General features: G+C 35.4%; 2 protein-coding genes across 4 annotated transcripts; both read left to right on the top strand.

Moving 5' to 3' along the window:
* Window positions 1-591: 591 nt before the first annotated feature.
* Window positions 592-83,544, top strand: SOS2 (SOS Ras/Rho guanine nucleotide exchange factor 2). Of its 2 annotated transcripts, XM_081050451.1 has the most exons (23): window positions 592-1,150; window positions 18,578-18,703; window positions 21,197-21,328; window positions 22,222-22,386; window positions 30,155-30,358; window positions 32,941-33,084; window positions 35,739-35,849; window positions 40,363-40,461; window positions 49,122-49,249; window positions 49,750-50,405; window positions 50,787-50,868; window positions 52,458-52,580; window positions 58,023-58,126; window positions 59,771-59,993; window positions 62,792-62,911; window positions 63,095-63,257; window positions 68,263-68,380; window positions 69,385-69,557; window positions 72,012-72,128; window positions 73,846-74,107; window positions 74,741-74,782; window positions 80,852-80,961; window positions 81,823-83,544. In XM_081050451.1, the coding sequence occupies exons 1-23, from the start codon at window positions 1,064-1,066 to the stop codon at window positions 82,330-82,332; spliced, it is 3,999 nt and encodes a 1,332-aa protein (XP_080906577.1). In that variant the 5' UTR covers window positions 592-1,063; the 3' UTR covers window positions 82,333-83,544. The 2 variants fall into 2 exon arrangements, with proteins under 2 accessions (XP_080906577.1, XP_080906578.1); XM_081050452.1 differs by lacking the exon at window positions 40,363-40,461 and having other exon boundaries at window positions 933-1,150.
* A 603-nt stretch (window positions 83,545-84,147) lies between these two features.
* On the top strand, window positions 84,148-90,647 carry VCPKMT (valosin containing protein lysine methyltransferase). Of its 2 annotated transcripts, XM_081050449.1 has the most exons (6): window positions 84,148-84,476; window positions 84,575-84,685; window positions 84,855-84,927; window positions 85,667-85,786; window positions 86,979-87,083; window positions 89,659-90,647. In XM_081050449.1, the coding sequence occupies exons 1-6, from the start codon at window positions 84,211-84,213 to the stop codon at window positions 89,671-89,673; spliced, it is 690 nt and encodes a 229-aa protein (XP_080906575.1). In that variant the 5' UTR covers window positions 84,148-84,210; the 3' UTR covers window positions 89,674-90,647. The 2 variants fall into 2 exon arrangements, with proteins under 2 accessions (XP_080906575.1, XP_080906576.1); XM_081050450.1 differs by lacking the exon at window positions 86,979-87,083.
* Window positions 90,648-108,048: the final 17,401 nt, after the last annotated feature.

The following is a 108,048-nucleotide window of genomic DNA, read 5'->3' as shown; positions in this document are numbered from 1 at the left end:
GTCAGTCCACACACCATTCTATGAAATAGTTACTATCTCCTATTTATAGTATAGCCACGTGGAACACAAATACGTTAAACAGCGTGTCAAGCCCGAATGCCCCTTTCTCGCCACATCCCTACGGCTTCCCACGACTTAAGTCCCGGCGCTCGAGGAGTGGCACCGAGTCAGGATCGTCTCGGGAAGACGGAGAGAAGGGCGAGTCTGTAAAGCGCAGTAAATCAGGCAGTCTGCCTGGAACGCGCTGCCAGCAAGCGCCCGCGAGAGAGCCTCCCACGGCTGGGCCCCCGCGTCTCCGCGCCCCCGCGCCCGGCCGGCGCCGCTGCCGGCCTCGCAGCACGCATGCTCGGCGCTGGGCTTCGCCCGCGACCCGGGATAATGAGCGCCGGGCGGCGAGGGCGGGCCGAGCCGCGGCTGCTGGGACCCAGAGCGCGGCGGCGGCCCTGGGGAGCTGCGAGCGGTTGCTGAAGGGGCGGCGACGGTCGCCAGCACTGTGTGCGCCAGAGTGCGGCTTGCTCGCCCAACGCGCACGCCCGGTCGGTCCCCAGGGTCCTCTGGAGGTGACTCGGGCAGGCCGGGCCGGGCGGCGCTGCCTGTTGGGAGGGCGGGGATGAGGCGATGAGCAGAAGAGCCGCCGCCGCCGCTCTCCGCCCGCCGCCGCCGCCGTAGCGGGAGTCGGGGCGCGGGCGAGGCCAGCCGTACCCGCGAGGGGCTGCGCACCCAGACAAAGGAGGAGGAGCCGCCTGAGAAGCAGGCAGCGCCGCCGGGACAGGAGGCCGCCGCCTCGGTAGCAGCGGGGAGGTGTCTCCCGGACTCGGGGGCCGCGCGCTTCCTCTGCGGACGCCGCGCGAGGCCGGGCCGCCCGGGCCGAGGAAGCCGCCCCCGGAGCCCCCGCCCGCCCGCCGGCGCCGCCTCCGAGCCGCCTCGGCCGTAGCTGCGGCCCAGGCGGGAGGCGGCGGCGGCTGGCGAGGCGAGCCGGCCCTCGCCCTGCCTGTCAGGCCACCCGAGCGGCCCGGCTCGGCCCGCGGACAGCCCCCGATGCGGAGGAGCTGCCGCCGGGGCCATGCAGCAGGCGCCGCAGCCGTACGAGTTCTTCAGCGAAGAGAACAGTCCGAAATGGCGGGGACTGCTGGTCTCGGCCCTGCGGAAGGTCAGTGCTGATGCGCGGGCGGCCGTGGGCGCCGCGGGAGGTGCAGGAGCGGCCAGGCGGCCGGCGGGCGGGCGGGCGGGGAACCGGGCGGGCGGGGAACCGGGCGGGCGGGGAACCCGGCCCGCGGCCCCTCCGAGGTTCTAACGGGCGGCCGCGCGTCCTCCCGGGGCTCGGGTCCCGCGAGCCGGGGGCCGAGCTGCTTCTCTGTGGTTGGCGGCGGGGCGGGGTGGCGTGGGGGGCTCATAATTGCCTGTTGCATCCAAAAGGACTTTTTTCTTCAAGTGTTTTATAATTTTTTTTTTTTTTTTGGCCTGGCCCCGGAAGGAAGGTTTTGTTATGATCATAAAACGGGATTTCATGTTGCAGTCATTTCGTCAGGCAACTTCCGCCGTTGACCAATTTGTTGTCCTCCGGCTGGATTGGGGCGAGAGAAAGTCCCGCTGGTATTTAGACAGTGTCTAACACAAAAGCGCGTTTCCAGGCCGGGCAATGACTTCTCCTTAAGTTCTTCGGGGGTAGTTCCCGAGGCGCTTTGCTTGCGAAGGGTGGCCACTCAGGAGGTGGTCCTTTTTGGTACCGTGAGTGCTTTGCAGGTGTGAGATGTCAGGGAGCCACACGGTGCCGTGTGCAATGTTCGAGGTAACGTTCAAGTGCTTCCTCGCTTCCTGCAAAAGGTGTCCTACCTGTTTACGAGACATGGCCCCTAGACAAGGTGGCCGGTTTCTTCCCTGAGTGCAGTTGAGAACTTGGAATCATTTTAAGAGGACAAAACGTGTCGCTCATTAAAAAAAAAAAAAAAAAAAAAAAAAAAAATCGATCTGTTGTTTACGTTTGGGTTCAGCGCTAGGGGGTATCTCTCCTGTAGATGATGGGACCCTTCGCCTGTGAATTTAGGTAATAATCATACCGTTTTTGTAATAAACCCTTTTGTAAGGTCAAGATACATTTAACGACTGTAAGTTAGAGTGCAAGGGTCAGATACGCCTGCTGAACTTTGGCTTTCCTTGCAGTTGACACAGACTTAGTCTCTCCTGCCTTTTGTGCAAAATAACCAAGAATGAATTTTTAAAATAATACAGAAAAAAATAAACATTAATTTAAAAGATGGCACTGGAAACTAAACCTACACACAGTGAATTTCTGTAAATGAAAGGAAGTAGTGTATTTTGAAGGTAAAACATTTACTCATGCATTCGTAATTTCAGATATTCTATTATTTTCATAATTCTTACAAGGAGATACTGCCTCCTTGGGCCAAGTTGTATCTTTTTAAAGAACTTGATATGATTGAATAGGGCAGCTAGACAGTTACCATTTCACTGGTATACTACCATGTTTCCCTGAAAATAATACCGGGTCTTATATTAATTTTTGCTCCAAAAGTCGCATGAGAGCTTATATGTTCAGGGGATGTCATCCTGAAAAATCATGCTAAGGCTTATTTTCCGGTGAGGTCTTAAGGTCTTATTTTCGGGGAAACCTGGTAGGTGTTAAAGTATTAAATTGACCTTCCTTGCCTGCGCATCTGGATTCTATTATAAGGAGAGGGAAAGAAATGGAAAGTGTGCTGAGTGGTGATAATGAACTCTGGCCAGAGTTAAAAGCAAAGGAAGAAATGCTTAGATGGTAATTGACCCTTCTACCTACCACACAGAAGTAGGAGTGCAGTTGTCAGGTAGGCCTGTTTTGTTGGCAGTGTGATGTAGGTATCTACCTATTAGCACTTTCCAGTAGCAAATAGCATTTGAGTATATGTTGCATAACTTATTCAGTAGGTAGCTTTGACCCTAATAATCCTTCATGCACAGATACAGGTTTATTTCTTCAGGTTAGGCTGGTAACAACGCCAGAACTAGCATCCAATCCCTAGTCACTTGCTTTGAGACTGAATTTTGCTGTTATATGTTGTGCTCATTTCCCTAGCACTCAGGTGCTTTGTAGGTCTGCATTGTCTTATTCTACAGTTCTTGTATATCTTTTGCTTATGGAATAAATACATCTAAGAAAATTTGGTCTTTTGAGGTGAATTCAGAAACCAATTTCTATTCAACTTATTAGTTTACTATTATACAATTGAGGTATATTCCCACAGAAGACCCATTTTTTAAATATTTTTGGAAAATTCAAGTTGGTGTTAGTAATTTGGATTATGTCTATTTTTGTGGTATTTGGGTATTTGTGGTATTGCAACATGTAGGTTTGCAGTGTCTGCTAAGAGTTGTAACTCTTGAGCTCAAGGTTCACTCTTCGCAGGATGTGTTAAATTCTGCTATGTACTCATGTCTTTGCACAATGAGAATTCCCTGCCATTTCTGGCGAGGCTCTGTCTTCACGTTCAAAGCATCTAGAATTTGGCTTCCTTCCTCCAGCAGACCAGATAGTTACAAAGGTTACTACCATTAGTAGTAGAAGGAGCAATAGAGGTTAATAGGATTTTTCTGTTCCAGTTGGTGTTGCTTATGAACATGTGGTATACTCTAGCTTCATTTAATGTTTGTTGAACACATTTTAGGTACTTGGCACCATACTGGATCCTAAGAATACAAAGATGAGTAAAAGCAAAGGCCCTGCTTGAAAGGAGTTTACCATCTAGACTGAAATTCTGAACTTTGAGGTTTTGGTTTATATAAGCAAGAACAATTAGGAGCTCAGAGTTCTGGAAGGAATATCTGTGTGTGTGTGTGTGTGTGTGTGTGTGTGTGTGTAAGAAGCAATGTACGATAGTTGGCTCTGTCAGGGTAGTTCACCTGGGCATCTAGGTGGAACCTCCAAAACCGAAAATATAATTTTCAGAAAGGTAAAATCATGACACCAAATATAAATGAACATGTGTCAATGATTTTGATTCAACTCATTACAGAATGAGGGAATTCAAAACATGTTAAACCCATTTCATATGAAAATTTGAAGAGGTAAGTATTTATAGGCAATTTAATAAAGGAATATTAAGGTAAGATTGTCAGATTAGATACAAAATTAGTTAATATCCTACAGGAACGTAAACAGTAAGTTTTGGGTTATCTTTTTCTCTGATTAGAATTTGCGTCTGTACCAGACAAAAATCTCTAAATTAATCTTATAGATTTGTAAAATAGTCCAGTCAGTAGAGAGCAATCCAGCATAGCACTGCACTCATGAACACCTAGTAAAATCTCTTGCTTATTTTCCAGTTTTGGCTAAGTTTTATGAAAACCAAATGTGTGTGTGTGTGTGTGTGTGTGTGTGTGTGTGTGTGTGTGTTGGCAAAGTCATCATTGTTGACTTTGAAAATGCAAGAGGTTTTTTTAAACCAGCATTAAATATTCATTTCACTACGTAGAAACATGAACATTGAAAAATAGATTTATGGAAAAATAATTTTAGAAATGGAAATGTGTTCTTTAACTTTCTGTTTTGTTTTTGTTTTTTAACTTTGAAAACAAAACTTCACCTTGGGCATTTAAATACATACAGAATTACAAAGGGTAAAGCACCGCAAAATGATACTAGCTACTAATGGATAATACATGCATTGTTAACATTATTGCTAAATTATGTATCTTACCTAAAAGAGCCAGAATCATAAATGCCTTCACCACTATTCCCCAAGAACATTGAAGCAACCGTATTGCTTGGGAGAAAAAAGAGCATGGGATATATTTATAAATGCAGCTTATTACCTGCGTCTTTGAAATGCCTTTGGTACTTTGTGCATGTGCTATTTGTATGCTGAGAAAAGTCAGTGTAAGCATTCTGCATGTGGGAAACATGACTTAATATCATTTTATGAGGTTTTTTTAGTCCCTGATCTGATGTCTTTCTGTAAGGTGTTCTTCACTAGGCTAGTCATGGAAAAGAAAATATCTGTTATCTTTATTATCTGTAGTTACAAATGTCATTGAGAGCTCGAAAGAATTGATTGAATTGCCTTGTTCCTCAGTCTAATTTGATTCAGGTTAAATATCTACTCCCCACCCCAACCATTACAATTTGTTCTTAGATATCACTCTAAAATTCAAGAGGTGTGTGAAAATGTCTGAGTTAATTAATAGCAGGCAAGGAAAGAGGATGGTGGTAGTGGTGGGGTTGTTTCAGAAATGCTTTTGTGAAATCTGAAAGATTCAGGTGTTACTGCCTTTGTACTAATGTCGCTTGGAACTATTTTTAGAAGTTTGCACTGTATCTTCCCTGGGGCCTAGGAGAAAAATGTAGGGTGCTTTGAGAAAATAAAATTGATGTCAATGACATGAGAATATCAAGGAAGTAACATTGTGCTGAGTTCTGGAGGATACACAAATATTTATTGGGTACCTCTTATGTGCCAGGCACTGCTCTTTTTTTTTTTAAGCTTTTGTTTATTTTAAGTGTGTCTTTCCATCAGCCTCAAGTCAAGCAGTTGTTTCAATCTAGTTGTGGAGGGCACAGCTCACAGTGGCCCATGTGGGGATCAAACCGGCAACCTTGCTGTTAAGAGTATTGCACTCTAACCAACTGAGCTAACTGGCTGCCCCAAACAGGCATTATTCTTGATACTGAGGTTATAGCAAGACTCCTGCTCTCATAAAGCTTCCCTTATGATGGCTGAGGGAGAGACACTTGGGAGAGACAGAAAATAAAGAAGTAGTTATTTGAAAGGTCAATAGGAATTAACAAAACAAAGGAAGAATGAGAAAGGATTTGTGGCCAAGAGAAAGGCAGGAACATGACTTGCTTTAAAGAACGAAGACTAAGTCAAAAGAAGGAGATGAGTAGTTGGGAGACAACGGATAGACCAGGTTAAGAAAGTCCTATGAGGTTATTTATGTAACAAACAAAAGATCACTTTGAAAAGATCACTCCAACTGAAAGTTAGAAACCAGTAGATCCTATGATTTTGTGTGTGAGATAAGGCCTCTTCTGGATTTCCTGAAGCCACTGAATATAACAGAACTCCAGGGAATCATTTGGAATTAGTCTAAACTAATAATGACCCCAACTGACCCAAAGGGTTCAGCCAGAACTGGATGAGCATTAAGAATGTATTTTAACTTGCTGCATTTAGCTCCCTGTCAGCCATGATTTAGTTGTCGTCTTCTATTTTCAGTTTAATTTTGGTGTGGTATATTTGGAGCAATACTATTCCATTAAAGTGTTTTATGCTGAGTATGCAAAGCATTACCTGTGTTACCACTTGACATAAATCAAGTATATGTCTTTTATATTAACCATGGCCTCTCTTTCAAGGGAACAGTAGTTTGATTATATCCTCTGTTAGCTTGCATATTTGAATCAGGAAGGAATTTTAATGGAACTAATGGATTTAGCATTATCTCATGTAGTCACATTAAAAATTAACAACCTAAAATTCTTTTTTACATAGGAACATATGATAGTTAAGTAGAAAGCTTTTGAAATGTATAAAGTGTTCTACACTTTACATTTAATGTGTAGAGACAAAGCAATACAAAATAACATCAAGATCTGCACGTGAGCAGTAATACATGTTATCTTCCAAGTAAAGTTTTCAGTACCCCAATTTTCTTGTTAAATCAATTTATTAAATTCAAATACTACCTCTTACTTTCATATCACTTCGTAATTCTTTCTTACCTGACCCATTATCAATATTTGACAATTGCTCTCTTCTTCCTTGAAATCCTTCCCTCTTTTGGTTTCTAGGACACCAAACTGCTGGTTTTCTCCCTCTTTGGCTAGTCCTTCCAGGTCTTCTCCTTTGTTGATTCCTCCTCACTTTCCCGACATCATCCTGACCTCCCAGAGCTTAATGTTTGGACTTCTATTTCTATTTACAGTCTATTTCTTGGAGCTCCCACTCAGTCTCATTGCTTCATATATCATCCGTATCTGGTGATTTCCAGTTTATGTTCTGGCTCAGACCTCTTCTGAACTTGGGTATTCAACTTCTTTCTTGATACGCCCACATTGATGTATGATAGGTATCTCAACCAATACTGAACTCCTTCTCTTCCCCCCCAAACTTGCTCCTTTTGTAATGTTTCCCCTCTCAGTAAATGGCTACTCCATCGTCCTACTAGTTGCTCAAAATAAAAATCTTGAGTTATTCTTGAATCCTGTCTTCCATAACCTCTATCCAAGCTATCAGCAAATCCTTTTACCTCTGCATCACACTATAGCTATATTCAGTTACCATTTCTTAACTTTTCTACTTCTACCTAGGACCAAGTCATCATCATCAATCTCCTGAAGTGTTAAGATAGCTTCTTAACTGATCTCCTTTCTTCTACCCTTGACCCATTCAGTCTTTTCTCTACACAACAGAGATAAGTGAGATCCTATAATTCCTTTGTTCAAAACTTTCTCCCTCCTTCTCAGAATAAAAGTTAGGGTCCTCTCAGTGGCCTGCTAGGCCCTCTGCAGTATGCCTCCCTCCCCTTTTTACCTCACTGACCTCATTTATTACTGTCCTTTTTTTTCTCTCTACTCCTGCCCCACTCTAGCTTCTTTGTACCTACAACACAGATATGTTCTAGTCTAAGGACTTTTGTATTTGCTGTTTCTCTTGCCCAGAACCAGCATCCTGCAGATAAAAACATGAGTGGCCTTTTTACCTCCCCTAAGTCGTCAGGCGAGCATCATCTTCTTGAAGAGGCCTTTCCTTGCAATTTATCTAAAAACGGCTACATCCCTACTTCCTGGGCATTCCTATGTAGATGTTCACCGCATAACCCCCCAATGCAGGCTTATTATCATCTTCCATAAACAACATCTCCAGTATTACGTGACATGCTCACTTCTCTAGTCAAAAATCTAGTCATCATCCTTCTCTTCCGTCTCATACCAGGCTCACAACTAGTCAACAGAGTCTTGATTCTTTCTCCAAAAAGGAGTTTTTCTAACTTTTTTGCTATTTTTTTTAAATTTTAAATTAAAGTTTCTAGTGGGGTGACAATTGTTAGTAAAGTTACATAGATTTCAGGTGTACAATTCTGTAATACATCATCTGTGTATCATATTGTGTGTTCACCACCCAGAGTCAGTTCTCTTTCCATGCTATTTATCCCCAAAATAATTTTGAAAAATTCACACATTTTGTGTTGACATCTAAAATTTTTCATCTTTAAGTTCAAATAATTGCAGAGGGTATAATTTTTTATGAATTCTAAATATTGATGTTTTAAAATAACACAGTTCCATCAGTCTGTATGTAATGAAATCTAAATACCATAACAATTTGGTACTCACTATTCACCCTTTTAAAATATAGGTATATGAAAACGTGATTTTTTTTTTAACAGTTGGAAATTTTGCATTAAAATGTTTATACTTGTCTCTTTGTTTAGTGCCCTAAAATTTATTATTTTATTGTACACTGGGGCAACACACCATAGTGAGATTCAGGATAAGTAAGAGATCTGCTTTTCTTCAGTAAAGTGGGAGGAAGGCAGTTGTGAAAGAGAGGTGGGAATGGGGAATCTGCATTATACTCCTTGAGTGCAGACACCTTGTCAGGCAGATCTTTAAGAAAGAGTACACTGATAGTTTGGTAGTATGCTAAAGGATTTGGGTATTTGGCCCAAGGAGTCTTAAACTTTGATTGAATAAAATGTATTTAGTAACAGTGATCTTTTCTCAGTTCACAGGAAAAGAGGCCAACATTAATTTTTTTTTTCCAATTTTATTTTTCTTTCACAAGCTTTTCTTAAGTCGGTATTGCCTGCTGCAGTTTACCTACCGTACTAGTGAGTAGTGGAACATTGTAAAATACATGAATAAGAGATACAGAGGTTTTACAGGGAAAACAGCTTATGGCATTTTTTGTTTTCTCTTACCAACATGTGCCTATAGTTTTAAATTTTATAGTCATTTATACTAACATTATCTCTGTTTACTCTGATAAAATACAAGTATCTTAATATTTCATGTTCTGCTGAGAGTACTGTGACTTCCAAATGCTCTGCCACTGGAACAAGTTAGAAATCATTGATCTAACCTATTCTGTCTTGGCTTCACAGGCTAATGGCCAGCCTGCCTATATGGGAAGGTGCTTACAGATCATATACCATTTGATGGCAATTAAGGAAAATTTTAATGACAAAAATATTAGCTTCAGTTAACAGTATTTTCTACATATTTTGATTATTTTTGTTAAGCCCTCACCTAACAGAATGAGATTCCTGGCCTGTAGTTATCTGCATTTTAAATAAACTTACATTGAAAACCTGTCAAGAAAGTACCTAAATCAGAGAGCATTGAATCTGAGTGAGAAGTGAATTTCTTTTTGACCAGAAGTCCCTTTTTATTTTTCAATTACAGTTGACATACAATATTATGTTAGTTTCAGGTGTACAATGTAGTGATTAGACATTTATATAACTTACGAAGTGATCATCACAGTAAGTCTGGTACCCATCTGATACCATACATAGTTACTGCAATATTATTGACTATATTCCTTATGCTGTACTTTACATCCCTGTGACTGTTTTTGTAAGTGGCAATTTGTACATCTTAATCCTTTCCCCTGTTTACACATGCCCTCCAAGCCTTCTCCCATCTGGCAACCACCAAAATGCTCTCTGGAAAAGTGAGTATTAATAGATAGTGGGAACAGAGGAACATTGAGTGGGAATCTCCTCATGTACAATGTTATATGGTATAACTAATTCTCCAGGTACATATCCAGTGAAATAAAAACAAATGTTATGGCATTCTCAATGTTTCTTAGTCTCCAGATTTCAGCAGGCCAAGAAATCTGTTTGCTACCAGGAATTTTATTAGGTTGGTACAAAAGTAATTGCTATTTTTGCAATTATTTTTTTAACCTTTTAAACCGCAGTTACTTTTGCACCAACCTAATATTTGTTTATCCACTGTTCATTTATCCATTTACTTGTTGATGTACCTTTGATTTTCAGATCTTGGCTGTTACAAATAAAACTGATGTAAACATTTGTGTACAAGTGTTTGGTGGCCACATATTTCCTTTTCTCTTGGATAATTACCACAGAGTAGCTGGCTCAGATAGTAGGTGTATGTCTAACTTTTTAAGAAACTATCAAACTATTTTCCGTTCAAACTGTTGTACGGTTTTATATTCTCACCAGCAATATATGAGAATTCTAGTTCTTCTACAAACACTTGGTATTTAACTTAATTTTAGCCATTCTAATAGTGGACTGGTATCTTATGGTTTTGATTTGCATTTCCCTGACTAATGATGTTTAGCATCTTTCGTGTTCATATTTGCCATCCATATATTGTCTTTGGTGAAGTGTTCAGATCTTTTGCCTGTTTTTGTTGAGTTGTTTGTTTTCTTAGTTGAGTTTTGAGAGTTCTTTATATGTCCGACTACAAATCCTTTATCAGATATGTACAAGGATTTTCTTATATTCTATAGCTCGTCTTTTTATTCTCTTAACATTATTATTATTTTTTAATTAAAGTTTATTGCGGTGACATTAGTAAAGTTACATAGATTTCAGGTGTACAATTCTGTAATACATCATCCATCTATAGATCACATTGTGTGTCACCACCCAGAGTCAGTTCTCTTTCCATCACCATATATTTGATATTATTGTGTTTTGAAGAACAAAAGTTTTAAATTTTTATGAAGTCCAGTTTATCCATTTCCTTTTGTAGAGACTGTGCCATTAGGGTAACACCTAAGAAATCCTTAGTTAACCCTGGGTTACAGAATTTTTCTTCTGTTTTTTATTTCTAGAAGTTTTGTAGTTCTAGGTTTAACATGTAGATCTATCATTTATTTGAGTTAATTTTTATGTTTGATGATAATTTTGTATGTTACGTTTGTTTGTTTTTGCCTATGGATATCTGGTTGTTCTGCCACCATTTATTAAAAAAGCTGTCCTTCATCCTTTCCTAAAGGCTTTTGTGCTTTTATCAAAAATCATTTGTCTGTATATGTATGGTTTTATTTCTGTATTCTCTGTTCCATTGATCTTTCTGCCTATCATTTTACATCAATACCACCCTGTTTCGATTATTGTAGCTTTATAAAAACTCTTCAGATAAGGCAGTTTTAGCTCTCCAACTTTGTTCTTTTTCAGATTTGTTTTGGTCATTCTATGACTTTCATTTCCATAAGAATTTTGAAATCTGCATATCAATTTCCAAAAAAAAGCCACCCGCTGGAATTTTGATTGGGATTGTATGGAATTTATAGATCATTTGAGAGGAATTGACATCTTAACCATATTGAGTCTTCCAACCCATAATGTAAATCTTTACATTTATGTAGGTCTTTTAAAATTTCTATCAGCAATGTTTTGTACTTGTTAGCATATATCTTTAGAATGGCATTTGTTGTTTTTGAAAAAATTTTTTTCTTAAGATTGCTTTGGCTAATCTAGGTTCTTTGTATTTCTCTATAAATTTTAGAATCAGATTGTCAATTTCTATTAATAGAAACCCTTGTTTTTCTTTTTAAAATGAATTTTAAGTAATAACAAACAAAACTTCCAGTATTATTAATATTTGCATTCTTGGTAATGGAATGAGGAAATCGTGGCAATGGAATAAAGAATTTGGTATAAATAAATGTCAGTCAGGCTGTATAGCCAAAGGAATTTATTTCTACATTGTGCCAGAAACTCAAGTGTTAGTTGATTGAAGAAGTACACTAGCAGGAATTTTTATTTGATTGTGAATATGGAGAACTGAAAATTATAAATTAGGAAATAACATTCTGAGACTTGTGAAATCTAGTGTTTATCAGTGTAAAAAATAATTTAAAGTTTAATGCTTTTATATATGTCTATGCCTGAATATATAGTATGACTATTCTGTTTACAGTGTATGTATAAGGAAATACCTTCTGGCAATTTGAAAATATGATGTAACTAAAATACAGGTCTGACTTGTTAATCTACTGTTGAAGACTGAAAATTATTTTAATTGCTCTTTTTCTGACTAGTCTTTCAGAAAAATATGATAGGTGACTTTGTTCTGATGTGGTAATTTTACATTTATTGTCTCTTAGGGTGCTGAGATAGTAAATACTGTCGAAATGCAAAGAATTGCTATTTTTCATTGTCATCTTGATGTCCTATTAGTATTTATGTGTGGGATTTTAACATTATATGTTTGTTTTTATGATTTTGATATTTGCAATTACTTCAAGAAGTTTGGCATAAGAAATTTTGATGCTCATTGTTGAAGTTGCTTGGCAGGTTATTTACTAAAATTACAATCATAGGAAGAAAAAAGTTTATCCAAGTTAGACATTATCTTAATGTTGATGCACATTTTCATAGAGAAGGGTCTTTGGCTTTTACGCAAGAATGTTATAGGAAACAGCCTTATGAACTCCACTGCTGAACTTCCAATATAAATGTTTTATATAAAAAAGAAAGTTTTTTTATTATATTGATCTAATGAAAACATAGTAAAATGTAAAGTTTCCTCTTGTCATGTTAAAGTGCAAGATATAAAAGGAAATACTTATTTCTCCCAAATCTATTTTGAATTTATAAAAATGATAAAGCCTGGCCTTTTGGATGTTGGTCCTATATGAATTTTCAACTGCCTTACTTAAACTCTTCTTACCCAAACTTCTTCAAAAAATGGTTTTTACTTATTGTCTCCAGTTTCATGTGTCCTTCCTCCTTTCCTCCACTTCAGATTATGTTTCTTTATAAATTAATTTGTATTGTGTCAAAATTATTCATGCAAATAAAACAATAACTAGTTCTGTAAGGCTTGTTATGGAAAAATAGCAGTACCTTGTCTCTATTTACAAAAGTTTCTGCTTCGTAGAGACAATCACTTTTATTTTTCAAAGTGATTTATTTCAGTATTCCATATCACTAAGAAAAAAAGTGCTTATATTGCTACTTCTTGATTTTTCTTTTTTGGATATTATCTGTTGACTTCCCAGCCTGGAAGGTAAGGATTTAATATTCTTTAATACACATATACATTTCTTCTTACAACCATATGTACCTTACCACACAAACATACTTCTTGCCTTCCCAACAACCCCATGGTTATAGCTTGATTTTGGTTGGATCAGTATTAAAAGTTTACATTATGACTTTAGATGCTATTTGATAGTTAAACCACTTTTTCTTTTCTACATAACCGTTTACTTTTATTGTAATTAATGTTTTCTTGTTTGTGTAGTTTTCTGTGTAATTAATTCAAGCTCAAAATCTCTAGCAGTTGTTTAAATATCCTTTCAAGATTTTAGATCCATTAGATAACTCTCATCAGTTTCATCTTCTTGGCATTTTCTCCCAGAGCTTCTGATTGGCTCCACTTTGGATTGGTGACTTTTATGCCTGTTGTACAGCTCTCATCTTATAATTTGTCTTCACTTCACCCTGGGCGTTCCTTTGGTCTTCTGTATTGGTTCTTTCATTTTCCTTAACCTATATTTTTCTCTGGATTTATATTCTTGTTTTGGTGTGGTACAAAATGTAGAAGCTTAATGAGAAAGGGTATGTGGGGATAAAATGTTTGACCTTGTTTTGCCTGAGCATGTCTTCATTTTACTGTGACACTTGATCGATTGTTTGTTTGTTAGGATCTTATTCCAGGTTAGAAATCATTGCCTTCCAGCTTCTAGTATTACTGTTGAAGTCTGGAGCTAGTCTAATGTCTACTTGTTTGTGTGTAACCCTAAGCATGTAGGATATTCTCTTTGTCTCCAGTGTTCTGACATTTTACATTTTACTTGCATTCATTGAGGTGGGGACTAGGAGAGCACTTTTGACTTAACTTATTAATAATATCTCTCCTTGATTTTCTGTTTGCTAGAGGAGTCTCTAACTTTTAAAAACCGTATCTATAGTGAAGGGTATAACACACAACTAGAAAATGAATAAAACATGAATATACAATTTAATCATCACCCAGGTTAGAAATAGCTCATTGTTAGCACTTTTCTCAGTAGAGCTTTCTGAAAGATAACCACTTTTATGGCAATAACTACCTTGCTTTTCTTTGTAGTATTACCATTTAAACATGTGTCCCTAAACACTACAGTTTAATTTTCTTCTCATCTTGAACTTCATGAATGGAATCCCATTGTATCTATTCTTTATATCTGGTTTTCTGTCAACATTATTTTGAAGCTACATCCACATTTTATACAGCTATAACTATTCTGTGTGTGTGTATGTGTGTGTGTGTACTCAAACTGTATGTGTATTCCATGGTATGAATATGCCATAATTTATCTCTTCGACTCTAGATAGATATTTGAGTTTCTTTCTAGTTTGAGGGTATTACTAATGTGACTTATGAGCCTTCTTACACAGGTCTTCTGGTAAACATGTATGCTTATTTCTTTAGGCAGTGCTGTTTAACAGAAATATAATGTAAGCCACACATGTGATTTAAATTTTTCTCATAGCCACATTTAAAAAGGAAGAAGAAACAGATGAAATTGATTTTAGTATATTTTATTTAACCTAATAAGTTTAATCATTTCATCATGTAATCAGTTTAAAAATTATTGAGATACTTGACATTCTTTGTTTTTTTGTACTAAATCTTTAACATCTGATATGTATTGTGCTATTATAGCCCATCTTAGGTAGGTGGAGCTACATTTCAGGTTCTTGATAGCCACGTGTGATTAGTGTCTATTATATTGGACTGTGTAACTCTAAAGGATATATATAGGGGGTGCCAAAAAATGTACACACATTTTAAGAAAGGAAAACTATTAAAATTGTAATAATACATACTGATAACAAAAGATGAATATAAGTCATGTTTAACTTATGCAATTACAAGAGGTGGTCAAAGTGGTTGTTACCATCAGCGTCCAGCTATTTCTGATTACGGCAAACTACTGCTTGAGCAATGCTGACCAAAGTCTCCACTTGTATACACTTTTTCTGGCACCCCCTGTATATATATATCCAGTTGTGGAATTGCCGGATATTAGAGTATGCATATATTGAACTTTAGTAGATTATGGCAAAGTTTTCTAAAGCCATAAACTTTGCCATAAGTTTATGGAGCCATTTTGTACTCCAGTGGCAGTGTGTGAGAGTTCCCGTTGTTCCACATAATCACCAGTATTTGGTATTATCAGACTCACTAATTTAGTTGTCTGGTGAGTGGATAAGTTTCATTGTGGCTTAACTTGCATTTCCGTGATTACTAAAGAGCTAGAACACCTTTTTACGTTTTTGGCCATTTGAATTTCTTTTGTGAATTGCTAGTTTATAAGTGTTTTTGTCTGTTTTTTTAAATTGGGATTTTTATCATTTTTTTCCTTTTGAATATTTAGGAATTCTTTATATATTCTGGATATGAGCCCTTTTGTTTTATGTGTTACATAGATCTTCTCCCAACTCTGTAACTTGCCTTTTTAATTCCTTAAAGGTGTCTTTTGATGAACATGATTTTAAAATTTTAATGCAGTTAAGTTTATCTATCTACTTAAGGGTAGTAATTTTTGTGTCCTCTTTAAGAAATCCTTTCTTGTGAGGTCAGGAACATATCACCTTGTTTTATGTGCTTAGAACTCAATTTAATAGGTCTAAAAATCCAACTAGAATTGATTTTTGTGTAAAGTATAAATAGTTGTTTTATTCTTCTCCATATGGGTATTCACTTGTTCACTATTAATTCATTTCCCCTGCCTTCCCACAACACTTCCCTCCCCACCATGCTCTATAGTACCACCTTTGTTGTAAAATCTGTGGAGTTGTTTCTGTATTCTCTTCTGTTCCATTCTATCATTATACCAATATCACATTCTTATTAGTGTAGCTTTGTAATAAATCCCAATAACAATTGGAGAAAGTATATGTACTTGTTTAAGAGTATGCAACTGATTTTCTTAGCTTTTTGTATTGCTATATAAGTTTTGAAATTATCTTGTCAATTTCAGCAAAACAACCTGTTTGGTTTTGACTGTGGTTTTATTAACTCCCTGGATCAGTTTGAGGAGAATTTATATATTTACAATATTAAGTCTGATAATTCATGAAAATGGTATTATAATTCATTTATCTGCATCTTTAATTTTTCCAGAGTTTATAGTTTTCTCCTTTGGGATCTTATGCTTTTGTAAGATTTACTCCGAGGTATATGATATGTTTTTTATTCTGTTGTAGATGATATTTTAAAATTTTATTTTCTAACTTTGCTGCTGTTACATAGAAAAAAATTGTATTTTTATGAATTCAAATAATTTATACAATATTTTGATTTTCCTTCATGGATGTATTAGTCTGGGGTCTCCAGAGAAACACACACACACAACTCAGAAACACTCTCACACACACAGACTCACACTCACACACTCACACTCATATAAGCCCATAAATCCCAGATCTGCCATCAATAAGGGAAAGACCCAGGAGAGCTGCAGGTATAATTCTAGTCCAAGTCCTAGTCCAAAGACAGGAGAAGACTGAAGTCCTAGGTCAAAGACCTGGACAAAGAGAAAAAATTCTTTCTTAGCTGTTATTTTGTTTAGCCCTTCAATAGATTGCATGAAGTCCACCCACATTGGGGAGGGCAATCTGCTTTATTCAGTCTACTGATTCAAATGTTAATCTCATCCGGAAACACCCTCCAGACACACTCAGAAAAAATGTCTAACCAGCTATCTGGGTACCCTATGGCCCAGAAGTTGACACATAAAATTAACTATTATAGTGGGCAATCAAATCATCTACAAATTGTTTCTTCCTTTCTAATTCTTATAATTTTATTTGTTTTTCTTGCTGTACTGCAGTAGCTAGGACCTCCAATACAATGTGGAAAAGAAATGATAAAATTATCCTTGCCTTTTTCCTGATCTCAAAAGGAAAGCTTTCAGTGTTTAACCATTAACTATGATATTTATTGTAGCTTTTTTATAGATATATTTTATCAAATTAAGGAAGTTCATTAAGAGATTTCATTATGAATGAATGAATGTTGAATATTTTTTGATACTTTTTCTACATCTATTGAGATGATCATATTGTTTTTCCCTTTTAATCTGTTAACATGGTGAATTACTTTGCTTGGTATTCCAACATTAAATCAACTTTGCATTCCTGGGATAAACTCAGCTTAGTTATGTTGTATAATTTGCATCTTTCTTTTTGAATTTTTTATCAAGTCTACTCTCAAAATAAGTTGGGAAGTCTATCTTGTTCTTTTTTTGGGAAAGTTTGCTTAAGATTGTTGCATTTCTTCCTTAAATGTTGGAGAGTTTGTCAGTGAAGCCATCTAGGCCCAACAAATTTCAGAAAATTGAAATCATAGAAAGTTTGTTTTCTGACCACAATGTGTGATTATTCTAAAAATAAAAAAGATAACTTTAAGAAATTCCCTATGTTTAGAAATTAAGAAGTATACTTCTAAGTTCTAAAGGTCAAAGAACATACATAGTGGAAATTAGAAGCAGTTTTATAATGGGTGACTACAAAAATATTTCATATCAGAATCTGTGGGTTTTTTACAAAAGTAGTTCTTAGAGAAAATATACATATTACAAAAGAATAGAGATTGAAAAATAATGACCAAGTATACATCTCAAGAAGTTAGAAAAAAGAACTAAAAAAAAAAGCAGAAGAAAAAATGAAGATGAAACTGATATAAATGAAATATACAACAAATATAAAATAGCATCAACAAAGCTAATTAGGAATGAAAGAAGGGATTTCACCCAAAGACTTTATGGACTTAAAAGTTGCAGGAGGCTATAATGACAATTTTATGCTAAGTTTTGAGAAGTTAGATGAAGTGGTGAACTTCATCCTATTTTCTTTGTGGGAAGGTTTTTAATTACTGAATCAGTTTTTCAAAATAACTGTGATTATTTAAAATTTTCATTTTTTTATGTCGATGGTGCTTATATGCTCCTAATACCATGGCATAAAATTACAGTAGTACTTTTCTCAATCATTCTTTCAACAAATATTTACATGACACCTGCTATATGGTAGGTACTATCTTTTACCTTATTATTCCTCATATGCAGTTCGACTAGATTATTTTTTAGGAGAGATTACTAGGTTCTGACTTTAAGAAATTTAACAACAAAAATGGCCCAGTACAGCTATGTGGCGATAATCAGGAGCTTATACCACTGTAAAAGAAAACTGACTGGCATCTACTTCTTCATAGAGCAGGTCGATAATTTGTAAAGTAGTATGGTTATTCAGATGCCTCTGTTGCTGGGATTCATGACCTAGTGTTCACAGACTTTTAGTAGATATATTAGTTAATTTTAGGACATATATATATATATATATATGCTTTTTGAGTGGTAAGGAGGAAAGGGGCCAAAAGATTTTCATAGGATCCAAAGAAGTTAAGAACCACTGCACTGTGGGTTATAAAAGTTTACAGAGACCAGTAAATAAAGGTGCTTTTTTAAATTTATGTTTTATGTCTGTATTTGAATAACCATTTTAGTAAAATATTAATTATATATAAGATTCTCTGACATTTCATTCAGTAAATACTATTTGGCCTATATGTTAATTGAGAACTTTATTTTTAAAGGTTCAGGAGCAAGTACACCCCAATCTCTCAGCTACTGAAGAGTCTCTCTATTATATTGAAGAGTTGATTTTTCAGCTGCTTAACAAATTATGCATGGCACAACCAAGGACTGTTCAAGATGTGGAGGTAAAAACTATTTTGTTATGTCAAAAAGTCACTGAACCACTGTACAAATTAATTTTTGAACCTAAATATATATTATTCTAAATTATTCTGGAATCTAAAACCATTGAAATCATATGGGATATATACATGTAGTCAGTTCATTTTCGATAAAGATAATCAAGGCAATTCAGTGGGGAAAGGAAAGTTTTTCAGCAAAAAAAAAAAAATGCTAGAACAACTGGATAAATTTATGGGGCAGAAAACCCTTAAACCTATCTCACACAAAAATTAATTCAAGTTAGATCGTGGTCTTAAGCATAAAAGCTGAAACTATAAAGTTTTTAGAAGAAAATGCAGAAGAATATATTCATAACCTGGGGTTAAGCAAATATTTTTTTACTGAGGACTCAAATGCAGTAAATATTAACGAATAAAATTAATGAGGAAAAAAAGGTATAAGTTACAGACTAGGAGAAAATGTTTGCAATATGTTTTCCTTACAAAGGTTTTATATCCAGAATATGTTAAAAACTCCAACAAATCGGTAATAAAAAAAAAAAAATCACCCTACCCAGTCAAATGGGCACTTCATAAGGGAAGATCTGCTGATGGCCAATAAATACATGAAAAGGTGCTCAGGTTCATAAGTCATCAGAGAAATAGCATTAAAACCACAATGAGATACCATTTCACATTTACCCAATGGAATAAAATTAAAGACTGATTAACACCAATTGCTGATGAGATAAGAGCACCTAGAGCTCTTTACTAGGGGAAGTATAAAATTGTATAACCATTTTGGAAAATTGTTTGCCAGTTTCTTATAAAGTTAAATATATATCTAGCCTATGTCCCAGCAGTTTTACTCCTAGGTATTTAACCCTAGAAAAATAAAAATATATGTTCAGAAAAAGACTTAGCCAAGCAGTTTTATTCATAATATCCAAAAATTGGAAACAACTCAAGTTTACATCAACAAGAAAATGGGTAAACAAATTTTACTTGATTCGTAAGATGGATTACTACTCAGCAATAATATAAAAGAACAAACTATTAATATATGCAGTAACATAGCGACAATACACAGACATTATATAGAGCAAAAAAAGTCAGACCCCAGAGAGTACATATTGTGTGTTACCACTTAGATGAAATTCAGAAACAGCTAAAATTAATGGTGATAGAAGTCAGGATGGTGGGTGGCTGCCTGTAGGGGGTGGAGATTGAGATGATAGAAATATCCTGTATCTTGATTAGGGTGATGGTTACATACATGTAAGCATTTTTTTCAAACTCATTGAATTGTACACTTCAGATCTATGCATTTTACTGCATGTGACTATTACCTCAATAAAGGATTAGTATAAATCTTAAGGATATTGATTGATTGATTACTACACAGACACACACACACACACACACACAAACACAAATAAATACATACACACACCTCTGAAAGATCATGTTTTGGCTTGGTTACATGAGAGTATTTTTAGATTTTTAGAAATATCTGTCAGTATAGCTTTCATAAATTAATTTTGCACTATACGTTTACATCACATTACTGTTTACATCACATTTCTTTTGAAAATTGTTTCTACAGTAAGGCAACAACTTTCAGTATGAAAGAAAATCTTAATTTGGAATAATTGAGCAGTTAAGCTTTTAGTAACTCTGGGAATTAAAGCATATTTCGCTATTTTCTGCTGTAAGAATTAGGCATTAAATAAATATAATAAAAGCACACTTTTCAGTAGATAAGTGTGCTTAAAGCTGAGAATATAATTTAAAAAATAGGAAATTCTAAATTGGTGTTTGATTCCATTGTTATTACTTGTCATTATTCATGCCAGTCACTAATATTAGATGAACCATAATAGTAGCCTCAAAGGCTTGGATTTTTTGTTTTTGCCAAGAGGTATATTTCCTTAAGCCATTCTGAGCTCTGTCACCCACTTGATCCTTTAAGAGGTACATAACATCTCTTCTTTGTAAAACTCTCCTCTATATTTGAAGCTCTAAGATTAGCAAAAGGAAAGTGACTGAATAATAATTATTAATAATGAATTGACAAACTTCTGCTAGGTAAACAATTTTAACCCTAGAAACCTTACTGTAAAATCACTGAGAGTAATTTGATGCTAGCTTTGATCTCTCCTAATATTATTAGGTTGGTACAAAAGTAATTGCAGTTTAAAAGGTTAAAAATTGCAAAAACTGCAATTACTTTTGCACTAACCTAATACTTTTGATTTATTTCAGTTCCATTTTAATTATGCTTATACTTAAAGCTTTCTGTTTAAAATTTCACCTTTTTCTTTACCCATGGGAATTATGTGGAAAAATCTTTATAGTCCTGCTGATCTATTTGTTTTAATTTTACTTACTACAGGAATCAAAATCTTATGTTACTATTATCTGCTAGCATTAAGGATGGTGACAAAGTTTAATTTTATATGAATATTCTATTTATGAGCACTTCTGTTAACTATAGTACTGCTATGATCTGAACAGGAACGAGTTCAAAAGACCTTTCCTCATCCAATTGATAAATGGGCTATTGCTGATGCACAGTCTGCCATAGAGAAAAGAAAACGAAGAAATCCTCTCTTATTGCCTGTGGACAAAATCCATCCTTCACTGAAGGTAAAAAAAAAAAAAAAGAAAAAAGAAAAATTAGGGAAGTTCTTAATAACAAATCATACTTTATATGGTATTGGTGCATATAGTATTTATATAGCGTGGTCTGTGTTATTGTACATGTGCACTTGCATATGTATATACTTACACAAACATGTATTTGTTAATATGTGTACAAAATAAAAATAAATGTACTTTGATTAAATCAGGTTGCCTTTCATATAATATTAAGTTAATGATAAACACTAATGCATCTTTGTGACATCTTCTGATGTCTACTACACCAACTGATTTTCAGCCTTTTCTTGATTAAGAAAATACATAATGTCAAAAGCTACTATGAGTTCAGAACTATTTTTAAATTAATCTGTATTTATCACAGGTATTTTTATATACATTGGAAAATAGACTACAGAATATTATTTAGTCTATAGAAAATACTTGGTGTACATGGATTTGAATATCCTTTGGTGGCAATTTCAAGATTCCTCCACCCCACCCTGATTACATATCCTCTCAATAGAAACCTTGTAATTTGAGGGTATTGGTTAAAGCAAGGTCCTTGAAGGTGGCGATATTTGTCAAATGGGTTTTGGATAATGTATTGATTACGAGGCTTTAATTGAAGTCCAGACCAAGATTTCTACTCGTATATTAGAATTAACTATCTCTTCTTATTTGATACTAAAGGCAGATTTATTAGGTTAGATATCTCTTTTAAAAAAGCCCCTGATACTGGAACCAACAACTCACTTTATATCCTGTGGTACCAGTAAGTTTAGACATTTGGTTTATGGAAAATTCTTTACAAGTAAGAATGTTAAATGAAATTTTTAAGTGTTTAATTGGTACTTATAGTGCCATTTTTTAGAATTAAATTGTTTATTTTTTTCCCACAGGAAGTTTTAGGGTACAAAGTGGACTACCATGTGTCCTTATATATTGTGGCTGTCCTAGAGTATATCTCAGCTGATATTTTGAAATTGGCTGGTAATTATGTTTTCAATATTCGACATTATGAAATATCTCAGCAGGACATTAAAGTGTCAATGTGTGCGGATAAGGTAAGTGTTAAAAGGTATTTAAACTTAACATGAATAGTAGTGACTGTATGCGTATGTCTCTTCTACCTCCTTCTTTAAATACATCAGTATATTAGTAACTTATAATTCCTGGATTTGAAAGACAGAAAAATGCTGGCTTTTCAGACTATGATATTTCCAGATTTTTTCAGCATGTGATAGGACGGGAATCTCTTTTCTCTATCAAGAATCTTTTATATCCAAAGTCTTCAACCAGTTTAAGAAAAGTACTTTGAGTTTTATATTTTTAGAAAGAGACTGTATACAGAATATTTAGATGCTTTCAAGTATTTGAAGTAATTTTGAAAAACATACTTTGGTTTCGTAAAGTAGTTTAACGGGACACGGGTAGAGAGAAAAAGACATTGCCAATGCCAAAGTTACTTTACCCTGATAATATTTTTGGTATACTTCTTCCTTTCTGGCTATAAACTACTGAGGAAAGAAATTGAGTACTTTTTTTCTCTCCTCCTTTTCTTCCCTTTCTACTTCTGTTCCTTTTTTTCTTCCTTTTTAAATCAGTATTTTTGAGTACCTGTTATGGGCCAGTCAGCAATCCCTGTTAGAAAGAATTTATTTTAGTGGGAAATAAAAATATTGTAAACAAATAAGTAGTACAATGTAATTAAAACTATTAAACAAGTCAGCACTATGGTGGAGAAAGTGATCAACTCTGGTGTAGGGGAGACGAGGTGTTATTTCACAAAGAAGATACCTCAACTAGACCTCTAAGTGTGAAGGACCCCCAGGACCTGGCATGTGTCAGTGGTTCTCTACTTTGAGTGCACACCAGGAAGCTTTGAAAGAACACTAATGCCTGCGTCTCACTCCCAGAGATTCTCATTTACTTGGGCTGGGTTGGGCGTCCACGCCTCAGTATTTTCAAATTTCAGGTGATTCTGATGAGCAGTTATGATTGAGAGCTACTGTGCTATGCTATAGTCTCAAAAATGATTTTTCATTTAAAATTCATAGTAAACAGAAATTCCTTCTTGTTTCTATTTTGACTTCTAAAGTTATGATTACATGGTTTTTTTCATAGTTTGTGTTTATCTCAGACTTTTAATAAAATTGCCTGTGCTCAGACCGCTTGAGAGTAAGTTGCCAACATAGTTTAATGTCCTACAAATGAAAACATGCTCCCTACATAACCACAGTATGACAATCAAAAATCCAGGAAATTTATGTTGATATATTATACCATCTAATCCTACACCCCATTCAAATTTTGCCAGTTGTCCCAATGATGTCCTTTATAACAAAGTAATCCAGTCCAGAACCATGTATTGCATTTAGTAGTCATGAATCTTTTTCTTCAGACTGAAACAGTTCTTCACTTTCCTTAACTTTTATGACCTTGACACTTTTAAGTATTACACCAATTATTGTTTAAAATGCCCTTTACTTTAGGTTTTTTTCTGGTGTTTTCTCTTGATTAGATTCAGGTTATGGATCTGGCAAGAATATCATAGAAGTGGTGCTGTGTTCTTCTCATTGCATTTTGTCACATAGCACACAATTTCGATGTGTCCCATTACTGGTGATATTTATTTGATCACTTAATTAAGGGGTTGCCTGACAGGTTTCCTACTTTGAAGTACTCTTTTCCCTTTTGTAATTAACAAATATTTTGTGGAATACTTTGAGACTGTGTAAATATTTCATTTCTTATCACACTTTAAATTTATTCATTTGTTTATTTTAATATGGGCTCTTGGTCTTATTTTATTCAATGGGTCATAATCCATTACTTCGTTATTTACTGTGATACTCAAATTGCACGGGTGAGTTTTGGTGGGTGAGAGCCCCTTTAAGTTTGGCTTCTCTGTCCCTGTACAGTTTCTTTTGAACACTTTCTTTTGACACAAGATATTCTAGGTTCAACTTGTTTTTACCTGCTACTCAAGCCTGGAATTAGTTGTTTTTTTTTAAAATCCTGGTTCCTTTTAGTGGAGAATGGTATTTAGAAACCAAGATCTGAGTGCTAGATGAGCTTATTACTATTTGAGTGTCACTGGTCTGGTCTTTTAGATGCTAGAGTTAGGGGATATAGATATAGATACAGGTATTAATATAGATATTTGTGTGTTTGTATTATATATATACACACATATATAATACATATATATATAATACACACATATATACATATATGTATATGTATCCATATGTATATAATACACACAAACATATTCATCTAAATTTAATTCTTATTTTTATGAGATCTCACAGAATCTCTCCAAACCAAATCCAATATCACAGGTTCATTTTAGCTCCCCCTTTTCATATTTGTATCCCTTCTCTCCTAGTAAGAAACTTGGCTCCCATTTTTCTTAATATATTTTTTTACTTGATCAGTTCTCCTATGTATCTAATCTCCCAGCAGACCTCTCTTCCCCTACTGGTGTAGGGACCCTCCTTAACTCTATTTTAGCTTAGAAACCACTCCTCCCCTTTGTATGCACTCTATCCTCCCGCTCAAGATCTGACAATCCCATGTTGGCCTGCTGCTGTGGACCACCTTCTCCGCCACCCTTCACTGAGCGCTGCCCTGTCATATGTATAGTCTCTTACCCCAGTTGATCTCTAATCTAACATCCTATGTCAGGTTGTGTCCCTCACTACAAGTACCCTCCTTACTGTCTTCAGAATCTGTCACCCTGAGATGGGCCACCCAGTTTTTTCCCACCCTCACCCTGCAGGGATTCCTACCTTATTTGCTGCCCCCGCCTCTCCCATCCATTAGCCTTGGACATAATTTTTGAGTAACTGTGGAGAGGAGAGACTTCGTATCATATTTGAGGTTCACTTTTTCCGTGATTCTTTTTAAAGGCAAAAGCAATTAAATTCTAAACAATTATACAGTTTCAAAATTACAAGAGACCAAATCATCACAACCAGTTGACAAATCATCACATAGCTTGTTTGGGCTAGGGAACTCATTTCTTACAAAAACGTTCATCCATTTTTATTTTTTTTATTTTTTTTTTTCATCCATTTTTATAAAATTCTAATTAGGTGAAATGTCTTTCTCATACAAAATTAAAGTTGACTTCTCTATTAATTTTCATTCATTAATTCTAATTCTGTCTTCTGAATTACATTAAATAAGACCAAACTGCTTTTCAGAATAAGTTATTCAGTTATTTGAAGCAGTTTTTTGTGCACTAAATCTACCTTTTGAGACTTTAAGAAACAGTTTTCATGTGATATGATTTTCTGATGTTTCACTGTTGTATTGCTCTTAGCCTGTGATTTCTAAAACTAAAGACAATCTAGATTTGGTCTGACTAACACAGATTACAATGAAATGCCTTCCTTCTTTATGTTATTCTTTTATAATTTCAGCATTAATGTGTTTGACACCTATGTCACTCTGCTTACTTAATGAGTTTGCAGAGGTATAAACTCCCTAGGACTTTTCACATGAGGTACTATTATGTTACGTCTTTGGTTTCTTACAACTTGTTTTCTTTGACTTCTTACAACTCGCTGTTGATTTTTTTATGTAAGTTTCAAGTCAAATTTATCCCCAGAACATTTCATACTGTTACTGAGACTATGCTCCAGCATACCAAGATATTATAAAAATCTAATTTTGTCATTCAGCATTTTCGATATCCTATTCAGCTTTTTGAAATGTATGCAAATCTGAGAAACTTAGTTTTAGTTGGAATTATTTATTAAAAATATTGGAAAAAACAGTATGTAAGAAATGAGATTTCTCACATGTTGTTAGAGGCATCCTTCTAGAAATAAATTACCACTTTTTTTTTTTCCATTATGATCTTCTAGTCAGCTACTGTTTCACCTCTTGTCTAAGTTACCAGTCAACAATCTTTATCTATAAAGGACCAGAGGGTAAATATTTTAGGCTTTATGGGCCATACAGTCTCTCTTGCAACTACTCATCTTTGCTTTTATAATAGGAAGGAGGCCATAAACGAACGAGTGTGGGCTGTGTTCTAGTAAAACTGTTGGCAGTGGGCATGATATAGCCTATGGGCTATAGTTTGCCAGTCCTTTGCTACCTTGATTCCAAGTTTGTCTCAAGAGACTGTCGTATGCTTGGATTAAAATTAAGATGACTGTTCGTGGGTCTAGTCATGTGAGTGGAATAATGATAATAGTGTGCCAGGGTGTGATCTTAGTAAATTTAAACTTTCTAGTGATCTCCATTTGAAGAGCTCATGAACCATCTGTTTAATAAACTATTTGACTAAATGATTTCTAGGGATCCATATAATTTGCTAGTAAAGGTCATTTAATTTGCCAGATAGGGAACTTGGGAATCAACCTTTTTTCTTTACATTTAAAAATAAAAGCAACATTTGACTATGTGAGATATTCTGTCACATCAAAGATTGCTGAGAATACTTAAGACGATCACAGGAAAGAATTGTGTAGCTCAACCCTTACTATACTTGTCACTATTAAGGAAAATAATATTCAGAGTGGAAAAATAGAACATAGGTGCTTAAGACGAAAATTAATGTATAAGAAAGGCAATAGAATAAGGGCACAGAGCTGCTCTGAAGTTTACTTCTTTAAGCCTACGTGTAATAAGAGTTGAGTTCTGTGTTTTTTAACGCATGGTAATATTACTCCACTTGTTCCAATAACTGGCTGTATTTCTTTGTTGTCTGTCTTATGAACATGACCAAAAATGCTTTTTATTGTCCTAACGTTTTTTTTCTGATCCTTGATTCATTTGAGCCATAGCTTTCTTTACACAAGTCTAATAGTTTACAAACATGTATAATACATGTGTGTGTGTGTTTTCAGCAATTTATCTTTTGTGCATGTACTGTGTTCATATGCTGTGGATTTTAAGATGAGATCATGATTTTAATCCTTAGAAATTTCAATACAAGTTAAACACTTATATAGGAAAGAGAGAAGATTGCTAATAGAGGACTGAAGCCAGTGTAAAAGACTGAGAAGAGAGTCAGGGAGAGTGGGAAAAGCTATACAAAGAAAATGACATTTGAGCTAAGTGATGAAAATGGTAGGTGTCTGTCATATAAATAAATGTGCTATTTGGAAGGGAAGTAAAGGAAAACATTCTAGATAGAGGAGAATACAAGGAACTGACCAGATTTAAGAGATATTTCTGAATTAAAGTTAATAGGATTTGGGGACTGATTTGATATAAAAGGAGAAGTGTTATGATGACCAAGTAGGTGATGTTGTTATTAGTGTTTGTGAGGTAGTGTATACGTGCATAGGTTTGGTCGGACAGGAAGATAACTAGCAAGCCTTTCATAACACTTGTCAAGAGTTAAGAGAGATGCTGAGTCTAGAGATAAACATTTAAGGAGTCATTATCATGTACTTAGTAATAGGAAAGCATCTAAGAAGATGAGCTCACTTAGGAGAAAGTACAACAGACGTGTCAGACTGGTGGCCTGCTAGTGAACAGGATTCCAGGTTTGTTTCTTAAAATTTTGAGGGGTGGCCAGATGGCAAGTTGGTTAGAATGCGACGAGCTCTTAACAACAAGGTTGCCGGTTCAATTCCCACATGGGATGGTGGGCTATGCCCCCTGCAGCTATGAGAGCTGTGCCCTCCACAACTAGACTGAAAGACAACGACTTGACTTGGAGCTGATGGGCCCTGGAAAAAACACACTGTTCCCCAATATTCCCCAATAAAAAGTTAAAAAAAAATAAAAAAATGTAATTCTATTTTTTAAAAAAAATTTAATTATTTGTCATCTATATTTACAAACCTGAAAATTTTATATAAAAATCTAAATCTCATGCTTTTTTGAAAAAAAAGAAAACAAAAAACCTGACCAAATAGCTGGCATTTAACAGTGCCCTTCCTATACAGGTGCAGGCACCTTCCATTTTGCCACTCCCCCTCACTACTTCTTATTTATTACGATGTCACTACCTGCCTGACCCTTGTAGCATTTACATTCAGGACTTTGGTGTTGCAGGACCAACAGGTCCAAAAACGGAACCCTGCAGCTGTGGTGCAGAAGCTGGGGTGGTTGAGAAGGAGGCCCCACTGACACAAGGATATATCAGTAGCCAGAGGAAAAAAGTTTTGTTGTTAGCTGTGTCAGTAACTACAGAAAACAAGTCAGAAGACGCCAGAAAATCATTAGCGAACAGTTTGAATAAAGTAATGGGCTTGAGAAGTGAATGAGAGTAAGTTCAAGAAAGCAAGTATGGACTACTTTAAAACTGTCTGATGGGGAAGACAGATCTAGTCTATGTCATGTCTTTCATTCTTTTGCATATATATTTAAAATCAGATTTCATCAGCTAATTCCCTGTGCAGCCCCAGAGGTTTGTTTAGAGATCTGAATTGCTAAGAACTGGGGCTGACGATGTTCAGTGGCAAGAAAGTGAGTTGTATGGAGGGGCAGTGAGGAGGAGAGGGATTTCAGAGTGTCACAGGTGAGGCAAGGGACATGGATTAGCATTAGATTGTGAACGGCCTTTGTCCTTACAGAGTTAGCATTTTATGCTGAAGGCAAGGAAATCCAGTATCATTTTTATGTATGGTATGATACACATTTGGTTTTAGGAACAAATTTTTGGAAATGCGACTGGGAAGACCAGTGGCAGGGAGATTATATTGCAGGACTTGCGTATCCTTTTAAGAGATGGTGATTGCTTAATAGTCTAATCTAAAGCATGAAGTGGGATGGAAAAAACTGACCACATTTAAGAAATAGTTCTGAGTTAGATTCAGCAGGATCAGGAGGGTAGGGTCTGTGTTTGTTTGGTTCATTGCTGTATTTTACCAACATCTGGCACAGTTTCAGTAGATCAGAACAATTTCAGAATGAATGAATAAATGAATATCTCTGTATGTTGTCAGAATTTCTTCTCATCCCTTTGAAGTTGTTTTACTTTTTGGAGCCTCCTTTTTGGGATTATGCCTTTTTTTTCCTGAACTCTAAGAAAGTAGTTTTCAGTCAGTCTTGAATATATAATTAAGTAGGTCCAATTTTTCTTTATTAACTATTTTTAATTCTAAAAGGTATGGTCACCTATTTCCTATGGCTTTTGATTGACAACTAGTTCTTGTGGGCTGGTTGACATAAATCCACAGTAGCAATCTTACTATTCTCCGAAAGGGGAAATTGTTGCTTTAGCAATTTAAACATCTGTGGGATGCTTGGTTTTAACAAATAAATTTAATTACAGTAGTTGATATAGTATATATGCATCAAACTATCACACTTTTAATCTATTGTGTGCCACTACCACAGTACCATTTCACTTTTCCTCTTTTGAACTCTACCCAAGTACATACAACCATCCTTATAGTAGGTAGGACAAGCAACTACCATTTAGAGTGCCTACTATTTGCCAGACATAGTAGTATGCATTTGATGTACATTACCTCATTTAATTCTTTCATCTTTTGTATGTAAGGAATCTGACTTTTAAAAGAAACGTCTGTAATCACAGATGCGTAAGTGGCTGTACTAGTATTTTGGCTCGGATTGTTCTCCAAAGTTATGCTCTTTTTTGCTATTAAATATGTATGTGTATATATGTGTATGTATCACACACACGTATATATTTCACTATTAGGTTTATCTTATTTCCAGAAATATTTGGTTTTCCCCTTCAACTTTTCAATTTCTCTTATTTTGAATTTTTTCATACATATTAGCCTATAATACACACAACTCTCATTATTTAGTGTTTTAATTGCAAGTACTTTGAAGTGGTTTTATAAAAGTAAGGAAAATAAGTTTATGCGTTATTGATTTATTTCTCAGGTTTTGATGGACATGTTTGATCAGGATGACATAGGTTTGATTTCTCTCTGTGAAGATGAACCTAGTTCTTCAGGTGAATTAAACTATTATGACCTCGTCAGAACTGAAATTGCAGAAGAAAGACAGTATCTGCGGGAACTAAATATGATTATAAAAGTGTTTCGAGAAGCCTTTCTTTCTGACAAAAAGCTGTTTAAACCTTCCGTAAGTACCTTTTTGAGTTTGAAATTCTGTCTGTCCCAAAAGTCAAACAGCAGCTTAAAACCATAAATAGTAACTATATGCAAAACAAAAATATTCTTTTATGTATTATTTGTGGGTTTTTTAAATATGTGAATGTTTATACTAATGTAAAAGTATGGCGACAATGAAAATTAGACACAAAATGAGAAACGGGGATTGTACTGGAATGAAATCTTTTTGTGCTATGCAGTATTTAAGATTTGTAGTCATTCATTTGAAGATGGTGAAAAAGATGTATGGTCTAGAAAAAAACATGCTTTTCCTGTCTTTTTGTAGGTACTTTAAGACAGTAGTTTAAAGTTTTAACAGTGGGTGGAACTTTTTAAGAATGAAAGTTTATGCAGAATGTCATGTAAATAAAGACAGAGCTTCTCTATTGGAAAGACTGGGTGGGAGTGGGGTGAGTAGGATGAGGATCCAGAGAACTTTGTTCATCTTTTCCTTTTGTGTCTTCTAAAATCAACTCTAAAGAATCTGGATAGACAAATACTCTTTTTTAAAAAAAAGATTTTTCTCTATATACTAACAATGAAATATCAGAAAAAGAAATGAAGGAAACAATTCCATTTGCAATTGCAACAAAAAGGATAAAATACCTAGGAATAAACTTAACAAAGGAATGAAGGCCAAAACTACACCAAAAACTATAAGACATTGATTGTTGAAAGAAATTGAAGACAACACAAAGAAATGGAGAGAGATCCGTGTTCATGGATTGGAAGAATCAGCGTAGATTTACTTAAAGCAATATATAGATTTAGTGCAATCCCCATCAAAATCCCAATGGCATTTTTCAAAGAAATAGAAAACCATCAAATTTGTATGGAACCATGAAAGAGCCGAATAACCAAAGCAATCTTGAGGGGAAAAAAAAAAAAGCCACTCCCTGACTTCAAATTATAGTACAAAGCTCACTCAGACCAATGGAAGAATTGAGAGCCCAGAAATAAACCCACACTTATATGGATAACTAATTTTTGACAAAGGAGCCAAAAACACAATGCAGAAAGGAAAGCCTCTTCATAAATGGTGTTGGGAAAATTGGAAAGCCATATGCAAAAGAATGAAGCTAGACTGCTGTTTTGACACCATACACGAAAACTAACTCAATTGATTAAAGTCTTAAACATAAGACGTGAAACAAAATACATAGAAGAAAACATAGGTACTAAACTTACGGACCTTGGTCTCAGAGGGGCTTTTGTGAACTTGACCCCAAAGGCAAGGGAAGTAAAAGCAAAAGTAAATGAATGGGACTACATCAAACTAAAAAATTTCTGCATAGCAAAAGAAATCATAAAAAGGCAACACATCAAATGGGAGAAGATAATTGTAAATGATACCTCCGATAAGGGGCTAATAACCAAAATATATAAAAGAATTCATATAACTCAACAACAACAAAAACAGTCCAATTTAAAAATGGCCAGAGGGCCTGAATAGACACTTTTCCCAAGAAGACATACAAACGGCCAACAGATATTTGAAAAGATGCTCAACTTCATTAGCTATTAATACAAGGGTAATGCAAATCAAAACCACAATGAGATACTACCTCACACCTGTTAGAATGGCTATTGTCAATAAGACAAGAAATAACAAGTGTTGGGAAGGATATAGAAAAAAGGGAACCCTCATCCACTGCTGGTGGGAATAAAAATTCATACAGCCACTATAGAAAACGGTATGGAGTTTCCTCAAAAAATTAATAGAGCTACCATAGGACCCAGCAATCCTTCTGGATATCTACCTGAAAAAGAAACATTTATTTGTAAAGATATATGTACCCTTATGTTCATTGCAGCCTTCTTCATGGTAGCCAAGACATGGAAACAATCTAAGTATCCTTCAATGGTTGTTTGAATAAAGATGATGTGGTACATATATACAATGAAATATTACTCAACCATGAAAAAGAATGAAATCTTACCATTTGTAACAACATGGATGGACTTAGGGGGTAATATGCTAAGTGAAATAAGTCAGACAGAGAAAGACAAATACATGATTTTGCATGTATGTGGAATCCAAAAGAAATAAAACAGAAACTCATAGATACAAAGAACAAATTGATGGTTGCCAAATAGGGGGTGGGGGTGGGGAATGGTTGAAAAATGTGAAAGGGATTAAGAAGTACAAATTGCCAGTTATAAAAATAGTCATGGGGATGTAAAGTACAGCTTAGGAAATAGTCAATAATATTGTAATAACTGTATGGTGTCAGATAGGTACTAGAGTTATTAGGATGTGCACTTTGTAAGGTATGTAAATGTCTAATTGCTATGTTGTGCACCTGAAACTAATAATATTGTAAGTCAACAGTACTTGAAAAATAAATTTAAAATATCTAGCATCTATATTTTCCAGTAAATGTACTGTGTATTATCCAGCAGGTTTATTTCTCTTCCTTATTTGTGATTGACTTTTGCTATGTTTTGGAATATATTAGTATGTGATTGGGTGAAACACATTATTTATATATATTTAGTAACTTTTAAACAAATTCTCAACTTGTGTCTTAACCTTTCTTTTTCTTTTTTCAGGACATAGAAAAGATTTTCAGTAACATTTCAGATATACATGAGTTGACTGTAAAACTTTTAGGTTTGATTGAAGACACAGTTGAAATGACGGATGAAAGTAGTCCTCATCCCTTAGCTGGCAGCTGTTTTGAAGACTTGGCGGAAGTAAGTTTACAGAACTACTTTATATTCTCATTTAAATCTTAAATGAGGTAGTAAGAAATTTAGTAGTATGTTCTTTGTGAAAATTAGAAGACACTGCTGACTAGTATAACCAATAGCTAACTACAATTACACTGTATTTATAAATAATGACACTTTATAGTGTATTTATAATAATACTTAAGTGAAAGTTGATAAAATAGTACATTTTAAGATATTTTTTTAAATGGCGAGTGCATTTAAGGTGAAAGAAATGTTATTGATCATAGTTGTTTAGCTTTTGTGGATTTTCGTCTTAATTTCCAAAAATTGAAAAGGAACTTTATATTTTAATTTTGTTTCCAAAGTGAAAATCATTTTGTTGTCTTAAATGATTATAAAAGTAATACAGCTCATTGTAAAAGTATTCACAAAGAGAGGCAAATACAAATGAAATGAAAATCACTCATTTTCCAATACCCAGAGATGTTATCCTTGTAATATTTACTTATTGTTAGTTATTTTCTACACATACATGCAAACCTATGTGTACTTATAAAAATAAGATCGTATTCTTTTATTATCTGCTTTTTCTCAGTGAGTATATAACAAACATTTCCCATGTTAATAAACATACTTCAATACAATTTTTAAAGTCTGAATAGTACCATATTATGGAGACACTAACATATTTTAACTGTCTACTGTTGCTAAGCATGTAGGTTGTTTCCATTTTGGTTGTTGTAAATAATATTGCAACAAACATATTTATACTGTGCCTTCATAGCCTAGTAATTATTTTAGGATATATTCCTAGAGAGGAATTGTAGTACTAAAGACTAGGTATGTTTTTAGAGCTTTGAAACATTTTGCCAAATTTACTTTCAAATAATTTCTATATGCTGGCCTTCTTTTTTTCCCCACACCTTCACTAACTCTGGGTATTATCCCATTAATTTTTGCCAGTCTGCTAGGAAAAAAAACCCCAGCATTTCTTTGTTCTTTAATTTTCCTTTTTAAAGTAAACTAATGATGTTGAACATCTTTTCACTCATTGGCCATTTTTATTTATTTGGAAAACAGGGCTTTAAAAGTGCTTTCTTTAGATGTCATATAAATTTCCTGATTTTATAATCTCTATATATATTTTTCTGAAAATATACATCACTTTTATTACATCTATTTTGTAGACAATGAAACTGATAGTATAGATATATTCAGTTACTGATGCCTAACCAAAATATTCAGCTTTGATTCTTATTAGAAAATTTTTATATTGTGATATCTTGGCATGTTAATTTGTAGTTTGGTTGCCTGCTGTACTCTTAAAGATATCATGGTTCATTAGCAATGTATTTTCTAATTTTTGTTTTTTGTTGTGGTAAAATGTATATAACAAAATTGCCATTTTAATCATTTTTAAGTATACTTTTCAGTGGCATTAATTAAATCCACAATATTATACAATCATTACCACTGTCTATTTCCAAAACTTTTCCATCACCCCAAACAGAAACTTTACTGATTAAGAAACAACTCCCTGTTCTTCCCTCCCTCGAACCCTGGTAACCTCTACTTTGTCTCTATGAATTACTTTATCTACTTTGTCTCTATGAATTTGCTGATACTAGATATTTGATGTAAGTAGAATCAAACAATATTTATTCTTTTGTGTCTGCTTATTTTACTTAGCATGTTTTTAAGGTCCGTCCATGTCCTAGCACATGTCAGAACTCCATCCCTTCTATGGTTGAGTAATAGTCCATTGTATGTATATATTGCTTTTCATTTATCCAGTTATTTGTTGATAGACACTAGTGTTTTTTCCACCTTTTGGCTGTTGTGAATAATGCTGCAGTAAACATTGGCATACAAGTATCTGTTTGAGTCCATTTTCAGTTATTTTGGGTACATGCCTAAGGAGTGAAATTTCTGGTTCATATGCTAATTCTTTGTTTAGCTTTTTGAAGAACTGTCAAACTGTTTTCCACAGAGGCTACACCATTTTACATTACCACTTGCAATGGACAAGCGGTTCAGTTTCTCTGCATCCTCGCCAATACTTATTTCTGTAAAACATATATTTTTAAAATACAAAAATGAAACAAACTTCTAGGTTCTAACTAATCATTGGGGATGTTGATTATTTCCAAATAATAGGAATTTAAATATAAACATTGGACAAAAATTGGGCAGTTTCTGCTTTGAGTACATTAGTCTTTGCTTTTTATAATTTTGAAAAGTGTCAAGTGGATAAAACAGTGGTATCACTTTTTGCTTCTTTAGAAAGTATCCTAAGTGTAAACTTAATTTCAACCTAGATAAGCCTAATTCAAATTTCAAAACCCAACTTTCTCTCACTAATGAACACACTTTTCGTTTATTGGGGATAAATGTACATAAGCATTTTAATAGTCTGATACTTGTTACCACAAAATCAGTGACCTATTTTAAGACCAGTAGCTTCTTGTCATCTATAGCTCAAGGTCATTACTTACATTTAAGAATTTTTCCAGTTACAGCCATCATTATTGTTTGTCCCTGCAAAGTAGAGAGCAAAAAGTTCTGAAACCTAGTTGAGGACTTGAATAAAAAATTGCCATTAAGTAATCTGTGCCATTATTAGTAGAAAAGATATTCTTTTAAACCTAACACATTTTCTTTTTTCACAAAAATAGGAGCAAGCGTTTGATCCTTATGAAACATTATCGCAGGACATTCTTTCACCAAAATTTAATGACCATTTCAATAAGTTGATGGCCAGACCTGCCGTGGCTCTACACTTTCAGGTAAACTTAAATTGAATGTTATTATTATTATTTTATATATAAAGCAACTAAAGAAATATTTCACCATCTCATCCTCCAAATATTTATAATTCTAGATTCCTTTCAGAAAGTAACTGAGGAAATATTTCACCAGTCATTCGAAATCTGTTATTGTAAGCCTATTTTAGATTGAAAATAACTATTCTGTTCTCAATGTAGAAATCTTTTATAGAATACCATCACAAATACTGATTGACCAGAAAAATCTGGCACATTTTACATCTGGGATATAGAGATGAATATGGAGAGCTATTTTAGGTTCTTATTCCCAACAAGATAGAACGAAAATCATAAAAAGTGGAAAATATCCTTATGTATACTCATACTGATTTCTCTGTCAGGCCTATATTTTAAAGGAGATAAATATATTAATAGGAAGTATGCAAGTTAAGTGTTCAGTAATGCAGTAAGATAAAATGGAAGTGGAGAGAGAGAGATGAAATTTATATTTTTACTTTTTCACCACTAAACAAGGGTTACATTTGTATCAATGATTCTTGACTACGTACTTATTGCTGTAGAAATTTCCTAAATCTAGACCAGCTCTTCTCCCTTAGCATATGAATATGGTCAAGTCTTTATTGTCTTAAAACAAGAAAATAAAGCTTTCATCACGTTCCTTTTTTCCCCCCATTTTGTAGTCTTCATATTACTTTTTACAATTCTTCATTATACTGCTAACATCTGTGTTCTAATCAGGATATAACACTAAAAATTGCCCTGATAATGAACTTAACCACCAAATCCAGTGGACATTTTTGATTCCTTATTTATGTCTGTAGCATTATATTTGTTCGTCTCCCTGTCCTTTTGGCTCCCATGATGCTTTAATTTTTATCTTCTCTGATTTCATCTTCTCAGTCTCTTTAATTGCAGGTATCATTCAACTTCTATTATTAGCTCCTGATTTTCTGTCCCCCTAATGCTCTTCTTGAGTGACTTTTGCTTTAGTTGCTGCCTATATGCTGATGACTTCCTATTTGTATTTTCAAGTTCCAGCTCTCTTTTGAGCACTGGGTGTGTGTGTGTACACTTTCATATAACTACCTGCCTTTTGAACTAACTAACTTAGATATCCCACAGGCGCTTGAAATACAAATGTTCAAAACTGAGCTTACCATCTTTTCCTTGCCTTCTTTACTGTGTTCCCATTATTCTGTTCCTACTCAGAAACTTGCCAACTTGGAAAAAAATTACACTTAACTTCTCAAGATTTACTTCAACAAAGGAGTACTTTATTTTTTAATTTTTAATTTTTTAATTGGGGAACAGTGTGTTTCTCCAGGGACCATCAGCTCCAAGTCATTGTCCTTCAATCTAGTTATGGAGGGCACAGCTCGGCTCCAAGTCCAGTCGCTGTTTTCAATCTTTAGTTGCAGGGGATGCAGCCCAGCATCCCACGTAGGAATTGAACCAACAACCTAGTTGAGAGCTCAGGCTCTAACCAACTGAGTCATCCGGCTGCCTCTCTGGAAGCTCAGCGGCAGCTTGTTGTTTTCAGTATAGTTGCAGGGAGTGCAGCTCACTGGCACATGTGGGAATCGAACCAGCAATCCTGTTGTTCAGAGCTCGCACTCTAACCAACTGAGCCATCTGGCCTAGGAGTACTTTTTTAAGTTAAATCTTGTATATAGACATAAACCATACAGTAAACAATGTTAAATTGGACAACCTGCCTATAATATCTTTGCATACTCGTTAAAAGCACTCACAACATTTCTTGTTTCATTTCTGTTTTATTAGTAATTCTGACTGTGGGATTTGAATGTTTAGGGTTCAATTATGTCAGCTATTGAAAGTTAGATAAAGCCCCTTTTCATAGGCCAAACTCACTTGTATTAACTTTAAAAAGCTGAAGTAATAGTTCATTTAGAAAAGTAATAAAACTTCTTAATAAGTTGTGTATAGCACATTTTAAGAATATGAGTTTTGGCCCAATAAATAGTTGTTGAGTCTATTGAACAAATTATAATTTAACTTCAATTAACAATATATAAGAGTTATGGGAATATTTTACCTTTGAGGATATATTTATTAGATTCTTTCTTTATATTATATATTGCTGTTGTTATTAATCTGATGAGAAATAAATATTTAAATAAGTCAACCTTAATTACATTTAAACTCATGAGTAACTTTTAAATCTCTTACAAATTTTAGAAAAGCATTTATTCTACAGACTATTAGTTTTCAAAACTGGGACATATGTAACCTTAGCTGTACACTTTCAGGTGATATAAGGGTACAGATAAGTTTAAGGGAATCAATTTCTAGTCTGCCAGCTATCTTGTTTGTGTTTTTGCATTCTATTTTCCAATTTCTCTCATATATTGTCTATTGCCATATTGAATTTCCCATTATGCATTGATCCAAAGTGTAAAAACTTACAAGGCACCAGTCAGGGGAAAAAAAAATATATTGCTCCCAAAATAGAGCTGTGAATGGGTTTCCTGGACCCAGTTCCAACATAGGGAGGGAGTTCTTCTTACCCCCCAGCAAATAATTCTGAGACACCAGCAAGAATTCAACTCAATTCTGACACCGTGTACCCAGAAATAGAATCAGATTCTACAGGTTAAGGGTTCAGTCCTACCATACTGTGCTCCCTGCTGGGGTGCCGCCACCTCTTGCACACACGCACCCGTGTGTCAACACACACACACACACATACACACTCACTCACTCACACTCACTTCAGAGGCCAACCACAAGCCCAGGCTCTTACTTTATCTGACCAACTCGGTATAGATTGGAGGTTCCAATGATTCTCTGCTTGGGTTCATTTTGCTAAAAAGACTCACAGAACTGAGAGAAACATTTTGGTTACTAGATTACCGGTTTATTATAAAAGTATACAGAGGAGGGTGCCAAAAACTTGTATACACATTTTAGAAAAGGAAAACTATTAAAATTGTAATACTCAATATATGCCGATAATAAAAGATGAATACAAGTCACGTTTGACTTCTGCAATTACAAGAGGTGCTCCAAGTGGTTACCATCAGCGTCCAGACACTTCTCTTTATGGCGAACTACTTCTTGAGCAACATTGACCAAAGTGTCTACCTGTATACACTTCTTTGGCATCCTGGTATTAAAGGAAAAGGATATTAAAGGATATGAATCAATAGCCAGATGAAGAGACACATAGAGTGAAATCTCAAAAGAGCTTATGTCTTCATGGAGCTTGGGGCCCCAGCTTGGTGGCACATGGAAGCATTCTGGTTCTCCAACTTGGAAGCTCTCCCAAAAGGCAAAGGGCTGTCTTTCTGGGTATTTATGGGGGTTTCATTATATAGTCATGGTTGACTAAGTCATTGGCCACCGACAATTGAGCTCAGTCTCCAACCCCTCTCGCCTCCCCAGAAGTCAGGCAGTGGGACTGAAAATTCCAAACCTCTAATCACAGAGGTTGATTCTCCTGGAAACTAGCCCCCATCTGTGGATGGGGGTCAAAAAGTAATCTCATTAACATAACAAAAGACACCTTTATCACTCTCAAAACTTAGGAAATTCCAAGGGTTTGTGGGAGCTGTGAGTCACAACTGTGGATAAAGATCAAATATCTTACAAATCACAATATAGCAAGTTAATTGACTGCAAAGCAAAAGTATTCCAAGAGAACTCTTGATTGTGAAAAACTCTTGGTAGCTGAAATGGCAGGTCCTCTCTACCTGTGTCTTATCATATCTAAGAATTAAGATGTGAGATGGTTGTAACAAGGGTGAATATTAATTTTTTTTTAAAGTACTGTATTATTCATTGGACATTGGGATAAAGGAGAGGGAGACTTGAAAAATAAAGTTCTCATACCTGGATGTGTTATTTTAGGTTCTTACGAATGCTTTCTATATTTAAGACTGTGACATCAACATGTATATTTGAATTTAAGAATGAAATCAGGTTTTTTGCGGAAATTAAGTCTGATCTGTTTATTTTGACAATGAAGATTGGCTCTGTTTATTTTGTCAATGAAGATTGGCTTTGTTGATGTCTGTATGACAGACATTTTTCATAAATGAGCTAAATCTGAAACTTATTTAATCAATGTTTGGTGAAATATATTTAAATCATATCCACAGTATACATACAGCATCCCCCAAAATACATTATTTGCAACTACTTAAAATTAAAACATTCCAAGTGGTGGCATAAAAATGTGCAAGAAGGTACATAGCTTTTCAAAATTCTTTTAAAGTATGTAGAACCTAAAACTTGAAGAAAAGCTGAGAGGACTATTGTAAAAGTTATTTTAGCCATATAAGAGATGAAGAAATGTATGTAATTATCTAATAACTTAAAGGAGTAAAAGGAGAAAAAAAACTTGATAGCACTTCCATTTTAATATAGAATGTTTTCCATTATAGTTTTGATAAGTCTGTATCTTATATTTTTAAAAGCTATTTCTGTTAGACACTGCTGTTATATATCCTTGATATCAGAGATACAATATTACATCTTTTTTGCTTTGCAGTCCATTGCTGATGGTTTTAAAGAGGCAGTTCGTTATGTCCTTCCACGCCTTATGCTGGTGCCAGTGTATCATTGTTGGCACTATTTTGAATTATTAAAGGTAAGGTGAACCAAAAAAAGCTTTTTGAACCAAAAGTACTTGGCATTTATCAGGCCTCAAAACTAGTGTTTGATATGATCATATTATTTTTTAATACTTTATTCATAAAAATAAAATAAATGTCTACCTTCTTTCCACGGACCATGGAGAAAAGCCTATCTTTTTTACTTATCTTCATATTATTTCCAAGTGGTAGATAGAGACAGGAAAATGTATCTTTGTCTGTCATTTCGTAATATAGAGTCTCAAAGTACTAACATTATGAAAGGTTAAATTTTTAAAATTCGTGTTTGGAGACACAAGCGTGTTTTAACTCTTATTTTAAATAAGTGATCAGTAACTTTTATGTATAAATTTCCATCTTGTTTTAACTTATTAAGAAAAGCACTTTTAAAATTGACGTGTTTTTCCATGCAGTGTAGTATTCTTCCTCTCTTAGAACCCAAGCAACATATTTTTTAAAAATTATGGTAAAACTTGAACTCTTTTCAAAGATCAGTAAACATAAAAATATATTTCTAAAGGTTCTAATATATAGTATAAACTTTATTGTGATATATTACATACCTAGAGAAATGTATGTAATAAAACATAATAGAAACATAAATGTGTTATATAATAAATAAATATAATGTATAAACACACCAGAGGTAAACCACTACCCTGACATTAATGGCAGTTACTTCCTTGCTTTTTTTTCTAGTTTAACCACCTAGGTATATCATTAAAATACATATATAGCCCGTTTCTGAGCTTTATATAAATGAAATCAAATTGTATATATTTTGTATCTTTTATCTTCTGTTAATGTTATATTTGTAAGATTTATCGATGTTGTATGTTCTAGTTTAATTTTCTTCCTGTTTGAATAAACCATGATTTATTCTTTTCTAATAGAACAGTGTTGTGCTATTACTAATAACACTTGGGGTGGACATTCTTGTACATATCTCTTGGTACACACGTGCATGCATTTTATTTCTCTAGAGTATGTTCTCAGGGATGGAACTGCTTGGTCATAAGGTACAACTATTTTCAAATTTAATAGATAATGCCAAGCAGTTTTCCATAGTGGGTTGTACAGTTTACATTCCTACCAGAATAGATGAGATGTCACTCTTTATGTATATTTTCATACTGTTAAATTTAAATTTCTGTCATCTGCTGTATTTGTGATCGTCTCTGGTGGTTTTAATCTGTATTTCCTTGATTAGTAATGAGCATGGGTATAATATGTTCATTGGCTTTTGGGATAACCTTTTGTGGAGTTACTTAAGTCTTTTGCTATTTTAAATATCATCTGTGGTTTGTCTTTGCATTCCATATTTCTGTTCTTATTGCTGTGCATTAATTAAACCTGAGTATATTCCATATTTACTCTAAGGATTATAGTTGCACTGATGAGATATAGGTTATTTCTCTTTATTATTAATTCTTTGAAGCCGTAAAGCACTACTAGTTTACAAAAGAGTATCTGCTGCCTTTGGACAAGTATCAGAATTCGTGGAGTATTTCTTTTTCTACTTGAGGTTCCATATGCACTTTCCTTTTGATCTCTAAGATACCAAATGGGCATATGGAGAGATGGAGATTTTCTGGGGACCATCCGTTCTCATTTCTCTACATCATAGCTGCTGATCTTCATTGACTCCAGCTAACATCTGAGGACTTTTGCCTAATTTCAGATTATTCCCCTTTCCAATTGTTATTTCAACATATCTTGCTCAGTAAAATTTTCTTCCCCAACTTTTTTATTGCTTTTTGTAAGCAAGGCCTTTCTGCTTGAATATGTTGTACCTCTCCTTTAGGATAGCAGGTTGTTGATTTAGACAACTTATTCAGACTTTCTTTACCTAACTCATGAATAATAATATTGAAATAAAAGCCAGAATAACTCCGTATTTTGTAGGCATCTAGTGAAGGTATTTATTTGATGATTTCTAATAAATACCTACCTCAAGAATTCTTTTTGTGCAGTCATATTACACATAATGTATAATGCTGGAGGTCACTAGCTTTTGTGCACAAATAGATGAGCAACTTGATTGTGTATATCTCCATAGAGACTAATGGATCCATAAAGAATTTATAAGAAGAATTGTAGATTTCATATGAATAATCCATTGGCAGCCCCTTGAATATTTGGATTCCTAAATTTTTTTAGATAATGTTCCTGTCTAGTTGGAAGTCCTATCATTAATCTTATAGTTGTCTTCGAATGTTTGCCAACATTTAAAAATCCCAGTTTGACTATAATTGAAGATTATGTTTACCCCTCTCTGGATGATTTGTTTTTTAAATCCCCAAGGTCTGCGTTTCAGATCAGGACATTAACTATGACGGCCTGACTCATCCTGAGGCCAGAGTTACTTTTGCCACCAGTTAATCACTGTACTCTTAAGTGCTTTTAGCCATTGTGATTTGGATTAGTAGTTGTTCAATTAATTAAAATAAAGCAAAGAATCATAAAAAGAAATCTTACATTTCATTTTAATAAACATACACACAAAACCTCCACAAATGAACACTTACATGTATTTATATGCTAATCTGTTGACTGAGGGTAAAACCTTTTCTTTATGAGTCTTTCTGGCTTAAGTCACAAAAATTATCTTCTATGATTTATATTTTCCATTTCTTTTAGATGGTATATGAACTTAAAGGTGTTTGTAAAGCAATCTGAGGCAGAAACCTAGGTTTTTATAATTTTTCCAAATCTTTTACAGTTATCTTCCCTATACCTTTTTAAAGGGACTTGTCTTTAAAATTATTTGATTGAGTTTTCATATTAATATCTTTTTTATACTTTTATTTCTTTAACTTATGTGTAATTAAATTACATAATTAGAGCATAAGCACTACTGGCATAAACATATTTGGAAACATACATTACTGATTCTTGGTAAACATATGACTCAATTAGTGGGATTTGAAGGGCCTAGATATTCTAGAAAGTGGCCCACTTTATAGCATTTATTTTCCTATGGGAATCACCCTGTATGTTATATAGTGGGAATGATCCATAGTAGGAAATACATTTAGCATCATGACTGTACACACACACACACACACACACACACACAGTTCCATGAAATGTTGCTTTTTAGTATTTCATTCAGTATACTGTTATATTCCATTTCTTTTTTAAAAAAAGATTGTGATCTAATGGACATGCAGTTTGAAAACACTGTAATAAGTGTTAATTCTAAATGTATGGCTTAGCACACGGGTAGATGAAAAATGACTTTATATCTGTTCTGATTGTGATACTGTTGGTTTTTAAAAGCATTTTATTTATTTTTAGCTGTGATAAAAATATATAATATGAAACTTGCCATCTTAACCATTTTAAGTGTACAGTTCAGTTGTGTTAAGTACCAGTGTCACTGGACACTTGGGTTGCTTCTACTTTTTTTGCTATTATAAATAATGCTACTATGAATGTGGGTGTGCAAATATCTCCTTGACACTCTGTTGTCAGTTCATTTGGATATATACCCAGAAATGAAATTACTGGATCATACGGTAATTCTATAGTTAATGTTTTGAGGAGACACTATACTGTGTTTCATAGCAGCTACACCATTTTACGTCCCCACCAACAGTGTACAACGGTGCCAGTTTCTCCACATCCTTGCCAACACTTGTTATTTCTGTTTTTGATAGTAGCTATCAAATGGATGTGAGGTAGTATCTCATTGTGGTTTGGATTTTCATTTCCCTAATAATTAGTGATGGTGAACATCTTTTCATGTTCTTGTTGTTATTTGTATATCTTCTTTGGAGAAATGTCAATTCAAGTCCTTTGCCCATTTTTTATTTGGGTTGTTTATATTTTTGTTGTTAATACCTTATCAAATATATCATTTGCAAATATTTCTCCCCTTCTGTAGATTGCCTTTTTGGGCAATTAATTGGTGATATTGTTTGCTTTCAAGTACTCATCCAAAAGAAATTTCATGTTATGCTCACTTTGGGGTGAGAACCATAAGAGAGAAAGCTGGACCAGTGTCACTTAAGGCTGTCACATTCCTTTGGAAATAGAAAACAAAATTCTGGAGCAGTTTTAATTTTATTGAAGTATGTGCTTCAACTATATACCAAAGGCAGATTTATTTGTGGACATAGCATTTATGATATTATTTGAGTTTCACTTCCCAGAATCAGAATTTATGATAAGCAGATAGAGAAACAACTATATTAGGAAATGATAGGCTATCATATATAGTTTACTTGAAATTATTTTACAGTACCTTGTTGGATTATTCTTATTCATAGCAGTACTATAAAGTCCATTTTATAGGTAATATATTTCTTTTTTCAAATTTAAATCCTTTTGGGGTTAATCACTAACTGCTTTCATTTTCTGTTTTTTTCCTCATAAATTTTAGATTTCTTTCTTAACATACATTTCAGTCCTTATGTAAGGGGAGAAAGAAAAAACTCATTATTTATACTAACTTTATAATATACTTCTTATAGTCTAAGAAAAAAATATATGTTTATCCTTCTGTTATTAAGAACATACCTAGTCTTTCACTTCAGAATTGTTTTATTCAAAGCCAAGAAACATTCTTTTACTCTCTAACTCTGTGGTCATTCCCTGTAAATTTAGTAATGGAAAGAATAAAAATTCTCCTCTCAAGAGAACTTTATCTTAAATTACGTTAAAGCTTAATAGGAAGCGGTAGGTTTTAATGAGTTGAATTTCCCACCAAATTACAAAAATTCTATTTTTATGAAACTCTAGAGAGAAGTTTGTTGCCAAAATAGAAGTGATGATATACATTATTTCACATCTAAACTGAACTCCCAGTATAATGAATTGCAGACAAGTTCATAATTTATTAAAATTTCCCTTGCTTTAGGCTCATGTAGTGTACATAATAGCATTTTATAGGAATTCAAAAGAAGCATGGTAAGTATTTCAGTATTTCAGTGAAGTCTTAAGACAAAACTTACATGAAGTGTAAAATCTTGGACAGGGCACACTTATAGACAGCTAATGACAATAATGATTATCTAGTAAGTACAGAATATATTCTTTAGTCAATTTCATAAGATACTACACATTAATGAGAGATCACTTCCACTTTATTATTTAGTTTACATATTGCAAGGGTATTTATTCTCTTTTACCTCTTTTCTAAAGCACACTTTATATTTCTTAAACTGTGTAATTATCCAGTTTATTTTTAACATGGGATCCCTTTCAACTCATGGTCACCAGACTTAGGCATAAACCAGTACTTTGCATAATTGTACCTGGTGTCATTGTAGACAGGCAGTGTAGTAGTGTGGGAAAAAGTATGGACCCTGGAGTCAGAGGTTTGAATACAAACTTTCCCACTCATCTTGGGTGGATTATTCAACCTCTCTGTGCCTCAGTTTCTTTGTCTGTAATATGTGTAATTATAGTACCTGTCTTACAGAGTTGTAACAAAGATTAAGCGAATGCATAAAAGAAGAAGAGTTCAGAATAAGAATAAGATGCACAGAATAAGAGTTCAATAAATGTTCGTTGTTATTTGTCTAAACAATTAACAAAATTGTAAGTGTTTGTATAGTAGCCACTCATTCTAATTACCTTATTGTGAGCCTACCATTTGCAGGTACTATACTAAAAATGAATAAAACATATCCCCGTATTTAAAGAGTTCATGGTTTAGTGAAGAGGTTGAATAGCAAATAATTGCAATGTAAGTGCCTAGTATAAGTAGTAATATGGGATCACTGAAGCAGGAGCAACTAACTCTGTCTAGGGAAGTTAGAAAAATTCATAGGGGCATTAGCTAGATGGGGGTTTATCCTATTCTGATGTGTGTGTATTATTATGAAAGACAAATGGTGAGGAACTATTCAGATTAAAAGAGACAATAGAAACATGTCCCCTAAGTGCAACACTGGATACTGTATTGGAAGGGAAATTGCCCTAAAGGACATGATTAGGATATTGACAAAATTGGATATGCACTGTAAATTAGATCATAGAACTTTACCAATGTTAAATATCCAGAAGTTGATCACTATAGTGTGAAAGAATATCTTTGTTCTAAGACTTACTGCTGAAATATTAAAGGAGTAAAGAAATGATACTGTTTGAGAGTAATTGATGATACATTTGAGTTTTCCTCATATTCCAAAAACAATCTCAGAACCATTCAGCAATGGTTTCTCTTCCTCAGCAAGGAACTGAAAGGATAGTATTACAGACTACTCTTAGATAGTTCAGAGGGGAAAATGGTGCACATACACTTACACACAAAAGGATGCAATGTTAAAAATTGGTGACTCAGAGTACCAGGAATTATTTGTATTATTTTTACAACTTTTCTATACATTTGATATTATTTCAAAAGGAAAATTTAAGAGGTCAGGGAAAGGGAAGAGCTTCATAGGGAGGCGGCATTTCAATTGTATCACAGGGGCTAAATTCACCAGGTGGATAAGGAGCAGTAGAAAGCCATAGGGATGTGAAAGAGCATGAGTAATTTGCAAGTAGTTCAGTGTGGTAATTTCTATATCAGTGTAAAATGCTTAGAATATATTCTTTCTAAATGTCTGTAGGGAATTAGCTTGGATATTCATTAATCTGATGTTTATTCTTCTGAAAATTCAACAAATATTTAGCAAATTATTGGACTAAGGTTATACCAAACAGAGCCATTGTTTTATATACCGATATCACCAGAAAATCCTATGCTTTAAATAGCTTGAAGTTTTATTTCTTTAAATAAAGATGGCCTGTAATTATTACAAGGATATTTAGAAATGACATGGCCATTTATACAGAGGAGTTTGAGCATCCTGAAGACTGACTAGATAGAATTTAGTATCCTCATACACCTAAATTGAAAAACAGTTCTCATTTGGCTAGAATATCATTATTACTTATAATTTGGAAATTTGAATCAATAAAAGCAGTAAGAACAAAAAACCTGTAATTAAGTATTTTATATCAAGAATACCCATATTTACTAAGGAAATAGAGTGGAGCTGAGAAGAATCTTTGTATAAGAAATCTTTTTATCGCATCGCTTCTCGGCCTTTTGGCTAAGATCAAGTGTAGTGAAAAAAATCTTTGAAACAGTATAATAAGTGATTTGGTAGTGATTTTCACCTTTAGAAGTCAGAATGAATGATCAACTACTGATCCTTTTTTAAACTTCCAGCATTTTGTATTTTTTTCCTTCATCCTTTCAATTTTTCATTTCTAAATTTTGAGATTCAGGTTTTCTAGTGATAGTCACTTAAATTATCTATATTGCAAATCTTTTGATTTGATTGAAAGTATCTTGAAAAATATCAGATGGCTCTGTGCTCCATATAGAGAATAATTTCTAGAACATAGAAATGAGAGGTAATGGACCTAGTACTCAAACAATGTCCATTCAGTTCCTTGAGGAGGAAGGGGAGCCATTGCTGAATGGTTTTCTTGTTGTTCTTGGAATATAAAGAAAATTTGTCACAAAATTTCTTGTAAGATATCATGTTTCCCTGAAAATAAGACCTAGCCCGACAACCAGCTCTAATGCGTCTTTTGGAGCAAAAATTAATATAACACCCGGTCTTATTTTACTGTAAGACCCGGTCTTATATACTATACTATATTATAATAAATACCGGGTCTTATATTAATTTTTGCTCCAAAAGACGCATTAGAGCTGGTTGTCGGGGTAGGTCTTATTTTCAGGGAAACAGTAGTTTAAGATCATGAAATATAGTTGAATTTTTAAAATTTGTTTGAAAGAAGTGATTATAATTTTTCTATATTCTTACATAAATATATACCTGTAATCTCTCTATATATCTATATAATGCTCCACCTTGAAACTTCTGTCAAACAAATTAAAACATTGGAGCATCATCCAATCTGAATTATATATTATAATGTAAACTTTCTTCCCTTTTGAGAGTGAGATACAAGAGAGATTTTTGGATAAATAAAGCCAAAGTTAAGATTAATAATGCAGTTTATAAATCTTATTTCTAAGGATTAATAAAGTACAATATTAACTTTCATGGTTTCTTGATATTTGCTAGACTGGTTGAATTTTATGTGGTGAAAAATATCAGTTGAATCCTTTGTGAGGTGCTGTTTTCAGAAAAGTTTTGATGGATTGAAGTGCTAAAGTTAACAACTTGATTATATTGTATAACAGAAATTCAAGCTTTTAGAAATCTCTAAAGCAAGAATTTAATTATTAGAAAATATGAAATAATTTGCATGTTTATCTTATTTTCTCTATTCATAATTAATAAATAAAAGTCACTTTTAAGCTTCATATTTTGAAGTGTTTTTATATATCTGGAAAATGTCCAAATGGTTATCACACTTGCTTCTTTTTCTGATTGCCATGGTAATAGGACTTTATATCTGTACTGTATTTATAGGTTGGTGCAAAAGTAATTGTGGTTTAAAGGGTTAAAAATAATTGCAAAAACTGCAATTACTTTTGCACCAACCTAATACATATGTAGAAAGAGGGTTTGTCTAAGGGCTCAGGAAGTATGCATAACTATATGAAATTATATCTGTTTTTATTAAGTATATTTAAAATTCAGCTAGAATTTATAATATTCATTTATGTTCCTCTAATTACGAGAAAGGGAAAGAATTGAACAATGCAGGTTTAATTTTTCTTTTTGGTTTTTCTTAGCAATTGAAAGCATGTAGTGAAGAAGAAGAAGACAAAGAATGTTTGAATCAAGCTATTACTGCTCTCATGAATCTCCAAGGTAGTATGGACCGAATTTACAAGCAGTATTCACCTCGACGCCGACCTGGGTAATTCCAAACCATTGAAAATATGAATGCTTCTGCATAGTACTTTATTTACATCTGATGCCTGGTTTTCTCAAGAAGTGTTACTTACAATGATAGTGCATTTTTAAAAGTTATACTTTTGTTTTACTTTTTTTTTGTCTTTTAGTCTTTTAAAGTTGGCATTTTCATATTATTAAGATGTATGTAATAAAATTTAAAAAGATATATTTAATAATACTTTGTATAATTTATGTAAAAATGTAGGATTATTTATAATTTTAATTCTTGTGGTAAAAGGAATGAGATATAGAGTCTCTAGCTTCTCTTTCACAATAATGAAATTGAAACATGTATCATTTAGTGGTAAAGTTATTAGAAGAAAGTAAAGTAAATGCTGTGTGCAAAATCTAGTGTTTGGTTATTTAATATTTTTGTCACTTGATTTGAGGTAGTTTATACTTAAAGCAATTAGGGTTACCTAGCCATTGAAAAAGCTAAAATTGTCTTGGTATTTTTTTTAGGGATTCTGTTTGCCCTTTTTATAATCGCCAATTGAGAAGCAAGCACCTGGCTATTAAAAAAATGAATGAAATTCAGAAAAACATAGATGGATGGGAAGGCAAAGATATTGGACAATGTTGTAATGAATTTATTATGGAAGGTCCGTTGACAAGAATTGGTGCTAAACATGAACGGCATATTTTTCTCTTTGATGGTTTAATGATTAGCTGCAAACCCAACCATAGCCAGTCTCGCCTTCCAGGTTACAGTAGTGCCGAATACAGATTAAAAGAAAAATTTGTCATGAGAAAAATACAAATATTTGATAAAGAAGATACTTGTGAGTACAAACATGCTTTTGAATTAGTATCCAAAGATGAAAACAGCATAATATTTGCTGCTAAGTCTGCTGAAGAGAAAAATAATTGGATGGCAGCACTTATTTCTCTTCATTATCGTAGTACTCTAGATCGAATGCTAGATTCAGTATTATTGAAAGAAGAAAATGAGCAACCACTGAGATTACCAAGTCCTGAAGTATATCGTTTTGTGGTAAAAGACTCTGAGGAAAACATTGTTTTTGAAGACAGCTTGCAAAGTAGAAGTGGAATCCCCATCATTAAAGGAGGAACTGTGGTGAAATTAATTGAAAGGTTAACGTATCATATGTATGCAGGTATGTGAAACTCATTACAAGTGATTATCTAGGGCCAAGGATCTAAAAGCTTTTCAAGAATGTTCAAAAATGCTTGAGGCCTGTATATAATGGATTGTTTCTAAAATATAAAAAGAATACTGCAAAATCAAAAGGAGTAAATAACTAATTAAATATCTCTAAAATACAATATTGTTAACTTCATTAATTATTAAATATTCGTAAAAATTGTGTATTCGTGAATCTTGAATTTGAAAACAATCCTCATTTCTCAAGAAATATCATGGTTGGCAGGAAGAGCCACAGTGGGAAGAGCCAGAATAAAGCGAAAAAGGAAGTAAGGCCTCCAAAATATGCTGAATAAATTGAACATGCAACCTGTTTTATGCTCTACCTTTTCAGATCCCAATTTTGTTCGTACTTTTCTTACTACATATCGTTCATTTTGTAAACCACAGGAATTGCTAAGCTTACTGATTGAACGGTAAGAAAAATATTTATTTCACTTAACACTTTGTAAAAAGTTACCTATTTTTAACTTGTAGAGTACTGGGTACCTAGTATGTATTCAAGTAGTTTTTGAACGTAATTTATTGGGCATTAAATTAGCAGTATTTCTGTTCTCTTGAAACAACGTGCTTAATGAAATCCCTGTTTATAACAGAGGTCTTTTCAGATCTTAGCAATATTTATAGTAGTAATCAGGAAGACCTAGTTTTAGAGGATTAAAAAAACTATGTATCTTAATGAAATATTTTCTGTACAATAAAACAGTACTTCCTTAAAAGAGACTGTTTTACTTTTCACTTTTAAAACAAACTTTTTATTAATGGAAAATTTCAAAACACATACAAGAGTAAATAGAAAAATATAATAACCCCATTTATCAGTCATTCAAATTCAGTAATTATCAACTCGTGTCATCTGTTTCCCTACCAACTTCCAAATCCTAACCCCAAGATTACGTTGGCCTTCTTTATCCGAGGATTTCTTATCCTTATTCGTAGCCATATCCAAGGATATAGAGGACTGACTAAGGGACTCCTGCATCGGTAGATTTTGGTATCCATTGGGGTCCTGGAACCAATCCCCTATGGATACCAAGGGACAACTGTATTTTGAAGTAAATCCTAGACAATGTATTTGACCTGTAAATATTTTCATTTGTATTTCTAAAAGATAAGTAGGTACTCTTCTTACAATCACATTGTTATTAGACCTAAAAAAGGAACAGTTTCTTTATTATCATTAATCTTAAAAAGTAAGTTTTAGATTGAATTTTTCTCTTTTACTGAGTATATTAATGGCACTTTTGTGCTTTATATAGGTTAAAATATAGTGTCTGGACTCCAAAATAATTTTTGTTTCACATTTTAAAACTTAATACCAGAATTTTATCTTGACCCCTATCAGTATGTTGTATGAAACTAAGTTTAGCAGACTGAGTCAGTGTAATGAGCTGTGAAGATTTGCTCAGTTGTATTTCCATGTCCAAAATAAGGAAAGCACATGTTATATTTTAGCTATATTTCCTATGGTTGGGTAAAGTTTTGTGTGTTTTTTCAACTTTATTTTTCTGTTATCCACTTAAGTATGTTTTAAAATATTGTTTAAAATTCAGTTTGGGCTTTCTCTTTGCATTTATATTCATTTATTTAAGGAAATTTATGTCTAGATTTATTTATTTTTTAATGTTAAGGATAGATTGTTAGATAAGCTATCTCTGTTATGTTCTTTAAAGAGGTTAAACTCCTTAAAGATTCTTTTCTTGGATCTTTTCCATTGACCTTTTTTATGTTGATAAGTGCTGGTTATTAAACTTTTTTGATAAACGTTAATAATATAAAACCTTATATATTGGTTTATCCAAAGGGCATATCCAAAATTGTATATCCAAAGGGCAGGTTTTTATGGTACATAATGCTTTAAGGGAAGTTTATCAGTAATTGTAATTTCACATAACTAGTAGGAAAGAAAGTTGCTTAGTTAAAATGTTTTTCCTGCTGTATTTGAAATCTTTTTTGCTTATGTGTGAACAATGAAAATTTTCTCTTATTTTGCTTTTCTTCTTAGATTTGAAATTCCAGAGCCAGAACCTACTGAAGCAGATAAATTGGCAGTAGAGAAAGGCGAGCAGCCAATCAGTGCAGACCTTAAAAGGTTTCGCAAGGAATATGTCCAACCAGTACAACTTAGGTTTGGCTTGAATATTATATTTTTTTACGTGCCATTCAATTTTCAATATTTAGTTAGCACAAAAGTTCTTGCCTCTTAATTCAGGTATAGGTATTATTGTTAACCTCATAGCAGTTAAGTTAAACTTCCAAAGTTTTTTATGTGAAGCTACTTTTGAATACCCTGAAGTATTTTAATTATTAAAATATAATGTGTTATTTGTATGACATATCTCTTATCATGTGATATATTATGCTTACAATCCAGGATACTTATTAAGTAAAAATTATAAAAGTGCATATGAGTTTGTCTACTGTCAACTCCCCCCCTTTTTCCTTCATGTCTCATTGTGATCACCTAGTAATTTGGGGCTTTTTTACAACTTATAATATTTACAAAGTATGATAGAAAAATAAGGTGAATGTTTAAATAAAAAAATTTATTACAGTAAAAGACACATTCCCATTAATTCCCCTCAAAATACTCCCCCTCGCTTCAAACACACTTATCCCATCATTCTTGCCATTTTCTGAAGCAGTTCTGGAAATCCTCTTTCATGAGTGTCTTTAGTGGCGCTGTCATGGCTGCCTCGATGTCCTGAATTGAATCAAAACAGTTACCTTTCATGGTCATTTTGACGTTGGAAAAGAGCCAGAAGTTGTATGGTGCCAGGTCAGGTGAATAAAGTGGATGAGGACACACCGTAATGTTTTTATTTGACAGAAATTGTCATACCAGAGATGATGTGTGACACGGAGCCTTTCTGTTGTGATCACAAAATACGGTGAATGCTGCTGCTGAGTGCCATCCAATGGAAAGGCAGGGATCTTCAATACGGGAAGTTGTGCGTCGAACCTTACTAACAGTATGTGACAAGTTTCAACTTGTTCAGTGTAGTCAGTCGGGTATGAGCTATGATTGAGAGAACGTGTGTTTTAAAGTGTGCAGAACATCATCCTCCATCATGCCAACCCTCTATGTCACACATCACTTCTGGTACGGCAATTTCTGTCAAATAAAAACATTACAGTGTATCATCATCCACCTTATTCACCAGATCTGGAACAGTGCGACTTCTGGCTGTTCCCCAAAGTCAAAATGATTCAGGACATCGAGGCAGCCATGACAGGGCAACTGAAGACATTCATAAAAGAGGACTTCCAGAACTGCTTCAGAAAGTGGCAAGAACAATGACATAAGTGTGTTTGACGCGAGGGGGAGTATTTTGAGGGGGGATTAATGGCAATGTGTCTTTTACTGTAATAAATTTTTTCTATTTAACCATTCACCGTATTGTTTGATCATACCTTGTATGGAAGTTGAAGCTCTTCTCCCACAGAATGAATCAGCATTCGTTACTTTATCTAAAAAAATAATTTCAGTAATTTCTAAAAATGTATTTGATAATAGCAGCTGCCAGTTGTTAGGTACTTACTGTGTGCCTAAATGCTTTATTTTTTTAATCTCATGCTCACAACACAATTACTGTTTCTACTTTATGTAAGAAGGAAATGAAACTTAGCAGGGTAAAGTAGTTTGAGATAGGTCATATAAAGTGGCAGGACAGGATTCAAACTCATATCTATCTGACTTCCTAAATCTGTGTTGTTTTTTTACCACTGAACATTAAAAATTGAAAGCTTCTTTGATTAGCCTTCTTTACCGTCCAAGTGAAAACCAAAGTATTACTATCCCTTTCCATGGGAAAACTGGCATATCTTATTAATTAAATATGATGTAAAAAAATTTTTCTCTGTAAATGTTACGGTTCCTTGATTACTATTAACCAATAAATTGGAACTTTGGAACTGAGTATATTATTTTCCAGAATAATTGCCACAAACAAATGCAGTTTTATATGTCTCTCAGCCAACACTTTTAATATGTCATTAGTTATATAAGAAAATAAGATTACCTATCAGCAATAAACAGTTAATTTTTTTCTACTAGCTATGATGCAGTTGTACTAATAATGCACACTCAAGCCCCTTGACATAAGGTACAACATGAGATTGCTATATAGGGGCAGAAGATAATCTTAGATGCTCAGTCATATGTAGTCTTTTTTTTTTTTTTAGTCGTCATAACCGCATTTATTTTTATAATTTTTTAAATTTTTCAGTTGCACTTAACATACATTATACTAGTTTCAGGTATACAACATAATGATTAGCCATATATGTTCTTTAAGTGTTTATTTCTAAGCATTTTCTGTTCTCAGTCCTGTGCTTATAAGTATGGTGAGTAGAGAAATAACATAGAATATCGTCTTTGCCACCACGATACTATGATTTTGTTAGGGGAAAAGGATACATGAAATAGTTATGCATTATTCTACTTGTGTTTAAGTGGCTTAGAAAAATACATCCCTATGAAATTTAAGGAATAGCTAAGATAATGGTGGAGTAATTAGGGAAGGCATCTTGAAAGAGATAAAATCTGAGATTATCTCTAAAGGATGTAGGACTTAGGCAGAATGGTGATTGTAGGTATCCAAGGTTATGGGAAATAGTATGAACAAAGGCAAAAAGGCAGAAATGAGAATGGTACCCAGAGGAAATCGGTAAGACAATCAACTTACAAGGAATGAAGACATTGTAATGCAAGGTGTTGTAGATGAGATTAACTATATGGAATGAGGTGGTAAGATGGTCTTGAAATCTAAGCCAAGTTGTTAACCTTGTCCTGTAAGCACTGAAGGATTTTTAGCAATGATGCAGTAATCTACTCTTATCCACGGTTTCACACTCAGTGGTTTTAGTTACCTGTAGTCAACCATGGTCTGAAACTATTAAGTGGAAAATTCCAGAAATTCATAAGTTTTAAATTGCAAACTATTCTGAGTAACGTGATGAAATCTCACACTGTCTTGCTCCATTCCACCTGGGACGTGAATCATCACTTTATCCAGTATATCCACACTGTATACTGTATCTGCCTGTTAGTCACTTATTAGCTGTCTCAATTATCAATTCGAGTGTCTGATATTGTAGTGCTTGTGTTCAAGTATCCCTTATTTTACTTAATAAAGCACAAGAGTAGTGATGCTGGCAATTTGGATACACAAAGAGAAAATGTAAAGTGCTTCCTTTAAGTGAAAAGGTAAAAGTTCTTGACTTAGTAAGAAAAGAAAAAAAATTGTATGCTGAGTTTGCTAACTACAGTTAAGAACAAATCTTCCATCTGTGAAATTGCCTAATTTATAAATTAAACTTTATCAAGTATATATAGGAAAAAATATAGTGTATGTAGGCTTTGGTACTACCCAGAGTTTTAGGCATCCATTGGGGGTTCTTGGATTGTTTTCTCTGTAGATAAGGGGGGACTACTATGAATTTTATAATGATGGTAACTTTTTTCAACATTGTATTACAAAATTTTAACGTAAAGCAAAGTTGAAAATTTTATAATGAACACTCATAAATTCACCACCTGGATCTACTGCTAACATTTTGCTAGACTTATTTTGTCAACATTATTCATTTATCATTCTTCTGTTGGTCCATTAATCATCTAATTTGAGGGATGTATTTCAAAGTACACTTCTCCTTAAATATTCAATTTGTATATCACTAACAGTATTTGTTTATTGTTCTTTTGTTCTAAAATGTGTGTACAGTGACACATGCATCTTAAGTGTACTTTGGGTAAATTTTAACATACATCTCTGTGATCTAAACTTCTTTCAAGATATAAAATGTTATAGTTGAGAAGGTTCCCTCATTCCCATTCTAATCAAATTTTGATCTCATTGTCTAAAGCAGTATTCATCTTCCTACATAGATTAATTTTACCTGTTTTAGAATTTCATATTAATGGATTCTTACATACTCTTTTGTGACTGACTTCTTTCACTGAACATGCTTTTAAGCATTTTGTTGCTTGTTTCAGTAGTTGGTACTATTTTTATTACTGAGATAGTATTCAGGTATATGAATATACCGCAGTTTATTAATTTTTCCACTGAAGGACACCTGGGTTCTTTTTAGTTTCTGATTCTTATGAATAAAGCTGCTACGAACTTTATTTTACAAGATTTTTGTGAATATATTTTTTCATATAGTACCTTGGGTAAGTAACTCAGAGTGGAATGGCAGGGTCGTAAGGTAGGTGTATGTTTAATTTTAAAAGAAACTGCCAAATCTTTTCCCAAAGTAATTGTACTGTTTTACACTCTTACCAGAAATGTATGTGAGTTCCAGTTGCTCCTCCATATCCTCATCAACATGTAACGATGTCAGCCTTTATACTTTAGCCTCACTGGTGGGGCGTATATTGGGACCTTTTTGTGGTTTTAGTTTGTGTTTTCCTGATTATTAATGATGTTGAGAACTATTTTCTGAGTTTATCTTTTTATTATTTATTAATATTTTTATTAATATTTTTTTATTAATATTATTTATTAATATTTTTATTATTATCTTTTATTATTATGAGTTATATTTAGCAGGTTTGGATGTCTCTCTTTGTCAGACAAATGTTTTGCAAATGTCTTCTCCCAATCTGTGGCCTATTACTTTTCTTAATAATGTTTTTTGATGAGCAGAAGTTTTTAATTTTGATGAAATCTAATTATGAGATTTTTTTTCTCTTATGTGATAATTTTTAGATTACATTGTATGCTGTAGAAACTAGGAAGGAGGGGAAATGGAAGCAGTTATTTGAATTTACCTTGTGTAAACTAGAAGCTAACAGTTTTGTGATCTCTTGAAATATTTTCTAAGCCACTGAACTAACCAGGCACACATGACTTAGGTGGTTTTAATACAGATAGCATGATAGAGATTTAAAGAATTTTCTTAGTCTGGGAGAAAAACTATTGTCTGTCAAGTAGGGGGAATGAAAGCTAACCTAGAAGGAATCATTCATTGAAATAATGAAAGAAAAAAGGCTAATCTCATTAATTCACAGTATAAGAGTGCGGAATGGAATGTTATATTGTGTCTTTTGAACTAAAATAAGAATATGAACATACCTGTAAATTACATAGAAATTTGATGGTAGAACTTGGATTTAGAATCAAATACACTAAATCTTAGTTGGTTTTCCATCTTATGTGAAAAATATATAAAAATTTAGATCTTAAAAGAAATCTTTTTAATATAAGCTCTTAAAAATAGCTTTTATACAGTATAGAATATGAATTTTGTATATGTGAATAAAGTAAAGGTACTTTCCTGAACATAAATGAGTAATTAAGTGTAGGAACTACAATTTTTATGCTTATAAATATTTTTGAAAGTATAATTTTTAAATAAGTAATCTGGAGATATACTGTCTTAAATTATTTGTATTTAATTGATATTATAATTAATATTTATGATATTAATTAAATGCAAATTATAGGCTCTGCATATTACAATAGCCTTTACATATAAAGCTATCACCATAGCATTAGAGAAGTAACAGAAGTGTAATTGAATGCTTAAATTTCACTAAAATGTGTTTTTTTCCATTTTATAGGATCCTAAATGTGTTTCGGCACTGGGTTGAACACCATTTTTATGACTTTGAAAGAGATTTGGAGTTGCTTGAAAGACTAGAATCCTTCATTTCAAGTGTAAGAGGTATATTATTTAAAGGTTTGATTGAATTTTATGTCGCACATGAGTTTATTTTTAAATTTGTGTGACTTTTAATTTAAGAAACTAAATTACTTTTCATTTTTGAAAAGCTGGAACAACATTTGGAATGATTTTTTTTTTAGACTCTAAGGAGCTCACATATATTTAGAGCCAGCTGAAGTCCTAGAAACTTGCCTTTTCAAGTTTTTTAAGGAAAATCTTTCTTATAAACAAGTCAAAAGTTCTCTTTAGTAAATTGAAGTCATTTAATTTTATCTCATGTCAAGGTTGCCATTCCTTTAACTAATTAAACATTTACATAATTTTACCTGTTTTCTTTTTCTCCTTAATCTTATTCTTTAGTTTTGAATGACTAACCACTTTTTAAACAATGTTTACTTCCCCTGGAAAAGTTTTTGGTGTATTTTTGGCACTTAAAAGATAGGAGTTCCCTACCTGAAGTTTCAGAACACAGCCCATGAAATGAAACTCTAGGCCTGAATATTTAAACAAACGTTTATGTCATCAAATGTATATTATTGAATCAAGAACATTTATGTTTTATCTACTATTATAAGGCATTAATCAAGAATACCATAACTAAACCTAGCTTATTTTTCAGCTCCTGCTTTTTCTTTAAGGAGAATTTTACTTAAAATAGAGAGTGTGATTCATTTGTTTCAATGTTGAGATGTTTAAGGTACTTTTTTTCATGTGTGCCTTAAAATTGTTTATAGTACTAATTTTTAAATAATGTTTTTATTAAGGACATTAGATTATATATGATCTAAGACACTTCTAAAATACACAGACATACTCGAATAAAGCAAGTAAATCCTTATGTTAATGTCTAAAGGCCTTTCTAATACACGTTATACCTCAGGATAACCAAATAATTGATGTGTGAACGTTTCTTCGCATGGAAGTATTGCCAATAAGTGAAGAAAGAGTGATATAATATTACCATTTCTCAACTAGTAACATCAGAAAAAGAGAAGTAACTGGCTATTATATGCCTCCTGTTGGAAATATTCTTGCAAGTATTCATGTCAAAAAATTGATCCTGAATCAAATCAAGGCTCTGTGTCTGATTTACAGAAAATATAGGAACAGCAAAACATGGAGTGTCACCACAGGGATGCAGTTGGCAAGATTCACACTTGGGAAACACCACAGAGCAAATGATTCAGTTTCATAAAATAAATTGCAAGCAAAATGAGAGATAAAGCGGGAGACCTGTAGTTTGAAGGAGACTTGAGACATATTGACTGAGCGCAATGTGTAGATCTTATTCAAATCCTATTTCAAACTACAAGAAAACATTTATGAGACAATAAGGGAGATTCAGCACTAACTACATATTTGATGGTATTAAGAGGTTATTGTCATTTTTTATGTGTGATAATGGTTATTGTTATTTTTTAAAGTCTTTAACTTTTAGATACATACTTAAATGTGAACGAAACGATATGTTTTAGATGTTTTGAAATAACAAAGGGATTGAAGGGAGGGCGTAAGTGGGATTAGATGAAACAAAAAAGATGCTGTTGAGTTGATCATTGTTGAAGCTGGTTGATGGTTAAAGATTGTACGAAGTTTTGTAGTTATGTCTTTAAAATACAAGGTATTTTTGTTTATTTTTTCTAGGAAAAGCCATGAAGAAATGGGTAGAGTCAATTGCTAAGATCATTAAGAGGAAGAAACAAGCTCAGGCAAATGGAATAAGCCATAATATTACCTTTGAAAGTCCACCTCCGCCAATTGAATGGCATATCAGCAGACCAGGACAATTTGAAACATTTGATCTCATGACACTTCATCCAATAGAAATTGCACGTCAGCTGACACTTTTGGAATCTGATCTCTACAGGTAGAAAATTAACTTTAATTTGATGCTCTGTTTTCAAGAACCTTGAATATAACCTCTCTTTTCAGAACATTTAGCAAATTATTCATGAGTACTTAAAAATAGCTCATCTATTCTGTGGGGCATGGTGGAAAATTCATAGCACACTTTTAAACTACAGTCTGTTCTGCAGGTAAAAGTCTTAAAACATACTGCTATTTAGGCATAGATTTGGTACTAGTAATCCTTCATAAGAGCAGTGGCAGAGAGAAGACTAATGAATGGAGCAACCACTTTTAATGCAGTCACCGAGTTCTTACTCCTAATACTTTTCTCAGATTTCTTTATTGAGTTCTTTCAGCTAAGTCAGTCAGTATGGATGCTAGGCTCGTGGCAGCCAAGTAAATAGAATATTGAATGAGACAAGCTTTCTTCTTCTTCTTTTTTTTAAGATTCTTCATGATCAAAATTTTATTTGGGGGCTTTACTGGGTTAGGTTAGGTAAACGAATAACAAAATTCATAGAGGAATAAAGATTTCTTAACTTCTTTTAAGAAGCCTCAAATACTTCAGCTCTTTGAAGTCAATATTAACTTGAAAGGAAAGTTATTTCTGAAGTAGTGTGATGATGAACAATGCTTAAAACTTCTGAATCTTTTTGTTTCATTTATAAGGTCTTATATTTATAAGGATCACTAAAAATGTGCTGGGCTATTTATTTTAATCAGTATGCCATCATCTGTCTTTATATGTAAAACGTTCCTGCCATCACCTTATATCCACACAGATCACCCATTCACAACCTAACATTTTAGTTTCATGGCTTCATCACTTCCAGTGTCATGGTCTACTCCAAATCAGACTTCCAAATCAGGTCATATCCTGAATCTTGTCATCACCCCAAATCATTCTAGTTCTCAAATTACTAACTCAAGCATCTCATTCCTTCCTAACCAGTCTTCTCTCCTTTCAGCTTGTTTTATCAACTTCTTTCTCTATCATTTTTTTTAAAACCACTATTTTTTTGCCAGTGCGTTAGCCCCTTTGTCCTTTCCTCCCTTCAAATTTAAGCTTTTGTTTTTCATTTAAAACCCAGGGTCCTGTGAAGGACATAGGCCTTGCTGGTAATGCTACCTCCCCCCCAAACCCACCCCGATCAAAAAATAACCACCCACTACTGTCATTCCATCAAAACCTTTTCTGTACTGAGGAACCCTTTTTAAAATATAAATACCTTTAAGTAGTTATCCTGGTTAACAGACTTTTTTTTTTTTTTTAACAGAGATAACACAGAGAAAAGTAAGACTATATAAAGTTTAGCATTAATGGAGAATGTAGAAAGACACTAGAGCTAAAACTGCCTTCTTTAGAATTGGGCCTCTGGTTTGCCCTGGCTGTGCTGTTCAGAATTTATCACACATGTTGGAGGTTGTCAACATCTGATTCAGAATGTCATTTTATATTTTAAGTAATTTGGAATTCAGGTGGTTTTTGTTTATGTTGTGGGATTTGTGATATGTATGAATGAAAAGACTTGTTACTTGAGATAACAAAGCAAATGATACTGAATCAAGTTTTTCTTTATAGAGTGACTGTTATATGAATGGACATCAAAAAAAACAAGGACTTAGCTTTATGTGGATCTACTTTCAGAACATAGAAAAGGTTTGCAGTGCCAATGTTTTATAGACGGGTAACATACATAAATCATTGGCATTGTAAACTTTTGGTGAAATAATAGGACCAATTTAAGAAAACTAATTTCAAAAACTGTTAGCAAGTACCCATTTGTATTCAAATTCACTGATTAAAAACATTTTTTTAAAAAAAATTAATAGCCAAGTCTAGGATGGCAATGCCCGTCAATTTTTTAAATTATCTAATCCTGACTCACTGTATACAATGATTTAATTGGCTTTTTTTACTTTTGTATTAAATATTTCAAGTATTTCAAAAAATGTGGAAAATAATATAGTGAGGGCTCATGAACAACAAAAGTATTACAAATAAAATTGAAATCCTTTGCATATATTTCCCCAATCCTATTTCTCTTTATCTCTCCCAAGGAATAACCACTACCCTATATTTGGTGTTTACTATTCCTATGTGTATCTATAATTTATACACATGTAAACATTCGTAAACAATATATAGCATTGTTTTGTACATTTTAAAACTGGTTATACTTATATATCATTCTGCAACTTGTTTTTTACTTAAATTGTTTCTGGCATTTGTTCAAGTTGATGAATATGGCTCTAGTTTGCTTATTTTAATTGCTGTATAGAATCGAATTGTATGAGTACTCCATAATTTATCCAGTTTCTTGATGATAAGTCTCAAGGTAGGTTGTGTGAGATGCTTCACTGAACATTCCTATAATTGTTTTCTTATAACCTGTTAATATCTAGAGCATATATCTAGGAATAGAATTGCTGGGTGATCTACTATGTATATCTTCAGTATTGTGACATTTTGACAGATTGCTTTACAAAGTGGTTGTATCAATTTTTACTTGCACATCAGTGTTGGAGATTTTTTTTTTTTTCACATTTTTACCCGTTTAGTGTCAGACTCTTGTTAAGCTGATAGGCATAAACTGGGATTTCATTGTGTTTTAATATTCTTTTCTGTTAGTAAAAGATAAAGTATTTTTTAATATTTGTGGCTAGTTTGGTCTATTGTTTTGTGAATTACCTCTTATGTTTGTTCATTTATCTTTTGGGTTAATTGTCTTTATTTTTAAGTTTTAGGAGACCTTTAAATAATTTTGATACTAATCCTTTATAGGTTAAGTTGCATTGATATTTTTGGTTCCACAGGAAAGTTCAACCTTCTGAACTTGTAGGGAGTGTATGGACGAAAGAAGATAAAGAAATAAATTCTCCCAATTTATTAAAAATGATTCGCCACACCACAAATCTTACGCTCTGGTTTGAAAAGTAAGTTTTTACTTACTCTGTCTTATTCTTAGTAATCATAATATTAAGTTACATATATAAGGTAAAATCCTGGCTGAATATGTTTTGTTGTTTTTTTTTTGTTGTTGTTTTTTTTTAATACATGATGTGAAGAAATTGCTTTCTAAGCCACGAATTTCTTTTTCTTTTTTTTTTTTTGGATAGGTGCATTGTGGAAGCAGAAAATTTTGACGAACGGGTGGCAGTACTAAGTAGAATTATAGAAATTCTGCAAGTTTTTCAAGATTTGAATAATTTCAATGGTGTACTGGAGATAGTCAGTGCAGTAAATTCAGTGTCAGTATACAGACTAGACCACACCTTTGAGGTAAGTTTTAGGCTTAAATATTTCATCATTTTGTGGGGGGAGATAACATTAATGTAAAAAGATTCCTTCTACCACCAATCTTTCTGAGTGAATCCATCTTATTTCCTTAAATGCAGTGATACCAAGATATTAGAGAATACATCAGTATACACTAGTAAGCCTAGGCTTCATAAAAGAATATGGGACTTGTGACTTTGTTTAATATACCTAAAATATAATGAAGTTCCAGGAGGATTTTTTCAATGGCACACTGATTGACAGTTTCAAATAAATTACAAAGGATTTTAAATATAAGTATAAAAATTAATCACCTTTAGTATATAGTCAAAGAAAGAGTAACAAGGAGAGAACCCTTTCGAAAAATTAAATTTTTTTTAATTATAACATAGTATATGTTTAGTGTTTATTATAGAAAGTTCAGAAGATACAGAAAGTATAGAAGGATAATCCATATATATATTTTTAAGAATAAAATTGAGATCACATTGTACATAGGTTTTTTTTTTTTTGGCCTGTACCTTTTTATCATAAACATTGTTTTACTAGTTTATTTTCAAAAACAAATTTTTAATGGCTGTGTGGTTTTCTATCCCATGGACAAACCATAATTTATTTCACACTCTATTGTGGGGCAATTAAGTTATTTCTGATTTTTTCTGTGATGAATAATTTAACACGGAACATCTATACACAGAAATCTTTGTAAGAATTTGATTATTTCCCTAGAATAAATTTCTAGAGTGGAATACCAGGGTCAGAGTATTTGTACATTTCAAGATTTTTTGATTCTGTTGCCAAGGTGCTTTCTAGCAGGATATGATAAATCCCCCTGGGTATTACCTTATTCAAAATGTATTTATAGATTTGATGAGCCAGAAAAAACTTTCTCATTTTTAAAATTTGTATTTTTAAAAATAACTAAAGAAGTTGAATATTTTAAGTGTATTTATTGGCCATTTTAATTTCTTTATAATTTATTCATATCCTCTTTTTCTATTTGGGTGTTTGTATTTTACTGATTTTTGAACTTTTAAATATCAAAGATATTAATACTTAGTCAGATATTGCCCATATATTCTCTAGTTTCTATTTTATCTGCTTTTTTAACTTAAAAATTGTATATAATGTTTTTACATATGGAAGTTTTATCATTTTTATTTAGTTAAACCAATCTCTTTATTTATGAATTCTTCCTTTGCTTTTGTACCTAAAAAATCATTTTTTAATGCCTAAATGAAAGATAAAAAGTTAAGAGATGCAGCCATACAAATATATTGCCTTTGGCAATGTGGGTTAAAATCTCTCTGGAAAATTATCTAGCAATATATGTTAAAATTAAAATACACATATTGTTTGTTGAATCCAGAAATAAAAGTGCTAGACTATAGTTAATGTACAAAGATGTAATTTCAGCAGCATTAATTGTAGTAGCAGAAAACTAGAAACAACCAGTATGTTCATCAGTACGAGAATGATTGAGTACATTATCCTGTGCCTATAATGTAGAATATTGTTCAGCTATAGAAAAAAAGTGAGTAAGGATCTATGTGTATTGTCTTGAAGAATATTTGTGATACTTTATGGGGAAAGTAATTTTTAAAAAAAACACCTCAGAATAAGGAGCATACTATTTCATTTTGATATAACAAAACAGAACAAATACTAAATAAGTAATTGAAGTTTCATGAGCATTGAGAAGAGTGTTGGAGGATACATACTCTTTTCTTAACATTGGTTCTCTCAGTGGGTTGTGATTGAGGGGAGTGGAGGGTAAACTGCTTTCACGTATGTCTTTTTCTATTTGGGTATTTGCATTTTATTGGTTTAATAATAAATGAACTTTTTATATATTAAAGATACTAACAGTCAAACATTGCCAAATATTAATCAATTTAATAATTTCAGTTCTGATTTTGAAAAACTGAAGTAGTGTCTTCATTTTGAGAGGTTAAGCTTTTGTCTCTTAAAATATTGGGTACAGAACAATATTAATTAAAATATGTATAAGATATAAAGAATAAAATACAAAGAGTACCTGTATATCTGACATCCAGTTAAGGAACTTCTCCTAATTCTATCTCCTTCCTTGCCAACTACCATTCTGAATTTCATGCTTATCATCCTCTTGTTTTTTTCTGTTGTTTTACTATTTGTATCTCAAAACAGTGTATTGTTTCATTTTGCATATTTCTTAATTATATATCAATATAATTCTTTAAAGATTTTTTTCTCTCAATATTATATTGCTAAAATTCATCCGTATTGTTTCTTGTAAATAGTTTATTCTTTTTCATAGCTGTATCATAGTATAGGAATAAATTTACCAAATTTATTTATTCATTAGTTAATGGTCATTTGGATTGCTTCCAGTGTGTGGTTATTATCTAATATTGCCATGAGCATTTCCTACATATATCCTAGTACACACATGCACAAATTTCTCTAAGTTATATATGTAGAAATATAATTACTGATGATAGGATACGGATATCTTATCTTCAGCTTTACTAGATAATGCCAAATTTTTTCCCAAGTAACTGTACCAGTTTATACTCCTACCAGAAATGTATGAATTCTAGCTGTTCCACATTCTCACCAATACTTGATATGTCAGTTTTTTTTAATTTTCCAGTCTTGTGGTTTTGGTTCTAATTCCCTGATTTTTAGTGAGTGTGAATCTATTTTTAAATGTTTATTTTTCCTTTGTGTTTCTTGTGTAAATTTTTTTGACTTGTTTTGGTTGAGTTTTTCTTACAAATTTGTATGAGTTCTGTGATATGCTGGATATTAATCCTTTGTCAGTTATGTATGTTGTAAATAATCCTTTTCCAGATTGAAGCTTCCCCTTTCACCTTTTTTTATGATATTGTTCAGTGAACAAAAGTTCTTAATGTAGTCATATTTACTTCTCTTTTCCTTTGTAATTTGTGCCTGTTTAACAGGTCCTCCTCTATTATTTTAATATTTTGTCTTTCACATTAACTCCTTAATCCACCTGGAAATCAGTTTTGACTATGGGGTGGGGCTGGAGTCTGATTTCATTTTTTGTTCCATATGGCTAGCCAGTTTGCTCCCACTCATTTATTGAAAGTCCATCCTTTTCCCATTGATCTGTAGTGCCAGCCAGCTGTGTCATAAATTGAGTCTCCATAAAACGAGGGCCTGTTTCTGGTCTCTCTGATCTGTTCTTTTGGTGTATGTGATTATTCCTGTGCCAGTGTCACCTGTCTGAATTACCATAACTTTATACTAGTTCTTGATAAAGTATAGTAGGGCAAGTCCCCGGCAATCTTGTCCTTTTTCAAGAGATTACTCTTGACCCTTTGCTCTTCTATGTAAATTTTAGAATTGGTTTAAATTTCATTTTTTTTAAAGTAGGGATTTTGATAGGAATTGCATTGGCTATATAAATCGATTAGTGAAGTACTGACATTTTTACAATGAGTCTTCCCAACCAGATATACATGAACATGGTATATCTTTCTATTTATTTATTTATTCATTCAGTAAAGTTCTGTGGTTTCCTTGATAGAAATCTCACACGTCTTTGGTTAGATTTATATTAGAATATTTTTTAGTTCTTTTCTTTATTAACGATATCTAGAAATGCAGTTGGTTTTGCCTATTCACAGCATTACTAAATTCTTTCATTCACACTCTGTATGTAGATTTAATGAGTTTCTTCACAATCATATCCTCTGTGAATACTGACAGTTGTTTTCAGTCCCTAGACCTATATTTATTTTTTTTGTCCATGCTAGTTAGAGCTTTTGTATAGTACTGAATAAAAGTTAAGTGATACAATCACCTTTGCTTTTTCCATAAGTTAAAAGAAATGCATTGAATGGTTCTCCATTGCTGTGTGCGTGTGTGTACTTATCAGGTTAAAATAATGTAATTAATTAATTTATAATAATGAAATATAAGAGAATTGACTGCATACTTGACTTTCTAAAATTTTTTTTAAAGATATTATTGGGGAAGGGGAACAGGACTTTATTGGGGAACAGTGTGTACGTCCAGGCCTTTTTTCTAAGTCAAGTTGTCCGTTCAGTCTTAGTTGTGGAGGATGCCATTCAGCTTCAAGCTGTTGTCCTTTCAGTCTTAGTTGTGGAGGCGCAGCTCAGCTCCAGGTCCAGTTGTTGTTTCTAGTTGCAGGGGACACAGCCCACCATCCCTTGCGGGAGTCAAACAAGCAACCTTGTGGTTGAGAGGATGCGCTCCAGCCAACTGAGCCATCCTGGAGCTCAGCGGCAGATCAGCTCAAGGTGCCATGTTCAATCGTAGTTGCAGGGGACGCTGCCCACCATTCCTTGTGGGACTTGAGGAATTGAACTGGCAACCTTGTGGTTGAGAGCCCGTGCTCCAACCAACTGAGCCATCTGGGAGGCAGCTCAGCTCAAGGTGCCATGTTCAATCTTAGTTGCAGGAGGCGGAACCCACTATCCCTTGCGGGACTCAAGGAGTTGAACCGGCAACCTTGTGGTTGAGAGCCCACTGGCCCATGTGGGAATCGAACCAGCAGCCTTCGTAGTCAGGAGCATGGAGCTCTAACCGCTTGAGACACCGGGCTGGCCCTCCACTTTCTAAATTTCGTTTAAGTTTTTCTCTCCCTCTCATAGCCTTCTCCTTACTAAAACATTACCTTAGTCCCAAAAGTTCTTTCAGTGGAAAAATATTTGAACGCTAAGGGATTATATTTCTCTCCTAAAGCTATAACTTGAAACTCTGGGTTAATCAAAATTATAACTAATAAGGTTCCGAGGAAGAATTTCTTTATTGTGTAATTCTCTATATTAGAAAAAATAAGTTTTTAAGTTTTATATTTATAGATATGAGAAGAGAAATCATTTCAGGCAAGCACAGAAAGGAATACTATGTATGTCTTAATTTTAAAAATTAGTTTTTCAAATATTTGCACACTATATAAAATTCAAAGTTCTGCATCCATAAAATATGATTGAATTGTAGAAAACAAATTATATTCAATTTATATATTTGAAAGGCATTACAGGAAAGAAAAAGGAGAATTTTGGATGAAGCTGTGGAATTAAGTCAAGATCACTTTAAAAAATACCTAGTAAAGCTTAAGTCAATCAATCCACCTTGTGTGCCTTTTTTTGGTAAGTTACTAAATAGGATTTATAATTTTGGGGAGAGTGTGTTGTAGCCAAAAGAGACCATCCTTTAGAGGCAGCTGGTCCTGATTTTATATCTGAGGCGTCTGCTTTTATTAGCTGTCTATATTGATAAATAAAACTTAAACTCTCTATTTCCTTATCTATAAAATGAAGATTATGATAATTACTTCATAGAGTTGTAAGGAGCTCTGTGGGGTGTCTTCTGTAAGAGCACATTCTCATTCATGAGTACTCCATCCTCATGACTTAGGCACCACCCAATACGATCACATTGGACATTAGGATTTCCACATATGAATTTTGAACATTCAGACCATAGCATGCATGTGTGCACACACCCCACACATGCACACATACATAGTTGTGATAAACAAAAATGTCTCTGAACATTTTCACATATCCCCTGGGGGACAAAATTGCCCCCAGTTGAATGCTACTGATTTAAATGAATCAGTAATTATGCATGAAAAAGAAACTAAAAACTTTATTACTGTCCTCATGTGAGGAATAATTCCTTTTCTATCTAAATTATGGGCTTTGGGAAAACAGAGAATTAGTTTATAAATCTGTAGTCTAAATAACCAGAATTGGCTTAAAATTAATTTATTGACTAGTAAATAATCATTTAAGATCATTGGCATTATATATTTATAACCAAATATTAAAATGGTTAGAGTAGATTTAACACTTACAATTTAGACTTTGTGGATGAATCCTTCCTTTTACGTTAGGCTATTCGTGTAAGAAATGACCAATTAAGCTTTTTCAAAACCCTAATATTCTTTTTTATTTCAAATTGTTCCCGTGTTAAAAAAATTTTTTTATGTAGAAGTAATTAATAAGACTATCACAGACTTACCAACATTTCAGGAGTAGAATTGCTGGATTATAGGATGTCTTTTAACTTTACTAGATTAATTATTTTCCCAAATTGTTAAGTAACCAATTTTTTGTAACAACTTTTCTTCAAATACTTTTTTTACTAGGGATATATTTAACAAATATTCTGAAGACCGAAGAAGGGAATAATGATTTTTTGAAAAAGAAAGGGAAAGATTTAATCAATTTCAGTAAGAGGAGGAAAGTGGCGGAAATTACTGGAGAAATTCAGCAGTATCAGAATCAACCTTATTGTTTACGGATAGAACCAGAAATGAGGGTAAATATTTTCTTTCCTTATTTTTAAAAGAGAACACGTTAAATTCTCTGCATCTCTAAGTAATATCATAACCACACATTATATTATTTATTTTTCTATGAAAATAACATAATCAATAGAAGTGATAGATATTCTGCACTAACAATCAGAAGTTATTAATATTATTGGGTACTTCCTCTTGAAAGTATTGCTTCTTTGTATAACTGATTCAAGTAACACTTTAAAAAAATGAATGACAAAATGGAGAAGCTTTCTGATGTCCATGCATTAAAAAGAAAATCCTCTGCTAGTACTGTCATTGATTGATAGCCATTGTAGATATTTTACGTGTGCCAATGTAACATTAAGTAATTAATCCCTTTGTAGGAACCCTGGGTTTAAATAGGGGAAGAGGCTTGTAGAATGGTATGTATGGATGCATAGCCAAAATTGTTTTTTTGACATTCAATTAATTGACGTCCTGTTTTGAGCAATAATTCATAATGTTGATTCGGTGGCGCTATAAGATGTTGAATACCTTCTAAATTAAATTATGATTTTATGTTTATGGTAAATGAATTATATTATGCTTATTTGAAATTCAGAGCATAAAATAACTATTGATCAGAATAAGTTCATGTGTCCCATTAAAAATTGTGCTAAACTTTTGGACATAGTCTGCAAGTTGCGTATATTCAATGAAAATGTCCACATCACTCCTACCCTCCTAAATTAAAAGATGGTAACTGTTCTTTGTCCCTAGTTCAAAACAAAGTACTCTACAGTCCTAAGAAAGAATGACCTAAGTACACCATTGTGAAAGTGTAGACAGATACCTGCTCTAAAGACAATGGTGATAAGCTACTATTTCATCCCATTCCCTCACCATTGGGCCAACCCTCTGTGATGTGGAGCTTCATAGGAGTAAGGAAATATGTTCTTGTGGCCCAGATTAGAGTTCACAGTATATTTCCCCACAGAAATAATGTTATATTGTACTTGGTTATACTTGAAATAGTACTTTTAACATTCATATCTCAGTAACTCCTAGTAGGTCTTTGTGATTCAGTCTAGACCTCCTACCAGCTTTTAAAGCATTATTTTAGGGGCAGGGGCGTGGGGGTAGGGGCTGGTGCAGAGAATTCTTTCTTTATGATTGGGTCAAAGTTAAGTTTTAAATGTAGACAAAGTAGCTATTCAGTTTTCAAACCATAGTTAACCAAGTTAAATTATATTAAAAAGTAGTGCAAAAGATGAGAAAATCAAGAATACTGCATTTATAACTTTATAAAAGTCTTTAAATTAGTGTTGTTTCATATGATTTAACATAGTTAACCTAAATTATTTCAGTATTGTTAAAGGAATAATATAATTTTCTTCAACTTCATAAAATGCCTGAAAAATGGAAAAATTTTATGCTAGAAATTCTATAGCTCATTTTGCCTACTGCTAAAGCTAAAACCCAGTACTTGTTTTTATATATGCTTCTAAACCACTTCAAAATCAAATAAAGCTAAATCTAGTAATTTGCTTGTAAGAAATGTTTCTAAGGAAACCATCAGAAATGTACAGAAGTTTATGTACAAGGAGTTAATAACAATAATAATTATGATAGCAAAGAATTAGAAAGCACCTATATGGATAACTATATATGGATAACTATATGGAGATCCGTGAAATAAATTTTGGAATATCCATCTGATGAAATACTGTAGAGTTAAAATTTGTATTTTATAAAGTTAGTAAACCACATGGGAAAAAATAATTGAAAATAAACTTTAAAAAGGTTAGAAATAAATATTGTGTGATCCCAATTTTGCAGAAAAAAATACAGTATATGTAAACGTGTATATTCACACATGCAGTTGAGACATTGGAAGGATATTCTAATAGTGAAATGTTAACAGTGAGATCTCTGGTTAGTGAGATTACTGTTTATTTTTCTTTTTGCACTTTATTAATTCATCTAAATTTTCTACCTAAAAACTTAAATTTAAGCTTAGAAAATATTTTTTGATAAAGACAAAGAGGTTATTTTACTATGGGCTAGCACAGATAACTTTAAGTTTATAATTGTTCTTGAAATTACTTTTGAATAGACTGTTTCTTTTCTTTTTTACTGTCAAAGTTTTCTTGTGGATTATAACTATAATTCTATTGTAAACATTTTGATAGCTTACCGGTAATTATCGTTTTGTTGTTATAATGAGTAGGAATAATATTAACTGAGGGATGTTGAGCCACTAATATGGTAATAAATGAAAATCTGTTCATCTTAATAGAAGTTTAAGACTTGAATATATAACTTCCATATAAATTATACAGTTTTATTCAAAAGTAGGAAGATTGGAATCAACAATGCTATGGACTTTCCAGACATGATCTCTTAAATTGTTGGTCTTTTTTTTGTATTAAACTGATGAAATAAATGTTTTAATGAGATCTAAAACATGTACTATGAATATTTAATTCCAGCGGTTCTTTGAAAACCTTAACCCCATGGGAAGTGCTTCTGAAAAAGAGTTTACAGATTATTTGTTCAACAAGTCACTAGAAATTGAACCCCGAAACTGTAAACAGCCACCTCGATTTGTAAGTTCATTACAATTTTGGAAAAATTGTTTTTAAAACAATATTATTGTCAATGTTTAACAACCTATTTCCATTAAAATTGTGATTTACTCAAATAGTTGTTTTTAAGTGTTTTGTATTTAAGTACTATGCTGTTTCTAAAAGCATATATATTGTGGAGGGAAATGTTAGTCTTTTGATAAAATCTGGTTTATCCTTTATCTTAGTACCATTTACTTATCTGTTCACTTTTGACCCTTCCTAGTAAAGGGAGAAAGCTGTGAGAAAGTGGGATCCTAAAATGATAGGTAGGTGGATGGAATAGGAAACAAAAAGACCTGATGAGGCGTGCATAGATGTATCATGGTTCTTCTGGCTTGACCATGACTCCTGCAATTAGAGCACCGTGGTCTGTGGTTGCCATTGGAGAATCCATCTCTCTGGCTAAAATTTGCTGTTGCGGCTTCTACTTATTCCTGGGGTATGCAGTGGCAACAGAAGTAGTGGAAGACCAATTCTTAGTAGCTAAAAGTGAAGCAAGATGTGAAAGGAAGTAAAAATACACCAAGTAGGGGCCAAGCAGTATGCTTGTAGTTTCATATTATCCCATCTCCACAATAATTTTACTTTTACAAACATAAAAACTGATGGTCGAAGAAGTTAAATAACTTTTTCAAGGCTTCATAGCTAGATATTGACACAGTTGAGATTTTAACTCGTTATCTGAATCTGAGTTCCATGTTTTTTCATTAGGTTACTACTATGAGAATTTTAAAAAGGGGGTGGAGGTTTAGGTGGGGGCAATGATAGCAGTTTCTCCAAAGACTTTAAAGTGCCATGGTACAGGTTGGTCGTTTACGATTAGGAAGAAAAGAGCAAGGTCTTTGTTTGTTTGTTTTCTGAAGCACCTAGCATGTTACATATATTATGGCCACAGTGAATATTTGTGAAATTGATATTGATGACTTGAAGAAGTTTAGGTTCAACTTTTGAGAGCAAAAAGCTGTTCACACAGATTTTCAAGAATTTTCTTCCCACTTTTCTTCCGCCCTCCCCCCGCCCTCTGGTTCAAGCCATTGTTTCTCAGTCTAGTTGTGTAGGACACAGCTCCCTGGCCCATGCTGGTGTTATGAGCCTTGTGCTCCCCCCTGGCTGAGTTAGCCGGTCATCAGTCGTCGGTCGGCAGCTCACAGCAGCTCTTGTGGGCTGCCAGCCATTCACGCTGGCTGCCGGCCACTCATGGCAGCACACAGTAGTCCACGATGGTTGCCGGCCACTCACAGTGGCTGCTGGCCACTCACACTGGCCACCAGCCGCTCGTGACAGCACACGGTAGCCCACGGCAGCCCGTGGCAGCACATGCCAACCTCCGGCTGCTCACAGCAGCCCAGCTCCAGGGAGAGCTATTGTTCACAATCTTAGCTGTAGAGGGCGCAGCTCACTGGCCCACGTGGGAATCAAACTGGCGATCTTGGTTTAGAAGCACGACGCTCCAACCCGATTTTTAAGAATTTTATTTCTGCAGTATGAAAAGAGGTTTACTTATATTCAAGTTCATATTAATATTGAGCCAAATCAAATCCCAAAGTGTTCTACTAGAATGTTACAGGCTGTTTTTGCAGATTGAGATTTTGTTGTACTCTCTTAACTATATGCTAAGAATTAATAAAGTAGCACTAAGCCATAAAAAAAAAAGTACATGCAAGTTAGTAATGGTAATTGTGTTTGCTTTTCATAGCCTAGGAAATCAACTTTCTCTTTAAAATCTCCTGGAATAAGGCCTAATGCAGGCCGACATGGCTCTACCTCAGGCACTTTACGAGGTCATCCAACACCATTAGAAAGAGAACCATGTAAAATAAGCTTTAGTCGGATTGCTGAAACTGAGATTGAATCAACAGTATCAGCACCAACCTCTCCAAATACACCATCTACTCCACCAGTATCTGCTTCTTCAGACCTTAGTGTGTTTTTAGATGTGGATCTCAACAGTTCCTGTGGTATGTATTTGATGTGAACCATTTGGTAAAAAAGAAATCCTTTTTTTTTTTGAATTAGTTTCAGGTGTACAAAACAATGTAATAGTTAGACATTTGTACCCCTCACAAAGTGATAACCCCCCTCCTAAAAGAGGAATCTTGTGTTTAAAATCATTCTCATCATTTTAATTAGGGAACTGTGGAATCCTTTTCAAACTATATTAACATGAAAAGTGACAGTGAAATGTGAAAATAGTGATTAACATGGGAGTAAAGCATCATTCATGCATTGCTTATGCATATTATTTTCTAATTTATTAATTTAACAAAGATTTATTTAGTACTTTTTGGGCACCACTACTACTATAAAGAGAGCAATACATAATGAATAAGAAAACAAGCAGATATGTTCTGTGAAGGAAATTTAAAAAGACAGTGATAGAGAGGAAACTACTTATGCTGAGAAAGGAAAAACATTGCAAGTACAGAGTACTGGATTCATTTCTTTAAAAACTACATGACAAAAGATGTGATGATAAAATTCTGTACTCTGTGTGTGTGTTGTTACATATGTCACTTTATGCAAACATATTTTAAAAAGAAAAATCATACATAGTATCTTCCTTTTCAACTTAATTTTTTTCACTCCAATAGGCAGCAATAGCATCTTTGCTCCAGTTCTCTTGCCACATTCAAGTAAGTAAGAATTTGAGTTGATTCTAACGAAATGACTATAAAAATAATAATTGAGTTGATTAAATTTGTATGAGTATTTTGGGTTTTAGTAACATTTTAAAAATTTCAATGAATGGAGTTCTTATAATACATTGAATTATTTGCTTACAACTGGGTACTATTTAAACTACTATAGTTTGTTTTCATCATTTTACAGTCTATCTATGTTCTAGGGGTTTTGTGACCATTGAACAAATTACATAGCATCTTCCAAGCTTGTTAAGGATCAAATGAGATAACTGTGTAGAGCACTTAGCACATTACTTGGCACAGAATGATCAGTGACTTCATATCAGTTGCCTCTTTTCTCCCTCAACCCTTCCAGTTCATTTCCCATAAGAGTAATATACCAAATGTTTATCAGGTTCTCAGGCTAGCCCTTGATCACTTATTTCTTCACGTTATCTTATTAAATTAGTATTATAAGTAAAATACTGTTCTGCCATTCATAATTATTTCATAATTCATGACATGAGTGCTGTCACCTTTCTTTCTACGATCATTTGTTTAAAATAAAATAAGGGCACAGCAGCTTCAAGAATAATTCTCCCAATCTGGAGGACTTCTGCATCTATCATAGTAAAATGTTTATCATTTAGGTAGTAGCAAGAGAGTCCCTGTCTTATGAGAAAAGTAAGTTTATTATTTAAAATTTTTAATTTCAAACTTTATTTTAATTTTTAAATTTTTACCAAAGTGATGCATGCATAGAGTTTAAAAGCAAATATAGTGCTAAAACACTTAAAATGAAATTAACAGCAGTTTCCTATCACGTCTCCCTACCCCTTTTCTTGTTTTCCAGTGACACTTCTACATTTTCAAATAATGTTTTTGTATTTTTCTCTCTTTTGAATCATTAATTTTATGTAGTGTTTGTTGATGTCCTGTTATGGTTGATGATTTAACCCTTTACTCTGCCTAATATACTTACCACATTTAGGGAAAATATTTCACTGATAAGTTTAGTAGTATATACTACAATTATGCTTCATTTCTTGTACAGCTCTGTTTCCTGAAGTTAATAATAGCCTCATTAATGATTGGGGTTTTGTTTATTTTTTTTAAACATCTATTGCTCAGTCATTCCACACCCTTGTACAGCACGATTTCCCATAAGGTCAGACCACTCAGGAAAGCTATCAGTATTTTTTTTTGCTTTTTAACTTGGAAACTTCCTTCCTGGTGCCCTTTTGTCCTCATGCTCCAGTTTGAACTGGTTGCTGTCTAATCCAGCTGGCATCCCAGAATTTTCTTTTGTTGTCATACTAAAAATTCCCTTCTCTCCTGCATTGGATCCTAGTCTTTTGGATTCCTTGTCACCTTTCTTGATATGCTCCCTTATTTTGGTAGGGAGACATCCTCCAGTAGCTGATTTAGAAATGATACACAGGATATAAAGTTTTTAAGGTTTTGCATTTCTGATAATTTATTTATACATTTTATTAATAGTTTGGCTGGCTATAGAATTTTAAGTCATTTTACTAAGAATCTTGAAGGTTTTCTCATTGTCTTCTAGCTTTATATTTGCTGTTTAGAAGGCCAATATCATTCACTCATAAATTATTCATAAATAATTTTTAAATGGCCTGGTAAGTGCAGGCACTATTTTAGGCACAAGATTTATGGCCCTGAACAAAACAGACCAAAAAAATCCTTCTGTCAGTAACCCTGCATTCTCAATCCATTTTTTTTTAACTAGAGTATACTTACAAAGGAACCCAAAAATACAGTGCTTTAAATAAAGTAGAAATTTATCTCTCACAAGAGCCAGAGCAATTAGACAACTCTGCTCCACAGCTAGCAGGGCACTTCAGGATTCTCAAAATGTGGCTTCCATCTCTGAGTCTTGATCAACTGTTTCAGTTGTTACCATTTTTCTGCCAACAGGAATATGGAGGGCAAAGAGCTTTGTTATAAAAACATTATCTAGAAGTTGCACACATCACACCTGTTCTCATTTCATTGGCCAAAACTTAGTCACATGGACATACCTACATACTGAGTGTCTTAAAAGAGCACAGTTCTGGGGGCTAGAAGTTCAAAAACCAAGTTGTTGACAGGGTAATGCTACATCTGAAATTTGTAAGGAAGAGTTTTTCCTGGCCTCTCCTAGCTTCTGGCATTTGCTAGCAATCTTTGGCATCTTTTGATTTGTAGATGTGTCACTTCAATCTGTGCCTCTATTGTCACATGACCATCTTTTCCCCGTGTGTCTCTTTGTCACTTCTCTTATAAAAGATACCAGTCATACTGGATTAGAGCCCACTTTCACCCTAACTTGGTTATATACGTAAAGATCCTATTTTCAAATAAGATCACATTTATAGGTTAAGGTTTAACATTTTTTGTAGGGGGGGGACGGGATGGACACAACTCAACCTGTAACATTATGTCATTTTAGAACCAGGAGTGCTAGATATTATTTTAGATGATAGTAAAATACTGTTTCCATATGATAAAGAAAATTGTTTGAAATTTAATAGGGAATACTGAGAATGCATAAAATTCTGAATATCCTAAAATAAATCATGAAAGAAATAAAACATTTATAGTAAGTATGAAAAATGCTCGTATACAATGAGAAAAACAGCAAGACTTCATTAACAATGGATATGAATAAATAGTTCACATCAAAGTATAAGCAAGCCTATGTTAAAAGATTCTTTCATACATTACTTACTCCTTGTAAATCAGTACATTAATTTAAACCTTTTGGAAAGAAATCTGAAAACATATCAAACCGTAAAAATGTTCATACCTTTAGTTTTATTCAACAGAAAATTGTGTTCTTACTTACTTTGTACCAGTACTCTGCTAGGGATTCAGTAGCAAACAAGAAAGACAAAGTCTGCCTTCATTTATACAAAATACCAAAATACTTTGGGGAAGTCATATACGTGGAGATCACATTATTCATACACTCTCTTGGTTTTCCTAGTTTACTTTTAGTTCTTTCGCCTTTCTTACTGGTTTCTCTTCATTTTCCTAACTTACTAATAAATAACATTGGAGGGTCCTGAGATTCAGTTCCTGGACCTCTTCTTTTCTCACTCACTTGATTCTCATTCAGTCTTATATCATCTATGTGATGATAATTCCCCAGTTTTTTTCTCTACCCACAATCTCTCTCTTGAGCTTTAGACTCATATATTCAGTGACCTATTTGGCATCTCCATTTGGATATCTAATAGGAATCTCAAAGTTAACCTCTCCAAAGTTGAGCTTGTTTTCATCCCTTCCAAAGTTGTTTTTCCCACTGCCTCATCATCTCAGTTCTAATTGCATCTGTCTAGTTGCTTAGGCCAAAAATATTAGAATTATCTTCTACATCTTTTTCTTATACCCTAAATGTGATCCATCCACAAATCTTTACGCTGAAAGTATATTCAGAACCTAACTATTTCTCACCATCTCTACTGCTACTACCCGGTCTAAGCCACCATAAGCTCTTACTTGGTTTATAATAGTAGCATCCTAACTTCCCACCCTCCACATTTTAGTCTGTTTTCAATACAGCAGTCAGGTCCTTTTAGAATGTCAGTTAGACTTGTCTCACCTATGCTTAAAGCCCTCCAGTGGCTTTTCATCTCAGAGTAAAAGTCAGAGTCCTTTCAAAGGGCTCACAAAGCCCAGTGCAATTTGGCCTCCTTTGCTCTGTCAGAGTTCATAATCTACTATTTCTTCCCATCACTCACTCTGCTCCAGCTACCCTGTCTACCTCCTGAACACAATAGACACATTCCCACATCAGGATATTTGCTCTTGCCATTCCCTCTGCTTTAAGTAAAATGCTCTTCACCCATGTGACCTCATGGCATGATGCTCCTTTGCCTCCTTCAGGTTTTTACTGAGTGTTACCTGAGTCAGGCCTTCTCTAATCACCCTATTTAAAATTGCTCCCCACTTATCTCTTTATTCCCCCTATCTCTTTATTCCTTACCTAATATTTCTTCTAATTTATAGCCATTGCACTTTTACTTACTAATCACGTCTGTTCTCTCTTCCCAACTTAGAATGTAAGCTCCCTACGGACATGAAATGTGCTTGTTGTTGTGCACTACCTTGTCACTGGTGCTGAGAACAATGCCTGGCACTGTGGAAGGTGCCCAATAGATACTGGATGGGTGGTGGTTTGTTTGGAGGAAGGGCGAGAGGGAGGGAGGGACAAATGGACAGACGGATGGCAAAAAATTGGAAGTAACTTATATAGCTAACCAACATTATAGAAATCATTTAGTAAATTATTCTACATTCATTAGTTTGGAATACTAAGTTATTTAAAATGCTCACAAAAACTGTAATCTTGTAGGGAAAGACTCTTGACAGAAAATAAAATTGTATCCATACTTCAGCAAGTGTTACTGAGTGCCTGCTATGGAGAAGTATAACGTAGTGGTTAAGTGGTCTAACTATAGAGTCAGACCCAGATCAAAAACTTGTACAGCTGGCTCACCATCATTCGGATATTTTCTGCTTCCATGAGTGTGTATGTTTTTGTAAGGAAGAGAAGACCCAAGACCAGGTTTCTTTTTGACTCTTCATTATTTTGTCCAGGTTATCAGCTTTATCTAAGGCTGTGTTCCCTCAAGGTCATTAGAGTGGTAGCAGGAGCAATAAAGGTCATGTGCTTCTTTGTTTGCTCAAGTAAGGAGGAAAGAGAGGTACTGATTGACAGAGTGCTTTTCCAGAAGAGCAAGGAACTTCTTTTTCAGGAGCCCCTAGCAAATCTCCTTTCATATTTCACTAGTCTGAATTAAGTCATGTGCCTACAGCTAAACCAACAACACTCTGGCTGAAGGAATGGGATTACTCTGATTTGATCTAATCAGGGCCCATGTCTGGAGCTAAGGGGTAGGTTAGCTTTCACTGAAGCACATGGCTGCATGCATGAAAGAAAGGTAGATAAAAATCTGATCATGTTAAGAAAGTCCCATGCCCACTTTTTGAATAGAATTGGGGTGTACTGGGCAGAATTGGCATGACTAAATCACATGGGATGGGTTCAGCACCACCAAGAGGAGTTCTGTTTCCAGCACACAGGGCAAAGGACGCTGAGCAGGCAAAAGGAACACATCCACAGCAGAGAGTGCTCTGCCTAACCTCCCACAGCATCTGCCAACCTATAGGCATTCTTTTTGTTTGTACTGTTGGCACCCTGAGCCAACAAGGCCCCCTGGACAGCAGTTTTAGACATGGAATAATGAGTTTACATCTTTACTTGGATATCCCATAAGCGATTCACATTCAGTGTGTTTAAAATTAAACTCATCAACTTCTTTCCCAATTAGCTCCTGTGAACCCAATCTTAGTATAATGATAAACAAGACACAGTCACTACCTTTGTAATTGTGTGTGGAGAGAGATATCAAATAGGGAGTTGGTCCATAATTACAGTTATTTTTTAATCATATGAAAAAGATAAATAAATGGAAATCGTGCTTATTCTGTTTGGCATGCTTACTGGTAATTTTTCCCCTAATATTTTATTTTGTAAATTTCCTTTAATGTGTTTATATAATGTGTCCATTATCAGTGAGAGATTTGCATAGAGAAAGAGCTATGTGATACAACTCTACCTTATGGTCTCTTATATGGAGGCTTTATTACCTGTGTAGAAATGTATCCAATTCTAGCGGCTTCAAAAATGCATAGTCTCTGTTTATGGATGACCTTTTCTGTGGAAATTACTACAGTTTGTACAAATATATTTGTTTTGTCTGTTTCCTATTTTTAAAAATGCTTTTCAAGAGCAGAATGTCATTATTAACCTTAATTAAATAGTATGTCTTTATTTAGCTAGAGTACCTGCTATGTGCCAGGCACTACCACTGTGTTAAGTACTAGGGATACAAAAACAAATACGCACTGCCCTCAGAAAGCTAAGAATTGAATGGAAAGGATAAATGAACCAGCAGTCAGCTCCAATACAGTCTGACAGATGCCGTAGCAGAGGGGATCACAAATTGAAATTTAAGTTAGCCTAATGATTGCACTATGAATTGTAGTTAAACTAATCTTTTTTACCTCTAGAGTCTTTCTTCAGTTCGTGTGGTAGTTTACATAAACTAAGTGAAGAGCCACTGATTCCTCCTCCTCTTCCTCCTCGAAAAAAGTTTGATCATGATGCTTCAAATTCCAAGGTAGTCAACAGGACTTAGGTTTGCATCAACTTATTCAAAGTTGTAAATCTGTAAAATAGTGCTTGTTCTTATAAAGAGTCTGGTAATTATAATTTGACTACCCTTTATTGTTTTTTAAACATTTGGGTTGTTTCATTTGAAAAATACTTTTGTTTAATCCTAATACTTTTTCTGAAAAAGAGGCTGTGCAGGTTCACAGACAGCAGTACATTTTCTTTGCAATATAGATGGAAAGAGCTTCAGTATTCAAAGCATTCTTCAAACTTTCAGCTGCTGCCTTTCAAACTTTAGGCTGCATCAGAGTCACCTGGGAGGCTTGTTAAGACAGACTGCCAGAGTTTCCGATTCAGTTAGTCTGGAGTGGGGCCCACGAATTTGCATTTCTAACGAATTTGCATTCGCCCCCTAATTTGCAATGGGGGGCTAATGCTGCTGGTGCCTGGATCCCACTTTGCAAACCAGAACTCTAAGCCTCGCTGGGGAAAGGGGAAGGAGGTGGCCAGAAAGCAGTAGCTGAATATCAGGTCCTCTTCACATTATGTCCTTTCATGTCTACAAAACGACATTTTCTTTTCATTTACTTGCCTATTATAATTCAAACGCATAAATTTATGAAATATATATACAAAGCAAGATAACCTGAGGCATTATGTTCTAAGATTTCAATTAAAACATCTCATGTATAAAAATATTAAACTGGGCCCTGTATTAAACTGGGAGTAATTTACTCATAAATGTGATCATTAACCTATTTTGAGCCTCTGAATTTAACTGGACACACAAGAATTTTTCACTTTTAAAAACATATTCTTACAGATTTTTCAGAACAGAGGTATAATTTAATTACTTTTTTTTTTTAAGGGAAATACGAAGTTTGATGATGATCCCCCTGCTATTCCACCGAGACAACCTCCTCCTCCAAAGGTAAAACCCAGAGTTCCTGCTCCGACTGGTGCATTTGATGGGCCTCTGCACAGTCCACCTCCGCCACCGCCGAGAGATCCTCTTCCTGACACCCCTCCACCGGTTCCCTTTCGGCCTCCAGAACACTTTATAAACTGTCCATTTAATCTTCAGCCACCTCCACTGGGACACCTGCACAGAGATCCAGACTGGTTCAGAGACGTTAGTACGTGTCCAAATTCGCCAAACACTCCTCCTAGCACACCCTCTCCAAGGGTGCCGCGTCGATGCCATGTGCTCAGTTCTAGTCACAATAATCTTGCTCATCCTCAAGCTCCCCCTGTTCCGCCAAGGCAGAATTCAAGCCCTCACCTACCAAAACTGCCACCAAAGACTTACAAACGAGAGCTTTCACACCCCCCATTGTATAGACTGCCTTTGCTAGAAAATGCAGAAACTCCTCAGTGACCTTAGTCATATGTAGTCATTGACACTGGAATGGTATTTGTAAAGGTGTTTTTTTTTTAATTTATTAAAAAGAAAGGCATAGTATTTTAGTACTTTTTACAAATAATGCTCTTAAAAATGCTACTGGTCAAATAAGCTTTTAAAAATTGGAAAAATACAAATACAAAATTCCTTTACCATTATCCTCAGGTGATCAGTAGCATTGCCTTGTCTTGGATCCTCAGTGCTGCCAAAAGGCCAGTATAAAGAATTTATATTTGCACTGTAGACTGCTAAAATATGATTTAAAGTAATATTGATTGCACTGAAAGGGGATAGTGCATTTATGGAATTTTTCAAATTTGAGTAATAACTGCCTTTTTAAGGCAACAAATTTACACAAATATAGGGGGTGTATGGTGTTACTGATTTTTAAACCTCTTTGGCCATCTTCTAGTTTTTACTTCTAGTTTTTACATTTAGGAGAATTGTGAATAACACCCACTGTTCTTAAACTCTTTAATGCCATGTCTTAAATGCCAGAATTTGCTGCTCAAGACAAAAATGAAAAATAGAATGAAAAGAATAGAACGCACTGTGTTTATTATTTTGTCAAAAATGTAAACAAAGACTACCTAACCCAATCATAGAGGAGAAAAGGGCATGTATCATATTCAGATGTGCCTTTTGTTTTTGCAGACTATGGTATCTGTAGCTAATGAGTTGCCTATTGTTTTGGAAAACAGTTAATATGCCATGTATGTACAGTTTTGTTTATATTGTATATTGAAAGATAATGCTAATAACCTATATAAATTTAAGTGACTCGAGGCCTATACTACAATCTGCTACTTTACTAATTCATAAATTCAGAGGAAAAGTTTATGGCATCGGAACCAACTGCCTTGCCGTCAAAACCTAGTAACTTTCTCTATAAATCTTGTATGAACTAAAATTTTTTAAAAATATTTTTTTAGATTGGTAATATTTAAAATAGCAAATACTTAAAGCTTTATTAAACTTTTTAATCAGAGAAGGGAGTAAAACTTTTGTTTGCCATTTGGACTTCTTCGTTTGTTTAAAGTGATGAAAAAGCGTGTTTTGATGATTGTGCCGGTAGCAGAAGTTGTAAAGTAGCCAAAAGCCACATTATTTACTGGTCTGAGGCCTTTTACTGTGCTTTGTATCAGAGTTCTTAACAAGATTAATAAATCACCCCAGTCTTAATTTTTAAAAGACTTTCAACATGTTTTCAGTATAAGGAACAAATGGGGAGGTTGTTAAGTTCTGTAGAAATATTTATACACACATTATTTTAAATATTTTTGTACGACTTCAATTACATAATCCCAAAGCATTTGAGTGATGCACATTTTAGAGGGATAACTTTGTCTTCACTGCTAAACATAATCAGCAAGCTTCTAGTAGCCATTTTTATGCATTCAAATGAAAAATTAGGAGCATGCTAGGAAACTCTTGATAAACAGGATTACAGCGTCCTTGGTTTAAGATCTTGGAAACTGCCTGGGTTCCAGGCCAGTAACTACCGTGTGACTCCGTCTCCAACCAGGTAAAAACATTCTGAGATTGGCTTTGTTTTTTTAAACAGCAGATTATAATACTAGCTTTGTCTGGAAAAGTGATTTAAACTGCCTGTTGGTGAAACCGGACTTGTAATTTAGGGGAGAGTGAGGCCGTCCCGCGTGTAGGGGAAGCAGGTGGCCCAGTACTCGGCCACGCCCAGGTAATGCTGCCTTCCGGGCTTTGTGCCTTCACGCACGTGTCGAGGCGCCAACTCCGCCACTAGGAGGCGCCCGGCCACTCGCAAGGTGGGGCCGCGGGGGTGGTGCGCCTGGATATGACGTCACGTCGCGCGCCGCAGCCTGTTGCTGAGCAGCAATGGCAGCCCCTCTGGAGTCTTCCGTGGAGGACCCATTGCGGAACTTTGTGCGAGTTTTGGAGAAGAGGGATGGCACGGTGTTACGACTGCAGCAGTATGGCTCCGGCGGAGTGGGTTGCGTAGTTTGGGACGCTGCCATTGTCCTTTCTAAATATCTGGAAACGCCAGGGTTTTCCGGCGATGGGGCCCATGTGCTGAGCCAGCGGTCAGTGCTGGAGCTGGGCTCCGGCACCGGGGCAGTGGGGCTCATGGCGGCTACCCTCGGGTAAGAGCTGGGGGAGGGGCCGCCGCTTTGTTTGCGAACCCTGGTTACTGGCTTCCCACCCTCTGCCTGCGCCTCCCTCAATCGACGTTATTTTATAGGGCAGATGTGATAGTCACCGATCTTGATGAATTGCAAGACTTGCTGAAGATGAATATTAATATGAACAAGCACCTTGTCACTGGTTCTGTTCAAGCCAAGGTACTGAAATGGTTTGTATGGCCTTTCAGCTTGTTTTAAGATAACGATTTGTAGTTTGCTTTAAATTGCATTGCACTAAAAGCTTGGTTAATACGAAGGAGACCTTCCGGGTTTTGTTTTTAAAACAAGAATATTTTAAATTATTAAAGCCAAGTTAAAATATTTGGTTGATTTTTTAAGGGGGGAAGAAATAGAAGACTTTTCTTCTCCACCAGACTACATACTGATGGCCGACTGCATATACTACGAAGAGGTAAGTGTTCAATGAGTGAAGTCCCCTCCTTTAGAAGATATACCGTATTTCCTGGATTCTAGAGCACATATTTCTTCACCTTTAAGATATGTGAATGAAGGATATTTGTCCTATAGTTGATAAGATAGATAGTAAAGAGAAAGTAAAGGTCTCCAGGGACTGCGTATATACACTCAGAATTTACATACAGGCCCGTGAATCATGTTGAGAAAAGTGCTATGTGCATTTTACTAGAGGCTTCAGTAAAATTTTTAAAGGATTTTGCCATTTAGATCTGTTATGACAAGCTAAGTTTTAAGTTGCATTGTAAATCATTGTTTTGTGGCAGGATTTATTAGACTCAATGATTTTTTTAAATTATCAATTTATATAATGTGGGCATCATTAATTCTTAAAATAATGAACATTGAGCTAACTTATGTTCAATTTAGGTCATACTTGTTTTTGTAGGTAAATTTTTAGTTGTTTCAATCCCAAATTAAATATTTAAGCATGAAGTCAGTTCCAGGGGAACTGCAAAATACAGTCACTTGAATCCTTTCTTTGGAAACTGAAGTCAGTACAATGGTTGATTAGTTACAGAGCTAATCATTAATTACAGAGCTTTAACTACATGTACTTTGTTGGATTGATTCAAAGATGGATAAATTGCAGAGGAGTTATGATTACCCTTGCCCCTTTTTGTAGTAAAAAGTATAAATTTTTTAAAGTCATAAAAGTTATATTCCTTTTTGAACAGTCTTTGGAGCCGTTGTTGAAAACACTAAAAGATCTTTGTGGATCTGAGACTTGTATTATATGTTGTTATGAACAAAGAACAATGGGGAAAAATCCAGAAATCGAGAAAAAATATTTTGAGGTGGGTATTCTACTAGATCTATCTTTGTAGTAATTAGCCTTCAGGGAGGCTATATGTGACTGTGTCTTCAGTATATTGTGTTTTTTTTTTTTTTTAATTGGGGAATATTGGGAAACTGTGTTTTTCCAGGACCCATCAGTTGTTGTCCTTCAATCTAGTTGTGGAGAGCGCAGCTCACTGGCCCATGTGGGACTCGAACCAGCAACCCTGTTGTTAAGAGCTCACACTCTAACCGCCCCCTATTATGGTAATTTCACTCAATATTATGGTAATTTCATACAGTCCTGCTTGTATGAAACCAAAGGGTATTCTTTACAGCCCACCCACCATTCTACTAGCCCTCTCCCTTTTTTCATCTTTTCTGATCCTTTATTTCTTTTTCTCTTAAAGTTAGTTGATCTAGTATCTACAGAACAATGTAAAATAATGGTATGCCCTTGTCTTTTCTGAGAAAGTTTGCAAGGTTTCTTTATTAAACATGCTTGCTTTGGGGAACATCTTAATGATGTATATAATACTTTTGGTGAATACATCATAGAAACATGGCATGTGATGTATTTTTACTTCTGTGTTTTCCTATACATTTTTGTGAAAGCTTCAACCAAGATATCCTATCTATTTTCAGGGTTTTGTTTTGTTTTTTAAAATAAAAATTCACAGGAATTTGCAACAGTAGTACATAGAGTCTCATGTGTCTTTCACCCATCTTCCCCTCTTGGTCACCCAAACCCTTTTCATGGGCAAAAATCAGTCATATTACAAGTGACGCCTCTTGAGGGTACATATATATGTAGCCCTTGCAGTTTGTTCCACTGAAAGGACTACTTTGGTTAAATGAGAAAGCAAATATATGACTCTGCTTCAGATATATGCTAATTTTTTTTCATGTTTTTCTTGACTATGAAGAATGTTAATGAACTTTATAAATGAAAATTCCTATTGTCCAAGTTTCAGTTGAGTTCAAACATGTGAAATGCACACATGTCAAGTGCTCAGCTCAATTTTTCCTGTGTATAAACTCAAGTGACCACTACCCAACATAAGAATGTGGAACATTTTCACAACGTCAAAAGTCTCCCATGTGCCCCTACCTAGTCAGTACTCCTCCACAGGAAACCACCATTCTGACTTCTCTCACCACAAGTTCACTTCATATTATTGAATTTGAAGTATATCTCTTTTAAATTTATAGCTCCTTCAACTAGACTTTGACTTTGAAAAAATTCCTTTGGAAAAACATGATGAAGAATATCGAAGTGAAGATATTCATATTTTATACATCAGAAAGAAAAAATCGGTAAATACATTCCTGGCTCTTTATCCTCTGAGGAGGTTTCGGTAGCTGGACTCTGAGCTTATGTGTGGTGTAGATGTTGATTTTGATATAGGATAACAGCTATGATTATTCATTGGACTCAGGCACTAACTCCCAATGTTAAGATCACTTTATCTGGCCTTAGGTTTTTCCTCTAAAATAAGACAAGCTTCTTTTATAAAGGTCCTTTAAATTATATAGCTTTATAATTGGGCATTACCTCAGACAAGTTACTTAGCTATTTATAAGTTTCTGCTATCTCTTAGAGATTTTAAAATGTCAGCTCTGACCTTAGAACTTTTTCCTACCATTCAAATTTTTTTAATAGTCAAAGTAAAATACAACAACCCTTCACCCCTGGTGGTCTGGTGGCTGGGATTTGGAGCATTAACTGCTGCAGCCCCGGTTCAATTCCTGGTCAGGGAAGTTAGGATGTTGAATCACTATGTTGCATACTGAAACTAATACAATATTGTATGTCATCTATATTTTAATGAATAAAATTTTAAAAATAAAACATAGCAAGGCAGATGTGTCCAATAATGAAAAATTCACTCAGTTAAGTAGAATATATGTAGATTCCCTTTCTGTTATTTTCTTGTTATGACAATTACATTTTATGCTAGTTGCCCCTGTGATGCATGAGTGTGAGCTTGTAAAAAGGAAGAATTGTATCCATTTTTTTATCCCTACCACCTTTTGTATATGTGACTGGTATAAAGCAGGGACATGATCAGTGTTATGAATTAAAGATGTTAAATTTAATAACTCACACTTTTTTCTATTATCTTTGCTTTGATTGAATTTGTTTGTGATGTTTTCTGATTATGTGAATTCTACCCAAAAGCAAATAACTTGTCATTTGGAGGATCAAGACCAGATGTTAGGACTATAAGGCAAGAGGTGTGGTGGGATTAGTAATTCAGGTCAATCAGCTTTTACATGGCATGAGGCTGGAGATACAAAGATAAATAAAAAATGGTTTATGCCTTCAGGGATCCACTTTTAGATGAAGTTGTTGTAGTTTAAAAGAATTTTTTGAGGCATGAAGATTTTGATATAAATATAAATATATATAAATATATATAAATATATATAAATATAAATATAAAGGCTTTTTTGGGGCAAAGAATCATTTGCAAAAAATTGATACAATTCACGTACTATAAAATTCACCCTTTTAAAGCATACAATTCAGTGGTTTTTAGTATATTCAGAGTTGCATAACTACCACCACTTTCTAATTTTAAACATTTTCATCCTCCCCAAAATGAAACCCCATATCTGTTAGTGGTCACTTCTGCTTCCTGCCTCCCCCATAGCACCTGGCAACCACCAACCTACTCTGTCTGTATGGATTTGCCTATTCTGAACAATTCTTATACAGATGTCCCTGGCTTTCCAAAAGTTCATGTTACACCACCTTGCTTTTACAAAAGACCTACATTATTAGTACCTGTTTTCACTAACTTTTAAAAGAAATCCCAGGAGAATTTTTGCTTTTACAAAAGAAGCCGTTACCATACTAACGTAGGTCTTTCGTAAAAGCAAAGTGGCAACTCGAAGAAAGGGATACTCTTAACTTTATGCCATTTCAGCTTATGGAATATGCAGGGGAAACTTGTAATCATTCACTATGTGGCTTCCTGTGTCTGGCTTCTTTCATTCAGCACAGTATTTTCAGGGTTCAGCCATGTTGTAGCACACGTCAGCACTTAACTCCTTTTTATAGTTGAATAATATTCCTTTGTATAGATATACCACACCTTATCCATCTGTTCATCAGTCAATGGGCATTTTAGTTTTTTCTATTTTTTGGCTCTAATGAATACTATTGCTTTGAATATTCACGTAAAAATTTTTGTGGAACATGTTTTCAAATCTCTTGGGTATATTTCTAGACTAGAATTGCTAGGTCATATGGGAATTCATGTTTAACTTTTTGAGGAATTGCCAAGCTGTTCAAAGCCACTGTACCATTTTACATTTCCACCAGCAGTTCTGAGGGTCCCAGTTCATCCAAATCCTCACCACTTGTCCTTGTCCATCTTTTTTTATTATAGCCATCTTACTAGGTAAGAAGTGATACTTCATTGTGGTTTTTATTTTCATTAATGACTCATGATGTTGAGTGTCTTTCCATATGCTTATTGGCCATTTGTATATTTTTACAGAACTACTTTGCCTATTTTTAAATTGGGTTGTCTTTTTATTCTTGAGTCATAAGAGTTATTTTATATTCTGGATACTAGAGCCTTATCAGATACATAACTTCCAAATATTTTCTCCCATTCTGTAAGTTGTCTTTTAGTTTTCTTGATAGTATGCCCTTTGAAGCACAAAGGTTAATTTTGATGATATTCAATGTATTTTTTTTCTTTGGTTGCTCGTGCTTTAGGTATCAACAAAGAATCATTTCTAAACATTATGCATGGTTGTTCATTTGAATTGCATTTAGCCATTTCTAGGCCTATTACCTAGTATTAACTACCCAGTAAATACTGAATTTGTAATAAGAAATCAATCTGTATAAAGTTTCCTTTTTTTTTTCTTATAGAAATTCCCATCGTGAAATCTTTAGTCATCTTACCCAAGTGTCTAACAACTTGGGTAAGCTAAAGATGTGAATGGAGCATGTGAATGTATCACAGGAAGATTGTGCTCACAGATTTTTCCAGCATGTCCTTACAGTTCTGATATAGATGACAACCATCATGGGCTGCCTGCAATACGAGAAATGACTGCCTGCCTGCCTGCCAGTGGGCCTGAAATCCAGCTTAGTTTACTTTTAGCTCAACATCAAGTTCTGCTTAAAAGAAACATTGTATTTGTCACTCCTCAAATAAAAATAGGTATTGAGATTAGCCTAAAGACTGCCAAAAATAATTCAAACCAGTAAATTTTAGTTTGTTCAAGAAAAGTAAATTTAAAAGGTTTTCATTTTAACATAATTATGGGGTGGTTTTTATCATATGTAGCTTCATTGCTTTTAAGATAGCTTTCATACTTAATGTTCTTGTATGTTTAAAAAAGAAGTTACATTGGCCAAAGTTTCATTCTTTTCCCCCACCATACGCGTCTATGTGAGTTAGATAGTAAATTGTACTCTAGTGAGTTGGTAAGAATGAAAGTTAAGAAATCAGGAGATTGGGAGGGGGGAAGCTATCTTTACAAAAATCTTCATTGGATAATGAAGTGAGACTTAAAAGCCCATTTTCAGGCTCATGCACTTACGTGGCTGATGCACTTTTCCTCATTTCTATCTTCCAGGAAAATGTGGCTGAAATCACTGGTGTTAACTTGTTTACATGAAACAGAAAGGTTTTTAAATAACTACAAATGTAGTTCCATATACATTTAGCAAATGATTTTAATTCTGTGTAGTCTCTGTTTTGTCATGATAATCATCTGATCACAGACTGATCTGTCAAGAGCTTAAGTCTCACCAGTTCCAAACAGTAATAGTAACTGATAGAATTGTGGTACTTACAGGCCTTGGTGCTAGGTGGCACATTTTATGTGTTAAAATAAACATTGTTTTTGAGATCCTGTGACTTTGTGAATGTTTCAGAAATAGTTTTGAAGAAAATGATCATCTAAACCAGATAACTGCTTTCCAGAAAGAGCAAAAGCAGCCCTATTTAGAGAAATTAAGGATTAAAGTCAAGAGTTAATAGTATTCAGGCTTACTTCAATCTTTAAAGTTGGTTCTGCTGTTCTTTTTCAAGTACTTTGTTCATACTGCCCTTAGCATTTCATTAGCAGATTACTAAACAGCGAAACCTAAGTATGTGCTTTGTTAGTTACAAATAATACCAGCTTTTATTGGGACAAATGACCATTTTCTAGCTTGTTCATAACATTATGGAACTTGTGAAAATAAGTTTGATATTGACCATATTCCTCAGATCTTTTTTCACCCTCCTCCTAATATACACTACTTGTGGGTCTTTGGCCTGATGTGCCCCTCGACATTCCTGTATGAAAGCCGAGCTCCTTTACCTCGAACAGGTGCACCTTACACTCCACACTTCCAGGAGGAGTCAGGCTGAGATCAACTTCCATGCATCGTCACCAGAATCACACCCTTGCTTGTGTGTGCTACCTCCTCTTGTTCTGTTCCCACTCCCTTACTTGACTAAACATTTTAATAAGTCACTTAGATACATTCTTTGCTGTCTGTTTCTGGGCAACTGATGTAAGTTGCTGATCGTAGAGTTAAGTAATTGCTAACAAAATCAAGTGGGATTTATTCCTATTCTGGAAAAGGCCAAAGTGGAGTTTAAAAGGTACCAAGTCCCTACATTCTAAAATCAGAGAACTACTGGTAGTTAGGACCAGTTAGTATGTAGAGCTTACCTAGTGGTGCCAGTTCGTATAACATATCCTGTTGCTAACCACCCTGCCACAGGGGGACACCTGGGAGAGGTCTCCTTTTGGAGGAGTGCAGTGTAGAGGAATGGGATTTAGTCCTTTGGATTTTGTCATGAGGGAGGAAACAGTGCATCTGCATTCTGAAACCACAGGAGGGGCCTGAGGGAGTAATTCAAGATTCAGGTTGCCTCCAGCAAGGGCAGACCACCATTTTCCCCACCTGGTTGGATTTGTCTTTACCCAGATTAGCATATTTTATTCCAGCGCATAGGAATGGAATAGGAAAGGTAATATGGGGGACTGTCAGGTAGTGAGGTATTGAAGATGAATCCTGCCAGCCTGAGAGTTGATAAGTGAATTGGGGGCTAGAAAACTGGAGCAACATGAGGAGGTTAAAAGGCAGGTGCGACAGATGGGTGATATGTGATGCCACTTACCTGGGGGTCAGCCGGAATACAGACAACTCATCTCTAAGAACAGCTAGTGCTGAATGGAGCTGCTCAGGAATGAGCCTTTGGACCTCCACTTAGTGGGGGTTGCACTTTACACAAGGAACCCATAGGCCACTTATTAGAATGCAGTTACAGCCAATTAGGGAGCCCCCACAGTAAGGCAGTGTTTCTCAAACTAAGCTGTACATAGGATCAACTGGAAAATTAAAAGCAAACAATGGCCATGTTCAGGCTTCATCCCAATCCAGTTGTATCAGAGGCATGATGTTTTTGTTAAAGGGCTCCAGGTGATTTTAATGTTTAGCCTAAATTGAGAGCTGTTGCAATTAGGAAACCTATCTATTTCGCAAGGAAACGAGCAAAAGGAGGAGAAATAGAAAAAACTATCCGTGATTAGAGTGGGCCTATACTGTGTAGGCAGGGAAAGCTTTGAATCCAATGTGGAATCTTCTAGGAAATAGGTTTTAAAATAAACAGGATTGAGCTTTAGAAACTGACTCAATATCTGAAAATTGTGAGAATCTGGCCAAGAAGGTAAAGATGATGCTACTCAAGAGGATAGGAGAATTCAATAGCTGGAGAAATAAAATTGTTAACAGGTGTAGTTACCGATGATTTGGATCTTCTCTATATGCCGATCATAACTTTAGAGATCTTTGAGGCTGCATAGCTTTGAATCTTAAACTGCAGCTGCTGGTTATGGACCAAAGGTCCATAGATCGTGTTTGCTAAACTTGAGAGCGAAGTTAGGTTATTTTTAATTCTTTTAAGAAGTATTAATAATCTAGAGTGATTAGTAGTAGGATTTTTTTTTACACAGCATACCTTTTTTTCTTACCCCATTCCTTGAAAGTTTTCTTGTTAAACGATGCCAAATGCAATGTTATACTCAGACTACAGATACGGTATTCATTTAAAGAAGAATGAGGGTCATAGAAATATGACTGTTGTTCTGAAGGTTCCCTGTAGATGGCATTGCTTGACTTTTGTCTTTAAATGGTTTATAGAAAGGAAGTTGTTAAAATAGAATATTTTGAAATGGAATCATACTTGCATTTTAAAGGTGAAGTAGATTTTAAAGAATATACCTACAAATTTTGAGTTGCTTTCAGAATAGTTTGTTTAGGTTGCTCTAATTACCACAGATTGGATGGCTTATAAATAACAAATTTATTTCTCACAATTCTGAGAGCTGGGAAGCCCAAGATCAAGGTACCCACGTCCTCACAGGCGGCTACCCTCACTACAACTTCATATGGCAGAAGGGCCAAGTGATCTTCCTGGGGTCCCTTTTGTAGGGCCCTGTGGGGACAGAGTCCCAGAGAGCAATTTCCAGGCTCTCAGCCTCACATGGGAAGGCTGACTCGGGTAGTGGATGGCCATTATCTGTGGCTGGTTGACTGTCACCTGTAACCAGTTAGCCAATTAGCCACTGATATAACTGCCACATCTGCGTTGGTTGGTCAGTCAGTCGGTTGGCAGAGAAACGGACAGCAGGTTGCAGGTCGTGTGGCTCCAGCCTCCAGTGAGACTATAGTGATATGACTCCCCTACCTATGGCTCCGTGGGTGTTCCTTTTTGGCCTAACCATATCCTGCATTCTTATGTGGAGAGCGGGAGCAGAGACCCCGCAGGCCGCCTCGGACAATGGATGGCACAGCGAGAAGGGTCTCCCGCACGGCAGGCCCTAATCCCATTATGAGAGCTTCATCGTCATGACCTACTCACCTTCCAAATGAATGCCTCACCTCCAAATACCATCACATTTGAATAGGTTTCAACATATGAATTTAGGGGGAACGTGAACATTCAAACCATAACAACAGTGTAAGTGAAATTGGATTTTTTTTCCTTATAAAATTATGTTTGATTTATCTCTTTGTCCATTGCATTCTCATATTGCCTTTTGAATGTTTTAATGTCATTCATAAAGCTACATAAATTGCATCTCAAACTATTTCTCTACAATAGGTATCTTCTATGAGAGGCATTTAAGAGGCTAAATTCAAGTTCTAAAAATTAAATTCACCTTGAAAGTATCTTTCATATAATGCATGATTTTACATCTGAGGTACTTGAACCTTCTAATTAATTTTAATTAGTTTTTCAAACCATTGTACCTTCCTCACTAGAATAGTAAGTAGCTTTTACATCGAAAGACTAAAGCTCCATCTTTGGCTGTACCATAATCCTATAAGCTTTGGCCAGCTATTTGGCTTTCAGTTTTTCTTTTTCTTGAAGGAATGTCAGGATTTGAAAGAGTTTTTGATTCATTGATAATAAACATTGTAAAAGGAGAACATTCAGTTTTCATACCATAGAGACCATCAAGCTAATACGAACACAGAAAAAATTAGTGGCAACAAAATTTTACTGAAAATTAAGTAATGGAAAAGCAAAATTTTCACTTTACATAATTTTGGGTAGGAAAGCAGTACATTCTCAAATCATTTTCACCAGTTAGGTTAAAACTGTTAGGTATTTTGGATCGTGTAAGGCATTGTCTTAGGTCTTACGTGTTGGTGGAGTTCTGTGAAGATCTAGTGAGTCCATCAATTGTGAGATATATTTTATGTAATTATTAATAACAAGATAGTTTTAAAAATAATAGACAAAAAATGTTAAAGCAAATTATGATAATGTTTTTCCCATGTGCATTCTGGAAACAGTGTGTCAGACACAGGCCCTGAGACCAGATTATCCCAGTTTGAATCCCAGTTCTGCTATGTCTAGCTGTGAGACCTTGAAGAAGTTACCTAAACTCTGTGTGCCTCAGTTTCCTTCTATATAAGGTGAGGGTCATAACATTATCTACCTCGTAGTTTGCTATGGGGATTAAATCGGTTTAATACGTACAATGCAGTTAGGTACCTAGCACATAGTAAGCAATAAATGTGATTATAGTAGGGTGGAATTATTTTACATGTGGGCACTAGGATCATGTGTTAATGCAAGTTGATTTTTATGTGTTGCAGTACAAACTTTGGGCATCTTTTTGAGAGTGTAGGCCCCATGTAAATCACTTGCTCATCACGGTGGGAATGGTACCTGGGGTGGGAGGCTGTGGAGAACACTGTTCCCTAGTACTGTTATTTGAACAAGTAAACAACTTTAGAAAGAAGGACGAAATCACGGTGGAAGAAAAACCTTTGCTATTCATTGTTATGGTTCTAAAGCAAGTTCCATGGGCATTCAAAGGCCAGTGGAAGCAGAGGAAATCCTCATTTCTAGATATAGGAGCCTGGGCTTGATGGCTGGAGCTCTGAAGTTAAAATTCCACTGCCTTGGACCCTTAGCCAGTTCTTCCTTCATGGTTCTTATCTCTGTTAAACTGAGACCAGTTAAGTAGCAGGTAATTAAAGTACAGCAACAGGTCATTTTTCTGAAGTCTGGGAACAGATGTATCTGCATAACTATTTTCAGACTTTAGATGTATTAACTCTAAAAGAGCAAGGTGACTCAAATACGTAGCAGTTGCCCCCTGCATAAACAGTCCTGTACCGTGTAATAATAAGTATACGTGGCGGGATGCAGGAGCTTAGCTTAATTAATCCCACAGGCCATCTGACTGTACCAACAGTCAAGAATGAGAGGCAGAACCTTGAGTTATATCTGCTTCTCCATCAGCTAGTGTAAAGTGACTTTGGCACATGTGCTTGAACTGCATTATATTAAATTTACAAGACCTTTTTGTTTTCAATTAATGCAAGAGATCATAATGAACACTAAATAGCTGGTCTTAATTTTTAGAAACATGTGTTCCCTATAATACACTAACTTATTTTGATGAATAAGTTCAAACTTTAATATTCACAAGGTTAAAAACAATGGTATTTCTTCCTTGCAAAACAAAATGAAGGCTTTTGAGAAAAAGCTATTTCTAGATGTAGTTCTTACAGGCCTCAATGCTTGAGTAGTTAGCTCATTTCTTTCATGTTATTAACTCTAATGAAGCACTACTGGCAGTCTGTTAAACCCTTGATGGGTCAGTGCTTCTCAACTCCTGGGTGTAAATTTTTTAAAGTTTAACTTACTCCGATTTGTTAATCTACTGAAGTCCAGGCATTAATAGTGTGAGTTCCAGGTGTAGGTGTTAGCTCGTCATTGCTTTGATAAATCGTTGTCATAGAGTTATGCGTATAAAGTACAAACAATGTCATTTATCTACACTCAGTCCCTGACATTGTTCTTTTAAGAATGTATCCTGAAAACCTGCTTGTACGGTGTGCACAGTGTAGCTGCATATTGGGGTGCTTCAAATATAAACAGTATATTTTATCCAAAACTTAGATAAGAAGCTTTACAATTACATTTAGAGTGAGTATAAAGAATAATCTCGTGGCATATAATTCTCAGCGAACATAGGCCTGGTTTCTTGAAAGTTAAAAGCAGGAAAAACAAGTTACACATTCCCACAAATAATAAATGTTTAACCAGAGAATGACTTTGGATTTCAGTGACATTTATAAATATAGGAACACAATGTGCTTTTAAAATAGCTGTCTTCTTTCTAAATCTTGTTACGAGGTTTAAAAAAAAAATTCTGTTGTTCAAAACTCGCTTCATTCTCAAGCATGTATTTGATATCCACATTCAGTCTATTACTCTGTCTGAAGTAAGTGTCTGGTTGTTAACCTGAGATTCCAAGGAAGAGAGAACAGCAGAGGCTTAGTGTGGATGGTGAACAGAATTCCCACTGAGCTCTGGAAGCCCCAGTTCAATTCTAAATCCTATCGTCTTCCCTTTTTGCCCCTGTCTTCCTCTTTATTCTGTTTTTCTCTTAAGTGAGAATGGCTCACCTCATCAGCACCTAATCTAGCTGCATGTTCGTGGGCAATTAAACTCTGAATGTTAGTGTCCAGTGGTGTAAAATGAGAGCGCCATAGGGCTGTGGTGATGGGTAAACTAGATAATATAGGGGGATGAGGGTAGGGAATAAGGCATTTCCCAGCAAAAGCCACAACTGTTCACTATGAGAATTCAAACTGGTAAACTCTTGCAAAGTAGAGAGGAGCAAAGTCTTCCTAATGTGGTCCAAGAAAAACAAACAAAAGCTTACTTTTCAAAAAGGAGGGACTCCAAGTTTAGCAGCATGCCTGTCATTTACTTTTATGTCCCACTGTGACTTCTTCACCTCCTCTTTAGATTCTACCTTCATCACTGGAAGGGAGTAAGAAGTCACAGCGGGGAAGACTCAAGAGATTGCTTTTACCAAAAAGGTCCTGTAAAATATTAATAGGATACAAGGCAGTCCTGACTTGGTACTTTCCAACAGAATGTAATACCAAAACAAAACAGAGAAATAGCCCCCTTAGAAACCACAAAAGTCTCAAGGCAGCAGACTAGAAGAGGTTGTAGATAGCAGGAGCAGAACTCAGCAGAGAACTTCTTAGAGACTCCTTAAAATACTGTAGAGGGGAAGCAAATTGCTATTAAAGTGTTTCCACGTTTAACCTGAAGCTGAGGTCCCATATGTAAAGCGTCTATCTAGAACAATGCTCAGTGTAAAATATCCTAAATATATTTATATTCTGTTCTCTGCTTACATTATCAAATCCACCTTCCGTGACGTCTCTGAAACATTTGACTAAACACTTGAATAAATATTTACTCTTTCAATTCAGTCAACAAATAGGTATTATGCTAAGTGTCTGGGATACACATCGGTACTCTTGTTAGGTACTATGGGCAAATAAATCAATAAAATGCAATCCATACACTTAAGCTGCTCACTTATCCATAATATGATAGGCATATGCAAAAATAATTGCAACTCAGAGAAGTGCAATAAGAAAGGTATAAATTAGCCACAGCAGCAGTACGAAGGAGGGTATGGTTAACTGCCTGCGTTGATCAGGGAAGATATCACCAAGGGACCATTGAGCTGATTTTTAAAGGGTGATTGGAATGCACTGGACAACCTACCAGGTGTCCTAGACAAACACCTGCAACTGCATCACGTGGTGTTTCTTGGAACATAGGGTATATGTAGCAAATGACTGATTGGCAGGCAGGGAGGCAGGGGGAAGACATGGAAAGTCTGGAGGATGGACTGGAGGGGGGCAAAACATGAGGCAGATAGATCAGGAAGGCAGCATTAACTGGTCCAGGTAGGAGATAGTGGGGTGGGAGGGTCTGAACTCACGCAGCAGCAGTGAGAATAGAAAGGGAGGGAGGGATTCGAGAGCCGCTGTGGACCTAGACTGAACAGGAAATCGTGGTGTAGGTGCCCATGGAGCATCCCGATGGAGTCAAGATCGCCACAGCCCATATTGTGACGTGCCCTTGTGTGCATATCAGAAGGGTCCTTCAAAATACTTCCTGTTGGAAAAGTTGTAATATACTAGTTTTATTAGAACCGGATATTTTATTGCCATCTGCTAGAAAATTGTCATTGTGCATGTTGTACAACTTTGGAATCAATGGTTATAATTTTAATTTTTGCTTTAACTTCAAAACAATAATTACAATGTGAATCATGTCCCCTTTTAGTGTACTCTGCAGTACACAGCCTGAGCATATTGCAGCCCGGGGCAGATATAAAGTGATAGGCGGCTACATGTATAGGTTTTGGGGCAGAGGAGAGGGTGGATAGTGAAAGATGAGGTCTTATAGATCACCCTGAATGTATAGATTGAAAAAAAATCCAAGATGAGACCCTGGGAAATAACAAAATTCAAGGAATAGTTGGAAAAAGGCAACACTAAAAGTGAAACTTTTAAAAAAAAAAAAGATGTATTGGGGAATATTGTGCTTTTCCAGGGCCTATCAGCTCCAAATTGTTGTCCTTCAATCTGGTTGTGGAGGGCGCAGCCCAGCTCCAATTCCAGTCGCTGTTTTCAATCTCAGTTGCAGGGGGCGCGCCCACTATCCCATGCCAGAATAGAACCGGCAGCCTTGTTGTTGAGAGCTCCTGCTCTAAGCAACTGAGCCATCCGGCCAACTCTCTCGGAAGCTCAGCGGCAGCTCCCTGCCTTCAATCTAGTTGTGGAGAGCACAGCTCACTGGCCCATGTGGGAATTGAACCAGCAACCCTGTTCAAAGCTCATGCTCTAACCAAGTGAGCCATCCGGCCACCCTAAAAGTAAAATCTTGAAAATGTCTTCTCCCTGGGCTTCAGCCACAGGCAGTTCTCAAATATGTTGATGCTCATAAAACTCCCGTTTGCGTACTTTATACACTGAGTCCTCCAACCTACCTTTCGTGTGCCAAGTTCAGATTTTGTATGTCTGTCCCCAAATCAACATAGTGATACTGCCAGCCAGTCAACAGTTTAGTTGCCTGCAGCACAGTGGTGCTTGGACAATTCTTTTAATACTTTGTCTTTATTCTAGAAAAAAGAGAATACCCCCAAAAAGACTATGTTATTACTAATGATAAGAAGCTCAGTCAACACAGAGGAAAGCAGAGTCTAGAAGCAAAGAGAGAAATTAGGACACTGTCTTGATGATTCAGTTTGAGCCTCTGAAACCAGCCATGCCTAAAGCCAGCTGCCCCTCCTGGACTCGCCAGTTATATAACCTAGTTACCTTTGTTCTGCTGGTTTGGGGTGGGATTTTTCTTCCCGGCAGTGGAGCAGGTCCTAACTGGTAGAGCCTTCAAACCTTTCTGCCCTTCAAACCATACTCTCAATCCTAAGATCCTGTCAACCACTACCTTTTCCAGGAAATAGTCTGCTTTTTAAAGTCTTCACTTTATCCACAATACCAGCCAAATCATCTTGGCAAGTTGATTTACAGGCTTTGTAGAATAGCGTTGGTTGCTGAAGATACTGTGGAAATCTTAACCTATCAAACTACAGAAGTAAACATAACATTAGACAGAAAGCAAAAGCAAAGAAAAACCATTGTGGAAGTGACTTAACTGTGTTAACAGAAGAGCATATCTAGCACCTTTGCCACCCAAAAGGTGTTCACTCCTCTACCTCTCCATCCCCATGTTGGGATCCTTATTTAGAGGGAATAACTCAAAAGTTCAGAAAAATGAATTGCTTGGGAGAGTGAGTGGGTTCTGGGGTGAGACAAACCCCTACGGTTAAAGAGGTTATGTTTTGTGAGAATTAACATCTATTAGCAGAGGTTCTTGGGCAGTGAGGTCTGTGGTCCGGAGAGGAAAATTAGGAACAGAAGGTGTCATCTAAGAAAGGTTCAACTTTCATGCTGCTTTTCTCTTGGGTGAGGGGGACAGTACACATTCAGTGTCGTTTTATTTTTTAACCTCTTTTATTGTAATTTCCTTTAGTTATGCAGCTTTCAGGAAAATTTGACACCTTGGTATAGCCCACATGTGGTGACAGAAAGTGAAGAGGCCAATATAAGAAACATGCTTGCCCCACATCCACCCTCTGGGGGTGCTCACAGGAGGGGAGCAATGTCCTCTGCATGGGGACAGGTCTGGAAGGACCAGACCGAGCTCAACAGATGGACAATGCAGAGCTAGGAGGGCCAGGGAGAGCACCCACACTGTGTGGGACACTCAAAGATGCAGGAGAAAACTGCCCCTTTCCTACTATATACCAGAGGAGGGCCCTGGAACGGAGGCAGAGCTGACCCTGGGGTATAGATGTTCTAGACACAATACACAGTTTACCGGACTTTAGACGCAATAGTCCAGAGCAATCCAAGTATTTAAAAGATTGAAGTCAGACTAACTATTTTATATCACCAGATTTGAAACTCTGCAATTTATACTCACATCATCTTATTCCAAATAACTTGGTAAGGTAGTTCAGAAAATTGTGAATTCTTGTATGGGATGCCTGGGGTCCCTGTGTTGTGACTATATGGCATCCTGAAACCAAACTGAAACAAAAACAACTGAAACAAGACCATGAATTTCAAAGGCTTTCCAGAATGATCCCTGACTCTCGCAAGGGCTAATTTATAAAAAGCATAAACTAACTATTCACTTATTTTTCCAATGAAAGTCCTGGGTTGATTTTAAAGGCAGCTTTTGATGATTGACAGATGATTGGCTATAGTTGTAGGAGAATTAAATTACCAATCAATAGGAAACTTATTAAATGTTTGGGTTGCATATGGATGGGCTTGGGACTGTCAGAATTGATATAAGTGCTACCGTATGTGATCTTGCCTAATGTAACCAGGGCTAACATAAGACCCAAGCTAATATTGCTTGGGTTCCTCACTTGGGTTCCTCACTTAGCAATTCAGAGCTTTGCATTTAGATAAAGATCTCTGCCCAGACCTGTGAAATGTGAGCAGAGAGTATGGTGTGTGTGTGTGTGTGTGTGTGTGTGTGTGTGTGTGTGTGTGTGTGTGTGTAAAGAAGGGTGAAGGCTGTAAGTGATTAATTGATAAAAGACTGGAGGAATTCTTTGGCTTCATTTTTCTTACCAAGGTCTTAAAGCGCAGACATAACTTGCCAGATGTCCTTGAAAAATGTGACCATTATTCTGCAGCAAAAAGAATGGCATTGTTTGCTGTCCTTCAGTGAGGACACTGGCAAGGAGAGTTGGATTCTGTAAAGAGAGAGCCCAGGATTCGGGCCTGCTCAGCCTCCTCAGGTCAGGAAGGGGATGAAATTGCTCCAGCTTGTGAATCTCTCCAGAAACACTTTCCCCACCACAGGGGAACTAACTCATCCATAAACTCCCAGGGCATTTTGCTACCATCTTTCCAAACACAATCAATGACAAATATTGACCATGATTACAAGAATGACCACATACACCCCCCTCGGGTCACCTTGTCCCTCTCTTGATTAAAGATTTGCCCCAGCACCATTTGGTGGAAACTTCCTGGACTACATAGAAGCCAGAGGGCGAAGGCTAAACTCCTACCTCTGTTTCTGACTCGTTGTGAGTCCTTGGGCAGATCCCTTGGTCTCAGTTTGTTTCCTCGTCCACGAGGTGGGGATGACGATGGTGCTGGTGGTGACATTTGTTCTGCCTCCCCACAGAATTCTGAAGATGCTCAAGTAGGAAAATGGATGTGAGAGCCAAATACCAACTTGAAAGCTGGATGGAAATAGGAGTTACTGTGTTTGTTGCAGACGGTTGACAAAAGGCTTGATTCCTTCCCCCTCCTCAGCCAGGACTGCTCCACGCAGGAGCGAACAGTCAGTTCTCCCGGAGTGCTGGTCATGCTCTCGAGTCACAGCGGCTTCTGTGTATCTGCTTCATCTCTGAGCCAGCAGGGATTCTCAGCTGACGGCTCACAGAAGGGAGGAGACTGTGGGTCAGGCTGTCTGCCTTTCAGACCTTAGTTCATTTGGGGCCAAGTCTTATCAGTCTTTCCTCTCACTCTTTCACAGAACATATCCAGAGACCTCTAGAGTCATCGTCTCTCCTCATTTGTGTTCAGTGGGCCAGGCCCTGTGGTAGGTGCTGGGGACACCAGCAGGTTGTTTGGTGTCATATGAAGGAGCCACTTCCTAAAAGGAGCGAGTTCTATAGGACATAGCCCAGGACATGCTAAGCATTTGATAATTGTAATTTATTATTATTATTATTATTATTATTATTATTATTATTGGAGCATAGAGGAGTGGCCTGGTTTTGCAAATGTGTTTACTTTGGCTCCTCAAAACTATCAAAAGAAGGGACTCCTCAGCTCAACACTGTCTTATTTCATTGTTCCAGAAAGAATTTGGGGTTGCAGATCTTCCCAGGCAGGCTGTAAATGCTGCTTTGCTTTGTGGGAGCTCCAGGGTCTGATTTAAAGCAGCTCAGCCTTTAAAAATGGAAAGCCCTGCTGTGTAGACTGAGGTGGACAGTGGACACTGGGCTTCCAGGGGTGCCAAGGCCCCTGGGGGTTCTTTCCAGGGCTGAACCTCAGGGGAAGGCTTGGCTGCAGTGGTGTTTCCTCTCAGCTGCCAGCTTTGCTCAGAGACAGGAAGTTCAGCGGCTGCCTAAAGGGCGCAGTCCTGAAGGTGGCGGAGGACCCTGCAAGGAGTGCGGAAAACCACCCTGAGATTGCTGGGCACAATCTGCGTCTTCAGAGCACCACCCTCCCTTTATAGCAGAGGAAACTGCGAGCGCATGCCAGGGAAAGCCAGGACCTGGTTCCGACTTTGGTCCTCCAGACCCTGGGACATCCTGCGCACCCCACACCGATGGACGCTCTGCGTGGTCCATTTGCAGAGTCCATTTGTCTACTGACGCCTTTGTCCTTTCAAGGACACCGTCTTTTCCAACGCAAGAGGTCCCAGAATACTTATTATATGCATTCATTTTGTGTAAACCCCAAGTGGTGGCACAGTGGTTGGGTTCCCCTTTGGTCGTTGCACCTCACTATGGCTTTATTGATTGGCACTCAAGTAGGCACTGGGCGGAAACAGGAAGGTGTTCATCTAGCTCACAGGCCTCTCCAAAAACTTCCATTTGTCCTGTTTGTCCACTATGGCTCTGGTGACATTTTTCACACTTCTCTCTTGGGAACTCCATGGCCCCTCTTTAAAAATAAGCGCCCTGTCTTGTTTGCACCCTGTGCGATCCTTGCCCTTATTGCTCAAGGAATATCCTGCATTACCCAGTCTAATAATTCATCCAGCTGTCTTTTCTTGAGCACCTACGAGGTGTGGGGTAGGCCCTGTAGGGAATACAAAAATGAATGAATGTGAATGAAAAGTAGGCAGTAGAGTGGAGAAAGTGAGCTAGTAGTAGCGTAGTTCATACAGGTTGGTGGGAATGAGGAGAGTCGGGGTTAGAGAAGCCTTGTAGGAAAGAATGAAAGGGGAGAGAATGTGGCTGAAGGAAAAGGAGAGGGGGTTCCTAGGGGGAGAATTAGATAATTGATGGAGTGGGGTGTGGGGGAGCCCAGAGAGAAGGAATGAGACCCAGAGCACAGGCAGACAAATTGATTCTGGAACAAAGGAAGGTCACCTCTTCAATAGGACTAATACAGGTAGGAGAGAGGAAAGGAGGGTATGAGGGAGGAAAGGAAGTAAGGAAGGCGATGTAGCTAAATTTGGACAAGAATGTGGAAGAGAAAGGAGTTCACTACTAATGTTTCTCGGTTTTCACTGCTGAATGAGGAGGGGACTTGGGCCTCAACATTAAAAAACATATGCTGCTAAGGAGCCATTGCTAGCGTGACTTGGAAGAGGAATTTGTGACACAAAAATGGCCATGTGGCCTGATTGGGGGAGGTTCCAGACAGGGGAGCAAGAAATGCAAAGTTGGGAAACCGGAGTTATCTCTACGGTTATCTTTCCTTCCCTCCCCCATCCTCACTCCATTTTTCAGGCTCTGAGTCTCCCAGGGGAGCACTCCACCCACTGGCCTTCCCCAGGTTTGGAAGTCACCCCCCTCCTTTCTTCCCTCAGATGTCCCTTATGCTCCCTATCAGCTCATTGCTGCTATCGTTTCAGTAGGTGCTCATGGTTTGGGGTGCTTTTCTCTCTCAGGTAACTGTGTGATATTCTTGGGGGTAGAGAGATCCCATAAGTTTTTGGTCACACAGGCTGTACATCTGCTCTGGATTAATATGCCCAACTGGTATTTTGAGAGAGACAGTCAACAAAGTATCAATTTACCATATGACCAACTTGTCAAATTTACCAAAACAACCAGTTTACCGAAAGCTCGTTTCAAGGAGTACTCATATTCATGGATATATTTTCTCAAACATAGTCAATGAATATAAACATATTCTTTATGCACAGTCAGTTATTCTCTGGGGGTTCCAAATGAGCCACCCAAAAATGTGCCTCAGTTGTACGCGTATGCAGGTTATTTTAAGGTAAAGACAATTTTCGCTTTGGGCTCAAGAGAAGCTTCTGCCCCTTCCTTGATGGGAAGGAAGAATGTGAATTAGAAGCCTTGCCCATAATAAGCAAGTATCAGAGATAACCTCTTGTGACCTATCTATATGGCAGGACTAACTTCTATTTACTAAGCATCTGTTCTTCTATTATCCTGCAATGACCCTTTGAAGCCCCCAAAGCACCTTACCTCATCCCTAGCTCAGGATGTCTTATGGGCCCAAGTTCCCTTTCTATCTCTGAACCTCTCAGGCATGTGAGGTCTCTGACCCTCCCATGTATTTGGGGTTCCCATACATATGTATGTGTTAAATTTGGTTATTTTCTCTTGCTCGTCTGTCTCATGTCTATTTGATTATTAGATCAGCCAGAAGAACCTTGAAGGTAGAGGAAAATTTGTCTCTCTCCACAATTCTGAAGCTGTCCAATTAATAGGAATATGTTTTTACTGCGAATATAGTTAATAAATATATTTGTTATAGGCTGAACTGTGTCCCTCCAAAATTCATATATTGAAGTCCTAACCCCCAGTATCTCAGAATGTAACTACGTTTGGAAATGGGGTCTTCAAAGAAGCAGTTAAGGTAAAATGAGGTCATTAGAGTAGCCCCTAGGCCCCGTATGACTGGTATTTTTATAAGAGGAGATTAGGACACTGACAGGCACAGAGGGAAAGAGATATGAAAACACAGGGAGAAGGCAGCCCAGGAGAGAGGCCTCAGAAGAAACCAATCCTGCCAACACGTTCATTTCAGACTTCTAGCATCCCTGTGAGAAAATAAATTGCTGTTGTTTAAGCCACCTAGTCTGTGGTATTTTGTTATGGCAGCCCTAGCAGACTAACATAATAATCTTACAGCTATATTTTAAAATATGAGATGTACTTGTATTTCATCAATTTTAGGAATATGTGATTTGTCAAAAGGTTTGCATTACAGAGTAGTTTAGATTTCTTATAAGTATATTTAAGATGTTCATTTAACATATTAAAAGTCTTAACATAAAAATTTTCCAATTCATTGACTTTTCAGGAAGAACGTTTCTTAAAACAAGATTTCAATAAACACAGCAGATTGGTCATTAATGTCCAGCAAATCTTGCTGCTCACCCTGTGCAGCCAGTGTGATTAGATGCACAGGGACTGGCAGTACAGGAGTTGGGGAGTCTCTAGTAGAAATTCTTGTTGCACTCTTTGAGTGCACACCAGGCACTGTGCTAGGTGCCTCTCCAAATGTGGTTTTCTGAATTCTCACAACAGACTTAGGAGATAAACAGGTATCCCATGGTACATACAAAAATATCAAAACTTAAGGCAGTTAAAAAAGCCCCACGGGTACAGAACTAATCAGGGAGAATATTCCCTAGTTCTGAGAGACCCACGTATAATTCCCAGCTCTGCTGCGTCCCAGCTGTGTGACCCAAGGCAAGTGGCTTCACTTCTCTATACCTCAGTTTCTTCCTCTGTAAAATGGGGACAGCATTACTATTCACCACATGGGATTGTTGGATGGATTAATGAAATAATATGTGTGCGTGGCACAGAGCCTGGCATATACAAAGTCCTCAAGCTTTAGGCTGAGAGAAGTTGAGGGACTCAGGTGACCTCCCTCCACCCCAGAGAAACATTCACAATAATGTTTGACCAAATATCTGGGCACCGTGGCCCAGCCGACTTGACACATAAAATTAACCGAGAAAGTATCTTTGCTCAGCGTCATCCAGAATTTTCTAAGAGAGTGTATGCGTGGCTCTGACCCTAACCGCTAGTCCCCAAATGCCCTGGAAAGGTGAAAACGGGCTGTGGTATAAGGTTGAGCTTTGAGCCCAACTGGCCCATTCTTTCTCCTTCAGAAGAAAAAGCTGTAATGAAACAATCTACTTTGTTTCATTTTCAGTCTATTCACTTGTATCCAGCTGGGAGAGGTATAGGTGAACCGTGTTTTTGTATTTTGGGGTTTTTTTGTTTGTTTTGTTTTTCATTTCTTTTAGTATGGTTGTAATGTTTTAATTATAAATTAACTATAAGATAGCACGCAACTTGAATCAGAGAAAAATGTTGTATAATCTTCTCTTTGATTATGGTACTTGTTTAAGATTTGCTGAAACATTGCTCATTTTAAAAAATCAGTTTTATTGAGGTAGAACTGCTGACTTCAAAAATAGATTTTAAAAACACTCTATAACTATGTAGAAATGGTATAAAACTAAAAGTTAAATTATGCATAAACTGAAATATCACCACCTTGAATGTCAGAGAAAGGACACACCTTGGAAACTGGTCTAAACTGCAGGGGCAAAAATCAGCCTCTGAAAGTGTTACAATTATAAAACAGACATCATAAGGCAACAGCTTTGTGGGCAGTACTAATATTACTGTAATTATTATGTATGTTTGCTAAGGTCAGTAGGTGGAAATTCTCACCTGTAAACAATACAAATAATAATACTACAGGAATACTCAGCTGGCCAGATATCTGAAGCGTGTCTGGAAGGAAGGACTCTAATAAAAACTAAACACCTTGTAAATTATATGGCACTCCAAGATTTTAAAGATCTTTTATTTACATTAATCTTAAGGGATTTGATCTTTACAAACCACCCCGTGCTGCAAGGAGGCCAGATATCCTTCTCATTGAGATTCAGAAAAGTTCTAGGTGGCGTGGCTGTGAAGGGGCAGGGAACAGTCCAGACCCAGATTGTCTTTCTTCTGCTTCAGTCCAGTGTCGTTGTTGGATGGCTGGGACTCACAGCCAGGCGACAAGGGAGGGTGGAAGAAAAGTAGAGACAGAAGCAACTGATGGCCACCTCAAAGAAAAGTAGTTCAAAATGGCATTGTCTATTTTAAATTAGAGACTTCACATCATGTTAATGTGCAGGCCTGCCCAGAACTGGTAAAGGCAGAAGAAAAACAGAGAGGGGATGAACACGTCAACACAATTTACAGATTACGGCCTTTCTTGCCAAAGAAATAAATCTCCCAAACCTTGAGGAATGGAAGTGGAGGAGGGTGAGGGAAAGAGTGACACTGCTGACAGGTTCTCCCCCTGAAAGGAGGGAGTCACACCATCACAGCTGTGAAAAATGAATCATAGCTTTTCTATCAAGTCTTCACACAGATTTTCTGGGAAACTTGTCATAGAGGATACGATAGAGATGACTATTCTGTTTGGTAGCTTAGCATTTTTCTGGAGGGACCAGCGTAAATCGATTTGGAGATTAAACGGTAAATGAAAATGGAAATTGAAGGTGTGTCACGTCGCTTTTGTGGGCTATGTTCACCTTTTCAAGAGGTCAGCACAGCCCACCTAGTTGGAAGACAAGATGTCAGCTTGGTTGCAAAAGTGTAAAGGGGGGGGGCCGGCCCGGTGGCTCAGGGGTTTAGAGCTCCGTGCTCC

The sequence above is a fragment of the Rhinolophus hipposideros genome (genome assembly GCF_964194185.1).
Source record: "Rhinolophus hipposideros genome assembly, chromosome: 5".
Classification (NCBI taxonomy): Eukaryota; Metazoa; Chordata; class Mammalia; order Chiroptera; family Rhinolophidae; genus Rhinolophus; species Rhinolophus hipposideros.
The sequence above is the reverse complement of the archived record's forward strand: the minus strand, read 5'-3'. Positions and strand labels throughout refer to the sequence as shown.

Bases quoted from the DNA above. Each gene is read 5' to 3' on its own strand.
- SOS2 (XM_081050451.1), top strand. From the start codon at position 1,064: ATGCAGCAGGCGCCGCAGCCGTACGAGTTCTTCAGCGAAGAGAACAGT. The intron at 18,704-21,196 runs GTAAAAACTATT...TGATCTGAACAG, and splicing joins GGACTGTTCAAGATGTGGAG to GAACGAGTTCAAAAGACCTT. The intron at 74,783-80,851 runs GTAAGTAAGAAT...TTTTACCTCTAG, and splicing joins AGTTCTCTTGCCACATTCAA to AGTCTTTCTTCAGTTCGTGT.
- VCPKMT (XM_081050449.1), top strand. From the start codon at position 84,211: ATGGCAGCCCCTCTGGAGTCTTCCGTGGAGGACCCATTGCGGAACTTT. The intron at 84,477-84,574 runs GTAAGAGCTGGG...GTTATTTTATAG, and splicing joins CTCATGGCGGCTACCCTCGG to GGCAGATGTGATAGTCACCG. The intron at 84,928-85,666 runs GTAAGTGTTCAA...CTTTTTGAACAG, and splicing joins ACTGCATATACTACGAAGAG to TCTTTGGAGCCGTTGTTGAA.